The 144,179-nt window shown below is 39.4% G+C and overlaps 1 protein-coding gene and 1 non-coding gene across 3 annotated transcripts; one reads left to right on the top strand and one right to left on the bottom strand.

Moving 5' to 3' along the window:
* Positions 1-25,753: 25,753 nt before the first annotated feature.
* Positions 25,754-117,224, bottom strand: PKP2 (plakophilin 2). 2 transcript variants are annotated; one of them, XM_045873634.3, is made up of 13 exons: positions 116,685-117,219; positions 102,472-102,584; positions 101,094-101,788; positions 89,816-89,951; positions 72,146-72,353; positions 63,536-63,713; positions 46,104-46,221; positions 44,845-45,009; positions 43,782-43,955; positions 38,722-38,875; positions 30,430-30,619; positions 27,756-27,843; positions 27,404-27,608 (listed from the first exon to the last, which is right to left on the bottom strand). In XM_045873634.3, the coding sequence occupies exons 1-13, from the start codon at positions 116,905-116,907 to the stop codon at positions 27,540-27,542; spliced, it is 2,511 nt and encodes an 836-aa protein (XP_045729590.1). In that variant the 5' UTR covers positions 116,908-117,219; the 3' UTR covers positions 27,404-27,539. The 2 variants fall into 2 exon arrangements, with proteins under 2 accessions (XP_054363083.1, XP_045729590.1); XM_054507108.2 differs by lacking the exon at positions 30,430-30,619 and having other exon boundaries at positions 25,754-27,608; positions 116,685-117,224.
* On the top strand, positions 93,263-93,367 carry LOC123845069 (U6 spliceosomal RNA). The gene has a single exon (XR_006790916.1). It is a non-coding gene; the product is annotated as a U6 spliceosomal RNA (small nuclear RNA).
* Positions 117,225-144,179: the final 26,955 nt, after the last annotated feature.

Below are 144,179 nucleotides of genomic sequence, written 5' to 3'. Positions count from 1 at the left end.
GCCTATCAGGTTATTATGGGGAAAATTAAACATCCAAAGATTGAGAACTGATTAAATATAATATGGTATAACCTGTACTGGTATATTTTGTAGGCATTAACATTGTGGTTATAAAATGTTTAGTAAAATCAGGAACAAAAGTGTACATATTTCATATTAAGATGGAATAGAATTCTCTAAAATAAAAAAGTGGGATCATACATGAAGAGATTAAGAATTTCTGTTTATAAAAAAATAGAATGATCAAAATAAAAATATTTATAATGTATGTGAGAAACAACTAATTTATTAATCATACCTTGAATAGAATGAGAAGAAACCTGATATTCCAATAGGTAAATGAATAAACAAGTCACACACAAACATATCCACAAAGCCCAGTGGTCAATCAGACATTTTAGAAAATGCTCAGGCTCAACACTAATTAAAGAACTATATAGTTTAAAGCCATATTTTCCTCATATAAAATGATTTGGTGTCTGAAGTAAATGACTGGCTTCTAATGCAGCAGAAATTGATCTTATAAAAGTACAGATATTCAAAGATCTAAAGCATATATCTATACAAATAGGTCAATGATACTACTCAAATGAGGAGTTGAGCAGGCTTGGAAGCACAGAAAAGATCCACAAGGACAGCCTTGATAATCCTCGCCCAGCCACTGTCCAGAGAAGACATGGAGATGTAGGTTTCTGACTTGGAATACATCCGTGGTGACACCTGGCATGTTGATCCTTACTGTCAAGTTAGATACAAGGGACAGGAATAATAATAATGCCAATAATAACAATGAACATTATTGAATGCTGTTTGCTAGGCATTGTGGTAAGTGCTTTACACGAATTTTTAATTATCACCAAAAACTCTTAAGAGAAATTTTATTATTTTTATCTAGTTCACAGATGAGGAAGCATCAGTACCTGAATCCAGATTTTTCTGACAACAATGAACATCTTCTTAGCCATTTTGTATAAGACTTTTAAGTAGTTTTTCATTCAAGAGATATGCACTAGACCTGTATTAAGTTCCGAAAATTTAACTGATAGGAAGACAGATGTCTCTTGTCCCTATAGAACTTACAGTTTAGCAGGACCTTACGGTCTGATGGTGCTGCTGACAAGCTCAGGCTTACTGTGAGGTGAACACATTAGGCTCTCTTAACCTGATGCCATTGGTGCTAATTCTGTTGGATTGACATTTATTCCTAACTCCTTCTATATGACTTTCTGTGCAGCAAGGACTGGAAAGCTGAAAGCTATCTTTCCCAGAATAGCTTGCAGCTAGGGTTCTAAATGAAAGTTGGATTCCTCCAATCAGATATACGCATGAGCGATATGGAGCCAGCTGTCGGGTAGAGACCATCAATCTTCCTTCCTTCCTTGCTTCCTCCCTGCCTGTATCCCTCCCTTTCTTTCTAATTTTGGTGAGAATATTGAAGTTTTACTCTCTGAGCAATTTCAAGTATACATTACAGTGTTATCTATCGACTATTGTCACCACATTATACACTAGTTCTTTAGAACTTATTCATCTTTTAACTGAAAGTTTGTACCCTTTTACCAACCTCTTCTTATTTCCCCCACTTCTGAGCCTTGGCAACCACTTTTCTACTCTGTTTCTATGAGTTTGACTTTTTTGGAGTGATTCCCCATACAGGGCACCTGGGTGGCTCAGTTGGTTAAGCGACTGCCTCCGGTCCAGCTCATGATCCAAGCGTCCTGGGGTCCAGGTCCCTGCTCAGCAGGGAGCCTGCTTCTCCCTCTCCCTCTGCCTCTCCCCCTGCTTGTGCTCTCTTGCTTTCTCTCTCTCTCAAATAAATAAAAATCTTTTTAAAAAATCTTCTTTTACCCTCAGTCAGTAATCCTGGACACCAATAAAGCAAGATCTTTCCCATCCAGTTTCATTCTTAACCTGGTGCAGTGGCCCAATGGTCTCCAAATCTTTTTGGTCATGCACCTCTAACTAAGAAGGTTTGAGCATCCACTATCTCAGTGTGTGTGTGTATGTGTGTGTATGTGTACATATGAGTGAAACATGTACTACTGAAATATTATGTACATCATAGAACATCCACAAATTGAATTAAAATATAAAAATAAAAATTCTATTTTTTTTATCTTGTGTCCCATTATGTGAATTTACCCTCCACTGGGGTACACACACTACATTTTAAGATGAACACCTTGAGGGGCACCTGGGTGGCTCAGATGGTTAAGTGTCTGCCTTTGGCTCAGATCATGATCCCAGGGTCCTGGGATCAAGTCCCGCATCGGGCTCCCGGCCCAGTGGGGAGCCTGCTTCTCCCCCTCCCTCTGCCTCTCCCCCTGCTCATTCTCTCTCTCTCTGTATCTCTATGTCTTGAACGAATAAATAAAAAAAATCTTAAAAAAAAAAAAAGATGAATGCCTTGAACTTCAGAACAAGTTTCAAAGGAGCCAACCTCCTGCAGTGATAAATCTACTCTGGCTCCTTCCATAGAAATATTTTTAAAACTAGTTTTTAATGGCTTTTTAGTTTCTTAATCCCCACAAGTATTCCTTACATCAAGCCAGAACTAACTTAATCCTTGATTTTTCTTGTTCTTTTCTGACTTATCATATTTCTTTTCCTTTGCTTACTCACTATATTTGTAGTTTTATTTTCTCTCAAGCAATCTATTTCCAACATATTTTAACATTTAAGCCATATGTATTTACATTGACTTTACAAAATATTGTTTCCAGCAATATTGACAGGATACACACACAAACAAGGAGGGAGGGAATTTCCTTTAGATTCCACTTGGATTCTGCCCAAGATGGAAAGGACCTGGAAGCCATTCAGAGACTGGATAAACTGCCAAGTGGATGGAAAATTGTAAAGTACTTTGGGATTTTCCACAGGTAGAAATATATAAAAGAAACATGAATAGAAACAAAACCTGTGCTACTTTTCACTAGAAATCACTCTTTATCTAATACATAATAAAAGCTGTGATCTCAGCGATTTGGCCATCATACCCTGGATCGGTGTCAAAAGCCTATAGGCCAGCAGTGAAAAGCAGTATATTGTTAAAAAACTTTATGGGTCAAATTTGAGGCATTTAAAGATACATTCAGTTTTATTTCAGAAGACAACCACCCGTTACCAGTTCTTTTGCATCTTTTCAAATATATCATACATAACACTAATAATAATGTACTATATAGACCATCCTGAACCTTTCTTGTTTTTTTAATTTTTTTTATTTTTTAAAAAAAGATTTTATTTATTGACAGAGAGAGAGACAGCGAGAGAGGGAACACAAGTAGGGGGAGTGGGAGAGGGAGAAGCAGGCTTCCCACGGAGCAGGGAGCCCGATGCGGGGCTGGATCCCAGGACCGTGGGAACATGACCTGAGCTGAAGGCAGACGCTTAACGACTGAGCCACCCAGTCACCCCTCTTGTTTTGATTTAAAATTTATCTTTAGCAAAGTTTCTAGTCAGTAAAGGAAGAGGACCCTCATTCTTTTTTATAGTTTCATGAAAAGCTGTAAGATAATTTAGTCAATTATTTATTTACCAATATTAATGATCAATAACACCAGTCCAGCTATTTTACAAATACTCCTGCATGAATAATCCTACACATGCCATTTTATGTATGTACTAATGTGTCTGTAGTATGAATTCTTAGAATTCAATTGCTGGCCAAAGAGTGGTTTTAACTTCTATAGGTATTGGCAATTATTGCCAGCAAAACATGAAAGTGCGTAATGTGTTCTTTACGATGCTAATGATAATGCTTTATAGTTAGTAAGCATTCACATATTCATGTGGTGATCCAATTAATTGTTGTAAAATCAAAGCACAATATGTGACAGAAATGGGACATACATAATCTTCAAGACTAAAACATGATAATTATTCTCCATGATGAATTCAAAATCATCTCATGTTAGACGAAGGAGGTTCTGAGTTTATTGTTTCCTTGTGCTGGGCGGGGAACAGAGAACTCAGAGGTAAACTTTCCATCTAAACTCTACCCTAAGCCTACAAGCTTGCATCATTTGGCTGCCATGGATGGCTCTCACTTAAAAAAAAAAAAGAAACCTTCATTTTAAGAAAGAAGGGTAACGTCATGCCTTATAAATCAAAAAGCAAGAACAAATCATTTTCATAGGACTGTTTAGAGGAGGAACAAAGCTTGCTTTGTTCTTCCAGGTGTGCTCTTTGGATAAAAAGATATTCCTGGGGTGCCTGGGTGGCTCAGTTGGTTAAGTGACTGCCTTCGGCTCAGGTCATGATCCTGGAGTCCCGGGATCGAGTCCCACATCGGGCTCCCTGCTCGGCAGGGGGTCTGCTTCTCCCTCTGACCCTCCTCCCTCTCATGCTCTCTGTATCTCATTCTCTCTGTCTCAAATAAATAAAAATAAAATCTTAAAAAAAAAAAAAAAAAAGATATTCCTGTTAAGGCCTCAATTGAAGTCAACCTACTGAGCAGAGAATACTGTTCAGGATCATCTCCAGTTGAAAGCATTCAGGGTATAAATGAAATCCTATTGGCAGGAAAGACAGCATCAAGATGTCCATACCTCTGAATTGAAAACAGACGAAGACTAAGGAGTGAACAGCAGATGCAACTGTTGGGCAAGACGGTTGGTGCTCTGGCACCTGGGTTTGCATATATATATATATCCGTTGGCACCATTTGTATCTTTACCCAATGGTACAGATTATAAGTGTCATTGCCTTTATGGTTACATCAGCTCTGTTAGAGATGCAAAAGCCCTGCAGAGGACCAAGCCTTCTCCTCTTAAGGACACACACACAACTTTGTGAGCTAAACACACTGACGCAGCTGTATTCGCTGATACGTAAATGCAACTTAAAGGGAGAGCAGAGGACAAACAGGCCCTGTCCTGGGATAATGAGTCTGTCTGGCCCAGTGCTGGTGCTCTGTGATTCTGTGATGCTGACCCAATTCAAACAGGTCTGAACTCAGTTCTGCTCCTGTTTTTTTCCACAGGTGGCTTAAGCCTTGAATCAGCCTAGACCGTGCACTCCACAGTGCTTAGCTCAGGCCACTGCACACTGACCTCTTATCCATGATCTTAGTCCTAGGGGCTTAATTTTTCACTCTGATCTGCTTGCCCACAATTTGAATTTTGCGGGGGGCCTCAGGTGAGGGGCAGCTCAACACTTGCATCTTAATATCTGCTTTACTGTTACAAGTCACGATAACCATCTGCTTCCTCTCCCTGAGAGCTGGTGCATGCTGACCCCCAGAGCCTTTGTCCTGCCCTAGCAGCTTTACTCGTCTTCTGGGGTCCTGATTAGAGTCTCTCAGAGTCAGGGGAGCCACAGAGTGCAGTAAAAATACAGGCTTTGGAGCAAGACAAATAGTCTTGGGTCACAGCTTGATTCTTTCCGGCTGTCACTCTGAGCAAGTCCCTTGGCCATTTTGTTCCAGCATTCTCATCTGTAACATGGTCACCTCAGTGTTAACGTCATGAGGTTATATTGATAGGAGTGGAAGCAATAATGTGCATAACATTTTTGGCAAAGGCCGACAGGTTCTATGCACTTTATTTTTATTGCTCTATCCTGTAGCCACCTTTAACCAGAGCCTTTTTCCCTCCAGTCTATGAGGACGGTGGCGGTCTTGATGACTTGTATATTAAAGAGATGAGGGGGAAACCGTCCTTTTTCTTCTCTTCCAATGTGCCAGATATGTGGATTCTTCCTCTTCATGATCCTGAATAAAAGACAGAAGTGTTCTTAGGACTGCTGTTGGGGTATGGCCCAGATAACCTTCTCCTCAGTGGAGAAGGAGGATCTCCTATGGGAGGTCCCAGCTTGAGCTCTTCTTTTAGTGCTAGAAATGGTCTTTCACAGGGGTCCTGCTGGCTGTGAAAAATGCAGGCTTTCAGCACAGAGCTCACACAACCATAATCCTCATTTTGGACTTAATAATAATATAAGAGGAAAGCGCATTAGAAATTACTCTTTCATCATGCATATCCTTACCTTGAGAAGGCCAATAAACACTAATTAATGTACAGACCAATACAACTACAGATAAGGAAATCAGACTATTTTGTGCACTAGGTCATGAGGAAAAGTAACAGGTGCAACTGTTGACACCAAGCACCCTAAAGGGGTGTTTTCTTGCTCTGTGCTGAAGAGAGATGCAGAATTGCTAGTTACTATTCTTCTGCAAAACCTTTCAAGTCTGATGACCATTACTGAGTTTGTCTTCTGGCACTTCTTACCAAGTTAAAAGATTCTAATTTTAAAAAAGATGTTTAGATATTCTGTTTTTCAATTGCTTGATTCTACTTTGAATTCTTCTTAAATATCTCCATATTTTTAAGTAAAATAACCTAGTGATCACAGTGTTCCAGTGAGATTTAAACCACTGCTGATTATAATTGCAGTTCTCTTGTCCGATGCCTTAACACCTGGAAGACTAGAAACCCATGTTTCTGATATACTAAAAACAATCTCCAATCTAAACTTGGATCTAGGAATCCCCCTACCCAAGGGAAAGCAGTTTAGCTGCTTTGAGAGTTGTTGGAACCTATAAGTAGTTCTTGTATATGTGCCTGTGGGGATTTGGAGTTTGGGAAGACAGGGAAATGTTAATCGATGGCAAACCTAAAAGGCTGGCAATAAACAATGATAGATAGCTCCTTTTCTCTTAGAAATCTAAGGAAGGAACCAAGAGAAGAAATACAGAAACCTGTGATGCAACAAAATCACAGGATGATTTAGACTTTGAAGAAACTTACTGTTCTTCTGGTTTAAATGCTTTATTCAACAGGTGATGATCCAGGACTATGATGCTAGAAATTGACATAAGTTTAATTTTAATACCAATTTTAGGGATGATGAAATTGAGGTAACTCAGACAGTAAGTGTAGAGCTGGAATTTGGACCTAGCTTTGGTTGGCTTTGGGGCCTAAGTTTTAGCCTCTGTGCTCCCTCATGCATATACATCTATGAGGTGTTTTCTTGCATTGATTCACTGTGTTTGTTCATAATAAATGACTGCATTTGCCCCATTGCATTTTGCTTATATTCCCTAAAAGAGTTAGGTGGTTTTAGTGTAAGGAAAAGACATTCCCTTATGTTTAAGAGACTTGGATTAACACTTGTGCTTTTCCCCTCTGGAGAATTTATAACCTCCACAGTATCCCAGGAGATCAAATTGGCAGGGGGAAAAGGGCCAGGGAGTCAGGGAAGGGCACAGAAAGGCCAAGCTGAAGTTCATACAAACAATCAAACAAAAAACTGGGGGTAAGATGTGGGGAGTAATGACCAAAGGACACACCTAGTAAATTAAAATACTGAAAATAATACTGGTCATGCTTTAAAATTGGAAAATAATGTTGATAAAGGAGATAAGTCAAATTGAGGGGCTGAGTTAAAAGGATGCCCCTATAGGGGGAAAAAAAAAGGACTCACTGTTTTCCCACAGCCTGGCTTGAAGTTTTAAACATTTCATCTATCTTTACATGATAAGTAGAGAGGAGGAGAAAGGAAAGTAGCAGGTCCCTACCTAAGACACATAGCAAAAAATGTATTTATTTCAAAATATAAGTACTAAATTTCTACCACTTCACCCGTTCAATAATTAAAATTTATTGAGCACCTATTCTGTGCCAAGCCTTGCATGAGATACTACATATCCGTAGCTACATATCCTCAATCAATTTACTGCCCAGCAGGGGAGATAATAAGCAGATATCTGCAATATAATGGGCAGGTAATAGGACCATAAAACTTTAATACAATAATTTGAAGAAGCAACTCAGCTTGGGGTATCTGGAATATAATCACAACAATTCCTTTTGAGTTGTAGGATCCTTTTGAAGGATGAGAGGAAGTTTGCCAGATGAAAACAAAGGGGAGAAGATATTTCAGGTGAATGGCACTGCATGAGCAAAGACACAGAATTATGCAAGCACATGCATGGAGGGTCTGGAGAACTGTGCACAGTTAGCATGGCTCTAGCTAGAGGACCGAGGGTGGTGGCTACTGCAGGTGATCCTTGAACAATGCGGGGGTGAGCAGTGCTGTCCCCCTGTGCAGCTGAAAATCCACATCTAAATTTTGGCTCCTTAAAAACTTAACTACTAATAGCCCACTATTGGCCAGAAGCCTTACCAATAACATAAACAGTCTATTAACACATATTTTGTACATTGTATGTATTATATATCTGTTACAATAAAGCTAGGCAAAAGAAAATGTTAATAAAGTCACAAGGAAGAAAAAATACATTTATAGTACTATACTGTACATATCAAAAAAAATCTACATTGAGAGTGGGCCTGCAGTTTAAACCCATATTGTTCAAGGGTCAGCTGCATAACACTAGCTAGTTATAATGAAAGTGTTAATAGTTATATAACAAGTTAGTTCCACTTACGCTAATGCCAGACTGGAATGCAAGTTGAGCAAGGCTGGGTCTAAGAGAGTGAAAGTTTCTGTATATGATAGAGATTATTAAAGATAAGATAAAAAGCAGCTTCATAGCAGAATGATGGACAATATAACCAAGCTTATCATTTCCAGAGTTTAAGGAAGTCTTGACAACAAAGAGATAGAGTCAAGCGGACCACTTCCCCCTGAGACAGCAGTGGTGAGTGCTTTCTTGAAGACCAAATGAAACTGAGCAAAACACTGTAGAACAAACAGAATGAATAAACAGAAGAATCTGTGCAATCCTCTTGGATTTCCTTTTAGAGAACATGTCTAGAGAAAACAGTATGGCATTTGGAGACTCAAAGTCTGAGGTCTGAATGCTGGCTCCGCCATTTACTAGCTACGTGGCTGGGAACAACGTGACCTCCAAGAGTCTCAACTACCTCCTGTGGAAAGTGGAGGCATGGAGAGGTGCCTTGCAGAGATGCTGCAGTGAAAGGTCTAGCACGAGGCCTGGTACCCAGTGTGAACCCTCAACATGAGAGTTAACACTTGCTGTGACCTCAGAGGGCTTGCTTTGAACATGTAATTAAAGTTGCTGCCTTCTTCAGAACAACTCTAGAGTAAGTCCTTGGAAATAAGCTATGTTCCATGAACCATCTGGGTAGGACGGTTGTATGTGGTGGCGGTATGTCTATGGATAGGTGAGCAGGTTTTTGTTCTGCATGTGCATGTTTTTTTTCACTTACATGCAGAATGTTGCTTTTATTGATTTGGATTCATTCATCCATCAATCATTTATGCAACTTATGAATTATTGAACACTACATCTGAAATTAGTGATGTGCTGTATGTTGGCTAATTGGATTTAAATTAAAAAAAAGAATTTAGGTGAGCAGTTTTTGAAATAGTTTTAGAACTAAGAAAAAAAATTCTCCTTTATACAGTGGGTGAAAGATAACTATGTAAAACTTTTTACCAGTCAGTGTTATACAGAAATTGCCAACTCTCAAAGAAGCAGTAGACCTTACAAAACCTAAGATCTACAAAAGTAGATGGCTACAGGGTCATCTTTTTTTTTTTTTTTAAAGATTTTATTTATTTATTTGACAGAGACACAGCTAGAGAGGGAACACAGCAGGGGGAGTGGGAGAGGGAGAAGCAGGCTTCCCGCTGAGCAGGGAGCCCGATGTGGGGCTCGATCCCAGGACTCCGGGATCATGACCTGAGCCGAAAGCAGATGCTTAACGACTGAGCCACCCAGGCGCCCCATGGCTACAGGGTCATCTTTATGTTGTTCACCATATCCCTAGTACTGAGCACTGTATCTGACACATAGCAGGCACCAAAGAACTACCTGTTAAGTGAAGGAAGAAAGAAAGGAATGGTATTGAAAGGGTTTGGGCATGTTAAAAAATGACATAACCTTAACATAATCCAAGGGCAAGTTGATAAGTATTTTGGGGATACATTGGCTTCTTTATGTTGACACTGAGATAATCAACTGTCATATTTTCCCACTAAATATTCCTTAGTACAGGGGTGCTTGGGGTGGCTCAGTTGGGTGAGCATCTGACTTTTGGTTTTGACTCGGGTCATAATATCAGGGTCGTGAGATGGAGCCCTCCATCGGGCTCCATACTCAGTGGGAGGCTGCTTGAGATTTTCCCCCCCTCCCTCCCCCTCCTCCTCTTTGTGCTCTCTCGCTCGCTCTCTCTCTATAAATAAATAAATAAATAAATAAATAAATAAATAAATAAATAATAAATAACATCTTAAAAAATATTCCTTAGCACCATTTTTAGAGAGAAATATTCACTGGATAAATCCTTGAGCAGGTGAAGTTCTTAGAAATTCCAGATGGGTCGGTTTATAGAGTTCACATCTGAACGGACATTGTTATACAAAAAGACTGAAGGAACCCAAATCATAGTGCAGTTTTACATTCCTCCTTTCACATGAAACCCAGGAGCCGTCAGATGATTTTTGTACTCTTTTCCGTTTTCAGCCAAAATAGACCCTTTCTGCCTCTCTCAAATTTTCCCATTATTGCATAAACTAGGAGGTCCCTGCAGAGCTTTCCTTGTTGTTAAGCAGAACTGACCAGAAGAGTGATACTTTCTATTTAAGGCAGAGCTTGGAAGTTACCAGCTGATTCTCAAAGAGCACTGAGAAATAAATGCTGCTATCATGCACAAGATGTTTTGTCCCTTTGAGTTTTACTTTCTTGCCTCTTAATATCGGCTCTTATGCAGCAGCTTGGTGGTTACTTACATGGGATCATTGGCATTGCTATTAGTTCTTTAGAAGGCAAAATTTAGGCTTTTATATTTTGTTTTCATTACATTTGAGAAAGAATGCCTCACGTCCGCATAAACAATCCTGGAAATTCCATCTTGGAGTTTCATATTCAAAATATTATAGTATCGGGCGCCTGGGTGGCTCAGTTGGTTGGGCGACTGCCTTCGGCTCAGGTCATGATCCTGGAGTTCCGGGATCGAGTCCCGCATCGAGCTCCCTGCTCGGCAGGGAGCCTGCTTCTGCCTCTGACCCTCCCCCCTCTCATGCTCTATCTCATTCTCTCTCCCAAATAAATAAATAAAATCTTTAAAAAAAAAATCAAAATGTTATAGTATCTTTGTTCCTTTAAGAGGCCCCTGATAAAAAAAATACCTCTAAACAAACAAACAAAAAACAACCCACACCTCACAAGGTGAAGGGGTTCTGGACAGTATACAATTTTGATAATACGTCATTTTATAGAGTGATATCTGTTTTCAATATCTAACTGGCATTTTTTCTCAATTAACCTAAATTATTTCTAATATCTTTCATAATTATTTAAAACATGTTCCTGTCATCGCATTTAAATCCTATGAAGGGCAAAGGGACTTGACCTTTATATAAGGAAACCTCAGAGACACTGCAGTTTAGTTCCAGACCCCACCACAGTAAAGTGAATATCGCAATGGATTTTTTGGTTTCCCAATGCATACAAAAGTTAGGTTTAGTCTATTAAGTGTGCAACAGCATTCTGTCTAAAAGAACCCCAATGTACATACCTTAATTTAAAAATACTTTATTGCTAAAAAGTGCTGACCATCATCTGAGCATTGAGAGAGTGGTCATCTTTTTCCTGGTGGAGGGTCTTGCCTCAACGTTCATGGCCGAGGACTGATGAGTGATGGTTGCTAAAGGCTGGGGTGGCTGTGGCAATCTCTCTTTTTTTTTTTTTTGATGTAGTGATCCATGATTCATTGCGTATAACACCCAGTGCTCCATTCAATACGTGCCCTCTTTAATACCCATCACCAGGCTAACCCATCCTCCCACCCCCTCCCCTCTAAAACCCTCAGTTTGTTTCTTGGAGTCCATAGTCTCTCATGGTTCGTCTCCCCCGGCAATCTCTTAAAGTAAGACAGCAATGAAGTCTGCCCCATTAATTGACAAATTCCTTTCACATTTGATTTCTATGCAGCATGTGATGTTGTTTGATAGCATTTTACTCCCTTTCAAAATTGGCATCATTCCTCTCAAACCCTGCTGCTGCTTTATCAGCTAAGTTGATGTAATATTCTAAATCCTTTGTTGTTCTTTCAACAATCTTCAAGCATCTTCACCAGCAATAGATTCTATCTCAAGAAACCACTTTCTTTGTTCATCCGTAATATGTAACTCCTCAACCATCTTATTATGAGATTGCTGTAATTCAGTCCCATTTTCAGGCTCCACTTCTGATTCTAGCTCTCTGGCTATTTCCACCACATCTGCAGTTACTTCCTCTACTGAAGTCCTGAACCCCTCAAAGTCATCTTGAGGGTTGGAATCAACTTCTTTCAAACTCTTGTTCATGTTGATATTCTGATCTCTTCCCATGAATCATGAATGTTCTTAATGGCATCTAGAATGGTGAATCCTTTCCAGAAGGTTTTCAGTTTACTTTGCCCAGATCCCTCAGAGGAATCATTATCTATGGCAGCTAAAACCTTACACAATGTAATTTTTAAATAATAAGACTTGAAAGTCAAAATTGCTCCTTGGTCCATATGCTGCAGAATGAATGTTGTGTTAGCAGGTATGAAAACAACATTAATCTTGTATGTTTCCATCAGTTCTGTTGGGGGATCAGGCACACTGTCAATGAACAGTAATATTTTGAAAGGAATCTTTTTTTTTTCCTGAGCACATCTCAACAGCGAGCTTAAAATATTCAGTAAACCATGTTGCAAACAAATGTGCTGTCATCCAGAGTTTGTTGTCCCATTTATAGAGCACAGGCAAAATCGATTTAGCATAATTCTTAAGGGCCCTAGGATTTGGAAATGGTCAATGGGAATTGTTTTCAATTTAGTCGCCAGCTACATTAGCCCCTAACAAAAGAGTTAGCCTGTTTTTTTTTTTTTTTTTTTAAGATTTTATTTATTTATTTGAGAGAGACAATGAGATAGAGAGAGCATGAGAGGGGGGAGGGTCAGAGGGAGAAGCAGACTCCCTGCCGAGCAGGGAGCCCGATGCGGGACTCGATCCGGGGACTCCAGGATCATGACCTGAGCCGAAGGCAGTTGCTTAACCAACTGAGCCACCCAGGCGCCCCGAGTTAGCCTGTTTTTTGAAGCCAGGCATTGGCTTCTCCTCTCTAGCTATGAAAGTCCTGGCTGCTTCTTCTAACATAAAGCTGCTTTGTCTACATTGAAAACCTGTTGTTTAGTGTAGCTACTTTCATTAGTTAGCTAGATTTTTTTTTTTTAAAGATTTTATTTATTTGAGAGAGCGGACAAGAGCATGAGCAGGGGCAGGGGGAGAGGGAGAAGCAGGTTCCCTGCTGAGCAGGAAGCTGAACCCCAGGACCCTGGGATCGTGATCTGAGCCGAAGGCAGACACTTAACCAACTGAGCCACCCAGGCATGGCTTTTTTTTTTTTTTTTAAGATTTTATTTATTTGACAGAAAGAGCACAAGCAGAGGGAGAGAGAGGGAGAAGCAGGTTCCCTGCTGAGCAAGGAGCCCGAAGCGGGACTCGATCCCAGGACCCTGGGATCATGACCTGGGCCGAAGGCAGCTGCTTAACCGACTGAGCCACCCAGGCGCCCCCAGGCACAGCTTTTTTAAAGATTTTATTTATTTATTTGAAAAAGAGAGAGGGAGAGAGAGAGAGAGCATGAGCAGGGAGGAGGGGCAGAGGGAGAAGCAGACTCCCCACAGAGCAGGGAGCCTGACACAGGGCCCCATCCCAGGACCCTGAGATCATGACCTGATCCGAAGTCAGATGCATAACCAACTGAGCCACCCAAGCGCCACTTTTCTAAAGATTTTATTTATTTGTTTGAAAGAGAGAGAGAGAGAGAGAGCAAGAGCAGGGATGAGGGGCAGAGGGAGAGGGAGAAGCAGACTCCCCACTGAGCAGGGAGCCTGTCACAGGGCTCAATCCCACGACCCCCAGATATGACCTGAGCCAAAGTCAGACACTTAGCCGGCTAAGCCACCCACGTGACTCTCAGGTAGATCTCGATAACTTGCTGCTTCACCTTACACTGCTGTGTTATGGCGAGGGCTTCTTTCCTTAAACCTCATGAACGAAACTCTGCTAACTTCCAACTTTTCTTCTGCAGGTTCCCGGCCTCTCTCAGACTTCACAGAATTGAAGAGAGTTAGGGACTTTCTGTGGATTAGGCTTTGGCTTAAGGGAATGTTGTGGCTGGTTTGATCTATCCGGGTCACTGAAACTTTCTCCATATCAGCCATAAGGCTGTTTTTCTTTCTTATCATTTGATTTTCACTGCAGTGAATTTTCAGTTTCCTTTAGGACCTTTTCCTTTGTGTTCACAACTTGGCTAACTGGTACAAGAGGCCTGGCTTTCAGCCTGTCTTGGCTTTCAACGTGCCTTCCTCACTGAGCTTAATCATTTCTAGTTTTTGATTTAAAGTGAGGGACGTGCAACTCTTCCTTTCACGCGAACACTTAGAGGCCATTGTAGGGTTATTAATTGGCCTAATTTCAATCTGTGTCTCAGGGAATAAGGAGGCCTCGAGGTGAGGGAGAGAGATGGAGGGAATAGCCAATTGGTGAAGCAGTCAGAACACACACATTTATCAATTAAGTTTGCTGTCTCATGTGGGTATGGTTCACAGTGCCCTAAAACAATGACAATAGTAACATCAAAGATGACTGATCACAGATCAACCAAACAAGTATAATAAAAACTCTGAAATATTGTGAGAATTATCAAAATATGGCACAGAGGTATGAAGTGAACAGAATGCGATTGAAAAAAAAGGTGCTGATCAACTTGCTCGATACAGGGTTGCCAAAACCTTCAACTTGTAAAAAGCACAGTATCTGGAAAGTGCAATTAAAGCAAAGTGCTAAAAAGAGGTATTCCTGTAATCTCAATTTAACCAGTCTGTGAATATAGGCTTTTCCAGGGAAGGGGGCGTGATCTCAGGTTTATGGCTGTCTTCAGTCAAAGGCAAGTCCCAGAGAGGGACTCAGCTCAGAGACAGTGATTGCCAACACTCCCAGAAGCTGGCAGGATGTGTTCCAAACCTGAGGTAGGGGATCCTGGTGCTACACCCTGGCCTCTAAGTAGAGATGGAAGTGGGACAAGCGTGTGCAACTCTGCTCAGAGTTCTGGCCCTGTTCATTTTTAAATCATGGCAGATCATCTTTAATTTTTTTTTTTTTTTGAAGATTTTATTTGTCAGAGAGAGAGACAGATAGAGAGCACAAGCAAGGGGAGTAGCAAGCAGAGGAAGAAGCAGGCTCCCTGCTGAGCAAGGAGCCAGATGTGGGACTCGATCCCAGGACCCTGGGATCATGACCTGAGCCGAAAGCAGACGCTTAACTGACTGAGCCACCCAGGCATCCCGAGATCATCTTTAATTTTTAAGTTAGTTTTAAACTTTTAATCATGACATATATCACGCTAGAGAACTCACAATATTTGTATTACTAAATAGACCATTTCCAATACCTTGGGAGCCCCCACATAAATCTCCTTAAATGTATCCTCTCCAGAGGTAACTGCTGAGCCAAGTTGGATGTTAATAATTTATTGACTACTCTTTATAGCCTTTTTTTTTTTAAATTAAGACACCAGTGGGATTGGGTTAGAGGAAACCATTCAACCCACAACATGATTTTTTTTTCCTTACAAACATTTTATTTCAAGTGTGCTTAAACACATCTCTACACCGATTACAGAATAGTTGTCCCATCCATTCACAGATAGGACACTGTTCTCGACATGGCAAACAGGGAGTATCCCTACAAATACCTTCTTTACATGTGTTCTTAAACACTTCTCTCATGCATTCTTTTTATGGCTTCTTAAAGATACATAATTATCTATTCCTAATCAATATTTTTTTTAGTTTAGTTTAAATGGAATCATTCTACTTTAGTCTCTTCCTGCTTAACATGATCTAATTTAATTTTATCGATTATAGCTGCAGCTTGTGCTTTTTCTTTATTGCATATTATTCCATTGTATGATGAGTTATTACGCAATGCCATTGATTTCTTTTGTATTGTCTGATGTTGTTGGTTGGAACTTTGGGTGCTGACTTGTCTATAAGACTTTGTTTTTTAAGAGAGGTTTTATATTTAACCAAAGCCTTAATCTCTAGTTGTTGACTTCCATACAATGGCACAAAACAGATATAAATATTGTTTTCAAATAGGAACTTTTTGTTTTGATAGAAATGTCTTCCACTTAATCATTAGAGTCTGTTGACCTATGGTGGTTTGTTTTAGTTAGAGCATAACTAACATTATAAATAATTTTCAAAAATAAAATCAATGTTTTATAATTGATAAACTGTGATTCTATAGTAGAAAGACTATATGAAGAAATGCTGTCTTTAAAAATGATGATGTTAAAAGAATCAGCAAAGTCAATAATAATTGTGGTATATAAAAACAAATTTTGTGTATGAGCATCTCACGAATAACTCTGATCATTTGAGTTTTATTGCTGCGAATATCAAACATGGGGCCTCAGCCTGGAACACACCTATTCAAGATGATGAATCATGGGCAGTGAATTAAGAAATGTTGAACTTCAGCCTACAACTCTAACAATAAGGAATTTGGCTAATTGCTTGGGTTTTTACAGTACACTAATGTGAACAGTTCTTCAAAAAAGATTAATTTGCTAAATATAGCATTGCTGGAAATGACCTTTCTCTAATGGTTTTCCTGATGAAGAAGCAATTCCTACAAGACACTTTGGCCCTCAGTATAATTTCAAGCAGCTAATGACAGAACAAATCAATGGCTTTAATTATCTACTTGCCAAAATTAAGCTAAAACTCTTGAGAGCAAAAGCCCCAGCGGGGGTTTGTTCAAAAATGATTTTAAAACATCTAAAACAGCTAAGTATTCTTGATTCAGAAAAATTTCTTTGAAGGAGGATATAAATTCAAGATCTGGAAGTGCCTTTCATTTTCCATGAGTTCAGATCCATTAAGCTCTCAGGGGCAATGGTTTTTTCCCCAGGAGGGAAAAAGGAAGGGGTGTGTGTGTGTGTGTGTGTTCCCCCCCAAAGGAATGCTCTTCTCTAATTTTTATTTTAATTTTTTAAAAATTTTTAATTATTGTAGACTTTTTGTATCAGGGCCAAAAGTCTGCACTGTCCTTACTATGTTTACAGAATGATGGCTTTGTAGGTGATAAAGTAACACATAAGGACATTAATTACTCTGTGTATGCTTGCAGGACTCTGTTAACTCTAATCAGGCAGGAGAGATTTGCTGCCATCTTGTTGGGCGTGTGAGACTGTGTGTGTGTATGAGTAAGTAGTTCACTCCACCCAAGCAAGACAATAAAACGTTGTTAGAGATTGGGGGAGGGGACCAGGTAGCAGAAAAAGCATGTGCTTCCAAAGTCCTATTACTGTAAGAAGGATAATCTGTGAGAAAGGGCAGAGGGAGGTCATCTGTGGTTTGGGTGGCTCGGGTAGAATCAAATGGAACGAGCATCTAGACCCCTTGTTCACATCACGAATCTCTGACTATAATCACACCTGAGAAAGCACTTTGGTCCTGGATTTCATACCAATGAACTTAGCCATTCTGAGGTGGTTGTCTGCTTTCTTTGTTTTTATTTATTTATATAACTCATTTAAAGATTTTATTTGAGAGAGAGAGAGAGAGAGAGCATGCACGCATGTGTGATCACGAACAGGGGGAGGAGCAGAGGGAAAAGCATACTCCCCGCTGAGCAGGGGGTTCCGAGGAGACGAGGCAGGGCTAGATCCCAGGACCCCGGATCACGACCTGAGTGGAAGGCAGATGCTTAACCAACTGAGCCACCCAGGTGCTCCTATATAACTTATTTTATTATTTCTTAAAATTCCAGTATAGTTTTTTTTTTTAATGTTTTATTTATTTATTTATTCATGAGAGAGAGAGAGAGAGAGAGGCAGAGGCAGAGGGAGAAGCAGGCTCCCCACCTAGCAGGGAGCCCGATGCGGGACTCGATCCAGAACCCTGGGATCATGACCTGAGCCGAAGGCAGACACTTAACCATCTGAGCCACCCAGGCGCCCCTCCAGTATAGTTTAATACAGTGTTATATTAGTCTCAGGTGTACTGCTTTCTTTAGTTATACAGGGGGCTTTGTAACCTTGCAAAGACTCTAGCCATCATAGAAATGATGACATAAATCAAAATAATTTTAATGCTTCTATGTACACCTAGAGGTAAGTTTTAAAATCACCATTATAACCTGCCTCTATTTGTTATTTAACACATTTAATACAATTAAGGAGATCTGGCATTTTGTACTTGTGATTTTATTTTTTTAAGTTTTATTTATTTTTTAGTAATCTCTACACCCAATGTGGGGCTCGAACTCATGACCCCGAGATCAAGAATCCCATGCTCTTCCAACTGGGCCAGCCAGACGCCCCTGCACTTGTGATTTTAATTTGAAATGCTTAATTAATATTAGTCTTGTGATTTTTATGAGGCAGGTATTTGATATAGTTTGAAAATAGTATTGGACTGTCTAAAGGAATTGGATATTTCAAGTCTTTATGCTCAGGTTTCCTTTTTTTTTTTTAAAGATTTTATTTATTTATTTGACAGAGAGAGAGACAGCAAGAGAGGGGACACAAGCAGGGGGAGTGGGAGAGGGAGAAGCAGGCTTCCCACTGAGCAGGGAGCCCGATGCGGGGCTCGATCCCAGGATCTTGGGATCATGACCGAAGCCGAAGGCAGACGCCTAACAACTGAGCCACCCAGGTGCCCCTATGCTCAGGTTTCTTAGCACCATTTAACTTAGGAAAGTTTAGTTAAATATTTGGATCTAATATGTTGGATTATGAAGGCCTTGAGATACACTGAATTTCTCCGATTATTGTTTAACATGCTTAATTGAAATACAATTAGTTGAAGTGTTATTTGGAGTAAATTACTGTTAAACTTATTAGTTATTGGAATATTAATCAAAGATCAAGTAAAAATTTTATAGAAAAATTACACGTGTATTGAAAACCAAATATTTAAGTTGAGCTCAATGTTTAAGAAACACAAATCTTTATGATATACCAAAGCTCCCTTTTTAACATGAAAGAACTCAGCAAACAATTAGGCTCTTCTGGGAAACTAATTTCCCCAATTCCTGGCAAATATGAGTGACTGAATACTCAGCGTTCGGCACAGAAAACAGAATTCTAACAGAGGAGAATTTCTACTCGCGCAACAGTGTACGAGTAGAAGGGACTTTGGGTGCTCACACCGTTGTGCAAGAACTGGAAGAGCTGAAGTCTGGAGGCCCAGCTGCTGCTGGTCCTACCATCACACCTGCTGCTATCACTGAGGGACTGGGTGCTGGGTGCCCAAAGACAAGATCTGTGAAGCAAAAAGGCCACAAATCCAAGGCCTATTTTTTATGACTTGGCATTATTTTCTAACACCATAGAATGCAGGTCAGAAATTGGATGCCTTTTATCAAATAGAGCTCCTGGGGGATACAGAATATTGGTCAACCGTGGGTGGTTTTCCAGTAGTTTTAAAAATGTTTGTGACCTAAATTAGGCTACTTAATGGCTCTTTTCATTTTGTAGAAACTATTTCCTCTTGACATTGTAGAAAACAGGCTTCTCTAGTCACATAGTTTTACGAGGATTACATTTCAGGCACTACATTCCCCCTCACCCCCCACCCCAGGCAATATGCCCGAGAGTGCGCTTCCCAGAGGAAATAAGACACCATTAGCTCAAACCTGTGTCTTCCAGTTCCCTCTTGGAAACGTATGTATTTTTCTATTGAGTAGAATTAATTTCACAATGTGCCCGAAGACTGCTTTGAAAAGAGTCTTATCAACAGAATGGATCTGATTCAGATGGATCAGATGGATCTCCAATCAGAATGGATCTGATTCCAAAATTAACTCACCACATTTACTTCTCATTTTTTGTATTCTTGCTAGCAGCTTAATCTTCTAGTTGGCATTTTGATCTAGGACAGAAGCACTGTATCTTCTGGTTTGGAAATTAATTTGATTTTGCTCTATAATAGTGTCAAGAAGTGATAGCTAGAATTAAGTCTGTGAGATATAAAAACTAAAATAATAGCTTACGGGCGCCTGGGTGGCTCAGTTGGTTAAGCGACTGCCTTCGGCTCAGGTCATGACCCTGGAGTCCCGGGATCGAGTCCCGCATCGGGCTCCCTGCTCGGCAGGGAGTCTGCTTCTCCCTCTGACCCTCCCCCCTCTCATGTGCTCTCTCTCTCTCATTCTGTCTCAAATAAATAAATAAAATCTTTAAAAAAAAAAAATAAAATAATAGCTTACACCCAATAAAATTTTCTCTCTCTCCTGTGTGCAGTGTCTCAAGGTAAGTGGCCCCGAACTGGTATGACCAAGTTCCACTGAGATCACTGTCCTACCATACCTGAGTATGGCCTTCATCCTTGTGGCCCAGGCAGGTGACGTCAGCTTTCCAGGCAGAATGGAGAAAGGGGGAAAATGAGGGCAAAGGGCACGTGCCCACTGTGTTAAGGAAGGTTTTGAGAGGCTGGGGGCTTATACTTTACTTCCATACTGCTGGCTAGCATTTACTCACATGCTTTCAACTTAGCTGCCACGCGAGTCAGGTAAATACAGTCTTTACACTGCGCACTGCATGTCCTGTCAAAAATTCTCTTGTGTTGGGAGATGAGAAAGGATGTAGTGGGGGCAATGAGCAGTCTATGCCACACCCATACTTTCATAAACACACACAAAACATATACTTCAGAAAAATATCAGAATACTCTAAAAAAAAACCACTTTTTTTTTTCAGTAAAGGAAATTAAGCTCTACCATCTGACCCGATGCATTATTTGCCCTAAGTAGCACAAATGCCTTTTTTTTTTTTTTTTAAAGATTTTATTTTTTGACAGAGAGAGACACAGCGAAGAGAGGGAACACAAGCAGGGGGAGTGGGAGAGGGAGAAGCAGGCTTCCTGCCGAACAAGGAGCCCAACGCAGGGCTCGATCCCAGGACCCTGGGATCATGACCTGAGCGGAAGGCAGACGCTTAACCGACTGAGCCACTCAGGCACCCCAAATGCCTTTCTTTAATAGAAAAACTTATTCAATATTATCTCCCGTTACAACACTAGCAGTCCGGGGAGTCCTTTCACTTTGTTCCCCTAGAAGGTTTACCTGATTTGAGTTCTTCAGGAGGACAGAGTTTGGTGTGGATTATGGATCAGCAGAAGAGTGAGCAGAACCAGGAGGCATGAGGAGGGGCCGGAGGGGACGAGAATATCCAGCAGGGAAGTTTTCCCTCTCTCTCTCTCATCATTTCCTGTTTCAACATTATGGATTCTGCTTTCTGCGCTAAGATGATTCCTGGGCCACTGTGAAAAGCAGGGTAATGAAACTGGAGGCAGAAGCTGAAGGCTGGGGAACCCCTGGGCAGCAGCCCGATCTACAGGAGGTCGTCAAGGCTACTTTGTATTGAGAGTGCCCAGGCGCCAAGCATGATGAAAACATCACCTCATTTTATTCCCTGAACAATCCAATGAAGCAGTAATTGTCAACTCCATTTTACCAGGGACTCAGAAAGTTAAAATAACTCCCCAGAGTCAGCCAGCCAGGGAGAGGTAAAGTCAGAATACCAATCCGTGTTTTAGTCTACTGGTTAAACCGATGGCTCACTGAGGTAATGAGATTATCCAAACACCTCAGGCGCAGACCAAACGTTCTTCTAAGGTGATTTGGTCCATGAAGGTATAACTTGGGTTCCATAATTGACTAGTTAAAGGTGAGGAATGGTAGATGTCAAGAAAATGAATAAGAGGCACAGTACTTCTGAAATGATTTTATTCTACCCCTACCGTTCAGCTGAGCATCGTCTTCTTTCCTTATTCTCCTTGAAATCATGATTATTGGTTTAACTGCAGTTCCCAGCTCTTCCACCATTCTTTATCCACAAGACCTCACAGACTTTGTCCTAAATGCAATGCAACTGCCAAACTTTTTCTTTCCCCTGTGGCATTTGAGACAACACTTCTTTTACAGGCCAAATGAAGTCAGGTTGCTAAAAAATGTTGAATTCTTAAAAAAAAAAAAAAAAGTTGAATTCTTTCTTCTTCAAATGTCCTTACAGATAGCAGGCGATGTTGGTTGACTACTCTGCAGCCCCTTTTGTCCTTGCTCAATAAAACCCGGGCTTCGTTCAAGTATTCTCCATCCAAGCGTCTCAGGGGAGGTAGGCCCAGCCTTGGGTGAAATGTGATTGGTTTGAGAAAGGAACAGTTTTATTTTTCTCACCAGGAATTGATTTAGGAATGGACAGGTGATAGAATTCTGGGCAATATGAAATGAGGGATACCTGATGGAGACTTCTGGGAAATTTTTCTTTACTTATTAAGAAAAAGGATGCAAGAAAGGATTGCTTCCTCTTCCGGCCTTTAGACACGGCCCTGTAAAGGTGGCATGTTTGGAGCTGCTGCAACCATTTTGTCAACATGGAGAAATCAACCAGGGGACAAAAGCAAAAATGCTGAGGATGGCAGAGCAGAAAGACTGAAGGAATCTAGATTTTTAAAAAAAAGATTTTGAGAGAGTGAGCAAGAGAGAGCACAAGTGGGGGAAGGGAGGATGCAGAGGGAGAGGGAGAAGTAGCCTCCCCACTGAGCAGGGAGCCCCATGCGGGCTCGATTCCAGGACCCTGGGATCATGACCTGAGCGGAAGGCAGTCACTTAACTGAGCCACCCAGCCACGCCAGGAATCTAGATTCTTGATGACTTCAATGAGCTGCTGGAATAACCAAGCCTGAGCCTAAACCTGGTCTTCCTGTTACACAAAATAAATACATTTATTGTTTAAGCCACTTGAGTTGAACTTTTTTGTTACTCAAATGCAAATGAAGTATCTTAAGTGATAAACTAAAGCAGGAGAAATAGAACCATGGGATGAGGAAATGGGTCACTTTAGGTATGAACCACCAGAAGTGGGAATGTGCTATTTTATATGTTCACACATAATTATAAAAAGCTGTTCAGGCAATACTACAAAAATAGGTTACTTCTATTCTTTAAATTAGGAACTGCAAAAACCTCCAATTAGAGCAAGAGGCAAAACAAATTTGAGAAAAAGAATTTTGTCAATTTTTTCTAAATACTAAAATTTTCACACACTCTATTAAAGGATATAAGTTCTAACAACTCCTTCTGGCTAAACATGCAGGTATCTTCTTAATAATCCTCTGCCTCTCAGGCTAACCATTTGTGTTTTAGGAGAGACCTATTCCAGAAGGTCTGTATGGGTCTAGAGTTACCCAACTCTCACCCTATAGGATGATGACGTTCATTTCCCAGGAAATGACTTTTCATTTCCCAGATAACGCAAAGGATACTGTAAACTGTACAAGTGTCCATCACAGAGATGTCCGTTTTGCTCAGACCTGTGAGCACTTTCTCATAAAGGTGCATCTCACTGGTCCTCAGCTCCAGGAATAAATGTTCAATACATGCACGTTGAAAGATAATTAAAAGTGGAACTCCCCCTTTTTTTCTAAAACAAAACTCCCAAAGGATTACTTGTTACTGGGAAGAACATCATACTACAGTTGTAGGAAAATCTGCAATTTGAACTTGTTTTTTATTCCTTGCCAGATGGATTGTTAGTAGCTTACGGTGAAATTTCGGCCTGTGAGAGATATAACTGCTTCTTGCTGTGAGATTTATGACAAGGTTGATGTGAGATTTATGACAATTATGATCAGCTGGATGTAGGAATGTCTGTTGTTGCCTCAACCTGCTCCTCTGGGCTAATAACCGCCTTCTGAGTTGCCTTCCTGCCTGTAGATGAGCACACTCCAGGTGGGAAGGAAACAAAATATTCAGGAACTAGTCCTTAATCTATTGAAATCATTGATTTTCAGATTTCCCTAAATCATGGCTAAGCCCAGGTATGGTTTCTGAGTAGTCCAGGCCTCCGGAGATGAGCTGGACTAGCCTGCCGAGCAGATAAATGCCTCTTGTCCTCCTGCCTCTGGCCCAGATCACAGTTGCCTACAACAGAAGCATAGTTTCAAGAGCCATCAAAGAGAAAAGGGTGTATTGATTCAAACAAAAATCTCCCATTCTTGGGAGATTTCACAATGCACATTGCATGTTAGGGACTCTGAGAAGTCTTGCAATCAGTCTTTGTATAACTCAGCCCTTCTCAAACTTATTTGATTTGGGGATATTTCTTTTCATATTAACACTTATAAATACCTCCCAAAAGACTTGTTTCCTGAGGTACAGACATTCAGAATCAGTTGACTGGGCCATATTTGTTTTCCCCGTTTTTACCTGGCCTTCTAAGGGATGGGTGTGTGTGTGTGTGTGTGTGTGTGTAAAATGGGTAACTGGGGGGAAGGGGTTAGGGCATTTAACTGAACCAACCATATCTGAAAAGAGGAAAAAGTATATCCTTCATGAGGAGACTGTGAGGAGTGCTCAATATATGTTCACTATTGTTCAGTCAAAGCTAGTCTCACAAGTCTCTACCTATTGGTACTGGTCTGTCTTCTACTCAGAATAAGACTGTCATCTTTTATACAAAGGTCCTTCAGATATTTAAAGACAGGTAACATGGCACCTTTCTTCCAGGCTAACTATTGCTGGATTCTTTACGTGTGTCTCCCAGACTATGGCTTCAGAATGCTTTTCCTTCCACTCATACTTTAAACAGCTCTTTTACCAACATACAGCATTTTGATCTCTCTTTCCTGAATATGTCATAAAAAGAGAGTTTTCCTTTCTTTTACAGTCCTTAAAAGGTTGAAGTTTATTTCCTAAGAGATGAAACTGTCAGTACCGCTATAAACTAAAATATTAAATCTAAAGCAGGATTTTATTTTGAAAAGTTTGTTTCCTTTTTTATTTTCTCTTCCACAACAAATACTTTAGTGTAACAGTTACTGACTCTTAAAATGAGCGAATTACAGGGTTACGCTGAGCATCAGCTGAAAGAATGACTGCAAATTTTCTCCTGTCCCTTTGATAAGAACTGCGTCTTTTCTGATGCAAGACAATACTTTAAGGAGGACTTGACCAGATGTCCTCTAAATTCCCCCCTAATCCTCACATCCCGTGATTCAAGGCTTCTGCAATTTTGTTGAAAGTACAGCATACTGAAGTAGTCCTCATTCCAAAGCATAATAAGTTCATGACACATTTTAGAGGAAATTTCATTTATAACTATAGTACAAATAAATTATATGTATATAAAGATATATTTAAATATATTTATTTCCTATTTCCTTTTTTTATTCTAAGAAATTGCTTCTTCAGAGGGTGATTAAATTCATTTTAAAGTGGTTTATCTACTCATGCTGCTTATTTTCCCATTTGACATGTTAATCCCCTATCTTGCCAGATAACCCTTTGGTTATTTCCATCACATATAAACAAATGTTTCCAGTGACAGAAAGCCAGGGCAGCACCCTCCCATATGCCACAACACCATTAAGAATTCTTGACAAGGACGCAGCCCTTTGGAGCTCTTAGCCCAAATACACAAAAAGGCCACACTCAGCTTGTCAATTGCCCTGATGACATGGGCAAGGTTGGGACACATATTTTTTTTAAAAAAAGGGCTTTTTGTGTGGACCTGTGATCAAAAACTGATATTCAACACACAAGGACCTCCTCCCTCAGAGGTCTCCACAGATAGTAAAGTAGTGAGGTTTTTGGTAAGCAGATGAACAAAGCAGGACATGGGGATCAAACACTATCTTATCAGTGTCACAGACCAACTCAATTCACTAAAATCTACCACATTTGTATGTCTCTCCATGGTTATATGCTTTAGTCATTAGCTAATTCCAGTCTTCTTACTGGAAGTGTTTCTTGGTAAAGAATTTAGGGCTTTAAGTAGGGAAGAAATAGAAACATTTATTAAACCCTTACCAACCGAAATTTAATCATATCACATATACCACGATACACAAATAAATCAGATATACACAGATACCAATGCAGGCAACATTATTTTGCCCTCTTTTTGTGTTTAAGAAATGCCTTAAAAAACACAGAAGCTTCTTGAACATCCATCAGTTACCTGGAGGAATAAAAATGTTCCAAATGTTATTCATCAAAACTCTAGAAAAAGAGATGATTTCTCTCTTCAGTATTTAAAAATTGGTATCTAACTAATTTCATTTTGAACTAGGTTAGTAATCTAAGTCTTCTCCAACAAGCTCTTAAAATTCAAAGAATTTTATCTTCTAAATATAATAAAGACTTAAGTACACATTCAAATTGAAAATGGGAATTTATTTTTCTATTACACTTTTCTGGCGAAAAGGAGCTGACGGATTTTTTCCTTTTTATTTTCTTATAGCAAACATTGTCAGATTTTTTTTTTAAAAAAGCAAAATATAACAGAATTGTAGTTGAGAAGACTAATTTTATGTAAATGGTATTAATCACAGCTCAGTTAAAAGAACACTTGATATAGATTCGCTTCAGCAGATGATGTCAACTTTTCAATATTAGTATTTCTCATATAATTTCTGGGTGGCCTTGACATATTTTTCCTCAACGTAATGTCTTCATTTTTTTTTGCTCCAGAATTTCCTTGACTTAAAATAATGACTTGAGGAAGATCACATGAGATTGAAAGGCTCTGTGCTATTTTTTAAATGTTGGGCAAAGTTCGGCTGATTGATATGTAATTCATTAAAATGAGCTGTATTTTCAGTGCCCTGGGCTCACACAACAGTTTGAGAGGTTCTGGTTCCTTTTGTAGCTGAGGAGTGTAGAGTCCATTTTTCTAACAGACCACAGAAGTTGCTGAAAAAGTCCAGGCAACAGATCACATTGAATCCTACTATTCAGAAGAGATTTGCATTTCATGGTATTGTCACAGGGTAGGTATTTCCTTGAGCAAGACTCATGTTTACCCAGTGTTAGAGGGAACATTGAATTTCATAACCATAGTCGCCTTTGTCTGTGAAAAAATTTTTAAATTTGCTGTGATTGCTTCATTTCAATTTCATTTTCTTAGAGTCACGCATGCTCTGTGATCTAAGTTTCTTAAGTTCATTTCAAATCGGAAAAAAAAATTCAAGAGGATAGAAACAAGCACAAAGTAAACAAACATATAATTTTGCCATTAAATTTTCTCCTGGATAACTCTGCAAATATTTCTTGTCGTTTCCATTCTGCTTCAACACTGCAGAACAATACAATCATGGCTCAAAGGCGAAGCAATGTGCATATGAGTGACAAAACATGGAAACCAGAAAAGGAATATAAACGTAAATAAAACTTTTAAAATCCTAGTAATACAACCACCTTCTTCCTTAGTTGTTGTTAATGTTCATTCCACATGAATTCACATTTTGGTTGCGGAAGGCCCTGCACCATAAGCCCAGGTCACAAGGACCGCAATCTGTGGAGCATAAAAGCGAGCCTGTTGCCAGTATCTACTGGTAGCAAACTTGCAGAAGTTTTTTAGAAGACTAATAAAATTATATTCTGCTTATTTGTTTTCTGGATTCTGGGGACCTTGGAAATAGAAAAGGCTAAGAAACAGGGCATGCTTTTTTGAGGTTTCTTGGGCGGGGAAGTAGAAAAATAGGTGTTTTCCTTTGGGGCTTTTTTGTGGCTGAGAATGGTGAAGTTGAGATTTCTGAGAGCACGATTTTTCATTTTCCTCAGTCTTTAAGGGAGTGGTAGGCTTTGGCAGTCCGGCTGTTGACAAAATCTGTCTTCTTAAACTGAGCCTTTGGAGTAAGCAAACAGAAATGTGAAAGGTAACAACATTTTCACAAGAGAAAATGGAGTTTGGAGTGATGTCTCACCAGGGGCAGACAAGCGGGACATTACGATCTGGCTGTTAACTGCAACCCATACCCTTTTAGTGTTCTTACCTTCTTGTAGGCATTATGGAGCTCCGTGTGTGTCCACAGAGAATAGAGGAGAACAGAAGCAGCTTTACTTGCTTTGTTGGAGGCATAGCTGAAAAGAGGAAAAAGGCATTCCGAGATCAGTGAGAACGTGTCAGGCTTCTGGATGCTGTCTTTGGACGTTCCGTAAATCTTCTTTAACTGCTGTTGCTCGGTGGCCATCCACTAAGTCAGGCCACTCACAATGACAAGATGGTGAGCCTTGAAGGCCAGGGGCCACAATGGGTTTAAAAAAAAAAAAATTATTAAAAAAAAATCTTTTAGGGCGCCTGGGTGGCTCAGTTGGTTAAGTGACTGCCTTCGGCTCAGGTCTTGATCCTGGAGTCCCGGGATCGAGTCCCGCATCGGGCTCCCTGCTCGGCAGGGAGTCTGCTTCTCCCTCTGACCCTCCTCCCTCTCATGCTCTCTGTCTCTCATTCTCTCTCTCTCTCAAATAAATAAATAAAATCTTACCAAAAAAAATAATAATAAAATTAAAATAAGGGAAGGGGCGCCTGGGTGGCTCAGTCGTTAAGCGTCTGCCTTCAGCTCAGGTCATGATCTCGGGGTCCTGGGATCGAGCCCCGCGTCGGGCTCCCTGCTCCGCGGGAAGCCTGCTTCTCCCTCTCCCACTCCCCCTGCTTATGTTCCCTTTCTCACTGTGTCTCTCTCTGTCAAATAAATAAATAAAATCTTTAAAAAATAAACAAACAAACAAATAAATAAAACCACTAGCACAGGCCAACAAATAGTTTATAGAGCATATTCCTGGTATTTATAAGGAATATATCCTTAGATTTTATAGATCCTTGATTTATAGAATACAATTTGTATATTTATATACACTATTTACATTTATTTTATATTGCATTAATAAATAAAATTAAATATATATATACACACTATAGAAATGTATTTGTACATCTATAACGCATATATGTAGAATACAAATTCAGGAAAGCATGACTGAAAAATATATCTACCTCCTAGACTTAGTGACTCTACGAGTGTTAAGAGTAGTATTTTCAAGGTAATATAATAAATTCTTGTTGAAATATTTGTTAAAATAGCTTCAAAATTTCTTTGTTTTTGTATAAAGTGAATGGAAAATGCACTCCTGTTATAAATCCAAGTCACTACAGAATTGGACACTGTATTTAGTTTTTTTCTTCAATTTTTTAAAAAGATTTTATTTATTTATTTGAGAGAGAGTGAGAGAGAGCGGAGGAGGGGCAGAGGGAGAAGGAGACTCCCCGTGGAGCAGGGAGGCTGACATGGGGCTGGAACCCAGGACCCTGGGATCATGACCTGAGCCGAAGGCAGACTCTTAACCAACTGAGCCACCCAGGCACCCCTCTTCTTTATTTTTTAAGTAATCTCTACACCCAACGTGGGGTTCAAACTCACAACCCTGAGATCAAAAGTCACATGTTCCACCTACTGAGCCAGCCACGTGCCCCGACACTATACTTAGTTTTTGATGTTTTGCTTTCAAATTTGTCCTAAAACAAGGTGAGTGGGGGCGATGAGGTAACTGGGTGATGGGCATTAAGGAGGGCACTGAAGTAATGAGCCCTGGGTGTTGTATGCAACTGATGAATCACTAAATTCTACCCCTGAAACTAATAATACATTATATGTTAATTAAATTGAATTTAAATAAAAAACAAAACAAAAAGTTTGTCCTTTTAATCCTGACTCTGAATATGGTCTTCCTTCCCCATGAGGTCTGCCAGAGTGGGGCTGCAGAGCACAGGGCCTGCCTGAATGGGGCTGTGGGGAAAGAGATGTGTGTTTACTCCAGGACACCACAGACCGCTGTGCTTTCCCGTGGGGCCAGGCACACATCTGTCTACCAGGGGTAAAGTCCGTTTGCTTTACAACTGATTAGAATTGGGGTATAACATTTCATCTCTTTCTTAGTTGTTTACAAAAGTAACTTGTATTTAACAAGTCAAACAATTCAGAATTGTATAAAGAGAAAAAGATGCCCTCTTTGGATTCCATGCCTCTAAATTAACTAATAGTAATAATTTCGTTACACAAGGTTTTTCATTCTCTTTATCACCTTTTTTTTTTTAAGTGGGGAAAAATTAAAGACACAGAAATAGGGATGTAGAATGACTTCTATACATTAGGCCTTCTATTCTCAAAAGGGAATAAGAGATGGAAGAGATGTGATAGAGAAAACCAAGAAAGCAAGAATTTCTGATTATGTTGCCTCCTACTTCTTGTATTATCCCTGCTTCTTCTAAGCCACCTGGGGCGACACTGACTCCAGATCTAAGTGAGGAAAGGGGCAGTCCCTGTCCCTAGGACTCCCACTTTGCCTACGTTTTGCTGGTTTTAAATCACAGCTGTGGCTCTGGGAAATAAATTAATTCATTAGGTTGATAAAAGGCTGGAGTGTACTACCCAGGGAAACTATTGAGTTCGACTATCTGGATATTTTAGAAGTGAATGGGCAACGATTTGGCTTGGAGAATTCAGTTTTTCATTTGCTTGATTATCAAGGATTGAACCAGAAGATCTGGCCCAACTTTACAATCTCGTTTTTTGGGCATAATACCCATGGTACTCAATGTGTGTTGAAATTTACATATGGGAGTGGTGGTGAGGAATGAGGAGACAGCCAACAGGCAGATACTATAGGACTTACACATCGCCTGAGCTGATGGTCATGATTTTCTGCAGGCCTCCAGTATTTAGAAGATCCCGTGCATTCTGGTAACTATTTTGGATCATATTGTTCAGAGTGTAGCAGGCAGAGGCTGTAGTCTCAATAAGAAGATCAGTACTCGGGACTGTGTCAGGAATTATGGAAACCAAATCCGGTAGAGTTTCTTTGGCTACAAAATGAAAAAAATCAACACTTGATTAGAAGGACTGTCCTTTTTTTTTTTTTTTTTTTTTTTTTAAAGATTTTATTTATTTATTTGACAGAGAGAGACACAGCTAGAGAGGGAATACAAGCAGTGGGAGTGGGAGAGGGAGAAGCAGGCTTCCCGCCGAGCAGGGAGCCCGATGCGGGGCTCGATCCCAGGACCTGGAATCATGACCTGAGCCGAAGGCAGACGCTTAACGACTGAGCCACCCAGGCGCCCCAAGAAGGACTGTCCCTTAATCTCAAGATCCTAATACATTTTGGGTAAAGAACATTTTTTTTTTAAAGATTTTATTTATTTATTTATTTGACAGAGAGAGACAGCGAGAGAGAGAACACAAGCAGGGGGAGTGGGACAGGGAGAAGCAGGCTTCCCACTGAGCAGGGAACCCGATGCGGGGCTCGATCCCGGGACCCTGGGATCATGACCTGAGCCGAAGGCAGACGCTTAACTGACTGAGCCACTCAGGCGCCCTGGTAAGGAATATTTTAAAAAGAAACACAACTGGTTAATGAACATATGGAAAGATATAATCTCTGATACTCAAATTTAAAAAAAGATTTTTAAAAAGATGATATTCTTTTTTTTTAAAAGATTTATTTGATAGGGAGAGAGTGCATGTGGGTACACATGCCTGTGAGTGGGGAGAGAGGCAGAGGGAGAGGGAGAATCTCCAGCAGACTCTCATGCTGAGCCGATCCCATGACCCTGAGAGAATGACCTGAGCTGAAATCAAGAGTTGAATGCTCTGGGGCGCCTGGGTGGCTCAGATGGTTAAGCGTCTGCCTTCGGCTCAGGTCATGATCCCAGGGTCCTGGGATCGAGCCCCACATCGGGTTCCTGGCTCAGCGGGGAGCCTGCTTTTCCCTCTGCCTCTGCCTCTTCCCCTGCTCATGCGGTCTCTCTCTATCTCTGTGTCTCAAATGAATAAATAAAATCTTAAAAAAAAAAAAGAGTTGGATGCTCAACCAACTTAGCCACCCAGGTGCCCTGAAAAAGATGATATTCTGTGCTCAGTACATTGGAAATCTTTTGATAGAAATGACAATGACAATCTGACAGAAGTGAGAAGAATTAAAAAAATTTTCACATTCTTTGATTCAGTAATTCCACTTCTGGAAATTCATCCTAAAGACATTACTTTTAAAAACAGAAAAAGCTTTATGCAGAGGCTCTTATAAGTAAAAAATTATAAAAAGCCTAAATAACTCAACAGGAATATGATTATCTAAAACACATCTGCCAAGATTATGTATCCCAAAAATATTTACGAAACATGTATAACAAGAAAATACTTATGTTAGTATTCTGTGAGAAAATTCAGTGCAGTTATTTATAAAGAATATATAACATTTGGAAAAAAAATATTCAAAAGAAACCTGAGAAGAAATACATTAAAATACTAATAGGACTTGTTTTTCTACAATACTATTGATGGTGACTTAAAAATTTTTTTTTTGACTTAAAAATTTTTAAAAAATTATCTGTACTGCTTAGTTTCTTCAATGTACAAATACTTTTTTTTTTTTTTAAAGATTTTATTTATTTATTTGACAGAGAGAGAGATAGCGAGAGCAGGAACACAAGCAGGGGGAGTGGGAGAGGGAGAAGCAGGCTTTCCACCGAGCAGGGAGCCCAATGTGGGGCTCGATCCCAGGACCCTGGGATCATGACCTGAGCCGAAGGCAGATGCTTAACGACTGAGCCACCCAGGTGCCCCAAATAATACTATCATTTAAAAAAGAAAAAAAAACCCCACTATTTCAAATTTATCTTTTCACCTTCTATGTAAGTTCTTGGTTGTAGGGTTTTAATTTGGCTTTTTTTGTGGTAACAAAAGAGGTATTAATATTTGATGATTTGATTATAACTTGTCAAATATATTGGTATATATTTTAGGCAATATGAATTTATACTGGATTTTTTGCAATAATTCTTTTCATGTATGTTTTCTTCTTTTTCTCTTACTACTTTGGACTCTTCTTAAATGATTGAGAGCATGCTCCTACTGCTCCTCACAACTCTTCAATACAGTGTTGTGTTTATCATGGTTGTATAACAAATACTTCTGCCTAATTTTATTGTTTCTTCATCTGAATTTATGTGTCACGATGAACTGCACTCTTCTCTAGGGCACTGCATTGTAATTAGTCATGGGCCTGTCTGAATTCCAAAGGGGGCTATGGGTTCCTTGAAGACAATTATCATATTCATTTCTGGACTTCCAGCATCGATCGCTATGCCTAAAACGGAGAGGGATGCAATAAAAGGAACTGAGCAACTATCATCCTTTGATAATACGTGGACATGATTGACAGGAAAGACACACCTTCTGCTCAAAGACCTGAACTCTGGCTTTGACTCTCATTGAAACATCATGGCCCAGTGTTCAGAGCTCAGAGCTCAGCCTCTGAAGTCACACTTCTTCAGTTTCAGTCCTGTCTCTGCCACTCAGTGGCTGTGTGGTCTGGGCAAGCTACTTAACCTCTCCATGCTGCATTTTCCTAACCTGTAAAATGGGGAATAATAGTATCTACTTCAAAGAGTTGGTAATATATATACATACATAATTGCATACACATAACGTTAGGAAAGAAAATAGGCAAAAGAAACCTGAGAAGAAAGAGCATAGGTATGTATACATACATACACACACACATAACTGGGCCTGGATAAATATATTTATTCTGGGACAATTAAAATGGGATCTTTAATAGTGATATATAAAATTAAAGGCCTGATCATCATATTGGAGGGTTAGAGCTCAATGTCATATTGTTGAGGGAGATTTTATTTAATCTTTAAATTCAATGCCTTAAAAAGTCAAGACATTAGTTGGATGTCTGAAAACATCTGTAACTATGAGTAAATGGGAATTGAGAATCTCAAGATGTGTCCAAATACTTCCTTATAAATACATTATTTTATCTGATGCTTGTAAAATCACTGTGAGGTAGTGACCGAATGACTAGCCAAGGCGATGTGTGTAACGAAGTAGCACTGAAGGACGCAGATCCGCTGTCCTCTGCATGAGATCTATTATTCTGTCACCATACCAAGTGTGCCTATCTTTAAATTTGTAAGGAAACAGAAGTTTGTAAAAAAGATTTTATTTATTCATTTGAGAGAGACAGTGTGTGTGCACAAGCAGGGGGAGGGTCAGAAGGAGAAGTAGACTCCCCGCTGAGCAGGGAGCCCGATGCGGGGCTCGATCCCGGGACCCTGGGATCACGACCTGACCCGAAGGCAGACGCTTAACCAACTGAGCCACCCAGGTGCCCCAGTAAAACGTAAGTTTTAAGTTTATTTCTGTAAATCTGAGTAATATGTGAGGATTTCATTCCAGGTCAACATATGGAAAGTTTTAGTCTAGAAGTCTCTCATGAGAATGCGATTCATGTATTTCAAACTGATTTTCATTTATTCCTGGCTATGAATACTCTAAATCAAGATGGGTCCTGTCACTCAAATTGTGTATCTGACATAAAGCTGATTTGGAATTTAAAAATTGCATTTATCTTGCAGAAGCCTCTTCTCGATACTGTCTTTGAAATGAGAGGAGCTTTATCAGGGGATCATCTTATGAAAGCATGGGGCTACACAGAAGCAAATGCATAATTATATGGTCAATTAATCTTTGACAAGGGAGGTAAGAATATGCAATGGGAAAATACCAGTCTGTTCAACAAATGGTGTTGGGAAAACTGGACAGCAACATGCAAAAGAATGAAACTGGACCACCTCCTTACACCATACGCAAAAATAAGATTGATTAAGGACCTCAGTGTGAGACCTGAAACCATAAAATTCCTAGAAGAGAGCACAGGCAGTAATTTCTCTGACATCGACTGTAGCAACATTTTTCTAGATCTGTCTACTGAGGCAAGGGAAACAAAGCAAAAGTAAACTATTGGGACTACATCAAATGAAAAAGCTTCTGTTCAGCAAAAAACAACCAGCAAAACTAAAAGATAACCTACTGAATGGAAGGAGATAGTTGCAAATGACATATCTGATAAAGGGTTATTATCCAAAATATATGAAGAACTTATACAACTCAGCACCCATAAAACAAATAATCCAATTAAAAAATGAGCAGAAGACAAGAACAGATGTTTCTCCAAAGAAGACAGATGGCCAACAGACACATGAAAAGATGCTCATCATCACTTATCATCAAGAAAATGCAGATCAAAGCCACAATGAGGTATCACCTCACACCCGTCAGATGTCTAAAATAAAAAAAAACTCAAGAAACAACAAGTGTTGGCAAGAATATGGAGAAAAGGGAACCCTCGTACACTGTTGGTGGGAATGCAACCCGGTGCAGCCACTGTGGGAGACAGTATGGAAATTCTTCAAAAAATTAAAAATAGGACTACCCTACCATCTAGTAATTGCACTACTGGGTATTAACCCAAAGAATACAAAAACACTAGTTCAAAGGGATACATGCACCACTATGTTTACTGCAGCATTATTCACAGTAGCCAAATTATGGAAGCAGCCCAAATACCCATGGATAGATGAGTAGATAAAGAAAATGTGGTGTGTGTGTGTGTGTATATATGCATTATATGGAATATTATTCAGCCATTAAAAAAAGAAAGAAATCTTGTCATTTGCAACAACATGGTTGGAGCTAGAGAGTGTAACACTTAAGTGAAATAAGTCACTCAGGGAAAGACAAATACCATATGATTTCACTCATATGTAGATTTTTTTTAAAAAAAGATTTTATTTATTTGAGACAGAGAGAGAGCACAAGCAGGGGGAATAGCAGAAGGAGAGGAGGAGCAGTCTCCCTGTTGAACAGGGAGCCCGATATGAGGCTCGATCCCAGGACCCCAGGATCATGACCTGAGCCGAAGGCAGGTACTTAATTGACTGAGCCACCTAGGTGTCCCTCATATGTAGAATTTAAGAAACAAAATAAACAAAGGGAAAAAAAAGGCAATCCAAAAAACAGACTCTTAATTATAGAGAACAAACTGATGTTTACCAGACGGGAGGTAGGTGGGGGGGGGGGGGGGGAATGCATGAAACAGGTGAAGGGAATTAAGAGTACACATACTGTGATGAGCACTGAGTACTGTAAAGAATTGTTGAATCACTACATTGTACACCTGAAATGAATATAACACTGCATGTTAACTACACCAGAATTAAAATTTTAAAAATTGCAAAGAATCTAATAAAGATGATCTCATTAGAATTTTATGGATAAAAGCCTCAATACAATAATAGGTTCCAAAAAATAAACTGAACAAAACTATACTTTTGGTGCAAAGTACTTCATTAGTGAGAGGATTTGGATCAGGCTGGTCATAATAAATCCTGATGTGACTGTACCATAATGGTCCTTTGGACCTATTCCATAATAAAGGAGAAGGCCAGACCTATTTAACAAAACACTGGTCCTCCCTATAATGTACAGTGGGCATCACCTACAATTTACATGGCACTTTAGTTAAGAGGACCACTAAAATGACAAACTGGAATACAGACATTTGAATAGAAACTTTCCTCTCTCTTTCCCTCTCTCCCTTCCTTCCCTTCATTCTTTCCATTCTTTGTTTCTTTCCATTTTATGTTTTTACAGGCTGGTGACAAAAATACACATTATACATGTTACACACATATCATACGCATGTTACAAAAGAGGAACTATTAGAGATTGAGGAGACTAATATTGCTGCGGGGGCAATCAAGACATTCTTCTAGGTTTGGCCAAAAGTTGGAAATCAGGACTGAGACAAACTTGAGTACACATTACCACAGTCTCTAAAACATGCCTGAAATGTAGTGAAAAATTTATCCAAAGTTCAGTGATTCTATATCATTTAGTTTGCTTTTGTTAAAATTAACTCTAATTAGCCACTAGATGTTGTATGATCCAATTTTAATATCATTTATCTTTCTGTTTGTCTAAACTCTTATGTCCATAGGCATAGAGAGATGTCTGGAATAATATTCATCTAAGGGTAACAATGGTTGTTTTCTGAGTGGTAAGAGGAAGTATTTTTGCTTTATTTGTGGTGCTTTTCTTAATTGCTTGAATTTTTAAAATGAGCATACGTCTTTTAAAAAAAATTGAAGTTGTTCTTTAATAAAACCATCCAAAACAATGATTTTCCATTTACCTAGGTCTGGTTAAAAGTGACAAATATGGGATGAAAAGTCACATTGTTAAGCCATTAAAAATTAAGAGGAAAAAAAGTGTAATTATTCTAATTACCAAGGTGAGCCAAGAAAATTTCAGATGTAATGTATCAAAGCCAGAACTCACTCAAAGTAGGCAAACTAAGAAAATAAATAAACATTAAGTATAGTGAAATGCAAAAAACACCTTCTCTCTGCTAAGGCCATTTTCTGCTCAACTGAAGAATTAAATAGAGGGTTTATATATATATTAAAAAAGAAAAAAAAAAAGGAAAGTGTGGGGCTACACTTGTATCTTCCCAACAGTTAGAAGATGGTAGAACATGGGAACAACAGCATTTCTGCCCTGAAGGCATGTGTAGAACGCGTCCAGGGCGGTTACCTCCATCAGCCCTGCTTAAAGATGGAGTCAACATTTCCTTTGCGGAAAAAAAAAAAAGTCAAAGGATGATACACCTGATTCAAGTGCAGCACAAAAGTCCACAAAGGACAATGAGAACACTTTCATAATTTTCAGAGCGCCTAGGGCAAGGTTTCTTTTAGATTCGTGAAAAATTTCCAGGCTCTCTCTATATTTATAATGGGCAGGAAACCATTGCATGAAACCACCTCTCCAATATTGTGTGGCTGGCTGGCTTTGGAAATGACATTAAAACATAACCACAGACTTCAGTATCTCTGGTGCTGTGTGTCTGTGTGTGTACTCCAAATTAACCCAATCCCCTAAAACCAAACAAAAATTTGTCTATAATTTTAGTGGAATTTTGTGAAAAACTGAACTTCGAGTTGTCAGGAATGACTAATTTATGGAGCATTAGGAAGCATGACTGATTTTGGTGTTAACCTTCCTATTATCTCATTTTATAGTTTTTGACCTGATTCACATTTATCAGACATTTCTGTGTATAAAGCAAATGAACAAAACATTGTATTACTTGATAGTGTAACATAGTTATCTTTGTCAATAATAGACTCTCAAAAAAGGGAGCAAATGTTTCAATGTATTCATTGTAAAACCACCTATGCCAAATTTTTTTTTAATTTTTAAAATTTTTTATTTAAATTCAATTTAGTTAACATATAGTGTATTATTAGTTTCAGGGGTAGAATTCAGTGATTCCTCAGTTGCACATCTCATCAAGTGCCCTCCTTAATGCCCATCACCCAGTTATCCCATCCCCACCCACCTCCCCTCGAGCAACCCTGTTTGTTCTCTATAGTTAGGAGTCTCTTACGGTTTGCTTCCCTCTCTGTTTTTATCTTATTTTTCCTTTCCTTCCTTTATGTTCATGTGTTTTGTTTCTTCAATTCCACATATGAGTGAGATCATATGATAATTGTCTTTCTCTGACAGACTTACTTTGCTTAGCATAATCCCCTCTAGTTCCATTCACGTCGTTGCAAATGTATGCCGAATTCAATATATATTCAGTGACTCCTCCTTCTTGTCTTTTTGCATGTCCATCCATTTTTTTCTAGTGCAACAGGGACCAAGCTTCTAAAATGAGGACTGCTGTGTGTATATTTTCAATGTTTTAGAAGAGCAGTGCTTAAGCAGGTTAAACTAACTGTGCGGGTTAAAAAGACCCCTGACCGCACAGCCAATGGCTGAAAAACATCAGACGTGTTACCTCCCTTGTTAGTTATAATTAGGGATGAAATTTTTCTTCTGCAGTAATTCAAACAAAAAAATGCTGGATATTAAGAAAAATCCTATTTGAAACCCAGGGAGAAAGCCTACCTGGATCTGGATGCCTGGGTGCAAAGGCCAGGTCTATTTCCCACATTTCGCTCCTTTTGTCATTTTCAGTTCGTCATTGTATAAAACATGATAAAGACAATGGTTCCCTGCCTTTGTAATTTCAACATGTATTCACGACATCGAGACACGTTTGTTGACTCACCAATTTCATTCTGCAGAGAAAGATTCCGAGACAAATTTCTCAGCAGGGAGACCGCTGTCTTTTTCACACTTGGATCACCAACATGCAGCATCTTGCGGGTGTGCTGAAGGCCATTTTCCTTCTGGACAACTGTCTGAGCTACTGACGTCGGCATCTGTTGCATGAGACATGTCTTATCAGTAGTACTGCCTTTTGACTTCATGCTAATATTAAATTTCTGTGGATTATTAGAGACTGAGCAAGATGTTTTGAAAACTAAGCTGTGATGAAACTAGTCTGAAGATATTTCCTTTAAATTCTTATGTTTTCAGGGGCGCCTGGGTGGCTCAGTTCATTAAGTGTCTGCCTTTGGCTCAGGTCATGATCCCGGGGTCATAGGAGTCTGCTTCTCCCTCTCCTTCTGCCCCTCTCCCTGTTCGTGCTCTCTCTGCCTCTCTCAAATAAATAAATTAAAAAAAAAATTCTTATTACATTTTCAATTTTATTACAGGATAAAAACAGCTTATTTGGTATTTTTATTTTTATTTATTTATTTATTTATTTATTTTAAAGATTTTATTTATTTATTTGAGACAGAGAGCATGAGAGGGAGGAGGGTCAGAGGGAGAAGCAGACTCCCTGCCGAGCAGGGAGCCCGATGCGGGACTCGATCCAGGGACTCCAGGATCATGACCTGAGCTGAAGGCAGTCGCTTAACCAACTGAGCCACCCAGGCGCCCTTATTTGGTATTTTTAAATAGAACACTAGATTTGGTTAGTTTCTATGTTTTTGCATGTTTATAAATAAAATGGGCCTGTCTTTTCTTTTATTTCCTCTTTATTCCCATTTTCAGCTCAGCATTGTGAAAAGGATATAAGGACAATGTTTTAGAATCAAACACTAGTGTCATGAAATTAGTTGCATAATGTTTTTCCTTTTTCTATTTTCTTGAACTATTTGTTTAATACAAGAATAATCCCAACTTTGAGGGCCTCGTGGAATTTACCTATAAAGACAACTGAGCTGAGAAAAATTTTAAAGGGAGATGTCTTTAATATTTCAGCATATTTGCTCGCTGTTGCTTTGGTCACCTTCTTGCTCACATTTTGGTATTTTACATATTTTAGTAAACTTATTCATTTCTAAGAAGTCAGCTTATTCTGAAAGAGATATTGGGCTTTTAAAGAAAAGAATGTATGGCTAGTTAGATTTACTTTTACATTCTCAATCAGAGGTTGTATGTGCAAATCATATTTGGAATCAGGCTGGCCACCTACTTTCAGGGGGTCTGAGTACTGACCAGAACCTTCCTAGCATCAATAAACTTCTAATACTGGGGTCTCAGCTTATATCTAAAACTTTATAGATTTGTATTTGAAGCTAACTTGAGGCCACTGGCCAGAAATTCCTAAAATTCTTGACCATTCTTCAGGGTGTCTATCTTCTCTGTTTCTCTTATCTAAACACTGCTTATTTCCCCCACCTCCTGCAGACTGCTCTCCTTACATTCTCCACTATACTTTTTAGAACAGGGGTTCTTAATATAGGGCCCAGGATAGGTTTCAGGGAGGGGACAGGAGGTCCTTAAAACTGTTTCAGTATTGGGGCACCTGGCTGGCTCAGCTGGTGGAGCCTGCGGCTCTTGATCTTTGAGTTGTGAGTTCGAGCCCCACTTTGGGTATAGAGATTACTTAAATATTAAAAAAAATCGGGGGCGCCTGGGTGGCTCAGTCGTTAAGTGTTTGCCTTCGGCTCAGGTCATGATCCTGGACTCCAGGGATCAAGAGTGATGCACTGGGCTTCCTGCTCAGTAGGGAGTCTGCTTCTCCCTGTGACCCACCCCCCTCTCATGCTCTCCCTCTCTCATTCCCTCTCTCTCAAATGAATAAATAAAATCTTTAAGAAAATAAAGTGTTTTAGAAATTTGAAAAGTGCTTATTTCAATGACTTTTAACTTTGGCTATATGACGTTTAACTTATTTCTATTGATACATAACTGACACATAACATTGTAATAGTTTTAGGTGTAAAACATAATGATTTGATATACCTATATACTGCAAAATAATTACAATAAGTTAATATTCATCACCGCACATGATTACAACTTTTTTTCTTCTTATGATGAGAACTTTTAAGATTTATTCTCCTAGTAACTTTCAAATATACAATACAGTATTGTTAAGTGTAGTCACGATGCTGTGCATTATATCTTCGGGACTTACTTATCTTCTAATTGAAAATCTGTACCTTAATCTTTTCTTTTTTTGTACCTTAATCTTTTGATTTCTGTACTTACAGAGTTTGCTAAATGGGTAAATATTATTAATTCTTTCTCTTTCCTTACTTATTATTAGAATGACCACTATATCTAAACCAATAAGGTTTAATACTGACTAGAAATTACTGTCATAATTTTATACTTAAATTACATAACCAATCTTTTAGGAAGCTACTCATTTCAGTTTAGGTTCTTTGCCATTTCAGGCACATGGCCATCAACTGCTCAGCGCTATCTCAGTTATGAACACAAGGTTAATGGACTGGATGTTTTCTGAAACTATTTTAAATGCTTTGCTTTTCGTGTTTTCCTATTCAATGATTCTTTTTAGAAATTCTAAGAACAAGTATTTTTGATCATACAATTTAAGCATAACAAAATTAGGAAAAGTAATAATTAGAAAGGATATATATGTCAAAATTTTAATAAAAAGCATCTTGTAACTTAAAAGAACATTTCACTGTCTCATGGTGCTAATGATTTTCTCCTATAAATCTCCAGTCAAATTAAACTCTAACAACTTGAGTACAGGTTCATACCAGTTCAGTGTAGGCTTCCTTTCAGGGGACCAGACTGGTTTAACGTTAGGTATGATTTTAAATGCCTTGACACAATTAGGACAGTTATGAGGATATCTCCAATGCTTGGACTCCTTTTGGACTTGGAATCTCCTAGTACCTTAGATTTCTTTTTATGTATTTATCCCAGTTAGATTATTACCAAGCACAGGGATTTTGTCTTATTCACTGCTACATACTTAGCACTAGGCTAGTTAGTACCTGCTATAGTAGGTGCTCAAAAAATGAATAAAGGAACTTAAGATCTAGGTAGTAAACTACATATTCAGAACTTAAGTGGCATAAATATTTCTATCCTTAGGAACATGGAAACATCTCTGGACTGTTTGGAGTCCATGAGAGATCTTGGAATGGAAGAGGCTAAAATGCAGGCTTAATGGGTTAGCTCGTACTGAACCATACTCATAGCACAGGGAACTCAAGATATGCACACACATAGGTGCACACTGCGTTAATTCCTGACGTTTTCTTTGAAGTCGGCTGGGAGTTAATAAGAGGGCTTCCGTAGTTTGGGAAAGTGAAAGAAATGGTTTTGGGAAACCTAGCATGGGAAAATGAGAAGGTATGATGACTGTGCATCATTCAGGGCTCCCTGGTAGTTTCTTGTTCCCTCCTCTTTGTGCACAAGTAAATTTTGCAGAAAATCAAAGAGATTAAAAAAAAAAAAACTTTTAAGATTTTATTTTATTTATTTATATATATTTTTAAAGATTTTATTTATTTATTTGACAGAGAGAGAGAGACAGGGAGAGAGGGAACACAAGCGGGGGAGTGGGAGAGGGAGAGGCAGGCTTCCCGCTGAGCAGGGAGCCCAACGCGGGGCTCGATTCCAGGCCCCTGGGATCATGACCTGAGCTAAGACAGACACTTAATGACTGGGCCACTCAGGCACCCCTAGATTTTATTTTTAAGTAATCTCTACACCCAACATGGGGCTCAAACTTACAACTCCAAGATCAAGAGTCCCATGATCTACTGAATGAGTCAGCCAGGTGCCCTAAGTTTGGTCATATTCTTAACCACAGTGCTAAGATAAGAGAAATACTGGTTTTAGTTATTTCACAATTTTGTTCAAAACAGGGCAAGCTTCTTTGTAAACACATTAAAGAATGAATATGGTTTCTTAAGAATAAATAATATTTTTGTTATCTACAAGAGTACTTTTCTCTATGAGGATGGATAATTGGAAACTGGACATATAATGAACAACTTTGTGTGTGTGTGTGTGTGTTTATTCTAATAATTTTATGATCAAGACAAAGAATATAAGCTTAGTTCAAATAACTAAATATTCATAGAATCCTAACTGTGTAGTACAGTGTAAAATACATAGGGAGAGGAATAAGCTTTTACTGTTTTATATATTTTGACTTTGCTGGTATAAAGTAAGTGCATCAGGAAGAGAAGCAGCTCTTTATTTTGTAGTTGAATTTCTGGGACGTAAAAGCACAGATGTCCTTTCCAACTCCATACACAGTGGACATCTGTTGTTTTTGCCTGGGCAGCACTCATTCTTCCTTTTGCTAATGAGCAGCTCCTTTAGCATTTCAGTCCATGTGGTCCCAGTGGCAATGACCCTGCCTGCTCAAACCCATGCCCTTGAAATTCACAGGTGGGCATATCCCCCAGACCTGGCCAGTCAGAACATCAACAGGCTCCTAGCCACAGGTTCAGATATGGGCAAGTGCGACTCATTTCTTGAGTTCCAAATGGAGCTATTGAGAAAATAGTAGTTTCTTTTCTGTGGGGACATTGGGTAGATAAAATGTAAGTCTGAAATCACTGGTGACCTTTGCTATCATATGAGAAGAGCCTTTGAGAATAAAAAAGGGGAAGAGGGAACCCAGAGATAGAGTTATAATTACAACTGCTAGGACACCTACCTACCATGACAGAAAGGAGACTCACCTTGACTTTCCAGTTAAATGGGCCAAGATACTCCTCTTTTTTGCCCAGGCCAGTTTAGGTAGGATTCTGAGACTTATAACTGAAAGAGCTCTAATATAAATATCTAGGAGCCTTTCACTCACAGCCTAACTTGGCTCTGCAGAAACTGAGGCTGAAAGTCCTAGAAAGCTGGACCTCTTGCTGGCAATTACTGAGAACTGTCTTGACTGAAAAAACTTTTCCCTTACTTCACTGTCTCATTTCTGAACCTAACGTAGGTAAGACCCACAATGTCATTATTTTTATAAAGCAGAAGAACAGGGGTGATACTCACTGGTCCACTTCCTGCAGTGAGATTCTGCAAAGCTCCCAAAGATGCTTCCTGAGTGTAGTTTCGGACACTCTTGGCGATCAAGGACAAATACATCCGTATCACGATGGAATGCCATAGCCATTCCACACCCTTCGGGTTGCTCTTTTCTTCCGGCATCGGCATGTCCTGATATTGCTAACCACGTACACAGTGAAATCCAGAATTAATGCCTTCCAGTGATTTCTAGAATTCCACACCCAAACTAAGGGACCAGAAAAACCATTTAGTCTAGATAGACGGACAATTTGCCTAATAACAAGCCCCTGATATGGAAATGAAAAAGCAAATATGTATGATTTCCAAGCAGTTAACGTTTAGCTCATAATGTCTATTTCTCCTTAACAACACCCCAACTTTATATTTCATACTGAGAGAAAACTCGAGAATGAAGCATAGGCTATTCTAGAATAGTTTTCAGGCTGCTGTTAAGCTAAAAGCTAAATTAGTCACAACCACTGTGGAGATAAGAAAAACAGTCCTCTTCCCTCAGTCTTGTGAAGTTGTCTGGGATAACATCAGGATTCTAAATTTACCAGTTGCTCTCCAAGTTCACAAATACGTACCACGATAGTCTGAGGAACAGGAGGGGTTACATTCTTCCAGTTTTCATGAAACGCCAGTAGGGACAGTATTCCTTCGTATGGATGTACTTTTAGGATACCCAGAGCTAAACATCAGCATTGCTTTTAACGTTACACAGTCTATATACCACTGGCTACGCTGTATTAAGCTTATTTCCTAACTTATAAAGCATACAGCAGTGGGTACAGTGGTTAACAATGCAAATCTGTAGCCAGACGACCTGGGATTGAATTCCACCCCCTCTTATAATTTCCTGGATTTTGGGGGGGGAAATTAGCCATTCTGTACTTCCGTTTCCTCGTCAATAAATGAGGATATTAATAATACACACCTCCTAAGGTTGATGTAAGGATTAAAACAACTTAAAATCGTGCCCGACATACACTAAGTACTCAGAGATACACACATACACACTTTTTCTTTCAAAGTCCTTCCAACATACCTCTTTTATTTTCCTGCTTCGACTGCCAAAACACCCAATACTTTTGTTGTTGTCAGTCTGGATAGTCCGGTTTTGAATATAGATACTCTGGGAATATCTATCTGGGAGCTCTGCCTCCAGCTGGTAGGAGAGGTTATGAAGAATGCACACACAGTTCTCTGTGGCCTGAGAAAACAGGAGATGAATACTGATCATAGACATACAGACATCCCTCTGCAGTGTGCTACCACAGGACGTGCTACGCTTTCGGTCTTACACAGTTTAGTAGATGCGGAGGGGTGTGCTTGCACGGTGTCTGGGGGAGTGGAATGAGTGTGGCTAGATCACGAATGGTCACGAGCACAATGCTAAGAAGTAGAGGCTGGATTTCTTAAACCACTGGAGAGCCTTTCTGGTTTACTTTGAAGAGTGTGTTCAGACGATTCTATATTTTATGATACGTAATTTGGTAGCCACATGGAGCTGGAAAACAGAAGAACTGTTTGCAGGACCCGTTAGGAAGCTATTGCATGGTAAGTATGAAAGATGCACAAACCAGGGCAGCAGTCACGGCATGAGGGAGGAGGAGCGCGCCAGCTGAAGGGTGTTTCCGAGGTGGCACGCACATGGTTTGCTGCCTGAGGGACACAGGGTGTGAGCGAAGGCAAGCAGGCAGTCAGAGATCATGCAGATTTCTGCTTTCATTTGGTGGGTGGGGATAATTATTAAGAAGGATTATTCAGGGGCGCCTGGATGGCTCAGGCGTTAAGCGTCTGCCTTCGGCTCAGGTCATGATCCCAGGCTCCTGGGATCAAGCCCCACATCGGGCTCCCTGCTCGGCGGGAAGCCTGCTTCTCCCTCTCCTGCTCCCCCTGCTTGTGTTCCCTCTCTCGCTGTGTGTCTCTCTCTGTCAAATAAATAAGTAAAATCTTTAAAAAAAAAAAAGAAGAAGAAGAAGGATTATTCAGAGAAGGAGCAAGTTTGGGAATAAGGGAAGAGATGAACTTAAGTTCATTATTGCACACGGAACTCTTGGGCTCCTTTCAAATACCTACATAGAGTTGTTAAACAGGTAGTTGTAAACTGGGGTCTGGAAAGTAGACAGAAAAATGGGGCTAGGTAGATTTTAATATTTCTAAGCATGGATGGGAAACTTTAAGCTTAGCAAGTGAGTTAATGAATAAAGCTAAACCCAAACAGAATACTTCCAGAATCCTCTGAAGCATCTTAGTAAGACAAAGTAAGTAATTCAAACAAGAGATATTTAACCCATGAATCACCTTGTCATCTGGCTGGTAGTCTGCGATGGTTCCTCTGACATAATGGACCAGCGAGTCGATCAGTCCGTCACACCTTCTCATCACTTTCCTCCCATCAGGGCCGGCTGAACTCATGTTTCTATCAGGAAAAACAACCAACCGTTAAGACTTAAGCTGTGTATCTAATAGGGCTTCGTTTCAAAGCTTTATTTGATTGATGCTGCTTCCAAGTGTTCGGAAAACTGACAAATTTGTAAAAGAGTGGCAGACAGGTCCTGGGGTCAGTTCATTATCAATTGCCTGATGGTCATCAAATCTGGACACAACCTCTAACTATATTCCTATAACATGTCATTGGGTCAGTAAAAGCTTTCTGTCTACTTCACTTCAAGCACCAAGGGCACAGCATCATTTACTTAATCTGCAATCTGTTTCTGAGAGGGTACATATGAAGCAAACACTCTGCAACTAAAACAACAAATGGATCATTTGACGTAGCAGTATACTAGATGTCCAAGTGCCAACCTATTCCGTGTCTTAACTCTATGTAAGTTAAAGTGACTTAAATTCTCTGGGCCTCAGTTTCCTCATTTGTAAAGACATGATGTTGGACTCTACTATTTTGGGGTTTTGTAGCTTTCAGTGTAAATAATTATTGACAAATATCAAACCAGATATTCTAAAATGTGATGATTCTATAATTAAAATGGCAGAGAGATGTGACAAGAATGCAAAGTTCCACAGTGTGTAAGACCTAAGTCAAAAGCATGACCTATAAATATCTTTGCACTTAGTCTATTTCTAATTTTGCTAGGCCATGACACCTTTCTATAAACAGTACCTACATCTACAAGTGGAGGTTGCTTCCTTACAGAGAATTGAAACTTATCAAATCCAGCAAGGTAATTTATTTGGGGATCAAATTTCAAATTCAGAATCTTAATTGCTAAGAACTATTCCTATAAAATTTATCAGACCGGTTTTTTGTTTTTGTTTTTTTTTACTGGTAGGTAGAGTATTCAAAGTATATTCAAAAGTTTTTGTTTATAACGTTTCTGTCAGACTGAACATCAAAAGAACTACAATTCTGAGAACTTTTTGGGTCTTATTTTCTTCATCTGTAAAACAATATATTGCATTAAGTGATTTCAAAAAGGCTTTCTGCCCCAAAATACTGCTTTCAATACATACTATATCAGAGAACAAATGTACCCAGCATGGTATCAAGAACTAATGGGAACAAGAAAGGAACACACAGCATTGTACCCTGCTTCCCATGAAAATCACATCCATAGGATGAACTTGATGATACAAGACTGTTTTTAACCCACAGAAATGTAATTTCATGATTCAACCTAATAGTTGAGATGAGACTAATATATTTAAACTAAGGATATACAAAAATTTAATGGTTGTTGGGCTGATACAATGAATTTTTAATTTTAAGAAAATCCTTTGTGACTTTGGTTTTCATTCGACTATTCCAATTAAAGATTTACCTCAATTTTTACTGTACCTAAAAAACTGACACTTTGTCCATTAACAAAAGATAATGCATGGGTTTATAAACTAAACTGAACCATTTTTACTATAGCTTTTTTTCTCAAGAAATGATCATTTGAACCAAGATCCTGTATCTATTCTCTGAAGAAGCCTGACAGAAACTGAAAAACCATCTTTTCCAGTCATCTTCTTTTTTTTTTTTTTAAAGATTTATTTATTTGAGACAGAGAGAATGAGAGACAGAGAGCATGAGAAGGGGGAGGGTCAGAGAGAGAGGCAGACTCCCTGCTGAGCAGGGAGCCCGACGTGGGACTCGATCCCGGGACTCCAGGATCATGACCTGAGCCGAAGGCAGTCGCTTAACCAACTGAGCCACCCAGGCGCCCTCCAGTCATCTTCTTTTACACATGGAGAAACGGAGGTCCAAAGAATTTAAAAGTTACTTTTCCCAGTGACAGCATAGTAGTGGTCAAGTCAGAATAGGAGAGCTGCTCTTTATTCTGTTCTCAGGGGCGGCTCCAGAATAGAGCACACCTCATCAACATTCATTCACTCTGTCATTTGCTTATTAGCAAACACCAGATGTCCCCCAACTCCAAGACAGCGTTATCACATCTTTTAAAGTTTCCCCTTGACCTTTTTAACCTCTGGCTTGGAGAAATGGCAGTAGTTTAAAATTGCTTTGACAAATCAAAAGGTTTCTGACTAGCTAAAGCTGCCACATACCTTGCAGATGGATGACCTAGCTTTGTTAAACTTCAGGGTATTTATTTTGGGTGCGAATGGTAATTCGCTTTGGTGGGACTGCCAGTTCATATGCACGGACTCTTGTCTCGTAGTTTGGTATTATCCAGACTCTACGTGCTTAAAATGGGACTTATCAGGGTTTTCTGGCACTCGACATCTTTGTTGACAGAAAGTGTAACCCCACTGCTTCAGTATTTGCTCCTGCATATCAAAAATAGTTCCTACCTTACTCAACTGCCCAGAAATATGAATGATAAGGGTGGATTATTTTATAGCACTACATCCATGAATAGAAGTCACTAGTCAGAAAGGAATTTGTTATTGTACCACTCTGAAAATAAGCAGTAATTATGAAAGTGATATATCTATCTTAAGGGACTAAAACATTTTTTTCAACAGCTAGTACTTAAGTTTGTGGAAATCAGAGAATTACCATGGCTAATCTTAGGCAGAATGGAAGCTTTTACAATGTATCTACCAAACCCTGAGAAATATTTATTTATAACTATTTCCTCTATGTAGCCCAGAAGAGGTTTAATATGAAAAATATCCCACAGTTATAAATGAAACAGTATCAAATATCGATATATGGAAACAATTATCTTATTGAAAAGTAAAAAAGAATGAGCATACAAACACACTACTCAATAAAAATTGAGTATCAGAGTTACCAATGAATATATTAGAAATGTTTAATTTAGTGTCTATGATTTTAACTCAATTAGATGATGGTTTTACTTCCCCTGGTATAATCTGGACAAAGGCTGAGTAAATATGTGGGCAACTTCCAGGAAACCAAAATATGTATGCTGTTGTACACTGAAATTTAAAAACCAGATCCTTGGACTGGGGGGTTGGAGGCTGGGGGGAGAAGTGGGGAATATAAACTCTTCCCACAAAGGCAGGATTGTTTTGGAGCTCTTCATCTTCCCTGAGCCAGAACAGGGGGAACACTAGCTTGATCAGTTACTTATGCTTGACATGAGGAAGAGTTTTTCTGGTAATAGGACTTGTTAAGCGTGGGGGAAAAAAACAGAATCTGAACCTCTGCATGTCTCTGAACAAAACTTTACAGATTTAGGAAGATTCAGGTGTTTTATCTAAAAGCAAATCAATGACTGATGACTGTCTCTAGCACCACTTTTCTCACACATTCCTGTGTGTCATAACGAAAAGGAGAAAAGAAAACCAAACACTCAGGACTTTGCTAGAACTGAAAGAATGGTATGTCTTTGTGAGATTAATGACAGGGTGACTAAACCTTAAATTCATAGGGCAAACCAAAAAATGGACAATGTCAAATGATAAAGACAACCGCAACTCAGTGTGTGTGACAGACATTGCAGTAGGCACTTCACAAATACCGTTATCTGTAATTTTTACAAAATTCTCCAAATTGGGGCATGCTAAAATTTCATTTGGAATCCTGACCTGTGACTCTTGTTTAAAATCAGAATTCCCTGCTTCTAGTAGGCTTTTTACTGGCCCGTCCATAAAAAGTTATGTGTGCAGCTGCGTGCAGGCTGTTACAGCTAGTTGGCCAGCACCGACAGGAAGTCTGTCACAACACAGAATGTCCAAAGCTCAGTGTGTGGTGTATGGTCAGCGAGCGTGGGGAAATGAACACTGTATGTTAACTATACCAGAATTAAAATAAAAAATAATTAAAAAAAAAAAAAGACTACAATTACTTACCAGATCTGAGAATGGCAGACAACATAATCATATGGTTAGAGTCTTTTCAAGACACTTCACCAACAAGTAATTCTAAGAGGCAGAGATTTTTTTTTTTAATGGGGCAATACCTACTAATAATAGGTGTCATTTCCTCCTAACACACAGGTTACGTGTGTGTCACATACAAGACCTACTGCCTATGGGGCCAGTCTTCAAGGTCTAGCTAGCATACTGAAAGAGTGATCACCTTGATGGTTTTACAAATATCGTAGGTACATCTTCACGTTCACCAACAACTATAGGATTTCTAATATCATGTATCGTAAACTGTGCAATAAGGCCCCAGTCCACTAAGTGCTTGGAGTCCATTCTAAGACCCAACGGGCACTTGATAAAGAGATTGGTGGATAAGGAGGCGTCCTTCTTCCTCTTGTTATTTGAGATTTAGGGCTGGGCTTTTGTTTATCTCTCAGCTGATATATATCAAACAGTTGGGCCTTGTCTGTGAGTAACCCAGAGAAAGCAGCAGAAGCAGCTTGTTATTGCCCAGAACAAAAGGGGAGCCTCATTTGAACTGGCAGAGGGACAAAAACTCTTTGCCAAGAAAAGGGATTGTCTGTTACCCTAAAGTCAACATCAGTTCCTGAAGGTATCTGCAGATATCTGTCAAAGTCAACTGTTTGGTCTGCAAACAGAAGCATCATTGGGAGGTAGAACAAAGCTCTCCCACGTACATGTCTTGTTCCTTCCAGGACAAGGAACATTAACCGAACAAAGATATGTCAGCATCTATTACACATCAAGAAACCAGAGGGCAGAGGAAAAGAAAATCTATCCTTAAAAATCCTTTGGTTTTGCTTTCCTGTATTTTTCGGATCTTCTAAAAGTATTCTGAATAATCAATGTAGCCAGCAATCATCTGGTTGGTAGGTAAGAGTCACTTCCTTTGGATTTAGCTGGCTGTTCAAGGTAGAATGCCAAATTCCATTTCAAATCGATTATAAACAGCGAACTAATTTTTGTAATATGCCTGGGAGCCACTGGAACTTGAATAGACATTCTTGACACCTAAAGGAGATTTCTCAGATGCCAGACAATGATTGATGAAGATGCTTAAGACTTAGAGTAAAATCATATGATGCTCAGATGGTCTGCATCTCCAATACAGGCACAGATTTTAACCATAGGATAGCAACAAAGTCATCAGCTGCTTTATTCAAATATACCAACCTGCTCATTTTTTTTATCATGATGAATTACAAAATTTTTAATAGTTCTATGATGATAATCAAGTATTTTTAGAAAAAGATTTTCAGTGATATAAGATACAGTTAATAATAAACTACTTCCAAATTAAGTTATACACAGATTTTTTTTTAAACATGAGGATGCTAAGAGAGTAAATCTTAAAAGGTCTCACACAAGAAAAAAAATCTTTGTTAACTATGTAAGGTGACAGATGTTAACTAGATTAACTGTGGTGATCATTTCACAATGTCTACAAATATCAAATCATTATGTTGTAATGAAACTAATGTGTCAATTGTACCTCAACAAACAAACATAGGATGCTTTTAAAAATCTCTGACAAAGTCATTCTTGGGAATTTTTGTTCAGGACCCAAGTCACATACTGACTGATACAGAAAGACAAGCAAATACAGTCCTCTTGATATAATAAAAATTATTCTTCTGTTACCTTCATTGATTTTTCTTCCTCCATATTAGTTCTATTCATGTATCCTTAATAGTTATCCCAGGGCTGAGCCCAAAGTAGGTAGTCAATATTTATGCATTGATTGATAAGAGTAAAGAGTTTCTTTGGCAAAGAGATATGTCATATAATTACTGAGAAGTACAACTCCTAATCTGAGTCTATCTGCTAAAGGCATGAATAGGATAGTAGAAAATTTAGTTTGAAGAACTGAGACATTTGCAAGGTTTGTAGCTGTGCTGTTTGACAATTCCAATGCGACCTAAACTCTTAACACTGGGTTCAGGAAGATCAGAGAGGGGTGGGGTGATCAGGTAAGCATAGCTGGATTTGCTTGGTTTGATGTTTGATTTGTTTGCTTTACTAACTTAATTACTGTTGAGAGATTTCAAACAGGTGACCTAAAACCCCTGAGATTTCGCTTATAAACAATCATTTTTTTTAAATCAAGATTTTATATATCCATTTAAATACCACGTACATCTTTTAAATTTACTTGAAGAGAAATTTACAAAATACTTTAATTCATTAAACTAAACATGTGTTTGTATTTTATTAGGGATCAAGAATTCCTGTCCCCGTTGAAGTCCTTCTATCTAGCTGGACTAAAAATCAAATTGACAAGATTAAGAGGAGAAAATCAAATAGCGTATGTACAGAGAGTCCACACAGTCATGGAAATTCTAAAGACAGGCAAAATGAGGTATACATGTTATTCTAAACTAAGGATAGAAGGGTAGGGGTCTGGCACTTCAGAAGAAAGGAATGTAATTCACAAGGTGAAAAGAAGAGCAAATGTCTGGTAATTAGATGTTTGTCCTGCCATACAGATAGGACACTCAGATAAAATTTATCTCAGCTAATAAACCTTATTCTGGGAAAGACCCCCCAATTTAGAGTTTTCTATGTAGTTAACGAAGGGGCAAAAATTTCTCTTGAGCACACACGGTCTTGATTGCCTTCAGCTCAAAATAATCTTCATGTCAAAGTGGCCTATCTTAGCGTGGCCTATCCTTGGCCCCCACAATACCTAAAATACATAACATATGAAATGCAATTATAACTGATAGTTTAACATTGCTAGTAATATTGCCAATTCCATTATTTATGGTGTAGGGGGAACAAATTTTGCCACCCCAAGATATGCCTCTTTGACATGTTATTTTAAGCTGGTTATTTTTAAGAAATAGCAAACACAGGAGAAGTTCAGCAAACCAAGTGGAAGTTACCCTTTTGTAAGAGACATTTACATTACTTACATTGCAAGACACATTTATATTCCCTTACAATTTGTAAGGGAAATCTCCATTTGTAAGGGTATCCCTCTGCTATATCAGGAGAGGAAAGACTAAATCTCTAGAAATTTATCAAAGAAGAAAGCATGGATTTAAAACTGCATAACAGGGGTGCCTGGGTGGCTCAGTTGTTAAGCATCTGGCTTCGGCTCAGGTCATGATCCCAGAGTCCTGGGATTGAGCCCCGCATCAGGCTCCTTGCTCAGCGGGAAGCCTGCTTCTCCCTCTCCCACTCCCCCTGCTTGTGTTCCCTCTCTCGCTGTCTCTCTCTCTGTCAAAATAAATAAATAAAATCTTAAAAAATAAATAAATAAATAAATAAAACTGCATAACAGCCTTATTCTTGTTTACTGTGCTTTGCCTGGTACCCTCCTTTAACTGACTCCCCACCCAAACATCTTTGTCTTCAGCTGAAGATGATATTTAAGGTGATGGCTTGGAGTGCTTGGGTGGCTCAGTCTGTTAAGCTTCTGCCTTTGGTCATGATCCCGGGTCCTGGGATCCAGCCCTGAGGAAGGCTCCCTGCTCACTGGGGAGTCTGCTTCTCCCTCTCCCTCTGCTTGTGCTTTCTCTCTCTCAAATAAATAAATAAATTAAAAAAAAAAAAAAGGTGATGGCTTTAGTTATTTTGGGGAGTTACTCACTTTTCCTGGTTTCTCCCATGTTTACAGGAGGTATACATGTTATTAAGCTTTTGTTAGACTTTCTCCTGCTAATCTAAGTCAATTTGATTATTAAACCAGCCAGAGGAACTCTGAAGGGTAGAGAAAAAATTTTCCTCTTCAACAACCGACTTCTTATTGCTTATGTTTACATATCAAATGAAGACTTTAAATAATTAATTAATAACTGTTTGAAGTATATTTCTGGAAAAATCACTCTTTAGGTTGAATTATGTGAATACTTCTATTGGGTTTTGTTATTGTTTACACTATTTTAATTAACATTCTTCTAGTTTTATATAAATTATTTTCCAGGAATAAAGAACTACATTTAGATTACAGTTTTAAAATGTAGTTCTGGCCTGCTTTGGATCTGCAGTCTGACAAAAAATTATTTGATACTCAGGGAAATTATTAGACCCTCATTTAACTAAGTATCTTAATTATTGAATTTTTAATTATTTAAATAATCATCTGGCATTATGTGTATGGTTAAACCAAATAAATCCTCTTCTGTCATAAGTATTCAGAACAAGGGATGACCACAAGTAAATAGAACGAAAATATACAATTAAGGAATGCAGACTCAGGAAACTTCTGAAGTTTGATATCCAGATATGTATAAAAAAATTAGATTTAGTAACATTATATATATATATATATAAAATATATGTATATATATATATATATATATATATATATATATATATATATATACACATATGTATTGGACAAGATAGAAGTATTTGAATATATTAAAATTCTACATGGAGACACTCTTTTTCCAGAGAGTGGGTATACTGATACTCAAGACCCCCTCTCCCACCCTGTGACATTACTCTTAACCCTGTGGCTAATTAGGAACATGATTAATAGTTACACCTTTTCTCTCTAAAGGTAGTTTGCTTTATCAGACCACTCAAATCCACCGCAGTTAGATTTATAGTGGTGACAATGGAAGTTTCTTTTAAGACAGTTGTAAATTTTAGTACATATGTTATATATTCATCAAAACACATTTACTACACCATCACATATGGGGGGAAAATGAAATTTAAGTAACTTGCAAGAGAAATGTATTACCAATTGCTTTTCTTCTTTAACTGGCATCTATAGGCACAAAATACAAGAATAAGAAAAATCATCCTAAACAAAGTAGCAAAATTCTAGGGTGGCCTTCAATTATGGCGATAAGATGAAAGTGCCAATTTTATATGCATTTCTCATTATGACTATATTGAATAATGATAGAGGTGAACCAGTAATAGAATGAAGAGCTGAAGATAGAGAGGGACATTCAAACGCCTACTCATCCTTCAACAGTTCCTTAAATATGACTCTCCAGTTAACTCTTCCCAACCCTCAGGCAACATCAGTTAGGCAACTCAATGCCTCCAGAACAGTCTTTCATACCTTTTACACTTCTTATCAAATGGATTGTGATTCCCTTCAGGTGCCTGTCTTTCCCACTAAACCTGGAGTTCCTCTAGGGCAAAGGTAGGTCCCATTCCCCTTGGAAATTTCAGAAATTTAAACTGTGTTTTGAATATAGCAGGCATTCAAGGAACAAATACAGTGTTAGATAAGAGGAAGAGGAAAGACAGACCAAATGGTAAAACCAAGAAAGCTGGACTAGTTTCCTTTTGCAAATTTCTGATAATGGTTCTATAATTGTGAGAGAGTTACTGTCAATTTCTTCAAGAATGAAGAAGGAGACTGCTAACAGAGGCTGCCGAGATGTGTTTGGTCAGAAGTGTCTTCCAGAACTCTGAATCTCACTGCTCTCAGAAAAAGTGTCTTCCAGAACTCTGAATCTCACTGCTCTCAGAAAAAGCATATTTTTCCCATTCTCTACTCTGACAGCTTCCACCATTGCCCATGGTCTTATACCTGTCCACCTAAGTCCAACTGGAACCCTGGAGGCACTCTAATTTCTGACCTCTAAGTTGTTTCCATCCCTTCTTCTTTAAGAGAACAAAGACTCAGGGAAGAGAAGGGAAGACAAGGGAAGAAAGGAGGAGGGAGGAAGGAAAGAAAGGGGAAGAAGCCATAAGAACGACATGGAGGAATGGAGAAATAATGATAAATCTTTGGTAGAAATTTCAAACTTCCTCCTAAATGAAACAAGACGAAAGCAGAGAGGGAGATAAACCATAAGAGACTCTTAATCTCAGGAAACAAACTGAGGGTTGCTGGAGTGGAGGGGGGGTGGGAGGGATGAGGTGGCTGGGTGATGGACACTGGGGAGCGTATGTACTATGGTGAGCACTGTGAATTGTGTAAGACTGATGAATCACAGACCTGTACCCCTGAAACAAATAATACATTATATGTTAATAAAAAAATTTAAAAAAAATTAAAATAAAAAAAAGAAATTTCAAACTTCCTCCTGATAATAACTATTGGTTTTATTTGTCACATCCATAGGTTTTCCAAAGGTGTGCCAATCAGTGATGTGGAACATACAGACTTGACAGCCATGTCACATCAATTCCTAAGAAGTTACCCATACTAAATAGAAAAGCAGGGGCTCATCACAATGAGTGTGCATGTAGGAGGGGTGTTAAATCAAAGAAGGCAGCTCATGCTTTTTGGTAATTTACAATTCTATGATTGTCACATAAGTCTTTTGGAATCTGAAATATCTTAAAGAGTATCCTACTGATTGCAATAAATTATCAAATATCAAATACTGTTAGACTTCTCACCCTAAGCAAATGAAAATAACTTGTAAAAAAAAAAAAAAAAGAATGGGGCATTTTAGCATGTTTTCTCCATTCAAAAAAAAGGAAAATGATGAAGCTTTGTAATACCTTCCAAGAAAACAAAGGAATTGTTTCTTCTTTGAAAAGGGATGTGTATAGAAAAAAATATGCTTATACCCTAATTACCCACATTTTGGTGTTAATATTAACTAACAGAAATTCAGTGCCAGTGGTGTGCTGGTAAATTTTTATTTAACTATCAGGTTTTTTTTTTTTTTTACTGATGCAAAATATTTATTCCAAGTTAGTTATTTTAAGCAGTAGTTTTCCCCCTCAACAGACTTGTGATAACCACATCTTTTAAATCTGTAAATAATGTTATCAAAATAATCTTAATCTTTGAAATCTCACAAAAATTTATATTTTACAATCCACCCTGAATATCAAGGCTGCAAGAATAACACATTTCCTATATCCAAATATTCTACAGCTGTACCCAAAAAAGGAAAAAAAAAAAAAAAAAGAAAGAAAAGAAAAAAGAAAACCATGTATGTTTGGTTATGGGCTAACGTTACCCGAGCAGCCAAAAATAAAATAAAATATCCAAATTATTAGCATTAATTTAATACAATTATAACTTCAATAGTCACTTTGTCATTGACAATGATTGCATGAGCACGGGGGTGAGTGCCCCAAAGGCTGGCAGCAGAAGCTGTGCTGCTGAGCAGCCTCCCCTCTCTGCACGGGCAGCTCCCATCCGTGTGTCGTCATTTTTTTTTTTTTTTTAAAGATTTTATTTATTTGTGAGAGAGAGAGAGAGCACAAGCAGGGGGAGTGACAGGCAGAGGGAGAAGCAGGCTCCCCGCCGAGCAGGGAGTCCTATGTGGGACTCCATCCCAGGACCCTGGGATCATAACCTGAGCCAAAGGCAGATGCTTAACCGACTGAGCCACCCAGGCGTCCCAACAATCAGTTTTCTAGGGGCAAGGGAGTGGGGAGACCTCTGACTTGTAGCATTTGCCAATTTCTGTGGTGTAAACACTCCCACCGTGGCTGATTTCAACCTACCAATATGATGTCACTGCCTGTGGAGCTATTAAGAGATGCTGACAATTCCATTTGCTGGCTCTAGCACAAATTGGAGTGTACCATTTTATTTTTCCTCTCCTAACTTGGGTTTTACTACTCATTATTGCTAGCATAATATTGTTTAAGATGTTTTCCTCATTGCAAAATTTGTATCACCTTTCAGGGAGTAACTTCAGTCATTAAAAGTATGTTAATTCCAAAGGGACCTCAAGAAGGCACCAAGGCCCATGCATGGTAAAGCTGCTGCAGACAGATGCTAATCCTGTAGATAAATGATCTGATACCTGACAAATACGCTGTACCTGACAGCATTGGTCCTTTCGAAGGATAAACCCTGCACGTTCTCCTGTGTGAATGCAATCTCAATGTACCAGGTCCAGATGGGAAGAGCCGGGGTCACTGCCGCAAAGCAAGTTCATCAACAAAGCAAACATCTTACCTGCGGAGCAGACTCACTCTATACCATTGCTATATGCAGACCAAGGGAAGTCCCTCTCAAAACTGATCTCAGTGTCAAGTTAGTAAAGGAAAAAAGTCACTGGTGTATGCAGTTTTTCTCCAAAGGAGATTGAAAAAATTTAGCTACACTAACCTGAGTCAACCACAGTGCCAAAGATATTGCTCATGTTGCCAATTCATTGTTGGCTCTACACCCACTGGGGGAGAGAATACCTCAAATAAACTTAGAGCAATTAAGATATTTGCTAACATTTGTGACCTTATTATTCAGCAAGATTCACTTTTGTTAGAACCAGTCAACAACTGTCTTAAAATCTGTTTAGAGAAGCTGTGGTCATAAATAAGCAACTACTCAGCAGACACCTCTATTGTTATGGAAATTGAGACTATTTGATCGCAGGTCCCCTACAGGTCTTTTCTTGCATTCTGTGCATATCTCCTTAGTGGCTTTTATACTCATTGTGACAACATCCAACCTGACGTTGCCTACAATGCCCTCTCCTTTCCTGGAAATGTCTCCCACTTCATAGGCTTCATCCTTTGTATCTTCTCTGTTTATATGAAATGCAGTACAGAGTTCCATTTGCATAGAACTTCTAAAACAAAAACAATGAGACAATGTGAGGTTGCAAGGCTGTGAAGGGCAGAGGTTTTATCCATATCAGCACAGTCTGCAGGAGTGTGACAAACATGAATGTATGAATGTACTTGGCTTTGGAGACAGGCTTCCTGGATTTGAACTTCAGCTTTGTCTCTTACTAGCTGCATGACGTTGGAAATATCACTTAATCTCTTTGAACCCCTCAACTATAAAATGGGGAAAGCTTACTTTATAAGGGCTGTTGTAAGAATAAACTGAGAAAATCCTCATCAAGAATTCAGAACAGTTTCTAGAACGTAATACACAATAAATGTCAACTATTATTATTGTGATTTAGATACATAGGTGAAATAAGAACAGATATTTAAGCATATACTATGGCATTCAAATTTTGTAGATGTTTTGCTATATTCTACTTCTAAAAGTAGTTCAAGTCAGTGGTTTGGACTGGCTGTGCAAACACTGTTTAAAATGGTGTCATATTGATGGGAGTATATTCAGCTATTACATCTTCTGGAAAATGTGTGTCAACTAAGGCACTGCTTCACTCAAAACATCCATCTTTTATTCCTCGTTCATAAGGGGAAGCAGCAGGAAGAGATTTGCAACTAATATTTTTGTCTTTATTATTCACTTTCTCAATACACCTTTCTTGTTAATATTATAATTATTCTTCACACAGAACTTACCATATTTCTATTCTCCCACACTAGCTAATCTTGCTTACAGAAGAAAAAAATTAACCTCTTAACATGACCTTCAAGGCCCCCACAATCTAGCCTTAGCCTATGTTTCCAACTTGTTTGATTACTTCCCATCACAAATTTGATACTCTTGCCAGACTTGATTATTCACCCAGTTCATCATGTATTTTCATTTGCTCACTCCTTCATTTATTTTTTTCATTCAGATACTTTATAATTGCTTACTATATGCCAGAACTTTGCTAGGTGTTAGGGATTAAAGATAAAAAGAATGCACAGCCTTGTTTGCATTCGTACAGAATGAGCCCAACATGTGAAAGAAGAAGAGCAAATGGAGAGGAGATACAAATTTAAAAACAGAGTGAGTCCCATGGATGCTGAGTTTCTGCCCGAGTCCCTGAGGTCATGGTTCCTGGTGCACTTCCTTCACTTCCACAAGTGACCGTCAACATCTCACCCACAGGAGCCAATGAATCCCTACGTGGCTTTAGCAAGTTTGAGTTGAGTAACTAATTTTGAGTTGAAAGAGTCCCTACTGATACTTTAAGAACTCTGATGTAACACGGTCAGGCAATGGGAGCTACAGAGAAATTCTGAGATGCAAAATGTTTTTAAATAGTTCAAAATGTATTATTAGATCAAAAGTGTAATAAAAAAGTGGTTCTAGTGAACTGTACAGAAGACGGATTCAAAGAGACCATTTAGGCACCTCTTCTGCTATTCAAGGATTGAGTGCCTAGTCCTTAGAGAATTTCTGACTATTGAAATAATCCACCAAGGCCTAGTTCATTTGGCACCTCTTCTATAGCGTCTTTCTGATCCCACTCTGCTGGCATGAATGGTCCTTTGTTCTGCATTCCTGCAGCACTTACTTCCCTTGTACCTCTGACACCATGGGTCTCCTAATTCAGCTGCATCAGAATCACCTGGAGGGCTTGTTAAAACTAGACTGCTGGGCCCCACCCTGAGAGTTTCTGATTCAGAAGGTCTGGGGTGGGACCTGAGGATTTTAACAGGTTCCAGGTGATACAGATGCTAATGCTCCAGGAGCTACTGCTCTAACATATTTCACTGCCAGCTGTGTTCTCTTTCCTTTACTCATCTGCATCCCCCCCCCCCCCCGTTAGGTTAACGGTTCCCTAAGGATTCTCTTATTCATTTTTGTGAAATTCCCAGGAGCTAACATAAAAGCTTACACAAAACTGGTATTTGATATGATGTGTGATTAACAATGGAGAGAAGATAAACATTTTACCATAATAAATTCTCTTAGTTACAATCTAGATTCCCTCAAAAAAATGAACTGTAACTAGAGAAAATATCAAAAGGCAGAATATATTCTGACCTCTCATGGGCTGCCTAATTTTGATTACTTTTTTTTTTTTGAGAGAGAGAGAGAGAGTGTGCGCATGCAGAGCCTGATGCTGGGCTCAATCTCACTACCCTGAGATCAGTATGTGAGCTGAAATCAAGACTTGGATGCTTAACTGACTGAGCCACCCAGGCAGCCCCTGATTGTATCTTCCATTTGATTTCTTTTAATCCTTGCACATAAAGCACAATGATTATTTTCAAATATAAGAAAGCTTGAGATGCATGATCTTAGAGATGACTAGCACTTTTCTTCCTCCTGCCATGTATTTCTATTTCCTCTTGATTTAGCTGGCATCTGACAGCCCAAGGGAGAAAACCTTTAAAGCATTTTCTCATCCCATTATTTAGAAATACTGATCAAACTAACTTCCTTTGTAGCTGTTCTTATGGCAAAACTTTCTGTCCCTTTAGGCTTTGTTGCCTTACAGCTATTTAAAAACATCTAGGAATAAATTTAACTAAGTAGGCAAAAGACCTGTATACAACAACAACATGACACTGATGAAACAAACTGAAGACATAAATAAAGGGAAAGATATACCATACTCATGGATTGGAAGAATTATATAGTTACAATGTCCAAGGCAATCTACAGTCACTGCAATCCCTATTAAATTTCTAATGGCAGTTTTCACAGAAATAGAACAAACAGTTCTACAATTTGTATGGAATCACAAAAGACCCCAAATAAAGAAAGCAGTCTTGAGAAAGAAGAGCAAAGCTGGAGGCATCACACTCCGCTTTCAAACTATATCACAAAGCTATAGTAATCAAAACAGCATGTGGACACACAGATCATTGCAACAGAATAAAGAGCCCAGAAACAAACTTGAGCATATATGGTCAATTAATTTGCAACAAAGAAGTCAAGAATACTTGGGGAAAGTGGGGAAAGGAAAAAGGAAAGTCTCTTTAATAAAGGGTGCTTGGAAAACTGTACAGCCACATGCAAAAGAATGAAACTAGACCATGATCTCACACCATGCACAAAAATTAACTCAAAATGGATTAAAGATGAATATAAGACCTGAAATCATAAAACTGCTAGAAGAAAGCATAGGCAGTAAGCTTCTTGACATCAATCTTGGTGATTATTTTTTGGATCTGACACCAAAAGGTAACAAGAGCAAAAATAATCAAGTGGGATGATATCAAACTAAAAAAGCTTCTGCACAGCAAAGAAAACCATCAACAAAATGAAAAGTCCATCTGTGGAATGGGAGAAAATACCTGCAAATCATGTATCTGATAAGGGGTTAATATCCAAAATATATGAAAAACATACAATTCAATAGTAAACACAATCTAATTTAAAAATAAGCAGATCTGAATGGACATTTTTCTAAGGAAGATACAGAGATGGCCAACAGGCACATGAAAAAATGCTCAACATCACTAATCACCAGGGAAATGAAAATCAAAACCACAAGGAGATATCACTTCACACCTGGTAGAATGGCTATCCTCAAAAAAAAAAAAACAAGAAATAACAAAAGTGTTGGTGAGGATATGGAGAAAAGGCAAACCTTGTGCAATGCTTGTGGAAATGTTAAGTTGACACAACCATTATGGAAAACATTACAGAGGTTCCTCAAAAAATTAAACACAGAACTACCATATGATCCAGCAATTTCACTTCTGGATATTTATCCAAAGAAAACAAAAACACTAACTTTGAAAAGATATATGCACCCTCATGTTCATTGAAGCATTATTCATAATAGCCAAGAAATGGAAACAAGCTAAGTGTCTACAGATAAGTGAATGGATAAAATCTGGTATATATATGTAGACTATTATTCAGCAACAACAAAAAATGAAATATTGCCACTGGCAACATCATGGATGGACCTTGGGGGCATTATGCTAAGTGAAATAAATCAGGCAAAGACAGACAAATACTGTATGATCTCACTTATAAATGGAATCTAAAAGAAACAAAACAAAACAAAAATAAAAACCAAAGTCGTAGGGGCGCCTGGCTGGCTCAGTCAACAGAGCATGTGACTTTTGATCTTGGGGTTATGAGTTTGAGCCCCATGTTGGGTACAGAGATTACTTAAATCAACAACAACAACAAAAACAAGCTCATAGGTAACAGAGAACAGACTGGTGGGATTGTCAGAGGCAGGAGGGGTGGGCAAAATGGGTGCAAGTTGTCAGAAGGTACAAATTTCTAGTCATAAAATAAGTAAGTCCAAAGAAACCATAATGGAAATAAATTTTTCATATGCCATAAACAAACGAACAAGTTAGTCAGTCCTGGTGAGGTAATGTACAGCATGGCAACTATAGTTAATGATACTGTATTACATATTTAAAAGTTGCTAAGAGAGAAAAGTCTTAAAAGTACCCATCACAAGAAAAAAGAAACTCTGTAACTATGTGTAGTGATGAATGTCATCTCGACTTACTGTGGTGACTGTTTGCAATATACACAAATATCGAATCATTATGTTGTACATCTGAAACTAATATAATGTATAAGATAAAAGAATAAAAACCCTAGGTTTAAAATTATTTTTTAACCATGTCAGTAAATTAGATTTTTGTGAATTAAAAAATAGCATGGAGCCTACCTTAAACCCTGGGAGACAGGAAAGGCCAGTCTGCATGGGATTCTGGGCATTCAGATCAGCTCTCTGTTTTCTTTATTGGAAATGACATCCTCTCTTTTGTGAGCTAATGTGGGTAGGTGATAAAATCAAATATGCCTAGAAACAATATTCTGTTCTTACTTTACCTTTCTCATTGTCTCTACACGCCCCATTGGTAACAACGGGTAATGACACACTTCTTGTGCTTTTTTTATTTAGACTGATCTTTATAATTCTTATTGCATCTCCAGGTAATGGAGTAGAGTTTTAGAAACCTGGATGCAGTATGTAAGGTATACAGAGAAAAGATCTGTAGAGTGGCATTACCTTAAACATCCTGTGACGTTGTAAAATATATCAAAATCAAGCAAACCGTTAGCTTTAGGGTAATCTCCTTCTGGCCACCCCGAGAAGGGAATGATGATATTCTCAGTCAGGATAAGCAAGGCTTCTGTTATCATGAGATTCTTGAGTTTGTCATTAGATGACAAATTCCACAGCAAACCTAGAAAAGCAAAGAGTACTATCAAAACAGTGCAGGGATGGGTCAAATGACTGCTGAAAAGATGAATTAGGGCCAGCATCCCCCCAGGCTGTGGCTAGCTGTTTGGAAAAAAGGGGGAGCGAGAGAGCCCCTTTCCCAACCGAAAGAATCGGTTTAGAGTTTGTTAGATGGCAATGAAGCCGATCCACAATGAGAGAGAGAGATTATGATATAAAATTATGCCAGTTTAAATCAATCAGGAATGTGAATGAAAGTTAGAAATCCTTTAACATTTATGTTGTTTCTCTTAAAAGATCCTACCATTAAGCTGACCTCACTGAGATAATAAATTCTGGTCTCATTAACATGGAGGCTGGAAACGATCCTATTTTATTAAAGACTTCAATGTTTTTATTTTATTTTTTTAAAAAATATTTTACTTTTTTTTTTTTTTAGTAATCTCTATACCCAACATGGGGCTTGAACTCACAACCATGAGATCAAGACTTACACGCTCTACCGACTGAGCCAGCCAGGCACCCAAGTGTTTCTTCTGTAGAAGCAGGAGAGAATATCTCCCTCTGCCTCCCGCTCCCCACTACCTGCAACTTCCACCTGATATTTGCCTCCCAGTGAGAGCAGAAGGGCCCACAGAAAGCCTTTGCCTGTACCCATGCCTGTCACCAGTAGGCTGATCAACATTACCAATTAATACTTATTAAATCCTATCCAATGATAGACTTTCTGTCCTCCTGGAATTTATGCTAGCTACCTCACGTATTTCCTACATTATAGTTCGGCAGTGAAGGAGATACAAGAGTATTTGATCTATTTGCCGACGTGTATGGCCTAAAGCATTGGCCTAAGGCTGGTACCACTGTCCTCATTCAACTTTCCCTTTCCTCTTGAAACGTCTCCACCTGACCCGCCATTAAAGAGAAAGGCTATATAAGCCAACTCAGAAATAAATTAAAAGAACAGCATACTGTACTTTCCAGGGCCTTTGTGAGACAGAGCCTGAAGCTGGGTATCTCAGAGAGAATACAAAGTGGCACCATACATTTAGGATTTGTTTTTCTTACAAATTTGGCATTCAAATACTTCCGATTCAGTGGAAAGACTATGCATCTCTCGCTGGCTATTCCAGTGACTCCCAGCAGGTGTCAAGTTGCCTTAGCTTCCTTCATCCCTCCGTGAATGACTCTAACTCACTAGCATCCAGGAAGGCAGAAAGAGAGAAGGGGCGGAAAGAGAAGGGAATCTTCATTTTCTTCCCTATTCATGCCCCTACCACCCAATCGGTAATTCTTACTTTTAAAATGTACTGCTTTGTCTGCATAAAAGAAAGCAGGAGCACAGGTATACAGGACAGCCTACCTTGTGAAAAAAGCGAAGGTGTTTTTTTTTTTGGCTGAATTATGTGGTGATATCATCAGCCCTGATTTTAATGACTGAAATAATTGTCCGTGTGGTTAAAGCTTGCTAATTATTCAACCATACTAATACTTGGCCCACCATTTAGAACACTTGAGGCCAAACACAGTCTTTTGACCTTCACCAGTTCACTCTGGTTGTGTACCAGTACGTAATTTCTGAAACAATAACCAAATTCCCACTGCAGCCTACACTGAGCTTCCGTCAGATAGAGAGACACTGGGTCTAGTGTCTTGTGAGGACCAGCATTCTGGCTCAGGTCTTCTCCTGATCCAACTCGCACTGGGGATTACTCAGGAGCAGTGTCCCTCAGCCACAGGTTTTGTAACACAATGACTTCATTCCTCCCACTTCATCTTGAGGGGCGCGGGACAGGGGGAGTGACAGAATAAAACTCCAAAGGTGGTTGAAAACAATTTAGAGGCAGGTCTGAGGTTGAGTGGTCTGGTTACTAAGCTACTAAAGGAAGTTAAAAAGAAAAGAGAGAAAAGGAAAAAAAAATAGCTTCCTGTTTTAAATAAACAAACAAAGTAACAGTCTCTGCTTGCCAGAGGCTTAAAAATGTAAAGTATAATGACATTTCCTCTTTTTAAAAAGGACCACACAGGGCACTCAAAGGAAAAGTATACCTTACAATAAAAACCAGAAGAGGATTAATTTTAAACAAAGGGAGTGGAATTTTCCCTCAACGGTCGGATGTCCTTCATAGCTTGGCATGCAGTATTACTTCCATAAAAGAATCTGGCTTGGGAATGTCAGTATAAGTTTTGAATTTTTAATGTAGGATATTGTATAGAAATGTCATGCCTGCCAAATTTGTGTATGGCACGAAGCTAGGAAGGAGCTTAAGTGTTCACTAGAAATTCGGGATTATACATACTTAGACACTTCCCCTACGTGTACACACAAAATCAATAAAGGACCAATTGCAAATTGGGAAAATATGTATGACAATACGAGGTTAATAGCCTCAATATATAGAGTTCTTATAAATCGCTAAAGATTCAATTGCTAGAAAAATTAACCCAATCTAAAAAATGTTAGAATCTAATACACATAGGAATGCATTTTCTCTAGTAATGAAAGAAATGCAGGTTTAACAGCTAGATATCATTTTTTGTGACTATAAGAAGGCAAAACCAGAACTAATGAGTGGAAATTCTAGGGAAAAAGATTCTGGCTCACTGAAAATACAAACTTCTAAGAGAGCTTTGAAGACAACAGAAGACCTGCTTGTAAGATCCAGCTTTATCGCTGGAGCTGATAAAAAATGAGCTCATCCTTTATGAAAACATTGACAAGGAGTTTTTTTTACCCCCAAGCTAGAGTGGTCCACTAGCCTAGCAGTTTCCAAATGAACTTAGTGGCATATCTGAATCACATATTTCTGGGCCACATCCCAAATTTACTAGCCAGAATCTCAGGATGGCTCTCAGGAATCTGTATTTTATAAAAATGATTTCCATGGCACCTGGCTGGCTCAGTTGGTAGAGTGCATGACTCTTGATCCCAGGGTCATGAGTTTGAGCCCCACGCTGGGTGTAAAGATTACTTAAAAAAATGATTCCCATTTCTGGCACTGAGAAACGAATGGGCCAGATGACCCTTGATAGAGGTTCCTTTCGATGACTTGATTCTAGATGCCCTGAGCTAGTATTAGGGTTTAGGTTTTCATTGGTCTCACCTTTAACTTCTAGTTAATTTATTCATAGTGCCTAGATCTCTATTATAGTTCTTCGTGGCAGCCGATAAGCCTGTCATTTTCTATCACTAAGTTCTCATTTGAGCCAAAAAGAAAGAGAAATGGATTCTGGTAAGGGATATACTTTGAATAATTAGCACTTGTAACAGAGATAGTAATAACTGCATTATCCAGAAATTTATTGCCAACTGTGATATTTGCAAAAAATAGCTAACTATAGTAAAGGGATCTTATAAAATATTAAAATCCATGTTTTATTAATATTGCCCTTTAGGACTAGAAATATAGTTATTTAACAAAGTCTGCATGATACTTTGGTAGCAAAAACTGCAAGTATTATGACTAAATAAATCCCTATTATCAGTACAGAGGAGAAGGAGGAACAGGAGAACTGGTGTGTTTTAACCTCGTTTTGCAAAGTGATCACAGAACAGGAGGATTTTTTTTTTTTTTTTAATAATTTCCCTTGCATGGATGGATCTACTCCTCTCACCTAAGTTTTGTAAATCTCGCCTGAAATACCACACTATTGCAAAGGCCATTTAGTCTGAGTTATATATGAACCCAAGGTAACCTGTTGCACATTACAAATGAAGAAAAAAAACAATTATTTTTAAAAGGTGCATAATGGGGCGCCTGGGTGGCTCAGTTGGTTAAGCGACTGCCTTCGGCTCAGGTCACGATCCTGGAGTCCCGGGATCGAGTCCCGCATCGGGCTCCCTGCTCAGCAGGGAGTCTGCTTCTCCCTCTGGCCTTCCCCCTCTCATGCCCTCTCTATCTCATTCTCTCTCTCAAATAAATAAATAAAATCTTAAAAAAAAATAAATAAAAGGTGCATAATGAATATTTTACAGTAAAATGTTTCTGCTATTAAAATACAGCAATCCAATTAAATATTCCCATTAAACATGCAGAGGTGAATATGCATTTTCGACAAATTCCATCAACAATCATCCCGACCCTTCCTTATGTGACATGCAGGACAAGAATCTCCTGCTTCATTCTTGCCAAGGCAGAGCCCTACTCGCTCCTCAAAGTCCTCATTACTCAGTGACCCTGAAGATGAACCTCTGAGATCAGTATGTACTGTTCTCATTTCAATTAAAGTACACTACCACGCTTACTTGGTAAGGGAGGGGAACAACCTTGTAGAGGGAAAGTCTTTGATCCTGAAGTCTTTTCACCTGAAAAGGAAAGAGCTTCCCTCCTCATCTGGTACTGAAAACGCCAGGAGGGTTAGTGAACAAAGCTCTGGTGCTTCTTCTATGCATATATAGAAATCAGATGGTTAATGGTTTTATATCTTGGCCAAAAAAATCAGGGTCTTATCTGAAAACACACTTGATTCTCTTATTTGTGTGTAATCTAGATATTCCCAGGTCACAAACCTCTTTTTTTTAACAAAGATTTTATTTATTTATTTTTAAAAAAATGTATTTATTTGAGAGAGAGAGAGAGAGAAAGCACGAGAGAGATCAAGCATGAGTGAGGGGGAGGGGCAGAGGAAGAAGCAGGCTCCCCACTGAGGAGAGAGCTGGGTCTCAGGACTCTGAGATCATGACCTGAGCTGAAGGGAGATGCTTAACCAACTGAGCTACCCAGGTGCTCCAAAGATTTTATTTATTTGAGAGTGTCAGTGGGAGGGAGAGGGAGAGAGAATCTGAGGCAGACTCCATGGTAAGCACAGAGCTTGACGCGGAGCTCGATCCCAGGAACTGAGATCATGACCTTGAGTGCAACCAAGAGTCAGACACTTAACTGACTGAGCCACCCAGGTGCCTCCACACGTCTCTTTTACATATTCAATCAGACAGCCACAGTTGAGAAACATGGAGGCATAGCACTGTTGTTATTGCAATAAACATACAGGCATGAAATAAGTGGCATCCTAATATTAAAGGGTGCAAAAGTAGTTCATTAGAAGCCTGTTCTTTCAAAACTCTGCTGGGGGGATGGGGGGAGACAGGGAGTAAAGTATGAGAGGATCGCATCTGAAAATGCTTCAGAGGAAGAGATGACTTTCGAAGGATGAGAGGGTTCACCAGGTGGTCAAGGTGTGGAAAAGGATGCTATCTAGTCCAAGGAACAGCAGAGACAAAGATACCAAGATGTGGAACAGACCAGCTAATCCTCTGGGATTTCAGAACCTGGGCTGGGAGGGTATGAGAGGAGACACTGCTGCCCATGGTCACCGGGCTCACATCATATCTTAGGGGTAGTGGGGAGCCCAATGGGGCAGTATTTTCATATTAGAAAGAAATCACTAGGTGCAGAGTGATGGATCGAGTGGGAATGCACAATACTGAATCAGAGGGCGGGTAAGAAGCAAATGTAGTAGTAGACCAGAGGCGTGAAGAGGACCGAAGCACGTCAGTGTTAAGTGGAAAGAGAGGAAGGTTCAGAGAGGAGTGAAGGAGCTCTCTGATCTGAGATTCTTAAAGACAAGCCCTTTCCCAAAGAAGTGTAAAAATGAGTCACTCTCTGCCCCCAAAGCAGTAGGTGTGAGCCACTTTCATAGAGCAAAACATCCAGATAAAGCTAGGTTCGAATCTGGGCCTTGTGCTCTGCTAGCTGTGTAATCCTGGGCAATCTACTCCCCCCGACCACCTTGCTGCGTGTCACGCTGATCATGAGGAAATCATCAACAATGCGTTAGGGAGATGTCGGGGGGCATAAAGATGAAAAATGGAAAGTCCTAACTTAGTGACTAGCATGTAAAAGGGGCTCAATAAAAAGATGTTCACCAAATAGACAAGATTCACATATATGGTTGCTCGCTTGTGTTTCCTTACAAAGATACAAACATGTCTACATTAAGTCAACAGTTTATTTCTGAGGCCCTGAAAGCACTTACTTAGCTGTTCTATTAATAGAGCTAAAGGAAGTTATTTCGAAGGATTTGTATCAAACATTCAAGTATCAACTCAATTCAATTAGCATGTAATGAGCACCCTCTGGTAGGGGTGCTTGGCTTGTTCTGGAAATCCTGAGAATTGCACAATAAACCTCCATTTATCAGCTCTGTAGATTATCTAAAGATAAATGAATGGTTTCTATGGCATTAATACCACAGAATGTTCTCTGACCGTAGTTTCCTATTGCCTAAACAAAAGAAGAGGAAGAGAGGTTCAATGGATTACTTCCTTGACACACACCCACAAATCCTTCCAAACTCTCTAGCTACAATATACCCTAACCTCAATACTCTATTATCCAACTCCCTCTCAATGACCAGCAGCTTCTTTTTGCTTCTTTGCTTTGCTAATGATGTTCACTTTCCTGGGAATAACTTTCACTGTCCTTCAAAACACCAAAGTGTATCCTATCCTTCTTTAAAAGTCCACAAGGAACCATATCTCCTTTGTGAAGTCTTTTTTTTTTTTTACTGTAAAACAGTGCATCTGTTTGATTCTCTCTTATGGTTGTCGTTACTATATTTTAATGAAGGAAATGTTAGGTTCTAACTATGAGGTTTGGTCTTTTTTTTTTTTTTTTTAAGTGCCAACCATCACATAATTGTTCATGTTTTAGTAGAGGGAAAAGAATGTCTACAGTCTCTCTAGACTGATTCTCATCGCCTGGCACTTGAAGGCAGTCCTGTAAACGCTGGCTGAATGCATGAATGAATCAATGAATGAGTGAGATCACCCTTAATTTCTGTAGGTATTTTAATATAAGTCATAAATATGGAAGGAAATTTCTCATGGGACAAGATAGCATGCTGGCAGAAGGGCAGCATGGTACGACCCTTCATACAGTTTTATAAAATTAAAATATATCAAGATAAAAAAATATGTGATTATTGTAAATAGAAATGGGCAGAGAAGATTGAATGGCAACATTTCTACAGAAAAAAAGAACTATTGGGGGTGCCTGGGTGGCTTAGTCGGTTAAGCGACGGCTCAGGTCATGATCCCAGGGTCCTAGGATCGAGCCCTGCGTCGGGCTCCCCGCTCAGCCTCAGGGAGTCTGCTTCTCCCTCTCCATCTCCCTCTCCCCACCTCCAGCTTGTGCTCTATCTCGCTATCTCTCTCTTCTCTTTCTCTCAAATAAATAAATTTAAAAATCTTTAAATAAAAAAAAGAAAAAAGAACTGCTTTATGGTAAAGTGGACATGGCAGAAGTGCAGAATATATTCAATTTAAAATAATATTTGTGAAATACCTCCTTTTAAATAAATAACACTGTCAAGCATTAGTACTTAAAAATACTTTTATAGGATATATTAAAAAGGTTAACTTCTTTGGGCTTTACTTTTCTCATTTATAAAAGTGAGATTTAATCACCCAATAATACCTAAAAATACCTCAGAACCTTTCCGTGATAATTAAATTAAAAATGTATGTTTACCACCTGGGCCACTGAAGCTACTTAATTAAAGTTTCCCCAGGGTAATCCTACTGACAATCGCAGTCTGTAATGTGTGCAGGGAGCACCAGCAGGGAGCTGAAGATGATGGCGAGGAGGGTGAGCTTGAACATCGATGCACCATTTTCTCCTCTACCATATGTACTATTCATTTAAATGAAACTAGGTCTCTCTTCTCCATGTTTCAAGGGTTACTAAAACTGTTGCTTTAATGCTATCAGATTATTTCATCCTTCTAATCTCTTGGGCAGAAAGAAGGTATTTATTTGTACAAATCAGTATTTTGAAATATGAAGTAGAGAACTAAAAAAAAAAACCACATCCAGCCACTTTCATCTTTTTTTCTTTTTTTAGGGTGCAGGATGGGTGGGCTAGGGAGCAGGTATTTTGAGGGGTCCAGGTAATGGAAGGATTGGGAAACATTTCCTGTATTTTGACTATTTGATTAAATTGACCCTCTACATTCAGGCACTATTTGACTCCCTGATTCGCTTTCTTCGCATAGATCCAGCGAGTGGATTACCAAGTATATAATAAAAATAACTGGGTGTGGTTCCTATTGAGTCTCTTCTGAATGAATGCCTTGGACACCCAAGGCAGTACTGAAACCTCACACATCCTCAAACTACACAACTGGCTGTTAGTAAACTGATGCGGGATTTCTAGGCTGTGAGTCTTGTAAAGTTGTTTTAAAAACATGTACTCAAAGTCAGTTTTTAATGAAAAATATTGAACAAAGCTTCAAAATAATTTCCCCTTCAGAAAAAAAGGAATTCCAACTTGACCTGAATCTGGGGTCTAACTCAGCAGGGTGACAATGTTCCCTGAAAGCCACCTCTCAGATAATGATGAGCCCATCAACCACTGGTTCCGGGAACCTTAAGAAAAAACAGATAACATATCCAGCTGGGGTACCCTGTCCTATGTCCTAAAATTCTGTAAGCACTACCTGTTATTTGTTTTTTAGTCTCCAAGTCCCTGGTTTGCTTCAGCACCTGCAGCAGCCGAGGTACCCCATTGAGTTCAGCCACCTCCAATTTGTTGTCATTGTCTTCAAATACCAAGTTTCTCAAGGCCCCACACACGGCTCGCTGAACATCTTCATTCTGAACTTTTAGGAGCTGTAGCAGCTTGGGGATGCCACGAAGCTGATTAACCTGGGAAAGAAATGCATGTGTATTTCAGATATTTATTCTGATGTGGCATTAAAGACATTGGTTGTAATATGAATGAACAGATGAAGTTCACTAATGTGGATTAGAACTCCCATCAAACAACAACGGAGACACAACCTGAGACGCACGGCATACAATACACACCTGCTATCAGGCAGTACCTCTCATCAAGGAGCTAACAATAAATTCGCGAAGGCTGAAACCTATGAGATAATTGAAGGGGAAAATGAAGTGACAGAAGGTAGGTAAGTGATAGCGAAGTGGATAGAAAGAGTTTAGTTATAAAAGCCTTGAGCATAATGAAGATGAACAGACCTGGGAATGCAAGGAATGAGGCGTTTTATGGAAGAACAGCACATTACATGAGTGTTTTTTCCAGGAAAGAATTTTACAGTCAATACAAACAAACAGACTCAATTTCATTAACAGTAGAAATAAAGATTCATTTACCATAGCAACGGTAGTAGCAATGCAAACTAATCCTAAATGCCAGCAATTTTTATGATCAATTGCTTTGGGTATTTAAAAAGATATATATAAAAATTATGCAAGCATTTTAATTTAAGTAAATAATGTAATTTTACACTTTTTGAGATGCTATTTTAGAAACATTTCTCCGATCCAAATATGCAAGAAAGAGTGTGCTGAGAAAGGGCCAGAACAAGGAATAGAAAAATAGATGATTTAGATTCTGAAATGGATGGTTGTTCAAGAAGACATCAAATAATGACAATCTGAGCAAAGTGATTTTATATTTCAGGCTGCAAATATTATCTAAAAAAATCAAGAGGTGGACATGGGTTGCTGAAGAGAAATGTTAAGTTGCAGACTGAGGGCTTTCCTTCTCATAGACTTCCACTGGCATCTGATGCAGAAAAATTTATTTGTTTTTTAGAGACAGCGAGACAGAGTGTGAGTGGGGAGGAGCAGAGGGAGAAGGAAAGAGAGAAATCCCAAGCACGCTGAGCGTGGAGCCTGATGCAGGGCTCGATCTCATGACCCTGAGGATCATGACCTGAGACAAAATCAAGAGTCTGATGCTTAACTGACTGAGCCACCCAGGCACCCTCAGAAATTTTTAGTAAGAACTTTTGGTAAAGATCTCAGTCATTTTCACCATCTTAATGCAGAAATTTTTAGGATATAACTGTTGTTGTGAATGGGCAGGTGTTTCCCTTTCGGATGAAGTTCATCACCTACAAATGATCCCCCAACTGCACAACAGTTCATGCTCTGGGCCTCATAACACCTTTTCATATTTTCTATGTATCATCAAATTCCAGTTTCCCTTTCATAGACAGATAAATGGTATTTAAGACATAATGTTCCAATTTGACATCTCCCTTTGTTAGGATTGGGAAGAAGACTAGCAAGGCAAGAATAAAGTCAAGGTTTAAAAATAGTAACTATAATAATAATAAAACAGATGATGACTCCTCCACCCACTTCCAGGTGTTATCTGATAAATAGCTTCTTAAGAACCTTAAGAGATTAAGTACTCTTGGGGCACCTGGGTGACTCAATCGGTTAAGCATACAACTCTTGATTTTGGCTCAGGTCATGATCTCAGGGATGTGGGATCCTGCCCTCGATCAGGCTCCATGTTGGGCATGGAGCCCTGCTTAAGATTCTCTCTCTCTCCTTCTCCCTCTGCCCACCCCTCTTCCTTCTCTTAAAAAGAGAGAGAGAGAGAGTAGTCTTTTGGTGCCTTTAAGGCTTTGCTGGTAGTAATGAGGAGTACCACTTCCATTTATTGCTCCCTTCAGAGACATTCATTTGCAGAACAGGACACAACTGGTAAACTGCTCACAGCAATTTTGTTGGGCCTATGTCTAGAACCATTCTAATATATTTGTGTGACAATGCCAATGAGAAAGAATACTTAGCTATCAATTAATTCTGGTCCAACAGATCATCTATTTGATCACTTCATCTGTTCTCATTATTACACTTCCTTAAAAGCAGAAAGGCACAATTTATTTTAAAACAGTCTGTAACTCACATGTTTCCCTAATTCCATCAATTTCTATTTCATAGTTAGGTTTTAAGATGGTTAAATTTACACTCTGTAAACTTCATAAATGCCACCTATACTAAATCTGCACACCAGCAGTATAAACATCAGACGCGAAAAGAAAATCCTGTTTGGGGGGCGCCTGGGTGGCTCAGTCGTTGAGCGCCTGCCTTCGGCTCAGGTCATGGTTCCGGGATCCTGGGATCGAGCCCCACATCGGGCTCCCTGCTCTGCGGGAAGCCTGCTTCTCCCTCTCCCACTCCCCCTGCTTGTGTTCCCTCCCTCGCTGTGTCTCTGTCAAATAAATAAGTAAAATCTTAAAAAAATAAAAAATAGGGTGCCTGGGTGGCTTAGTCGTTAAGCGTCTGCCTTTGGCTCAGGTCATGATCCCAGGGTCCTGGGATCGAGCCCCACAATTGGTCTCCCTGCTCGGCGGGAAGCCTGCTTCTCCCTCTTCCACTCCCCCTGCTTGTGTTCCCTCTCTCACTGTCTCTCTCTGTCAAATAAATAAATTAAAAAAAAAAAAAGAAAAAGAAAATCCTGTTTGTCCTGAAGGTACTTTGCAAACTTCAGTAATATTTTATTACTTAACTTATAATTTATAAGTTGCCTTCTTCAAAATATGATGCAAAGTGGCTTACTGGCCATATTTCATTTCCAGATGCAATTACAGAATTAGCAAGAAGTGGCATGTGGAAGTCTCCACTGCCCTGACTGGGGGGAAAAGGCGGCGGGGGGGCGCTCAGACGGCAGGCTTCCCTTACCCTGTCACCTCTATCCCTTTGGCTTTCAGCACTTGTGCCAGCCCGGAAAGAAGTCATTGCAGACACACCATGCTCAGATAAAGGTTGAAATCTGCTACAGCTCTAGTTACTGGAGAATTTGACTCCCTATTATCTAGCACCTAGCCCAAATTAAAAAATAGACTTTAGTAACTTTCATCCATTTTATCAAGCAGATTGAAACAAAATCAGTATCAAATCCAAGAAGTTGATGACATTCACCTTACTGCATATAACTAGAAGGATGGTTGCTGATGGATCCTATATACATTAGGGCCAATGTCAAATGTACTGTCCTTGCCCCCTTTAAATTCAGGGAAGCAGATGGGACCAGAGAGGTTGCATGCATTTCCCAGTTATACCGAATCCTCAGGGGATTTGTTCTCCCTCTGGGGAAAGGAAAAAAGAAACAGACTAACATGAATGTCTCAGAACTTCAAAAGAACTTTCATTTGAGATGGTTTCTAAATATATGGAACAGCTCTATTCTGATTCTCTTTCCTGCGAACTATAAAATAAATGATGAGGATTTCTGGTGGCAAATAAGCAGAGGGTGACTCCTTTGGGGCAAGGGCTCCCTTGTGCCCTGGTGCCTTTGCTCTTTCTTTCCTGTCTGGAATGCTCTGACCACTATGCCTCACTTCCGGCAAAGCCCTACTCATTCTGCATGAGCTGGCTCACATGTCACTTCTGTGAAATGTCACCCCCTTCTCTCTTTTCCTTCCCATTAGAATTAATCACTCCCTGTAAACTGGTATAACCTTTCAGGAAGGCAATTGGCAATACGTGTCAAAAACTTTAAAAATATTCTCTTCTAATAACCTTTACTTGGAAATAAATTGAAATGAACACACACGTAATTGTCACTACATTATTTATAATGGTGAAAAATTTGAAACCATAAATGTCCAACAACAGGGGAAGACTGGTTAATGATTGTCACATATCTTTATGTTGAGGTTTCCATGGAAGAGGCAGAGCAATATTAGAACTGACCAATATTTTATTAGTCATTACAGTTTCCTCACCAGTCAAATGGAAATTATCTAAGAATAGCAATCTCCATGCTAGGTATATAGTATTCACTCAAAACATGGCAGCTACTACTGTCACCGTTAATATGCCACCATTAATATGAGGTATGCAAAATATTGGTCATGTTATGACAAACTGCTTGTGATATAGTGTTACTGAAAAAACTGTATAAAATATCTATGTATTTCCATTCAAACAGTCATAAAGGAGGAAATGAAATTAGGGAGCTTGGAAGAAATGATGGGGGTATAAGTTATGAAAGTAGTTTGTTACTTTGTATTTTTTTAAACAACAAGCATATATTTGTGCATGTTTTTAAAAATTAAACAAAAATAAATAAAAAAATCTTTAAAAAAAAAAAAAAGGGGTGCCTGGGTGGTTCAGTCGTTAAGCGTTTGCCTTCGGCTCAGGTCATGATTCCGGGGTCCTGGGATCGAGCCCCGCATTGGGCTCCCTGCTCCGCGGGAAGCCTGCTTCTCCCTCTCCCACTCCCCCTGCTTGTGTTCCCTCTCTCGCTGTCTCTCTCTGTCAAATAAATAAAATCTTTAAAAAAAAAAAAAAAAAAAAAACTCTTCTAGGGGCGCCAGGGTGGCTCAGTCGTTAAGCGTCTGCCTTCGGCTCAGGTCATGATCCCAGGGTCCTGGGATTGAGCCCCTCATCGGGTTCCCTGCTCCACGGGAAGCCTGCTTCTCCCTCTCCCACTCCCCCTGCTTGTGTTCCCTCTCTCGCTGTTTCTTTCTCTGTCAAATAAATAAATAAAAAAATCTTTAAAAATTAAACAAAAAAAATCCCTACACACAAAGCTACATATTCATTTTGATTACAGCTATGTACATATATGCATTTAAAAAGTCAGGGGACAAAACCAAAATGATAACAAGAGTGGGAATTGTGGGTGTGTTTTTCTTTTTTGTTTCTTACTTTCTCAAATTCTGAGTAATGAATTTGTATGAGTTTATAATAAGATTCTGCAAGACAGTTATGGCAGTCAATACTCCAGTGATGAGATACGAAGCAGGCATGGAAATAAGGTCAGTTTTAAAAGGGACTTGCAGATTAAATTAAGGGGTTTGTCCTTTCTCCTGGAGGCAAGTGGAGCAGCTACGAGGAAGGTCTCCCTCCATGCTGTAAGGCGACTCTATCAGGAGTGGCTAAGAACGGAGGAAGGCAAATTAACCAGGAAGCAGCTGGATTAACAGAAAACATCATGATAGGGATTAGCATAGTAGCACTGAGTGGGGAGGGAAAGATGTGGGTAGATTCAAGACACTTTTAGTAGTAGTACTAACAGGTCTTCAAAACTGCATGAATATGAGTATCTTGAGAGGTAAGAATAAAAGAAGGTCAGTCTCTATTCAAGTTTTTGTGTCACACCACCTGGGTGCCCTACCCTCACCTACACAGGAAATAATACGCTCTGACTCGTTACTTCAGGGCAGGCACCGTACCATTATCTGACTGCACCAACTGCATTCTCACAATTCCTTCCAGTAGGACTATTATTTCAACTTTAGAGGTAGGAATGCCGAGAGACTTGGAAAGGTTAAATATCTTGCCCAAGGTCACTGAGCTAATTAGGGTGCTGGGTTCACCCCGCCCTGAGTGACTCCTTAGAGTTAACGCTCAAACCACCAAGGGTCCTGCCTTCCAATCCAGTAGGAAGAACAAGTTTAAAACGAGGGTTGGATACTAGAGAAGAAAAACAAAAGATAATGTGTTCATTTTTTGAAATGCTGATGTTGAGTTCAGTGGGATGTCCAGGAAATAGATGAACACATGGTTTGGAGCCCAGGGCAGAGATAGAGACTGGAGATGCAGTGAGTCATCAGGATCTTTGACACATGGGAATGGAAGTTGTAAGAGTGGATGAAGCAGGTCAGGAGGTGGTGTCGAAGGAGAAAAGTCCCAGGAAGGTATCTAAGGAACACGAACATTTAAGGACAGGTTGAAGATAAATTTTTCACAGAAGAAACCCGAAGGTGCCAGAGCGATGGAAAAAGAACCAGGAGACCCTGGGCCAAAAGAAGAAAGTTTCAAAAAGAAGAAAGATCAACCATATTAAATGGGCTGAGTCCTAATCAAATAAAATAAGGATTAAAAAGTTGCTGCTGGTTTTAAAAGCTTATGATTTAAAATTTTGATCTTTATTTACACATTGTAATTATTTTTTTAAGATTTATTTTTTAGAAAGAGAGAGGATGTGCACACGTGCGAATGGGGGGAGGGGCAGAGGTGGAGAATCTCAAGCAGACTCCCTGCTGAGTGTGTGGAGCCCAAGGTGGGGCTTGATCTCAGGATCCATGAGATCATGATCTGAGTCAAAACTGAGAGTCAGGGGTGCCTGGGTGGCTCAGTTGGTTGAGCGACTGCCTTCGGCTCAGGTCATGATCCTGGAGTCCCTGGATCGAGTCCCACATCGGGCTCCCTGCTCTGCAGGGAGCCTGCTTCTCCCTCTGACCCTCCCCCCTCTCATGTGCTCTCTCTCTCTCATTCTCCCTCTCAAATAAATAAATAAAATCTTTAAAAAAAAAAAAACAAAAAAACAAAAAAAACTGAGAGTCAGTTGCTTAACTGACTGAGCCACCCAGGCGCCCCTAAGATTTTAAGTAATTTCTATACCCAATGTAGGGCTCGAACCCACAACCCTGAGATCAAGAGTTGCATGCTCTACGAACTGAATCAGCCAGGCACCCCTGTAACTGTCTTTTATACATAAATTCAAACACTGTTGCACTATGCTTAATATTAGCAGGATTTTGTTAATATTCTTGGGTTATAACGTAATTCTTAAATTTTTCTACCATGCATATATATTTTTAGGTTTCAGTGTGATTTTCATGTTTCATTATTCTCAAAACCAGTGTTTGTCCTAGCTTTAGAATAAGAGCCAAGAAGGCAAGCACAGCATTAATCCTGTGTGTAAGCAAAATGATATTTATAATCAAATTAGTAACTTAAGAAATAGTGGAAGTCTAGCCTAACTTGAGTAACAAAAGAAAAATTCAAGTATTTCCATATTAGAAAATGAAAGCATGCATAATAATGCCCAGCTTTTTAAAATTGGAAATAAAAAAAGATTTAAACATTTATCTGATTTAGTCATAGAAAGGACTAATTTTTAGTCCAATTTTCTTCACCTATATGTATAAAGAAAGTTCATTACTAGTTAAATATATTATTTTTTTAAATCCTTACTTATTCTTTCCATGGAACAAACATATAGGCAAAGGGGCAATGAGAAATACCCAATAATTATATAGCTTTTAAAACCAAAAATATTCTCGACATGGGGATAGGTTTTTTAAAGAAACACCTAAAATACAGATGCAATGAATAGAAATATTGATAGATTTGACTTCAGAAGAATTTTTAAATCCTGCATGATGTGGCGCCTGGGTGGCTCAGTCGTTAAGTGTCTGCCTTCGGCTCAGGTCATGATCCCAAGGTCCTGGTATCGAGCCCCACATCAGGCTTCCTGCTCCATGGGAAGCCTGCTTCTCCCTTTCCCACTCCCCCTGCTTGTGTTCCCTCTCTCGCTGTATTTCTCTCTGTCAAATAAATAAATAAAATCTTAAAAAAAAAAAATCCTGCATGATGAAAGATACCATAAGATGGGTTAACACCGTGGATTATATATAATATGCATAATAGGTAAAGAACTCCTACAAATCATTACGGAAATACAGATCTTAGTAGAAAAAAGAAGTCAACAGAACTCTTTTGTCTGGCTCTACTTAACTGACCTGCAGGATTACCTACATTCTCTTTATTCCCTCTGTGAACCTTATGGATTCCCTGAGTACTATCAAAGCTGGTAGGTTACTCTGTGTTGGGCTTTGCACTCCCATCTCTACTAGATGAGTCACATGTTTTCCAAGGATAACTTAGGTGTGATTCCCAATGTATTTAGGCCAACTATACTTGTTACTGTAATTATGTAATTTATTTACCTGTCCTAAATATGAAAGAAATATAAATGTGAAAAGAGTTCTGTCTCTCTGAAAACCAATCTGAATGCTTTGGAAAGACTAGATAAAGGTAAACAGCTCTATAAAGCTCTGTAATTATTTTTGGACAAAATTAATGTAAAAGACTAGGGAAAATGTAAAAATCCAGAAGGATTTGAACTCAGATGAATTAGTGCCATTAAGTTCTCATTTCACTTTAAAGAAACTAAAAATTGCAGATGATATACATAGTGGGCATAGTTTATGAAAAATTAAGACAAACTGTGTAATTGTATGTGTATATAATTAATTTTTTTTCTCTGTAACTCTGATTAAATGACCAACTATTAGTCTTGATTTCAAAAAATAGGAAAATTTCTACCATAAAGAGATGGCTTTTTTTTTTTTTTTGATTAGATTAACAAAACCAAACAAAGAATAATCTCGTGATGGTACAGGTAAATGGGCAATGGGCACTGGGATACAATGTTACTGGGGTGTAAGTTTACACAATTTCAGGGAGAATTTATTAGGGAATTATTTATCAAAACTGATAATGACTCAACAGTGAGGACTGGATTTGCCTACCACCTGAAACAATTTTGAAAAACAGATAAAACATGCAATGGTTTCAAGAACTGGACATGTAGCAATGATGGACAGTGATCCCTCAGGGATGGAAAACAAGCAAGGTGAGCCCCACTGCTGTCAAAGATCACTGTCTCGAGAGAGTTCTCGGGCTATAGTGTGGTGAGGGGAAAACCCAAATGGAATTCAACAAGCAGAGTTAATTAGTCCTAGAATAAATGCTGCTCTGGTCCCACCTAACAAATCTCAAAAGCAAGATTTGAAAGGATCAAACTGTTTTCAAGCAACTACATCCTAGAACAAAGCTCAAGAATATTTACAGAAATATAAAAATACCGAGCATCCAACAAGGTAAAATTCATAATACCTGGCATTCAATGAAACATTTCCAGTTATGCAAATAAGAAAGGACATAGATATTAGAATTAGCAGACAAGGTCATTCAAGCAGCTATTTTAAGTCTTTCATATGTTCAGAAATCTCGAGGAAGGATGGAACATGTCAGGTAGAGAAAGAAGATTTAAAAAAAAAACCCAAGTGAGACTAATGGCATGTTAAACATTGAAGAAAGGATTAGTGACTTTAAAGCATAGCAATTAAACATACCTAAAAGGAAACACACAGAAAAAAAAAAAAAACCTAAAGAAAAAGAATAGAGTATGGAGGGCGCCTGGGTGGCTCAGTTGGTTAAGCGACTGCCTTCGGCTCAGGTCATGATCCTGGAGTCCTGGGATCGAGTCCCACATCGGGCTCCTGGCTCAGCGGGGAGCCTGCTTCTCCCTCTGACCCTACCCCCCTCTCATGCTGTTTCTCTCTCTCTCTCAAATAAATAAATAAATAAAATCTTTAAAAAAAAAAAAAAGAATAGAGTATGGATAAGCTATGAGACAACTTCAAGCAGACAAATATGTATGTAACAAGTTTCCAAAGGACAGAAAAAATATTTGAAGAATTAGTGGTTGAAAAATCCAACCCAAACTCCAAAATTTGATGAAAAGTAAAAATCTACAAATTTAAGAAACTCAGTGAATTCTCAAGCACAAGAAACCTAAGGAAAACTACACCAAAGCACATTGTGACCAAACTGCTCAATACTAGTGATAAAGAGAAAATCTTAAAAGCAGCTTGGGTGGGCAGAGAGAGAAACAGTATGTACAGAGGAACAATAAAGATGATAGATCACTTCTTGTCTGAAGCAATGCAAGTGAGAAGACAGTGAAGCAACAACTTTCAAGTACTGGAATAAAAATCTCTCAACCTAGGATTCTACTGCGAGTGAAAATCTCTCAAAAGCAAAGACAAATTCCTTTTCAGACATACAAAAGCTGAAATAGTTATCACCAGGAGACCTGCACTAGCATAAATTTTATTTTATTTATTTATTTTTTTTAATTTTTTTTTTTTAGCATAAATTTTAAAGAAAATTCTTTAGGAAATGGGAAATAACAGATAACATCTATACAAAGAAATGAAGAGCACCAGGACAACTTAGATGAAATGGACAAAGTCTTTGAAAGACACAAACCACCAAAGTTCACTAGGAAGAATACATAGCCCAAAAAGCCCTGTATCATGAAGAAACTGAATTCATAGTTAAGAACCTAGCTAGCCTCCTTAGTACAGTAGGCAGTGTGTCAGTCTCATGATCTGAAGGCCCTGAGTATAGTTAAGAACCTCTCACAAGAAAACTTCAGGTCCAACTGGCTTCACTGGTGAATTCTACCAAACATTTAAGATAGAATTAATATCAATTACAATCAAACTTTCAGAGAATTGAAGAGGAGAGAACACTTTCCAATGTGAAGCTAGTATTACTCTCAATCCAAAACTGGACTAAGACATTACAAGAAAAGAAAATTATAGATCAATATCCTTTAGAAATATAGCTGCATAATTGTTTTAACAGAATTTTAACAAATCTAATTTTAAAAAGTAACAGTACATCATGACCAAGTGAGATTTATCCCAGGAATGGGATAACATTTAAAAATCAAAGTAATTTATCATATTAGCAAAATTAAGATAAAAACCATAGAAATATTTTAATGGGCAAATAAAACATTTGATAAAATCCAACAAACATTCCTGAGTAAAAAACTAAAACAAAAACTCTGTAAAATTAGGGATAAAGGTAGTTCTTCAACTTGAATGGTGATTTATAAAAAACCTACGGCTAACATCATACTCAATGATTAAAAGCTAACAGCTTTTCTTCTGAAGATCAGCAACAAAAGAAGGATGTCCATTCTGACCACTTTTATTCTAAATAGTATTGAAGTCCTAGCTGGTGCAATTAGACAAGAAAAAGAAATAAGTGGCATCCAAATTGGTAAGGAAAAAGTAAAACTGTCACTATTTTCAGATGACATAGAAAACCCTAAAGACTCCACCAAAAAAACTCTACTAGAACTAATCAATAAATTCAGTGAAGTTGTAGGATACAATATGCAAAAATCTGTTGAATTTCTGTATACCAATAATAAACTATCAGAATTAAGAAAACAAACCCATTTACAATTGCATAAAAAAATACCTAGGAATAAATTTAACCAAGGAGGAGAAAGACCTGTATACTAAAAAGTATAAGATACTGATGAAAGAAACTGAAGACAAATATAAATGGAAAGATATTCCATGTTTATGGATTAGAAAAATTAATATTGTTAAAATATCCATACTACCCAAAGCAATCTACAGATTCCATGCAATTCCTATCAAAATTCCAATCGTATTTTTCACAAAAATAGATCATACAATACTAAAATTTATATGGAACCACAAAAAGACCCTAGCCAAATCAATCTTTTTTTTTTTTTATGATAGAAGTATTCTCAAGACCCAAAGGTAAAAAACAAAAACAAAAGACCCTTTTTTTTTTTGACAGATGGTGACAAGCATTTTATTTTTTTAAACTTTAAAAAAAATTTTAATTTCTGTATAGTTGACATATGGTGTTATATTAGTTTCAGATGTACAATACAGTGATTCAACAATTCTGTATATTACTCAGTGCTCATCAGGACATGTGCGCTTCTTAATCCCCATCACCTATTTCACCAATTACTCCCACCCACCTCCCCTCTGGTAACCATCAGTTTGTTCTCTATAGTTAAGAGTCTGTTTCTTTAGCCAAATCAATCTTAAGAAAAATAAAACTGGAGGCATCATACTTCCTGATTTCAAAACTACATTAAAAAGCTATAGTAATAAAAACAGTATATTGGCATAAAAAGATGCACAGATCAACGGAACAGAATAAACACTCCAGAAACAAACCCACACACATACGGTCAATTAATTTACAACAAAGAAGCTGAGAATACACAATGGGGAAAGAAGAGTCTCCTCAACAAACGGTGTTGGGAAAACTGAACAGCCACATGCAAAAAAAATGAAACTAGACCACTATCTTTCACCATACACAAAAATTAACTCAAAATGGATTAAGTCTTTAATATGAGACCTGAAACCATAAAACTCCTAGAAGAAAACCTAGGCAGTAAGCTCTTTGACATCAGTCTTTGCAATGGGTTTTTGGATATGACACCAAAAGAAAAGGCAACAAAAGCAAAAATAAGCAAGTGGGACTAGACCAAATAGCAAAGGAAACCATCACAAAATGAAAAGGGCAACCTATGGAATGGGAGAAAATATTTGCAAATCATATATCTGATAAGGGGTTAATATTCAAAATATATAAAGAACTCACATGACTCAATAGCAAAATGCCAACAACAATCCAATTAAAAAATGGGAAGAGGATTTGAACAGATATTTTTCCAAAGAAGACCTACAGATGGCTGACATACAGAAAAGGTGTTCAGCATTCTTAATCATCAGGGAAATGCAAATCAAAACCACAATGAAATCTCATATCACACCTGTCAGAATGGCTATCACCAAAAAGATAAGAAATAACAAGTATCGGCAAGGATGTGGCAAAAAGGGAACTCTTGTGCATTGTTGGTGGGAACATCAACTGGTACAAGCACTCTGAAAACATGGAGGTTCCTCAAAAAGTTAAGAATAGAACCACCTTGTGACTCAAAAATTCTACTTCTGGATATTTATCAGAAGGAAATGAAAACACTAACTCAAAAAGATAAACAAACTACCATTTTTACCACAGCATTATTTACAAGACCAAAGACATGGAAACAACCTAAGTATCCATTGATGGATGAATGGTTAAGGAGAATGTGGTATATATACACAACGGGATATTATGCAGTCATAAGTAAGAAGGAAATCCTGCTATTTGCAACATGGATGGATCTTGAGGGTATTATACTGAGTGAAAAAGCGAACAAATACTACATAATCCCACGTATACATGGAATCCAAAAACAAACAAACAAACAACAAAATCAAAGATACAGAGAACAGACTGGTGGTTGCCAGAGACAGGGGGTTTGGCATGGGTGAAATCGGTGAAGGTGGTCAAAAGATACATACCTCCAGTTAGAAAACAAGTCATGAAGATGTAATGTACATCATGAAGACTAGTTATTAATACTGTACTGTATATTTGAAATTGCTAAGAGAGTAGAACTTAAAAGTTCTCATTACAAGAAAAAAAATTGTTTACTGTATGGTGACAGATGGTAACCAGACTTGTGGTGATCATTTCACAATATATACATATATCACATTGTACACCTGAAAATAATGCTTATCTATATTATCAATATAATTCAATTATAATGCTAAAAAAGTAGGAAAAAGAAATGGTGTTAAAAATACTAAAATACAAAACTTCTTCCTTCCTTCCAAAAAGAACCACATAAAAACCTCCCAGATTAAATTCCTGAAAACAAACAAACAAAAACTTATAGGTTGCACCATACTTAACAGTGAAAGAATCAAATGCTTCCCCCTATGATCAAGAACAAGACATGTCCACTCTCACTTCTTTTTAATATTGCACTAGAGGTTCTAGCCAATACAATAAGAAAAAAAGAAAAAAGAAATAGAATTCTCCAGATTGAAAAGATACAAAAGTGTCTTTATTAGCAGACAGCATGCTCTATGTAGAAAATCTGATGAATCTACAAATATTCTACTACAGCTAAAAGTGAATTTAGTAATATTGCAGTAAAACTACAAAATACAGCTGAGAGCAATTAAAGACCTAAATAAATGGTGAACTATACCATGGTCAGGAGTCAGAAGACTCAATATTGTTTAGATGAAAATTTTCCACATACTGATCTATAGATTCAATGCAATCTCAAACAAAATCCCAGCAGTTTTTTAATAAAGAAATAGATTCTAAAATTCATGTGATAGCAAAAGACCTAGGAGAGCCAAAATCACTTGAAAAAGAATAAAGTCAGAGGACTAACACTAGCATCTTCAATATAAAACTATATTAATATATAAAACTATAGTAATCAAGACAGTATGAGATTAGCATGAAGACAGACCAATAATAGATCAATGAAATAGAATACATAGTGCAGAAAAAGACTCACATATATGTGATCAATTCATTTTCAACAAAGGCAGAAATACAGTTTAGACACAAAATAATAGTCTTTTCAACAAATGGCACCTAAACAATTGCTCATATAAATATATTTATATCTTTTAAAAGAAACTTCAGTCCACATCTTGCAATATATACAAAATTCATCCCAAGTGGATGGTAGACCAACTATAAAATCTGACACTTATAAAACTTCTGGAAGAATATATAGATTATCTTTGTGACCTTAGAGTGAGTGTCCAGAAAGATTTCTTGGCTAACCATGAAAAGCACAATCCATAAAGAAAAAATTTGTAATTAGACTCCATCAAAATTAAAAACTGTTAAAAGAATGAAAAGATAAAATACAACTGGGAGAAAGTATTTCCAAATCATGTATCTGGAAAAAAAAAATAAAAAAAGACTTATACTCAGAATACATAAATGTCAAAATTCAATGACAAGAGAACAAAAACCCAAATAAAAATGGGCAAAAGAACTATAATGAGCTATCACCTCACACCTGTCGGAATGGCTAAAATCAACAACACAAGAAACAACAGGTGTTGATGAGGATGTGGAGAAAAAGGAACCCCATTTCTTTTTCCTACTTTTTTAGCATTATAATTGAATTATATTGATAATATAGATAATATAGATATATACACTGTTGGTGGGAATGAACACAAACTGGTGCAGCCACTGTGGAAAACAGTATGGAGGCTCCTCAAAAAATTGAAAATAAAACTATCCTACAATCCAGCAACTGCACTATGGGGTATTTACCCAAAGAATACAAAAATACTAATTCAAAGGAGTACATGCACCCCTATGTTCACAGCAGCATTATTTACAACAGCCAAACTATAGAAATGGCCCAAGTGTCCACTGACTGATGAACGGATAAAGAAGAGATGGTATATATACACAATGGAGTATTACTTGGCCACAAAAAAGAATGAAATCTTGCCATTTGCAATGACATGGATGGAGCTAGAGGGTATTATGCTAAGCAAAATAAGTCAGTCAGAGAAAGACAAATACCATGATTTCACTCACATGTGCAATTTGAGAAACAACACAAATGAGCATGGGGAAAAGGGAGAGAGAGAGGCAAACCAAGAAACAGACACTTAACTATAGAGAACAAACTGACGGTTACCAGAGGGGAGGTGGGTGGGTGGACGGGTTAAACAGGTGACGGGGATGAAGGAGGGCACTTGTTGTGATGGGTACCAGGTGTTGTAAGTGTTGAATCACTCTTTTGTGCACCTGAAACTAATGTTACACTGTATGCTAACTAACTGGAATTTAAAATTATTTTTAAGGGCGCCTGGGTGGCTTGGTTAAGCGTCTGCCTTTGGCTCAGGTCATGATCCCAGGGTCCTGGGATCAAGTACCACATCAGGCTCCCTGCTCAGTGGGGAGTCTGCTTCTCCCTCTGCTTCTGGCCCTCCCCCCGGCTTGTGTGCTCTCTTGCTCTCTTGCTCTCAAATACATAAAATCTTTAAAAGTATTTTTAAAAAAGAAGAAAATGGGCAAAAGATCTGAACACACATTTCACTAAAGAAAACACAGGGATGGAAAGCACATGAAAAGATGTTCAACATCATTAGTCATTAGTCATTAGTCATTTGGAAATGTAAGTTAAAACCATAATAAAATACTACTACAAACCAACAGGCTAAAATTCAGATTGATCAATTATTAGGATGTGGAGGAACTAGAACTCTCATACATTGCTGGTGGGAATGTAAAATGGCTCAGCTATTTTGTAAATAGTTTGGCAGTTTCTTAAAAAGTCAAACATACAACTACCATATCATCCAGGCATTCCACTCCTAGGTATTTATTTACCCAACAGAAATGAAAACATATGTTTGTACACATATGTTCATAGCAGTTTTATTTGTAATAGCCAAAACTCAAATGTCCATGAACAGGTGAGTGAATAAACAAATTAAGGTGTATCCATACAATGAAATACTAGTCAGCTATACCCAAACAAACACATACCCACACACCTTTTGATACACACGACATGGATGAATCTCAAAAGATTAAAGCTCAGTAAAAGAATCCAGAGGAAAAGCATATATACTATATAATTTATATAAAACTCTAGTAAATTCAATATAATCTATAGTAACAGAAAGCAGATCATTGGTTACCTGGGGACTAGAAGAGGGTTGGGGAGGGGTCAGAAGTATGGATTACAAAGAGGCACAAGGAGGGGCGCCTGGGTGGCTCAGATGGTTAAGCGTCTGCCTTCGGCTCAGGTCATGATCCCAGAGTCCTGGGATCAAGTACCACATCGGGCTCCTGGCTCAGCGGGGAGCCTGCTTCTCCCTCTGCCTCTCTCCCTGCTCATGCTCTCTCTCTCTGTATCTGTGTCTCAAATGAATAAATAAAATCTTAAAAAAAAAAAAAAAGGCACAAGGAAACTTTGAAGGTAATGAATATATTCATTATCTTGATTGTGATGATTTCATGATGTCAAAACAAGGCAAAACTTAAATGGCCCTTAATAAAGCTGTTAAAAAATGAACAAACTAAACTGGTACATTTATACAATAGAAATCTATGTAGCAATTTTAAAGAATGAAGTAGGGTTAATATATACCAAACATTTCCAAGATACAGGGTTAAAGGAAAACAAAGTGCAGGGTACTATACATAATCTGCTACCATTTGCAATTTTGTTTTAAAAAAGGATACTGAACCAACCTATCTAATAATTGTTTCTATAAGCATAGAATATCTCTGGAAAGAGACCCAAAAATTGATGAGAAAGAGAGATAGGGAGAGAAGGAGGGAGGGAGGAGGAGAGAGGACAGGAGAGTGAGAGAGAAGGAAAGAGGGAGATGGGGGGGTAGGCTGAGATTTGGTGCAGAAGGGAAACAGTTTTCACTACATACCTTTTTGAACTAGGATTTTTTCCTGCACAAATGTACCACTTTTTCAACAAACATAAAATGACCTATTGATTCCATTTTGGTGAGCTCTGTCCTATAGAACACTTACACCAGGGCGTCTGGGTGGCTCAGTGAATTAAGTGTCTGGCTCCTGATTTCGGCTCAGGTCATGATGTCAGGATCGTGAGATCGAGCCCCACATCGGGCTCCATGCTCAGTGCGGAGTGTACTTGAGATTCATTCTCCCTCCCTCTCCCTCCCCTTGTCCCTGCCCCCACTTGTGTGCATACGTGTGCGTGCTCTCTCTCTTAAAATCTTTTAAAAAAAAGTCTCAAGACTTTATTAATTTATTTAAAATTGACCTATAATTGACATATAACTCAATAAAGATTTTTCTTAATTTATTTATCTTTTAAAAGATTTTATTTATTTATTTGAGAGAGAGCAAGAGTGAGAGAGAATGCAGAGGGAGAGAGAGAAGCAGGCTCCCCGCTGAGCAGAGAGCCCTATGCCGGGCTCGATCCCAGGACCCCGTGATCATGACCCAAGCTGAAGGCAAGATGCTTAACCCATTGAGCCACCCAGGCGTCCCAAGATTTTTTAAAATTTAATTAAACTAATGGTTTCAGTTTGCATGGCCACTGTAATAGATGTGAAAGCATGATAATTTTAAACTGGACTTAAGATGACACTCACCCTTTTCCGCGCTTCAGATTTCTGGAAGCACTCGTGCTGTATGAAAGTAGCTGCAGCAGAAATTCTGGGTGGCGGTGTGTGGTCTGCATCGAGCATACTCACTGCTCGCTCCAGAGTCATCTCCATGTCTGCATTCCTAGACAAACAGTCACAGATTCAGCAGAATTCCAAACCTGCTCCCTCCTGCCTACCAACCTGATCCTCCAGAAATGACTCTGCTAAATATCCGAAAGCACCTAGAACATCTGAGCCTTGGCTTCTCTTCCCCCAAAAGAAAAGTCAGCACCTGAAGATCAGAAGGTACAGGAAGCTAGCAGAAGAAATATTCCAGCTCTGGTCAGACTGGCCTCTGAAAATGTCACTGAATTGAGCAGACTCATAATATATACCAAAGAAAGAAGATGAAGTCTGTTAAGATAAATATGTGTAGTATGATAAGTATGTATTAAAAGGTCACTTTAAAGGCACAATGTGTGGGGTGCCTGGGTGGCTCAGTCAGTGGAGCCACTTATAAATACATACATATATACATACATACATAAGGCACCAATAAGACTTTATGTGGAACTTAAAATAAATTTGATCTTAGAAATTAAGAATTATTTCTACCATGGTAATGTTACATCTGTGGATGAAACACCTTCCCTCAATAATCATTAGATTTTTCTCAAAGCTGCTCAGAATCTGTTATTTCACCTAACAATGAGTTTTAAAATAAGCATTCAAAAAGTTTTCTAATAAAAATAATAGTATGTAAACAGTAAAAGCCAGTAAAATTGAGTTTGTTTTGTTCAAATAAGGCATGCTGATGTGACAGAACCCATCAGGAAAAGTAATGATTAAACATAATTATAATATGCTTTTTCTTAAAGAAAACAATTTTGTACCCATTCTGTCACCATTTGCTTTGCCACTGCAATGACATTTGGTTTATGTCTATCTAGTAGCGTACTTTTGTCCTTTACTAATTGTGGGTATTTATAGTGATGATGAAATCTGATGCAGTTCGACACAAGAGAGGATAATTTATAGAGGACAAATAAAATTGCCACTTGTAAAACAATAGCTCCCAAATGCCTCATCGAACTGTTTTTTTCCTCCCTTTTATTTCTGCCTGGAGGGTAACTAGGTTAGGCAACCTATTATCACTGTGGATGTTAACACATTCATGCTTCCGTAAGCACTGACTCAGAGAAAGCAGACGCAGGATGGCAACATCTTAGAATTATGGCTAAAAACTTGTCTTAAAGGTATCCTAGGACTTTGGCTTCAAAGAGGATTACACCTGATTCACTCCTGGTAATGGAGAACAAAAAGATAGCTTGGCAGGGTATTTTCCAGTATTTGCTAACAAGCACAAGGAATACAGGCATACCATGTTTTATTGTACCTTACTCTACGAGGCTTTGCAATATTGCTTTTTTAAAGATTTGAAGGCTGTGCCAACCCTGTGTCAAGCATGCCTATCAGGGCCAGTTTTCCAACAGCATTTTCTCCCCCCATGTCTCTGTGTCACATTTTGGTAATTCTCACAATATTTCAAATTTTTTGCTACAGTGATCGGTGATCAATGATCTTTGATGTTACTACTGTATTTATTTGGGGGGGGGGTGCCACGAACCACACCCACATAAGATGGTGAACTTCACTGATAAATGTGTGTATTCTGACTGCTCCACCAACTGGCTATTTCCCCATCTCTCCCTTCTCCGTAGGGCCTCCATATTCCCTGAGACACAGACTGAGCCAGTTAATAACCCTACAGTAGCCTCTAAGTGTTCGAGTGAAAGGAAGAGTTGCACGTCTCTCACTTTAAATCAAAAGCTAGAAATTATTAAGCTCAGTGAGGAAGGCACATTGAAAGCCAAGAAAGGCTGAAAGCCAGACCTCTTGTACCAAGCAGCTGGCCAAATTGTGAACGCAAAGTAAAAGTTCTTGAAGGAAATAGAAAGTTCACTCTAGCGAACACGCAAATGATAAGAGAGTGAAACAAGAGGGGAGCCTGGGTGACTCAGTCGGTTAAGTGTCTGCCTTCAGCTCTGGTTGTGATCCCGGGGTCCTGGGACTGAGCCCGGGGAATGGGGTTCCACGCTCAACGGGGCGTCTGCTTATCCCTCGCTCTCTGCCCCTCTCCCCTCACCCCCGCTCATGCTCAGTCTCTAGCTTGCTCTCTCTCAAGTAAATAAATAAAATCTTAAAAAAAAAAAAAAGTGAAACAACCTTATTGCTGATATGGAGAAATATTCAGTTGTCTGGAAAGATGATCAAACCAGCCACAACATTCCCTTAAGCCAAAGCCAAAACCACAGAAAGGCCCGGACTCTCCTTAATTCTGTAAAGTCTGAGAGAGGTGAGAAAGCTGCAGAAGAAAAGTATGAAGCTAACAGAGGTTGGTTCATAAGGTTTAAAGAAAGAAGCCGTTTCCATAACATAAGTGCAAGGGTGAAGCACATTTAAAAAAAAAAAAACCTATTTATTTGAGAGAGTGCATGCAGGGTAGGGGCGGGGAGGGCAAAGGGAGAGGGAGAGAAAGTCTCAAGCAGACCCCTCACTAAGCGCAGAGCCTAAGCGGGGCTCAATCTCATGACCCTGAGATCAGGACCTGAGCTGAAATCAAGAGTTGGATGCTCAACAGACTGAGCCACCCAGGCACCCCTAGGTGAAGTACTTTTGTAGAAGCTACAAGTCATCCAGATCTTGCTAAGATAATTAATGAAGGTGGCTACACTAAACAACAGATTTTCAATGCAGACAAAGCAGCTTTATATTAGAAGAAGATGCCATCTGAGACTTTCATAGCTAGGGAGGAGAAGCCAATGTCTGGCTTCTAAAACAGGCCGACTCTTTTGTTAGGTGCTATTGCAGCTGGTGACTCTAAGTTGAAGCCAATGCTCACTGACCATTTCCAAAATCCTAGGGCCCTTAAGAATTATGCTAAATCGGGCGCCTGGGTGGCTCAGTCGTTAAGGTCTGCCTTTGGCTCAGGTCATGATCCCAGGGTCCTGGGATCGAGTCCCACATCGGGCTCCCTGCTCTGCGGGAAGCCTGCTTCTCCCTCTCCCACTCCCCCTGCTTGTGTTCCTGCTCTCGCTATGTCTCTCTCTGTCAAAAAAATAAATGAAAAAATCTTTAAAAAAAAAAAAGAATTATGCTAAATCTACTTTGCCTGTGCTCTATCAATGGGACAACAAACCCTGGATGACAGCACATTTGTTTGCAACATGGTTTATTGAATATTTAGCCCACTGTTGAGACCCACTGTTCAGAAGGAAAAGATACCTTTCAAAATATTACTGTTCATTGACAATGCATGTGATCACCCAAGAAATCAGAAGGAGACATACGATGAGATTAATGTTGTTTTTATGCTTACTATCACAATATCCATTCTGCAGCCCATGGATCAATGAGTAATTTTGACTTTCAAGTCTTACTACTTAAGAAATACATCGCTTTGGCGGTACATATACTAAAATTGGAACCATACAGAGAAGATTAGCATGGTCTTTGCACAAGGATGACATGTAAATTCATGAAGTGATCTACAGTTTTTATAAGTTGGGAATAAAAGGCACAGCATAAGTATAGTCAATGATACTGTAATAGGGTTGTATGGTGACAGATGGTAGCTACACTTGTGAGGAGCAAAGCATAATTTATAAACTTGTTGAATCAATATGTTATATACCTGGAACTAATGTAACATTGTGTATCAACTACACACACTCAAATTTAAAAAATTAAAAAAAAAAAAAAAACACTGTGCAAGGCTATAGCTTCCATAGATAGTAATTCCTCTGATGGATTTGGGCAAAGTAAATTGAAAAGCTTCTAGAAAGGATTCACCATTCTAAGTGCCATATAAGAGCATTCCTGAATCAAGGTGCCTGGCTGGCTCAGTTGAAAGAGCAAGTGACTCTTGATCTTGGGATCGTGAGTTTGAGCCCCACAATGGGTGTAGAGATTATGTAGATAAATAAAACAAAAAAAAAAAAAAATAAAGAGCATCCTGATTCACAGAAAGAGATCAAAATATCAACATTAACAGAAGTTGATTCCAACCCTCAAGATGACTTTGAGGGGTTCAGGACTTCAGTAGAGGAAGTAACTGCAGATGTGGTGGAAATAGCCAGAGAGCTAGAATCAGAAGTGGAGCCTGAAGATAGGACTGAATTGCTGCAATCTCATGATAAAATTTTAACAAAAGAGGAGTTGCTTCATATGGATAAGCAAAGAAAATGGCTTCTTGAAATGGAATCTACTGCTGGTGAAGATGCTGTGAAGACTGCTGAAATGACAATAAAGGGTTTAGAATATTACATCAACTTAGTTGCTAAAGAAGCTGCAGGGATGGGAGAATTGCTTCCAATTTTGAAAGAAGTTCTCCTGTGGGTAAAATGCTATCAAACAGCATCACATGCTAAAGAGAAATCATTCATGCAAAGAAAAGTCAATCAATGGGGCAAACTTCACTGTCTTACTTTTTTTTTTAAAGATTTTATTTAGGGGTGCCTGGGTGGCTCAGATGGTTAAGCGTCTGCCTTCGGCTCGGGTCATGATCTCTAGGTCTTGGGATCGAGCCCCATGTCGGGCTCCCCGCTAGGCGGGGAGTCTGCTTCTTCCTCTCCCTCTGCCTCTCCCCCTGCTTGTGCTCTCTCTCTCTCTGTCTCTGTATCTCTCTCAAATGAATAAATAAAATATTTTTAAAAAATAAAGTAAATTTAAAAAATAAAGATTTTATTTATTTGACAGGGAGGGACACACAACGAGAGAGGGGACACAAGCAGGGGGAGTGGCAGAGGGAGAAACAGGCTTCCTGCCAAGCAGGGAGCCTGATTTGGGGCTCGATCCCAGGACCCTGGGACCATGACCTGAGCCGAAGGCAGACGCCTAATGACTGAGCCACCCATGTGCCCCGTAAACTTCATTGTTTTATTTTAAGAAATTGCCACACCCCAACCTTCAGCAACCACCACCCTGATCAGTCAGCAGCCATGAACAATGAGGTAAGACCCTCCACCAGGAAAAAGATTACCACTCTCTGAATGCTCAGATGACGGTTAGCATTTTTTAGCAATAAAGTAGTTTTAAATTAAGGTATGTACATTGTTTTTTTTAGACATAATGCTATTGCATATTTAATAGATTATGGTGTAAACATAATCTTTATGTCCACTGGGAAAACAAAATATTCATATTTGCCCCACTTTACTATGATATTCACTCTATTGTAGCCATCTGGAACCTAACCCACCATACCTTCGAGGTATGCCTGTAAATTCTCTCTTATATCAGGCTAGCCCACTAATACATGTATAGATATGAGTGTATGTATGTGTAGTGTTGTGAATGGTGTGTTTGTGTGTGGGTGGATGTGAAAAAGGTGAGGAGGTAAGAGTAATGGGACTCATGACTAAAAACCAATACCCAGTGCTTCTGAAACACCATGTTCAAACATACCAGTGTTACCTCATGAGTATAAGAGTATTAAGAAGGAAGCAGAACAGTTCTGGCATCTGTACTGAGAATTATATAATGATTTATATTTTAAAGTTGTGCCTCAGGAGTCAATTTAATGGGTAAAAATGTAGGTTATTACTATTTGAGTCACTTTTGGTATAAACACAGCTTTTAAAAGAGATGAAGGGGCGCCTGGGTGGCTCAGTTGGCTAAGCAGTTAAGCGTCTACCTTCAGCTCAGGTCATGATCTTGGTCCTGGGATCAAGCCACATGCTGGGCTCCTGGTTCAGCGGGGAGACTGCTTCTCCCCCTCCCTCGGCCCCTCCCCCCACTTGTTCATGTGCTCTCTCTCTCTCAAATATATAAATACAGTCTTTAAAAAAATAAATGAAAGAGATGGAAATATTTTATATGCATGGATTCCAATGCCTTTACAGAGAAATCAAAACTCTAATACGCTCCATCTCGTGGCAATTTCAAGTGTTTACCCTCTAACACTACAGGTGTTTTAACTGATGAAGGATCACTTGTAAGAATAGCCTTCTGTTCAATGCAGCCTTTTTTTTTTTTTTTTTTTTAAAGATTAAGCCTTTAATCTACTTCGTAAGTCATACATGACTCAGGAAAGTTCGAATTTCCCAACACTGTAACACCCACAGATAATTCCATTACTCTAATCCTTTATTTTCCTGAACATGATTCACAAAGCAGCTCTGCATCCACTGCTGGTCAACCCAGCGCTACTTCACTTTATCACTAAAAACAATTCCCAAACCGAAGGAAGACTTCCTCTTTAACAGGGTCTGCTACAGCTGTGAGGGTGTCGATTTTCTGTTTTGTTAGTGTCTGTGAAGTCCAACTCTGTAACACGGCATACATTCTGACCCCAGTCTGGCTCCATCTCCTTGCCATCCTCACCCCCTCCTTTCCCTCCTCTGACCGCCTACCCCATCCTCCAACCACACTGAGCTTTAATCCTTCTCTAAACACTGCATGCCTCTTGATAAGCTGCTCTGATTTTTCTAGAAAGCCCATCGTTCTACCCCATTCTTATCCATTCTTCACGACTCAATTCAAGTATCAACAGCTCTGTGAAATCTTTCCTGTGTACCTATCCCCAGCTAGAGCTTTTCTGAATTTCCTCCTCTATCCTCCCACAGCATTCCTCCCCTCCTTCCCTCCTTCTTACTTCCCTTCCCACTCAATCACAAAACACTTCTTGAAGCCTGTGGAAATGTGGCTTGTGAGATGGGGCGGGGTGGGAGGGGTGGTGGTGGAGAGGAGAGTCAGGAAGAGTAGTTGCCCCTGGGCCCCATTATTACCTGAATACATTCTCCAGAATTGAGTCTTTTTAACAACTTTAGATAATGTTAAAATGATGTCAATGTAAGTGAAAAATGCAAGAGGAAGCACTGTAAAATATCTTTGGTCAGATAGGAGATGATATAGGCAAAAAATAAAAAATGGTACTTTTTTGTGTGTGCAGTCGTTCAGCAACCAGCATTCTTGCCGACTAACAATGCAGCCCTGCCCCAGGCTGGTTCCCAGATATTATATATATTAATAGGGCTACACCTCAGAGGGCCAAACCAATGTGAGATGAGGAATGGAAAGCTCCTGGGTGTTGGCAGATGCTCAGGAAATACAAATTCCCCCACTTCACAAAGATTTAAGTGTGATGAAAGAGCACTGCTTTGGGAATCTGCCTCTGGTGTGGGTATGTGTTCCCAGAGAACATTTTGAGGGAACTAGAAGAGTCTTAGTGGGGCAATAAAGCCTTGAACTGGGCTATTAAAAATGGAAATGGAAAGAAAGATATAGCTGAAAGATACTTGAAGAATCAAAGAACTAAAGACATTGGTAATTAAGAGAATATGGAAGATTTTTTTCTGCTCTGTGCCTCTCTATGTCATGAACTTGATTGGTAATCCTACTAGGGATCCAATCTCTCTCCATAGGCTCCATCTACTAATCTTAGAGCACAATGCTCTTTTGTTCTCTGAATTCCCATAGCCAGCACTTGATGATGTGTCTTATTTTCTTTTTCACCAATCCTCTCCTAGACCTTCATATAGTCCATTCCATTTTCTATCTCTTGCAGTGCTGGGTACACTGGAGGAGCCTGACGTTCATTTGCTGAACCACCAGTCCCTGACAGGTACAAAAATCATATTTTCAGAAAAACAGATCTGGAATGTTTCACTTGGTAATTTCTTAAACCTTTTTCATCAGTCTGATTTAGACCAGATATTGACTCTCTTTTCACTCCAATGTCTTGGTTTTCAGCTGCCTTAGTAACTGTCTGACCGGCCATTCTTCTTTTGGAAAGAAAGATCCATTGTTTAATACTTTATGTTATTATGTAGGTTTATAATTGTACCTACCTACTCTGTAGGAATGTTCCACATATAGGAAAGAACCCTTCTTTACATGTGGGACTTTCACTAGACATAAAAAAAAAAAAAGTAGATTCCAAAAACAGGGGCTGGATAGGTTTGAAATGGGAGAGAATGCAGGGCAAAGGAGAACACAGGGTCCCGGAGCCAGGACTCTCAGGAGGCGGCCCCGGGAGCTGAACCGCCATGGGGCACGCCTCAGAAGGAAGAGACGCGGACACCAGAAACATAGGCGTCAGGCGGAGAGTCCACCTTGAGGACTTACTTTCCTCATTATTGGAAATACCGCTGACCCCCTTCTCGTTTACACGGAGAGCAAAAATTTCAAGAAGAGTTCATTTTTATGAATTCTGGTCTCTAGTATGGCAACTTTGGGAATTGTCAAGAATAGATTTCTTACTCTTTATTTTAATATTTCTTGACCCTCAAGTGCTCCTTCTATTCTTTGAAATGGGATAAATTATTCTAATAAAATCTGCCCTGTCCGTTAAAACGATAACCCAAAATAGCACAGTTAATACTTCTTCTAGAATCCGAGCAACAAAAGAACTTAGATGACAAAAAGTATAGATTTTATATTTCATTTCTTCCATCCTTCTTTCATTCTCTCACCATGCATTTATTTAGTGCCTATAATGGGCCTGCCTCTGTTTTAGGGTACTGAGAATATAAAGATGGTAAGACATTCACAACAGGTTCAAAGTCTAGAGGGAAAGACGTAAGAAATGAATAACCACAATGCATTAGACTGGCAGAGACACCCACACAGTGCAGCTATCTGGGGCACCTAGATTGCGAGGGGAGTGATTAGGAAATAGGCAGGACCTGAGCTACACCCAGAATCAAGAGCCAGGCAAAACCAGAGCTACTGGGGGGGAAGAGAGACAGACAGACAGAGACAGATGGATATAGATAGATGGAAAAAAGGAAGGGAGGAAGGAAGAAAGGAGAAAGGCAATACACGAATGAATATCTGTTAAGTGAAGAGGTTCCAAGTGGTTTGTTTGTATAGGGGGTGTGTGGGGGGATGGTGGTGAGAAAGCATGGAGGGGAGTAAGACTGGAGTGATAAGCAGAGGTGAAAACTCGGGCTGAGCCATGTGTGCCATGCTGGAAAGTATGAAAACTTGGTGGAATTACGGAAAGGTTACAAATGAGGCAGAGAAAGAATCAGATTTGGAAAGATCATTCTAAGGGTCAGAGAAGAGTTCTGAGGGAGCAAGACCAGAGACACAGAGATGTGTGCAATGGAGATGGACAGAAAAAAGTTTAAGGCCCATTAGGGAGGTTGAAATACAGTGATGGGGGATTGTGAGGGGTTGAACATAAGCATGACTTCCAGGTTTGTAAGGGACAGGACTTCAGTTTGAGGAGATGGTTAGGAGTAGAGGGTAGGGAGGAGCTAATACATTTATTTTTTGATATACTGAGTTTGGGATGCCTAGGAAGTTGCTAGAAATACATGCAGATCTCAGTAGAGCTCAGGATAGAGGACAGTTCTGAAAAAAAACTTGGGGAATCACAAGGATACGAGTGTAATAAATGGGCCTCTCTGGAAGAGAGCCTAGACTCGGCAAAGAAGGGTTACTGAAGATGACCTCTCTGGGCATGCAGAAAAGGACCACATAGAGAAGACTGAGACACAGCTTGAGAGGCGAGTGGAAAACCAGAAGAGGCTAGTGCCCTGGAAACCGAGGGAAGAGAGAACTTCACAGACAGTGCTGTCAACTGCTGCCCAAACGCTGAGGAACGTAAGGACAGAATATGTGTCTGCTTTGGATGTAGCAAAAAAGCAGTCATTGGTACATTTGTGAGGACGATGCTTCGGTTAAATGGTGGGGATGGAAGCCAAAGTGCGGCAGAGTGATGAGAGACTGGGAAGTGACAGGTGCCTCAAGAAGCATGGGGGCACAGAGATGCAGGAAGAGAAGAATGCCAATTGTCAGAGGATGTGGCATGAGAGTTGTTACTGCTAAAATCACTTTGTGAAAATTGTGCCAAGCACAATTCCTAGAATATGGCAGGTGTTTAATAAATTTTAAATTATCCACTTAAAGGCCTTGATTAGCTTTTTCCTCCACAAATAATGACCTCATGCATTTTCTTCTTTATAAGTACGTCCATAGTGACAAAGATCTACATTCTATAAAGGGCTTTAGGACTTAAAAAAAAAAAGATCTGCATTCTATAATAAATGTTAGAAGTCTCACACTCAGTTTTGTTTCATAAAAAACATTTCCTGGGGCGCCTGGGTGGCTCAGTCGGTTAAGCATCCGACTCTCAATTTCAGCTCAGATCATGATCTCAGGGTCAGGAGGTCGAGCCCCATCCCCCCACCCCCAATCAGGCTTTGTGCTCACAGGGAAGTCTGCTTGAGATTCTCCCTCTCCCTCTGCCCCTACCCACTCCCCAACCCCCGCCGCATGCTCACTCTTTCTCAAATAAATAAAAAATCTTTAAAAATTTCCTGCTTCAAGATTAGATGAGTCCTAACATCTTTTATCACCAGTGCCTGCCCAGTCAATGAATATACTGCACAATTTCACTTAAAGGGATGATGAGAGGTGACAACATGCATCAAGCAACTTTAGAAATAAAACAAAAATCATGTATTTAATGTTTTACCATAATGATACTACATCATTATTTCAGGAGTTACTAATTTAATCACCAATTTCTCAACCTTTCTCTTAGTAACTTCCTCAGTTCAAGAAATTTGTACTCCAGCATTAAACCTGAGTAAGACTTAGGTTCCAAAGATCAGACTGGTCGTGCCAGAAAGTCAATATGAGAGGCAAAAGAATGACTTCAAAAATCTGGTTATTTTAATTATGCAGTATTGCCAAAACAAATACCCTCCAAATCACTGCTGCTAGAATCAAAAAGTAAAAGCATCAGGTATCAAAAGAAGGAAAGAGACACCTAGAGATTAAGCTGCCTTTCCTTACTTAGCTCTCCAGCTCGCCATCTTTTCACGATAGTAGTTATCAAAATAGCATGTGAAGTTCCCTCTTAGCACCAGCAATTCGCACTTTTTCCTCTTTCCTCTTTCCTCCCTTTATTTCGAAGACTGACTGAGACAATACATGCAATTACCCGTTTCTTGGCCTACTTTGGAGTTAGCTCTCATTCGGAGCCGATTTTTCACACAGCCAAGGGGTGGCCATCCACCATCTAATTTGGAACAGATGGCCTCCATGTCACATTTCTCCATAACCTGCCACAGGAGCAGATAACTGGGCCCCTGTCCCTGAGGTAAACAGGCTCATCTGTCAATCAGGTAGCCGCCTAAGAAGTCACTGTTGTAATCACTTATCTCTGGAAGCCTCTCTCAGGAGCCCAGAAGCGCCAGCTCACCCTGAAGGGCTGTGGGAACAGAATGTGCCAGCACCGGCCATCCCGCCGACGGAGAGGGGAACTCACCCGAGCTGGGAGTCGGTGAAAGTGCTTCTCTCCAGGAGCAGGTTCCCACTTCCATAGGCTGCCACTTGGCCAGCGGCCATGTGCGTTCTCCTCCCGCCTGCACCCACGGCAACACTGGGCCCCGCTTCCCGCCCCATGCGGGTGCTGTGGAAGGAGCTCTGGTGCCAGGACTGAGCAGCCCTGTTCTGACTGGCGGCCTGCAGGGGCACCAGTGGCCGGAGGTGCCCAGGCGCAGGCCCCGAAGTCAGACAGTTCTCCTTCTCCAAGAGGTTTCCCATGCTGTGACTGGTCCCAGGCCTGGGGTACGTGAGCACCACCGGGTTGACAGGGGCGTTGTCACACACGGTGTCGTTCACAGAGCCGTACTGGTACTGTCTGTGATAAGTGTCATAGTGGCGATGTCTGCTCGTGGCCCCGGAGTGACTGAAACCAACGATTTCTGAGCGAGCATATCGAGGCGGCAGGAGGAGGGTGGATCTCCTGCTGTCTTGGTGCCGCAGAGCCTGCCCGGCCTGGCTTCTCTGGCCGTACTGGAAATCACTGTGCGAGTGATGAACCCTCTCTGGGCTGCTGTCTGGGGAAATCTCAAGTCTCCTCAGAGGCTGCCTCAGGGACCTTTCTTCCACTGACTTCTGCGAACTGTACTGTGCCGTTCCTCTCCCCCAGCGACTTTCGTAAGTGCCAGTGGTGCCTGTCTGCAGAGAAGCAAAGTTTAAATGAGGCCTAAGTCAGTTTTCATCTTTGTTAAAGACCAAGGACTCCAGGACTATTATATAAGGTGTCCATTTTCTGAACCGAATGAAGAAGTTGGCCCCTTTTCTTAAAAAAAAAAAAAAAGAGTTGGTTGACTAGTTATTTGTACTAGGATTTATACCACCCAGGGCACCTGGGTGGCTCCGTCGTTAAGTGGCTGCCTTCAGCTCAGGTCATGATCCCAGGGTCCTGGGATCGAGTTCTGCATCGGGCTCCTTGCTCAGCGGGGAGCCTGCTTCTCCCTCTCCCTTCCCTCCCCCTACTCGTGCTTGCTCACTCTCAAATAAATAAAATCTTTCTAAAAAAATAAAGTCTCCAGTTTTCCCTGGTGTCCACACAAAATCAATCCTCATATAATTCATTTAGGAAATGGCAATATTTGGGAAAGGTAAACATTAAAAATAATCTATAGAAGGGGCACCTGGCTGGCTCAGTCGGTGGAGCATGTGACTCTTGATCCCAGCTCAGGGTCATGAGTTCAAGCCCCATGTTAGATATAGAGCTTACTTAAAAAAAAAAACAAAAATTAAAAAATTAAGATCTACAGAATTAAAAAAAAAACTATGGAAGTTTAAAAATGTTTTCATCGTAATCTGATAACTAGGGTTATTCTTTGGTATCCTACCTTTAGCATGTCATAGGTTTTAGTACCAGGTGAACGCCCGCCAGCAAAGTCATTTTCAACCAAGTGTAGGTTATAGACATACTCAGGAACACTGCTGGTTCGGTGAAGATTTCCTGCAATCAAGCATACAGTAAAACATTAAGTGGGCCAATCAGTAGTTAAAGATTATCTAACAATAGTGTATTTTAAATTTAAGTAATTAAGACCAATAAGAAGTATCAGGTTTATATCAGTATTTTTAAGTGCTTGTTTAACATCACCCTTGGATGTGGGAAATGACCAAATGTTATCACAACATTCTTTATGAGATTTCAAAATAAAAGCTGAATTAAGAATAAAAATGTATTAAAAAATTAGTTAAATTTTTTTTGTAAGAAAAAGGAAGAATGAGGAGAGATGATTTTTTACAAAGATCCAAAAATGGGGGCACCTGGGTGGCTCAGTCGATTGAGCGTCCATCTTCAGCTCAGGTCATGATCCCGGGGTCCTGTGACTGAGTCCCACATCCAGCTTCCTGCTCAGCGGGGAGCCTGCTTTTCCCTTTCCTCCCTGCTCGTGTTCTCTCTTGCTATCTCTGTCTGTCTCTCTCAAATAAATAAAATCTTTAAACAACAACAACAGAAAAACCCCAAAGATCCAAAAATGTTTGTTATAACACTGAGAAATTTGGGAGTCACTTATTGGCTTAGGTGGTCCATACCATAAACGTTGTTACTTAAGTCGGAGGACGAGAGAACTCTACACCCGGGGTGGGAATTCAGAAGCTTCCTGAGAAGGATGTAGGTGCTTAAATATAATGGTGACAAACAGAATAGTGACTCAATACTAGTAGATAAGACAGCTTGTAAAAAAAAGTAAGGTGGGTCAGTGCGGTCAAGAAAACACCCGCTTGAAAGGGGCCAAGCCTGGGGTTGAGGTATTTGGCACCCTGAGTTAGGCAGGAGAAGAAACCATTCTCTGCACTACAGATGAGTGCTTCTGCGGAATTACCAGACTCACTCTTAGTCTGGTGGTCTAATCCAGCCCACTCCCCTTCCTGCTCAGCTCTGTGGGGTCTACAGGGACTCTCAATGGATGCATGTCTCTTAAAACACTCCTTTTTGGGGTGCCTGGGTGGCTCTGTCGTTAAGCGTCTGCCTTCGGCTCAGGTCATGATCCTGGGGTCCTGGGATCGAGCCCTGCGTCAGGCTCCCTGCTCAGCGGGAGGCCTGCTTCTCCCTCTCCTGGTCCCCCTGCTTGTGTTCCCTCTCTCGCTGTCTCTCTCTGTCAAATAAATAAAATCTTAAAAACAACAACAACAACACTCCTTTTTGAGAAAGGGGGTGGTAGAAGACAGTGTTGTGACCCTCTTCTACTTCCTTTATCCTTCTCTCAGCTTTCTATTTGCTCTTCTTTATATATAATCTCCCACTGCCTTACCAAAAACAAAAAACAAAAAATTAATCAAAATAATCACAGATCAAGGGGCACCTGGGTGGCTCAGTTGGTTAGGTGTCTGCCTTCGGCTCAGGTCATGATCCTGGAGTCCCAGGATTAGCACGTGGGGCTCCCTGCTCAGTGCGGAGTCTGCTTCTCCCTCTGCCCCTCCCCACCGCTCATGCTCTTTCTCTCTCAGGTAGATAAATGTAATCTTTAAAAAAATAATAATAATCACAGATCTCTAAAACCTAGGTAATTTCTGGTTCCCGGATTTTAATAAAAATTTCTTTTTCCTTTAAAAATCAGAGGAAAAGGGGTGCCTGGGTGGCTCAGTCGGTTGAGCATCTGCCTTCGGCTCAGGTCATGATCCCAGGGTCCTGGGATCGAGCCCCACATCGGGCTCCCTGCTCTGCGGGAAGCCTGCTTCTCCCTCTCCCACTCCCCCTGCTTGTGTTCTCTCTCTCGCTGTGTCTCTCTGTGTCAAATAAATAAATAAAATCTTAAAAAAAAAAAAAATCAGAGGAAAAAATACTCAATGAACTCTCCTAGGTTTCAGATTTGTGAAGGATGTGGAGAATAAAACAACACAGGCAGTCCCTTTCCAACATGATTGGAACATACCAACATACTCTCCCAGCAAGATTGTTATAAAGTCAAAATTTCAAAGGCTAACGATAGATTCACATTTTTTTTAATAGAATCACATATTTTGAGGGGGAGGGGAGATGGTTGTGGAGAGGACTAAAAAGTATGAATCCATCCCAAATTATGTTTGTACATGTGTCTTATTTCCTGGAGCCAAACAACCTGGCCGGTGAACAGTTTCAGGCCTCAAAGGGTCCTGGGGGGAGGCAGGCTTGTAACTGTCACCTTTCTATAGACCAGGGAAGTTGTTTCTAGAGGTCTGATTTCTCCATAAGGGTGGGCAAAAGGTCAGACGGCCCCTTAAGTTTAACCTCAATGACAGAGAACCAACACACAGAATGAGGGAAAGGAATTCTTTACAACCCCAAAGCAAAGGGGGCAATGCCTTAAGGACTTAAATCTCCATGCCTGCCTGGGGCTCCTGCCCAATGTGCCGGCTAGCTGAGGCTGTCCTAGGCCCCAATTCTGCCCTCAGTGGTCCTTCTGTCACCCCGACTCCCCACCTCAGGCTGTCAGAAAAGCAGGGCAGCAGGCCACACTGGTTGGTGTGGAAAAGGTGGCTGGCTGAGCAGGTCCAGGGAACATCTTAGCTCTCATACTGAAGGGTCTGGGGACTAGGGTGCTCTCAGCACTGGAGATGTAGAAATCAAATTTTGGTCTCTCAAAAAAGTCATTTCAGAATTTTAGATTATATGAAAACTGAATATATGAGGCAGGGACAATCTAGAATGGGAAAATACTAATAACATATGTGGATGGTAGCTAGAACTATTAATTCCAGTTACATGGCAGATGATGTAAGGGTGCACTTTTAAAAACCCATGAAAGTTTTTTTCCTGGGCCCCTCTAGCCCATCATCGCCTGCAGTATTAAGGATTACCCCTGCCCTACTTCCAGACAGACATTCAGGAACAGTTAATACGGGACAACTTCCATTTTCAAGCTGAGATTCCTGCAAGGATTTTTTTAAAGGTGTAAGAATCTTTGGAAAAGATCCAGTGCAACAACGTATCCTATCAAAATAGCTAATCAGTGAGTTTTATAATCAGGCCTATTGAAGTAAAAGGTTTAACTCACATTGTTGCTGGGGGCTGTAAGGCTTTTTAAGGCAACTTATATGAATTCCTTGTATCTCAATATTACTTTTCTTTAAGGAGCTCAGATTATTTTATGTTTCTTTCCAATATTCTGTGATGCAGAGCCAGCTCCTATCAACTCCTTTATAAACAGGGAAACCTAATTACTTGCTTTAGATTGCAAAGCAATTTTGTATCACGTTTGAACTCTGGGTTCCTCATTTCCACTGGTCTCTGCTGTTTGACTGCACTGGAGTTTTTCCGAAACTGCCATTTACCAAAGCCCTGGAGGGATCATTATCATAGGTTTTGATAGGAAAACCAAAGCAATCATTCTCTTTCCTCTAGAATCTTCACCTGGGCAACCCCAAATACTCTATTAATTCTTTATTTGCTGACATAGTCCTTCTAAGGAAGCTTCTCCCTCAGTTTTCAGATGAATGAACCGAGACCAGTTTACTGATTCCCAAAATAACTATAACACAGTTGGGAACAAGGAATAAAATAAGCTTGGATCTTTAAACCACAGACTCTCTTCCTGTGCTAGAAAGGCTATGACTCCTGATATTTAGCTTGCAGGTTTCTCTGGTTAAAAGGCCAATCTCAAACAACAAACAATGCACACTGATTTGCCTCGGCAGTCATGAGTTTGCCATCAGTATAGTGGCTTAAAGATGAATTAGCAAATGTATTCTAAGATTTTATTTTTCTTTTAAAGATTTTATCTATTTATTTGAGAGAGAGAGAGGGAGAGCACAGAGGGAGTGCGAAGGAGAAGCAAACTCTCCCCGCTGAGTAGAGAGCCTGACGTGGGGCTTGATCCCAGGACCCTGAGATCATGACCTGAGCCGAAGGCAGACACTTAAGCAACTGAGACACCCAGTCATCCCTCTATTCTAAGATTTTAAAGAAATTTTGAACTGGGTGGAATTTTTTACTATTTTTACTATTTTTTACTATTTTTAGTATATATATATATATAAATCAGGATGGAAACTTAATCTCATCTAAGGCAAGTCATTTTCTCTTCAGAGGATAAAATATATAATAATAACTACTAAATATATGTAATAACTACTAAACATATGTGATAACTCAGCCATGCCCTTCTCCAAAAACAGAAAAAAAGAAAGCAAACAAAAACATAGCATAGTTACAGGCATATCCTGCTTTAAATAAACCAACATGAAAACTCAAGATTTTCTAACATGGAAAATTAGGGTATCATTATATCTCAAAGAATTTCTTTATATCACAAAATGAGGCAGGTATCTTCCCTAAACAGAAGAAATATGTGGACTTGGCCTGGAGCCTACACTCCCCTATTCTCTGTGTGCCTAGACAAATCACTTATATGCCTCAGTTTCCCATAATTCTCGTCACTAACAGAGTTGCTGAGAGAGAGGTTTACCTGAGAAGCATATATTCAAACGCTTTTAGAATTGTAAAACAATATGCAAAAATGAGACATTGTTTTTTAGAATTTGGGTTACGAAAATTTGTTTTTTACCCTTTCTCATGAAGTAATCTGTTCTAGAAAGAGGGATAAACTAGAGTGCATGCCCTAATTTACACTGTGTTATATCTCAGAATTTTTATTCTGGTAAATTTACCAGTGATCTGGAATTTAACTTTCTCTGGTTATTTGTGACTGACCCAGCCACTGAGGATCACAATGACTGTATTGTGGTTTTTGCAGTCATTCATATTTCATTTGCACAATGTGCAAATGTGCTTCTGTTTCCTGAAGAAGGTGATGATTTATAGGAACTATTTCAAATTAATATAAATTGGGCAACATTATCCATACCTTTCCATCTAAGAATGCCAGAGACATTTTATGGAGCCCACTTTAAGGGAGATGAAGAAGGTAATTACAGAACAACTTTAAACTCCACCTCCTCAAATAATAAGCAATCCCGGTCAAAGCAATGATAGAGTAGGGGTGGGGTGATGGGAGTTGGTTTTGATGGTGGAAGGATTCCAAGCTGCTCAGAAGACTACAGAGGTGTTGACCTCACAGGATAATGTAATTTTCTCTCTTTCCTGGTCTGAACATGAATCTTACTCCCTAAGGAGCTGTGAGGGGGAACTATCTTGGTTTCTGGTTATGTATGCCAGTATTGTCCAAAATAATGGATTATTGTTAGGGTTAAAAATAAACTGACTTCCATAATCAGTCTTTTGTTTCTGGGTCTTGTGAGCAGCTTTATTACCTAATTGGTTAAATTTAATACACTTATAAAATCAAACTGACAGGCCTCTGTGACTCTCTTACCTCTATCTGAGCATGTTTAAAAAATCAACTACAGCTTTCCTTATGGGAAATAGATGACTGAGAACTGCTAAACAAGCAAACAAAACCTTTATATAACCTGCTTCTAACAAAGTAGCATTCATATTCAGAAAAGCATCTTTTCTTTCAAGCTTCTAGTACTCTCTGCTCATGGTTAAAAAACGGATTTGGTTTACCCTAAGTTCTAAGAAGAGAATTTGTAGAGCTGGAGATAGAAGAAATTCCCATGAAAACAGGTATAGTTAGATGCATACATAGAGATCAGCAGGCGTTCACTGCTGGTATTGATTTAAATGCTACACTTAATTGTGCTGCTGGTCACAAGACGTTGCCTTCAGTGTGGGCTGACAGTGGTCTTTTGGTGGGAAGAGAGCCCAGAAGTCTAAGAGCTATCATCTTGTATTTGGACTCTCTGCAGCAACCTCTGGGTAACAGCAGTTCTCTTTCTTCACATATCTTAAAAAAGATTTAACTTCTTCCCTAAGGGTAAAATTGGGGGCCTGTTATTACAGGTGAGAAAGGGTATCCTGAACCTTCTTGGAAGAAATCTGTATAGAGAAATTCATTTTTAAATGGCTCCTTAAAGTCATTTACTAACAAAAGTAGGAGCTTAAAATATGAATTACATTAGGACCTATGAAGAACCGTACAACAGGACTCCGGAACTAGTGAAGGATTTTTCTTTGCCTGTGTGGGCCTATGACACAAGGTTCACTTCCCTGGATTTACATTAAAAAAAAAAAAATACTTCTTTTATCTTCGGTTCTTTCTTTCTAAGAAAAATAACCAGATTATTTGTGGAAACCGCAATTCTACGGCATGCATACAATTCAGGTGAGTACTTGCTCAGGTTGGAAAATGAATGGAATTTGGTTTAAAAACGATAGCAAAGATTTATTTTAAAGTAGGTCAAAGTCTATTCATGCTCTGCCTTATTGAAAAATTATCAAAAAGTGTACAGTGCTGCTTATCGTGACCAGTTAAACACAACTTACATAATCGACTATGAGAAACAACTGATATATTGGGTATATGGTTGGAAAGTATGAGCTAGGACTTTCTTACAAAGCTGATATTCCAGGAGTCGGCACCGGGGGTGTAGTGGGAAGGTGATTATGCCAGGGACAGAACAGCTCTCCTCACACGATGGGCCACATGCGCCATCTAGTCCGGGGCTATTGTCCCTCACACAAGATACCAACCAGCCACTGGAAGGCATTATTTTTCAGAAGCCCCCTAAGCAGCTTGAGGCTATCCTTGGATAGATCTGTTTATGGCATCTGGGGGACAATCCTCATATTACTGCTTGAGATAACCACGAAAATACATATTAAAAAGGACCCTTATATAACTGCGGGTGTACAGCATGCATTTCGTTTCGGTAGCCAGATTATGTCATTATAGAATATGTGATTTTAAGCTCACTGACGAAGTCCTACATTGATACATGCTGGAAGGTTCTAAATCTATTAATTCCTGTCACTTGTCTCCTTACTTTGGCATTCCTGCAGTTCATTTGCGGAGATACCTGATAATGATTACTTTAGAACTGCAATGACAAATACCACGTTATACTCACAATAGCGCAACTAATGGTCAAAAAGATGAATTTACAGAACTCACAAACTTAATTATTTTTCTTTTAAAAACTCATTACAGGGGCGCCTGGGTGGCTCAGTCGTTAAGCGTCTGCCTTTGGCTTAGGTCATGATCCCAGGGTCCTGGGATTGAGCCCCACATCAGGCTCCCTGTTCAGCAGGAAGCCTGCTTCTCCCTCTCCTATTCCCCCTGCTTGTGTTCCCTCTCTCGCTGTGTCTCTGTCAAATAAATAAATAAAATCTTTAAAAAAAAAAACAAAAAACCTCACTACAGGTTTTTGTAATGAGTCTCAAGTCATTATATCCCCACCACCTCTCATGTGCCAGAGCTAATCTTTTCCCTCCCAACTCATTCATAGCTGCTGTCCCTTCTCTTTTAAAATCTTCCTTGCACCAAATCTTCCAAATGCACTTTCAGAAATCCCCTGCATTTTTCACATTTCTCTCTTGCTGAAACTTCTGTGACTTGCAAATATCAAATCTTTAACTGCATTCAAGATCTCTCTCTACCCTCTGAGATAGTGTCTATCCAACACCACAACTTTACTGAGTTTTGAGGGGGCGGGTAAGAGGTTAACCAAGCCAGGAGAAGGGAGGAATGAGGGTGGCAGGAATAGGAACACCAAGTAAGATAAGTCACACGTGTTTGTTTGGTGGGGCGTGGGAGTAGGGGTGATAAGATGAAGTTTGAGAAGTTGCAGGCATCAGACCATGAAGAACTTGGAATGCCATGCTGAATGAGAATTTTACTCAGAGTGGAATAACTATGTTGGTAACAGCAAGGAACTGAAGGCATTTAAATCAAGAGATGATGCAGTGAGACTTTAGAAAGTTGACTCTAATAGTGAGGTGAGGAATGAGTTGGAGTGAGGCCAGGGAGAGTCTGTCTTATCTTCTAGGTAAGTTTTTACATCCTGACGTAAAGAATCACATCTTTTACTGCTGCTTCTAGCACAGTCCTGCATCAGCACTTGACAAGTTGTTAATTAGTCATATTTCTTTATCCATTTGAAATATCCTAGTTACACAAATTCGGTTTGCACTTAGTGCTTCAGGCCCCACATCCATCCCGTGGATCGCCACAGTGGAGCCAAAATATAACGAAGGCAGTCACATGTGTGCTCTTGCCCTGGTGTGGATGGAAGGTGCTCAAATATTTTCTACTGTGTCTGTCATTCTGGGAATATAGAGAGGAGAGAAAATTTCTTTCCCCCTAACATAGGCAGACTCTTTCTTCCTGAGTGAGCAGACAGGCTATGTTCCTTTTAGCAAGGTTGATTCTACATCTGGATGCTAAATATTTATTGTCATTCTCTTACTGTATGGCTTGAGTATTTACCTGTAATATTTTGGTGGTCTAAAATAAGTTCCTATTATCTGTTAAGAAAAGTTCCCATTTGTTTTCCTCCTTCAAAGACATAAGGTAACCCAATACAGTAATTATGATGTGATCCTCCTTACTCCCATCCTATGGATGTGTTTAAGATTTAAGATTTAGTGGGAATAATTTATTAAGCTTCTAATGAGCAACATTTTCTTCTAGAAATCAAGAGATTTCAGTACTTTGATCATGATGCTTTCACCAATTAACAGTGTTAAGCCTAAATCTGATTATTCCAAGAATATAAGTATGTGGATTCTTCTAATAGTAACAGCGAGTTTCGTTTTCAAATGCTCAAGGCTCTTTTCTTCAAAATATGCATTTCTATCTAAGTCGACATATTGGGTTCCCTACCTCATTTTAAGCACTTAAGAACGTAACTATTTTTGGGGTGCCTGGGTGGCTCAGTCATTGGGCGTCTGCCTTCGGCTCAGGTCGTGGTCCGGGGGTCCTGGGATCAGCCCCGCATCGGGCTCCCTGCTCCGCGGGGGGCCTGCTTCTCCCTCCCCCACTCCCCCTGCTTGTGTTCCCTCTCTCGCTGTGTCTCTCTCTCTGTCAAATGAATGAATAAAATCTTTAAAAAAAAAAAAAAAAGAACATAACTATTTTTATGTCCAATATCCAATCACCACTAATGGCATTACACAAAAGATATAAAATAGATTTTTAAATATTTCTATTGTAAGAGGATCTGAAATTCTGTTATTCCTACCATAAAAAGTCAGGCAAGCGGGATAGTTCACTCTAATGCAAAGATTTTCTCCTCATTTTTTCTATTCCCACTTGCAATGCTGCCTTCTACTGTTTACTTCCCCAGGAGAAATATGGTATTTATGTCTTCATACATTTTTGTACATGCACAAAATAGCTGGAGTCCAGCATTTATCTCAGAATTGTATAATTTTAAATTCTTGAATATCACCTGAGATGGAACAAAATGATCTTTTATGGGACTCACTAGTCAAGTTTGGTTTATAAATTCCAGAGGTTCTAGCAACATATTTGTTATTATATTTCATTACTATCATAGATAGGTTGCCAATAATATGCTTATTCTCTTAGAAAAGAAAAAATAAAAGCTTTTATTGATCAGGCCAGAACCTCAGTTTTACTGTAAAATCAATGTTAACTATATCTGAAGATAAAATAATGCAAATACGTATATCCTTATTTTAATACATGAGAAAAAAGTTTTAGAGCCGATAACCAAAACAGCACTTTAGAAAAATGAGCCAATGTGAGCAACAAATACCTCGAATATCTGAGTCAAGTGAACTCCCCTCTGTTTCCATCATTGGAACTACTAGCACAGGGCATAGATAACATTAAAGGAGGTTTTTAAAAAACCTTAATAACAGTCTTCTCTTGAAGGGAATGTCCTGCATTTTATCTATGACACACAGAGCAATGAATTTTTATAATCGAAATCAAACATTGTTATAGTTCCACTAATTCTGAAAGATCCCTAGCACACTCTCATTCAAGACCTTATCCATAAAGAATGTGTTCTCACTATTTCTAAGGGTGTGGAATATAGTTTTTGTAATCGTATTTTGCTAACATTCTATTTCCTTTTATTAACTATCATCAGAAGAATTTCTAAAAAACAAAACAAGGGGTGCCTGGGTGGCTCAGTTGGTTAAAAGTCTGCCTTAGGCTCAGGTCATGATCCCAGGGTCCTGGGATGGATGGGGCTCCCTGCTCAGCGGGGAGCCTGCTTTTCCCTTTCCCTCTGCTGCTCCCCCAGCTTGTGCGTGCTCACGCTCTCTCTCTTGCAAATAAATAAATAAAATCTTTTTTAAAAAAACCCACAAAACTAAACTAAAACCCCCCACACACTTTTTCTGTACTCACTGCAATCGATCTGCTAGACACCAGACAAAAGTAGCCCCTGGGCAATACTAGGCACACACAGAGGTACATTAAATCAGGTTCCACTACTGACATATCACATGCGGAACAGCCTGGGCATGTCTCTGCCACCCCACCATCGGACTTTTTTTTTCCCCTCTCCTGATCCCTCCCACTTTCTGAAGGACCAGCCCCCTCGCTCCCAGAATTGCTTCATTCCTGGAATTCCTTTTTGGCAAACAAATAATGCATCAGGATTTGAACACCCTCTCCCCCACTCTCCCCAATAACACCTATTAATAATAACCTTTTTTTGTTTCCTTAACCAGTTTTCAGTCCTTTCTCCAGAATTTCCTCTGATCACAGATAATCAAAACATCTCGGCCAGGGAAACTAAGTAAATGACATGCTTCAAGTTTTTTGGTGGATATCCAAAGAAGTTGCAAATTTTATTAGGATATTGTTCACTGTGTTTTACAGGTATTACCTATAACAATTTAAAACAGGACTTTCTTCCCATTCAAGCACCTGGGGGAACTGTGTAATAAGTACAGTAGTACTTTCAAAGTAAGTGTAATAAATAGGATGTGGACACTTTAAATTTTTTCATTTGCTAATACCTGCAGTTCTTAAACGTCTTCTCTGTGATGTTTATAAAGTGATTTTTTAAAACTCCCTACAATACACTCACTCATTTCACAATGCTGCTACACACCTCTGACCCCCTGTCCCTCTAACCCACCCCCCTCACACACGCACCTTCCAAGAGTTACAGTGAACTTTAAACTGTTCAGCACAGTTTAAAACAGCAACAAAGGTTAGAATGATTTACAATGAAAACCACCCACCTATACACTGAAGCATTCAAGACCCTTGCAGGGTATTTATCAACAAATCAACCTCATTTATCACATCTCTGTTTTCAGCAGATTATCTGCTGCCCCAAGCTTGCAGGTATGTCAACAATTCAGAATTCTCCAGGGCTCTGGAACTAACAGCAGTTAACACCGGGGTCCTTTCTTCCCAGACTTGTGTTGATACAGGATTCTTTCCAGACCAACCCTATTGTAACAATTGCTTGTCTGTTTCAACTTTAGAGACATGATAGTAATAGGGAAATAATAAAAACAATACTCACAACTATCACAAGCCCCCAAGCCTTTTCAAAGAACTTTAATTAACATACACGAACCACCCTCGGTAATTGTTCCATGGCATGTTAATGTTAAATTCCTTTGAAGCCGATTTCCTTTTTAAGTCTCAGAAAGCTGAGGCTTTAGAGTAAGTAGGTGTTGTTAGCTGCCTTATCTCTCGGCCTGCCTGAGAGGCTGCTGAGCGTATTTCAGCTTGCAGGGAAGCTGCTGTTGTAATCAAAATATTTCAAACACTTTGTTTCTTAGTAGGCAGAACCACTCAAGTAGTTGCCCTAAGCATTAGAGCAGAAGCACCCCAACATGATTTGTTCCTACCACATCAATTCTGTGAACTATGGAATACCCCCACTGCTCTCTCCCCGAGAATGCTCTTCCTCCAACCACAGACCCCTGTCCAGTGCTACTGAATTTTTGAGATCTAAAATCCCAATTCCTCTAAGAAGCTTTTCAAAACTCCCTTCAGCTAGTAGTCTAACTCGTACTTCCAAACTCCGTAATGTGTTAGCTGTTCTTTTTTTGGGTTGCTTACTATTTTTTATGTGGTAACACATTTTTTTAGAGGGAGGTTTCCTTCTACAGACTTTAAACTTCTTGCCTGAAAGCAAGCACAGTCTTTGTTTTAATTCAGCACCTGCACAGTGCCCTGCATGAAGAACAGAATCATTTCATAGTTCTTGAATTCATAGTTCTTGAATTCACCAAGCAAGTTCATGAATTCACTATGTTGTAAGGAGGACAGATCACGTGTGGGTTTGGGGCAAAGAAACCAATAAATGTTGAAAGACTGATGCATTCTTTATATGTGAAATGGAGCTCCATATCCATCTTATGCAATTGTTTTAAAGATTTAATGAAATGCAAACATATGATTTTAGAACAGGGTTAGGCACACAGTAGATGCTCAGCAATGCTCCCTTTCCTTTTGTTGATTTTCCCCATTTATTGAATAGTGGCTGTCTAATTGCTCTTCTGGTTAGCCATTTTCAGAGGGTAAGAAATAACATTTAAGGTGCATCTCCTGTGTCCCCCAAGCAGAACACCCTAGTTTGGTTTCAGCTTAACACTGGATCTGCACAAACAGGGTGCAATGACACCACTGATCAAAAATTGGCCTCAGTTGTCACACTCTCAAATGTAAATTTAGGTTCTTTTTCTCCATGTACAGTGGCAGTTCAGTGTTGTCTAGACCTCCCTACTCTCAGAACTACCTCAATTTTATTTAGAGGAAAATGAGAGGAGACCAGGGAGGCCCCAGGGTCTAATAAAAATCCCATTGTGTATTAATAACCAAAAAGCTTAACAATATAACTGATGAGTGGTTTAAAAATTCAGGCTTGGTGGTTTCAGTACCAATTCCGCTACTTACTGTCGGTGGGAATTTGAGTGTTACTTAACTCCTTAGTTTCCTCATTTGTAAAATGGGGATTAAAACACCTAGGACAAAAGTTTTGTTTTGTTTTGTTTTTAAATATAACAATACAATGAATGCAAACCACATAGTTCAATTCCTGGCACACAGTAGGGAACTGCATTAACTACAATCATTAAATATCTTCTCTTTACCTTTCAAGTATATAAATATTGACTGCCTGATCCTTTAGAATTCTTTCACACAAACTGAAAACAATATAGCCTCCCAGGATCTGCTGTTTTAAATCTTTGTTCTGGTCTGCAAGCATTTTTCTTTTTTCCTAATGGGTTCTACATTTGCCATTGCCCAAGTTATGTCCTGAAGAAACAGTTCAACAATGCAGGAAACAAACGGATATCCCAACTTAATCGTTCAATTAGTTTCCTCTTCTCTTTTCTGTAATAAGCCTACAATGCTTTTATAATAAAGAAAATAAATAACTAATAAAAGAGTTACTGTGTGGCTCTGATTATCTGACTTTTAGCAGGGGAGAAAATGATACAGCACGTTCTCTAATTTTCACAGCTGGTTTGCCACCTTCCCTTCCACCTCCCCTATCGATTACTAATATAGTGTTATTGTCGTTTTTTGATCCCCTTTCACTTCCAAGTTTAATTTTTTTGGAGACCAGGGCTATGCCCAAGAGGACGTCCGCTCGCCTTAGCAAGGTGGGCGAGGCTGCTGAGGGTCGGGCCAAAGTCCCCTTCCTCCACCTCCTCCGCGGGCTGGTGTGGTTGTTCCCTGGCCCAAAACCTCCTACTCAAATATTTTCACTTCCTCGATCAACCATTCGCTCCGTACACAGGGTGGAGCGCCCCGAAATACCTGGGCGAAGCACCTCAATCGCAATTTACAGGTTGTAAAAGGGAGGGCCAGTACTTTCAGGTTTTCTCTTTCAAAAAATGTATGGAAAGGTCATAGACTTAAATCTAATAAAAGCTAGGAGCATTTTCCTCCAGAAAAAATGATCATACCAATTTTCTGCATAGAATCTCAAAGTGTTTATAGACTCCCAGAGCCTCCAGATTAAGGTCCACGATATTGGTGGTGGGGGTGGTGGGGAGGGTGTTAAGGAAGGGGTGAAAATTGAATTCTTTCACACAGATATATATATGTGCATTTAATATATGTAGATGCATATACGAAGAAGCTGAGAAAGAGGTTATTTTAGGAGAGTGCTTTCCCCAAGTAAGTCGGTCTGAGTCTGGAGGCGCGGCGGGTCGTACAAAGGGCCCGCGAGCAACAGGTGGGCAGAACACCAGGTCCCGCACCCTCAGGAAGCAGCGAGTCGAAGCAACAGGGCGCTGAGAATGAGGGAGGGGAAGGCATAAGGGGTGGGATGCGGGCGATGCGGGCGGTGCGGGCGGCTGGGCTCCACTCACCGTTGCCCACCAAGCTGCGGCTCTTCCGGGCCAGGGTCTGCTGCACCTGCTCCTGAATCCGCAGGCTCTTGGCCGCCTGGCCGCTGCGGCTGCTGCTCCCCGCCAGCTTCAGCTTGGCCTCGGAGGGCAGAGCCAGGCTGGAACTGTCCAGCTGCCCCAGGATCTGCTGGCCCAGGACTGTCCGGATGTAGCCGCACTCAGCAGGGGAGCCGAGGGCTGCCATGGGGCCGGAGGGGGCGACGAAGGCGCTCGCCTGCCGCGAGACCTGCGGACGAAACTGCAGCAGAGCCCGCGGCACTGGCGCCAGCCCCGCCCCGCCGTCCCGGCCCCGCCTCCGGCCCCGCCCCCACGCCTGGTTTGAGGCCAGAGCCGGGGGGGGAGCGCGGCCTCGGGAGCAGAGGCCCAGCTTTCCCCCCACCCCCCACCTTCCCCGGGCAGGGGGCGCGTCTCCGGCCAGGCACGCGCACTCGGCCCGGGAGCGGGGGCGGGGCCGGCCGCGCGCAGACACCTGGCGAGTTACGTCCCGCGGGGAAGACCGCTGAGAGGCGCGGTCCGCCCGGGGCCGCGCAAACCCAGCGAGTCACCTCGGATACCGCCGGCGGGGGCCGCGCCCGGCTCGGGTTGCAGTGCTCCGCGTCCGCGCAGCCTTGGCAGAGGATGTGATTTCCGCTTAATTGCAGAAGCAGCCGCCCTCTAGGCAGGTGCGCCCTGGAGAGTCACTCCTGATCCTGGGCTAAGATTTGCTTGTGGGATCCCCGAGTGAGCGGTTTATCCGGTTAGGCAGCCTCTGTCAGACTGTTCAACATTTCATGGTTTTCCTGGACCTGAGGGTGAGAAAGGTCAGGCAGAAAGGACAGTAGGAGGGAAATGTGCCAAGAAGATATGTGTGAAATAAAACTTTTTTAAAAGGTTTTTTTTTTTTTTTGTACAACTTCAGGGGCTATGTACTTTTTGCACAGATGCAGTCCCAGAAACATATGTTCTTCCTCATTCAGATCTTCTGTTTTTTCTTGTAAATACACAAATTGTACCCCGTATGCTCTTGCTCACCCACTCCCTTACGAACACACCCACACAGAGAAACTCCAGTAAGAGGCTCTAGAGAAGAGCATGCTTTTAATAGGTGACACTGTTTAATAGCCCTGTTAATGTTGATTAAGTCTTGTTTATGATAGGCTTTTTGTAGGGGGCCCATGGAAGTGGCTCTGACTTTCAATTGCATCTTCCACAACTTATATTTATCTTGCTATTAATTATGTTTCACGCGCAGTTGACTACTGAGAACTTGAGAGCCAAGCTCAACAGAAAGGGTCCTTGACCCTAAAGTTTACAAGTCACTTGTCCTGATTTTCCTCTTTGGACTTGAGAGGCAGAAAGAAAAACTTCTATCCCTGGTATTAAGTAAGATCATCTTCCCTTTAATTGCTTGGGTTTGTATGTTTACTTTCCCTCAAATCAGTTACTGCAAAACTCCATTTGTTCAGGTCTGGAGTGGCTGGAGAACACAGCTTCCCCCTTCTCCTGTGCATACACCTCTATCCTTACACACACACTTCATGCACAGATACACGTGCTTCCAGGGAGTGAAGAGGAAATCCAGGGGCCCAAAGCCTAGACAGAGTGGTGATAGTTCAGCCAGCTTTTCTCAGCTGGCCACAAGTCTAAGGCCTTGCAGAATGTAATGCTTAAACGAAGTCATGTGGATGGCGGATCTTAATTCCTCACAGCAGGACTAGTCCTGAAGTAGATTATACCTTGTGAAGAGTTCAATTACATAGCCAGATGTAAACATTCACCCTGATGCTGAGATTCTATTGAAAAGATCAGTGAACTGAAGGGGAAGTGATGATAGAGACTTCCAACATCAGACTCAGTTCCTGTACTCCCCTTTTTTCTCTCCCCCTCTCCCTACTCATGGCCTCTTCTTGCAGCCCTGCTAGTGCTGCATTGAAAGACATTTCAGTACCAGCCCCCATGGGGCAGGCTGAGGTATCCTCGCTTTCGTGCCTGGAGAGCCCTAACAGACAAGGTCAGATCTGCCTTTATCTAGACCCCTAACCAGCGGACTGGAGAGGAATTTTTTTCAATTTATTTGACTGAGCCAAACTTCGTTTACCTTTTTCCTCTCAAGTCGGTTTTTTACTCTTTAAGTTGATGTTGTAATTGAATATCCTCTTAGGTAGGTACCAATATTGAGCATGTAGAAATCTTGTTATAGGATAGGTAGGTGATTTGTCAGGAGGAAGGTGGTTAAAAGCCTCATACACTTCGTGAGGGTGGCAGTTCTGGGTTCAGATTTGACCTTGCCCTTTGTGAATAGTGTGGCCTTAGGCAAGTTTCTTTACATTTTTTGAGCCTTGATTCTCTTACCTGTAAAATGAGAGCAATAAAAGTACCTACCGTAAAGTGCTGCTGTGAGGATTAAATAAGTGGTTCATAAGCATACTCAATAAGGGGGCGCCAGGGTGGCTCAGTCGTTAAGCGTCTGCTTTTGGCTCAGGTCATGGTCCCAGGGTCCTGGGATCGAGCCCTACATCGGGCTCCCTACTCCGCGGGAAGCCTGCTTCTCCCTCTCCCACTCCCCCTGCTTGTGTTCCCTCTCTCGCTGTCTCTCTCTGTCAAATCAATAAAAATTTAAAAAAATTTTTAAAAAGTCACTTAGATATTATTATATATTCTAGGTATTCTACCAATTAGCTGTGTAATATTCCCTGTAAATAAAAAACAAACTAAACTGAAATAATTTTTGAATACTTTCGTAATTCAGTGGTTCAGTAGAACAACTTCTTTGAAAATAAGATAAACATATAAACTCATTAAAAGGATCTCTTTGGGCGTGAGAATCCTATTGCAACAGCAATAGTTAACTACAGGGTGAGGAAGTATGCAGGCTCTGGTATTGTGCCCCCAAAACACAGAATAGATGTGATTCTACTCCAACAGAGTGCAAGTCCTGTCATGCTCTTTGCATTTCCTGGGAATGCTGCCCAGCTGACTTCCTAAATTGTGAGCAAGCCCTCAGATTAAATGCTAAAGGCAGCTTTTGGCCAACAAATTGTGACATGGAAATAAAATGCTGTGAATACTTTTGTGGTATTTGGCTGTTCTGCAATCTGCTACTTTTTAGTATTTTGGTTCAGTTTTGAAATGCTTCCATTTCTTTTGTTTTTCATTTATCAACAGAAACTAATCAAAGAGGAAAAAAGTAAAACCACAGAAATGTTTAACTGGATTGTAAATAACAAATTATTAGGTTACTTCTGTTGGAAATCTGCAATAAGGATTCAAAAAATTCTTGAGTTTTAAATTTGCATTTTTATCTGATTTATACATTATAGCCTTAAAGCACTAATCTTTTATTGTTTTCAAATCTACAGTTAGGGTTTCCTCAGAGTAACCTTTATTTTCTTTACTATTTATAAATTCCAGTATGGGAAATTCCAACATGCACAAAATTCAGGAAGTTACTAGAACACTATAGTATAAATTTTTGAGCAGAAATGTTCTTTAATGTTCTTCATTAAAATATTAATGGCATCAAAACTCTTTGATACACAGTTAAGAAAATAAACTTTAATACATTTTCATGAGTGTCTTCTCTCATGAAACATTTTCTTGTTACTATTGTGGGCTATTAATATCTATTTTATTTATTTATTTTTAAAGATTCTATTTATTTATTTGAGAGAGAGCGCAAGGGCAGGGGCAGAGGGAGAAGCAAACTCCCTGTTGAGTGCAGAGCCTGAGTCAGGACCCAAGGATCATGACCTGAGCCAAAGTCAGCCGCTCAATGGACTGAGCCACTCAGGTGCCCCAATATCTATTGTTTTTAAAAAATATTTCCTAAATTAGTGTAAGAGACCTGGCAGATAGAAAATTTAAAATAAACCTCAGGTTTTATTTCTCCTTTTAGCAAATGGGTATGTTGCCAAGGCAATGGGTAACAGTTTTATCATTAGCCACATACAATGAAACTGAATCAGGAGAGGAAAAGGAAGCTCTAAATGTGTACGTGCTGAACATCACTCTGTGATGGGGACTTTCAATGGCAGTGAGGTTTAAGGTGTTTATCTTTAATACAGATGTTCATCTTGTCTGCTGTTTTGGATACATTGTCAGTATGTAGGTCTGAAAATTATTCTTTTTAAAAGACTCCAAATGTGATGTGGGAGGTGGAAACCAGGTGGGCAACCATGAGGGCTGGCAATGAGCGATTTGTTCATAGTTACTGAGGCTTTCAAGACAGTTCCTTTAGGGGCGACTGGCTGGCTCAGTCAGTAAGCATGAGACTCTTGATCTGAGGATTGTGAGCTCAAGCCCCACATTGGATATAGAGTTTAGTTAAAAAAAAAAAAGAGAGAGAGAGAGAGACAGTTCCTTTAATCATGGCTCAATGGCATGTATAAACCCAGTACCTTCTGGGGGGATGACTGCAGCTGCTACATTAATGGCTGTCAGCACTTCAATCTGACAGCCAGAGAGGCTGAAGGGAGGGAACAACTTGGTGGATTTCCACTGTACATTCTTGGTTTCATAAGAGACCATGTTCCTCACTTCTAATGAGATACATGCAAGTGCTCAATAAATAGCTTATTGAGTATAACCTCTCACCTACAAGCATTTTGATTAATTAATTTGCCTCTGAGTGGGCCCAGGTGCAGCTGGGCAAAAGGAACCTGAAGGAGGTGGCTTGACCTGAAACAAAATCTCAATGTGATTTGAATGCCTAGGAGGGAACAATGGTTTTTTGTTGTTGCTGTTTTGGTTTTTTTTTTTAATTTAAATTCAATTAATTAACTTAAAATGTATTATTTGTTTCAAGGGTACAGGTCTGTGATTCATCAGTCTTACATAACACACAGCGTTCACCACAGCACATGCCCACCCCAATGTCCAAAATCCAGCCACCTCATCCCTCCCACCCCCCACCCCAGCGCCTCCAGCAACCCTCAGTTTGTTTCCTAAGATTAAGAGTCTCTTATGGTTTGTCTTCCTCTCTAGTTTTATCTTGTTTCATTTTTTCCTCTCTTCCCATATGATCCTCTGCCTTGTTTCTTAAATTCTTCATATCAGTGAGATCATATGATAATTGTCTTTCTATACTGGACTTACTTCGCTTAGCATCATACCCTCTAGTTCCATCCACGTTTTTGCGAATGGCAAGATTTCATTCTTTTCATGGCTGCGTAATATTCCATTGTATATATACACCACATCTTCTTTATCCATTCATCTGTCGATGGACATCTGGGCTCTTTCCATACTTTAGCTATTGTGGACATTGCTGCTATAAACATTGGGGTGCACATGCCCCTTCAGATCACTACATTTGTATCTTTGGGGTAAATACCCGGTAGTGCAATTGCTGGGTCATAGGGTAGCTCTATTTTCAACTTTTTGAGGAACCTCCATAGTGTTTTCCAGAGTGGCTGCACCAGCTTGCATTCCCACCAACAGTGTAGGAGGGTTCCCCTTTCTCTGCATCCTCGCCAACATCTGTCGTTTTCTGACTTGTTAATTTTAGCCATTCTGACTGGTATGAGGTGGTATCTCATTGTGGTTTTGATTTGTATTTCCCTGATGCCAAGTGATCTGGAGCACTTTTTCATGTGTCAGCCATTTGAAGGTCTTCTTTGCAGAAATGTCTGTTCATGTTTTCTGCCCATTTCTTGATTGGATTATTTGTTCTTTGGGTGTTAAGTTTGATAAGTTTGTTATAGATTTTGGATACTAGCCCTTTATCTGATATGTCATTTACAAATATCTTCTCCCATTCTGTTGGTTGTCTTTTGGTATTGTTGACTGTGTCCTTTGCTGTGCAAAAGTTTTTTATCTTGATGAAGTCCTAATAATTCATTTTTGCTTTTGTTTCCCTTGCCTTTGGTGACATGTAGAGCAAGAAGTTGCTGGGGCTGAGGTTGAAAAGGTTGCTGCCTGTGTTCTCCTCAAGGATTTTGATGGATTCCTGTCTCACATTTAGTTAGGTCTTTCATCCATTTTGAGTTTATTTTTGTGTGTGGTGTAAGGAAATGGTCCAGTTTCATTCTTCTGCATGTGGCTGTCCAATTTTCCCAACACCATTTGTTGAAGGGACTGTCTTTTCTCCATTGGCCAGCTTTGTCAAAGATTAGTTGACCCTAGAGTTGAGGGTCCATTTCTGGGTTCTCTATTCTGTTCCACTGATCTATGTGTCTGTTTTTGTGCCAGTACCATACTGTCTTGATGATTACAGCTTTGTAATAGAGCTTAAAGTCCAGAATTGTGATGCCACCAGCTTTGGTTTTCTTTTTCAACATTCCTCTGGCTATTCGAGTTCTTTTCTGGTTCCATACAAATTTTAGGATTATTTGTTCCAGTTCTGTGAAAAAAGATGATGGTATTTTGATAGGGATTCATTGAGTGTAGTGTAGATTTCTCTAAGTAGCATAGACATTTTGACAATGTTTATTCTTCCAATCCATGAGCGTAGAACATTTTTCCATTTCTTTGTGTCTTCCTCAATTTCTTTCATGAGTATTCTATAGTTTTCTGAGTACAGGTTCTTTGCCTCTTTGGTTAGATTTTTTCCTAGGTATCTTATGGTTTTGGGTGCAATTGTAAATGGGATTGACGGGAACAATGTTTAGTGATTTTTAACCTTATGAAGTTATCAGAGAAATTCAGAAAAAATGATTTTCTATTACTTGGTAGAGCATCTAACACCACATGGATCTAACAATGTCATGAATTGTTTAAATTTAAAAAAAAATTACTGCATTATATACACTTTTTGGATTGTTTGGAAATTATTTGAATATAAGATGTTAATTGATACAAGTTTATTTTCATTCACAAATAAATTATCTTTATTTTTAATTTGTGTCCTTTTCCCATATATATAATTTCCTTGAAATTCTATAAACAGAAGTATTACATTCTGTATAAAAAAATAATAATAATCTGGCTTGGATTTTAAAAGCCGCATATCCCCCTACTTTTTTCCTTTTGTAAACATCATCGTAGAATGATATTTTAAACATCCTCATAGAATGGTAGAGGGATGTAATGTGTGCTTGAGGCCAGACAGTACTGGATTTGATTTGTTGCTTTACTGTGTGATCTTAGGCAAGTTACTTAAATTCACTGAGTTTCAAGTTCTTTATTTGGAATGTCCTGTCATTAATAGTATTGGCTTCTCAAGGTTGTTAAGAAGATTCATTTAGATACTAAATATAAAACACTTACTAAATATAAAACACTTAATCCCAGGGCCCTGGATCAAACCCTGCTTCAGGCTCCCTGCTCAGCAGAAAGCCTACTTCTCCCTCTCCCACTCCCCCTGCTTGTGTTCTCTCTCTCACTGTCTCTCTCTCTGTCAAATAAATAAAATCTTAAAAAAAAAAATAAAAAAATATAACACCCTTAGATCTCCTAGTCCACACTTAGTTCAGTTATCCACAATTGCAAATCCAACATTTTGGAGTATTTATTTATTTAAAGATTTTGTGTATTTATTTGACAGATTGAGCCACCCAGGCTTCCCCATTTTGGAGTTTAAAACAACAATGATTTCTTTCTTGGGGTACCTGGGTGGCTCAGTCGTTGGGCATCTGTCTTCGGCTCAGGTCATGATCCCAGGGTCCTGGGATCGAGCCCCGCATCGGGCTCCCTGCTCTGCGTGAAGCCTGCTTCTCCCTCTCCCACTCCCCCTGCTTGTGTTCCCTCTCTTGCTGTGTCTCTCTCTGTCAAATAAATAAAATCTTTAAAAAAAAAAACAAAACAAAAAACAAAAAAACCCAATAATTTCTTTCTCATGATCTGGTGGTTGACTTGAGAGTTCTATGGGTTTAGCCTGGGTTCACTCATGGCTGAGGTCAGCTGGTGGCTTGGCTGGAGCTAGATAGTCTAAGACAGCCATACTTCTGAGTCTGGGAACAGCTAGGATGGTTGAACCTCTTTCCATATGGCCTCCCATCTTCTAGGAGGCTAGTTAGGCTTCTTTCCAGGGTAGTCTTGAGTAGCATTCTATGAGAACAAGAGCAGAAGTAATAGGCCTTTTTAGGCCTAGCCTCTGGCACTTGCTTAGTGTTGTTTTGACCACATTATTTTGGCTAAAGCAAGTTACAAAACCAGCCCAGATTCAAGAAGGAGGGGGAAGAGATGCCACCTCTTAAGGGAGAGACTACAAAGTTGTATTACAAGGGACGTGCATGCAGGGATAGGAGGAGATGTGGTGGACATCTTCGCAAACCATCCAAAACACTTAGTGCTCAATAAATGGTAGCTGCTGTTATTATTTATCATTACCAAGAATTGGTATTCTTCTCAGAGCTTAGCAGGATTGTTATTATCTTTTGAGGGCTGGAGTAGCAAAGCCAAAGGAAATCAATCTTGATTTACCTATGATGAGAGGATCCATGTAGCTCTCTGCCTGTTACATCAGTGGAGTTTAAACACTATTCAGAGAAAACTTGGCTATCTTTAGAAATCAAGTGCAGTTAATCTAAACATGTTTCACCAGATGTGGGAAGCAGTCCCTGCTGGTCCTTCACTGGTTCAAAAGTGGATGGAGTTCCAGTGTGTTCACCATCTTGGTGATGTCACTGGTGCTTGAATGATCATCATCTTGGATTTTATTCAGAGTACACGCATTAATAACTTTAAAAATACATAATTGAATCTTAAAAGTGATTAATAGTATAGAGTCACTGTATTGTGTCATTCCTACTTATAATGGTAAGAGAAAAATACATAATACCTTTCCAATAGTAAGAAATGTTTGCTATTCACTTGGAATATAGTTGCTGTAGTACAAAAGAACAGCAATTGCCAAGAAAGAATATGAATGAGAAAGAATAGACAATTGTTATTCCAACCCCATTATTTTACATTTATATTCCATTATCATCTTAGTATAAGCCGCTATACAAAATACCATAAAAAGTGTGGCTTAAGGGGCACCTGGGTGGCTCAGTCTGTTAAGTGGGATCCTGGGATCAAGCCCCTGCCCCCACCTCCCTGCTGAGCAGGGAACCCGATGGCTCTGCTTCTCTCTGTCCCTCTAACCCTCTTCCCTGCCTGTACTCTCGCTCACTCTCTCTCTTTCTCATGTGAATAAATAAAAAAATCTTTAAAAAGAAAGTGTGGCTTAATGGCAACAAACATTTATTTCTCACAGTTCTGGGGGCTGGAAATCCAAGATCAAGACACCAGCAGATTAGGTGTCTGGTGAGAACCCACTTCCTGGATCACAGAAGGCATCGTTTTGCTGTGTCCTCACATGGCAGATGGAGAAGAGATCTTTCTGGGGTCTTTTTATAAGAGCACTACTCCCATCCATGAAGGCTCTGTCCTCATGACCCAACCACCTCTCAAAGGCCCCACCTCTTAACACCATTACATTGGGCTTTAGGTTTCACATATTAGGTTTCACATATTAGGGAACACAAACATTCAGACCATACCAATTATGTTCTGTTCTCTTTTATTAGGTCTGCAGCCTCAATTTAAAAATTGTCCAGGTAAGACTTAGGTGGTGATGATAAATATCCTTTCTCATATCTTGATGAAATAACACCTGTGCCTTCGTTCTTTCCTCTTCCTAGAAGATGGCTTTCCCCAGATCATCATGAGGTTGATTTCTTTCTGTCATTCAGATCTGTTTAAATATCTCCTCCTCAGAAAAAATTTCCCTAGCTGGCTGGCTCAGTTGGTGGAGCATGCTACACTTGATCTTGGGGTCATGAGTTTGAGCCTCACATTTGGTATAGAGCTTACTTTAAAAAAAAAAAAAAAAAAAAAGAATTTCCCTGGCCAAGCAGTTTGAAGTAGCTACTCTGCCACTCTCTACAAACCACTTACCTTGTCCTGATAGTTGTCTTCTTTATAGAGGTATATATGTTCATATGTGTTATTTCCCTACTAGAATGTAAGATTCCTGCAAGCAGAAACTTTTTGTTCACCAATTCATCTGTAGTGCTGAGAATCTATATGTATAGTAAGCTTACAGGATTTGTTAAATGAATGCATAATAGAAATACATTTTAATTTTAGTTCCTCTCTCTTCTTTAATACAGTTTATTTATTTTTAAAGATTTTATTTATTTATTTGATGGTGGGCGGGGGGACACAAGCAGGGGGAGTGGCAGCAGGAGAGGGAGAAGCAGGCTCCCTGATGAGCAGGGAGCCCAATGCAGGGCTCGATCCCAGTACCCTGGGATCATGACCTGAACTGAAGGCAGACATTTAGCCTACTGAGCCACCCAGGCACCCCCTTTAATACAGTTTAAATGTGAGGACAAATTTTTTGTATCTTTTTCTCATGGAAAAAAAAAGCTTTATAATGAAAGATGGTATTCTGCTTCTTTTAAGCTTAAAGTGTTATACCTCAAATAGTAGGAAACTTTTTGAAGAAATATTCTGGCCATAGAACCGAAGTCAACTAGGAATCCTAGTGATTGTCCTGTGATACAGAAGAGAAGGTAAGAAAGGAAGTCCCTCTGAAGTTATGACTATGCAACAGCTTCCATGAAAATGGTTTAGAATGATTGGCTCTGTATTTTGAATGGCCTTGCTGATATTTTAACGTCAGTATATTTCAGTAGAAACATCAAGCTTTGAGGCCATGAATAACAAGCCAATTATTGACTCAAACCAAATTTCAAAGACATTATCAGGAAAGTACTTAAGTGGGAAAGTGACCCCATCAGCAATCAGTAGCATAAAGGATCAAGCCAGCCTTAATTTTCCTGTCATTCAAGATCTTTCTCATCAGTCTCACTTTACCAAGCTGACTTTATCTCACAGTATGGAACTCTCCAGAACAAACATTCTAAAGCAGGCAGGCTAAAATTCTTTTCACACCCTGAATTGTTGGTGTTCATTTCCTATTTTCAGTGACTGCCCAGTTTATGTCTACACTGTCTTTTAAGGTCCAATTTATGTTTCCTCTCCCTAACAAGGCTGACTTCATCTATTCTTATGGGTTCTCCTATGACCCACCCCCAGACTCCTTAGAATCATTTGGTTTTGCCTCCTGAGAATTAAATGAGATGACATTTTTAAAGAGCTCTGCCTAGTGTTCAGAATAAACTTGCTTGTTTTATGTTTGCTTGCATATCTGGGGTACTGAAAATAAAAATTAGTAGATGAAAAATTAATAGTAAATGCACAACGAATAAAGAACTACAGCATAATGGTTAAGAGGTTAGCCTCTGGAATTAGATAAACCTGAATTATTTTCTCTATCTGCCATTTAATACATTTAACCTTGGTCAGGTTACTAGACTTCTCTAAGCCCTAGTTTTTGGCTTGAAGATGTAGGGTTAATATGACAAATGAAATAACAGAAAAATTCTTTATAAACCGTAAAGCACTATGTGAATGTTAAATATTATCTTGCATATTTTAGAATTTTTAGATACATGCCATCAAAGTAACAGATTGTTTTAAAACTAGCAATATGCAAGATAGTAGCTAGGAACTTGGTATGCAAAAAGAATAAGGCACATTCTTGCCCTAGAGGCCCTTCCATCATAGATAGGGAGATAAAACAAAAATAAGTCAAAAGTTAAATAACAATAGCATGTCAAAAATTATTCAAAGCAACAATACAGGAGGTGGTACAGGATGATCTGCCAAATAAATTGGAAAGATAAACAGTATTCCTGAAGTCCCAGGCATAAGAGATTGCTTTCCATTTGGCACAATAAGTATAGAGATTGTGGTAGGGTATTTATTGAGCTGGATCTTGAGGGTAGGTAGGATTTAATTAGGTGGAAAGTGGTAGAGGGTTTTAAGAAGGTGGGCAGCAGAAGAGTGGAGATAGAAAAGTGAGATTGTTGGAAGGCTGATAAGGAAACTAGTCTGACTAGAGTAATTCTGGCTAGTGTTTCCAAACCAGCTGAACATTAGAATCAAAGAGGAGGGGCACCTGGGTGGCTCAGTGTGTTAAGCAGGTAAGCATCTGCCTCTGGCTTGGTTCATGATCCCAGACTCTTGGGATAGAGCCCCAGGTCGGGCTCCCTGCTCAGTGGGGAGTCTGTTTCTCCCTCTCTCTCTACCCCTCCCCCTGCCCCTTCTCTCTCTCTCACTCACTCTCTCCCTCACTCTTAAGTAAATAAATAATAAAAATCTAATCTAAAAAAAAAATAGCATCAAAGAGGAAACTTAAAAAATTATACAGATTCCTGGGCTCAGGCTCAGACCAATTAAATCAGAATCTGTAGGCTGAAAAAGGCTTTCAAGGAGATTCTGATCAACAGCCGGGCTTGGAAACCACAGATAAAAAGGATTAGTGGGCCATAAAAGGAGAAATTTAGGTGAGGTGCGAATCACAGAAGCCTTAATGTTAGGAGCAGATTTTGTACCTTATACAACATCACATCTCAAACTTTAATGATGTACAAATATATTTTTTTTAAAAGAAAAGTGTATCTGGGGACCCTAGGAGAAAACTGCAGAAGTCAGTGAAGAGTCATGGAAAGTTTTGGGGAGTGAAGGTGCTCTGAGGTATGAATCTGAGATCCTGAGAGGGAAAAGAAAAGTGGAGATGAGTTGGTAAACTAAGAGTCTCCAGCTGCAGTGCAGGGGTCATGGGGTCCTAGGTGACTCCGGGCTCTAGAGCGTGTGTTTTCTTAGCCAGACGCAGAGGCAGGAATGGTAGCAGAAAAATTTGTTCTGTAGGAGGGATGTTTAGCAGTTTTCAAAAGGCCCCTAAAAAGTTTGGCTGGTTAGAAGGTTAAGACTGCTTCTTTTCTTTTCTCCTTTGGCTCTCAACACAACTCTTGGGACACTTTTGCGAACTGATTTGCTTGAGAATTCCAAATTTCCAGTCCTGCCTTTAAAAAGCTATTCCTGTATAACTTTTTGCTGGTCAGCTTATACATTTAGAGTAGTGGTTTTTAAAGCATAGTCTACAGGGGCGCCTGGGTGGCTCAGTTGGTTAAGCGACTGCCTTTGGCTCAGGTCATGATCCTGGAGTCCCAGGATCGAGTCCCACATCGGGCTCCCTGCTCGGCAGGGAGTCTGCTTCTCCCTCTGACCCTCCTCCCTCTCATTCTCTTTGTCTCAAATAAATAAATAAAATCTTTAAAAAAAATAATAATAAAGCATAGTCTACAGACCCTTAGGGATCCCCGAGACCCTTTTATTTATTTTTTATTTTTTATTTTATTTTTAAGATTTTTAAATTTATTTGACAGAGGGAGAGAGACAGCGAGAGAGGGAACACAAGCAGGGGAGTGGGAGAGGGAGAAGCAGGCTCCCCGCTGAGCAGGGAGCCCGGTGTGGGACTCAATCCCAGGACCCTGGGATCATGACCTGAGCGGAAGGCAGATGACAGAGCCACCCAGGCGCCCCCCCTGCCCCGGACCCTTTTAGAGTTCTGCAAAGTAACACTATTTTCATAATATTAGTGAAACTCTCTGCCTTTTCTGCTATGTTCACATTTGCCCTTGATCCTTGAATACATGTCTCTTAGAAATCATGTGTGCTGGAGTGCCCAGCTGGCTCAGTAGGTAGAGCATGTGATTCTTGATCTCAGGGTCATGAGTTCAAGCCCCAGCTTGGGTGTAGAGTTGACTTAAAAAAAAAAAAGAAAGTTCTGTATGACGAATTGGAGGTACACATAAAGGACTGGTGCTGTGTACAGAAGTCTGAGGATTATCATGAGGAAAAACATTTGTGCATCTGTTTGAGTTGTGAGTGAAGCAAATCCCATTTTTTAGGAGATAGCATTTTTCCCTTGTAAGAAGGACTAACAAAATATGACTGTAGATTTGGGTATTCGGCAGGTATTTTCTTGAAAATAAATGAAGCCTATCAATTCAAAGACACCAACTACAAGTATTTGCTGCAAACGACAAGATTCAAACTTTTCAGTAAAAATGAGGACTTTGGAAAAATGTGTCACCATTGTGACCTTAAAATGCTGGAGTGGTGGGGGGGGTGGAAGGGATGGGGTGGCTGGGTGATAGACATTGGGGAGGGTATGTGCGATGGTGAGCGCTGTGAATTGTGTAAGACTGTTGAATCACAGACCTGTACCCCTGAAACAAATAATACATTATATGTTAAAAAAAAAGAAGAAGATAGCAGGAAGGGAAAAGTGAAGGGGGGGAAATCGGAGGGGGAGACGAACCATGAGAGACTATGGACTCTGAGAAACAAACTGAGAGTTCTAGAGGGGATGGGGGTGGGGGGATGTATTAGCCTGGTGATGAGTATTAAAGAGGGCACGTCCTGAATGGAGCACTGGGTATTATATGCAAACAATGAGTCATGGAACTCTACATCAAAAACTAATGATGTAATGTACCGTGATTAACATAACATAATAAAATAAAAGAAAAAAAAGCTTTCCATATTTTTCTGAGATTGATGGTGATATTAACAAATATGTTTTTTTGTTATAGTATAATAAGATGTATCAACATTTAGAAGAGATACATAACTCAGTGAACCAACATTTCTGTTACAAGCATGCATGGATGAAAGAGCTAGTCAGAGTGCTAAATAGACAAATGGATTTTAGTGTGGACAGTAAGAAAAATTCATTAATGTAATTTCAGATTCCACATCACAACTAACCTTTAAGATTCTACCATTTAACTTTTCATGTAGTATCAAATAAAATGTTCATAAATATCCCGAAAGGCTACTAAACCACTCCATCCTTTTCCAACTACATATCTGTGTGAGGCTGATTTTTTTCCTACACTTCAATAAAACAACTTATCACAACAGATTGACTGTAGAAGCAGATATTAGAATCCAGCTGTATTATTATTATTATTGCTTTTTATTAAAGTAATCTCTACACCCAGCATGCGGCCTGAACTCACAACCCTGAGATCAAGAGTTGCATACTCTACTGACTGAGCCAGCCAAGGACCCAGAGAATCTAGCTGTCTTACATTAGTTTCAAATTTATGAAAATTTCACTCTTGTCACTAAATTTTTTCATTTTGGAAAATACAGCTATTTTTCCTAGAAATATGCCATTTATGCTAATATATAATGGTTCCATTTATGCTAATATATAATTATACATAATATATAATTTAAAAAATTTCTCAGTTTTAATTTCTAATACAATAAATAGTGATAGACATGGCCAGCACAATCAAAAGCACTTTGGGTTCTTTAAAAATGTTTGAGAGTGTAAAGAGTTATGGAGGCCAAAAAGGTTGAGAACTGCTGCTTTAATTGACATTGTCCCACCTACTTCTATAGGTTTCTATCTAAATGAAAGCTGTTGGCAGGAGAAGAGATGTGCTACAAATAGTATCATGGTTGTTCCTCAAAAAGTTAAACATAAAATTACCATGCAATCCAGCAATTCCACTTTTAGGTATACCAAAAAGAAAACTGCTGCTCAATGGAGTGAATAAGTCATGGGGACTAAACATACAGCATGGGGAATATAGTCAATGTCATTATAATAGTGTTGTATAGTGACAGGTGGTAGCTACACTTGTTATGAGCATAGCATAATGTATAGAGAAGTTGAATCACTATGTTGTACACCTGAAACTAATGTAACATTGTGTGTCAACTACACTTCAAAAAAAAAAAAAAAAAAAGAAAGAAAAAGAAAACCCTGTTATTCAAACAAATACATGTACATACATGTTCATAGCAGCACTATTCAAATTAGCCAAAGATGGAAATAATCCAAATGGCCATCAACAGGTGAATGATAAACAAATCATGTTGTATACATATAATAAAATGTTATTCAGCCATAAAGAGGAATGAAGTACTGATATATGCTACAACCTGGATGGACCTTGAAACCATTACATTCACTGAAAGGAGCCAGGCACAAAATGTCATATATTGTATGATTCCATTTGTATGAAATATCTGGAATATGTAAATCCATAGAGACAGAAAGCAGATTGGCGGTTGCCAGGAGCTAGGAGATGGGTAAGAAGAGTATCTTCTTTTTTTTTTTTTTTTTTTTAAGATTTTATTTATTTGCGAGAGAGAGAATGAGAGACAGAGAGATGAGAGGGAGGAGGGTCAGAGGGAGAAGCAGACTCCCTGCTGAGCAGGGAGCCTGACGTGGGACTCGATCCCGGGACTCCAGGATCATGACCTGAGCCGAAGGCAGTTGCTTAACCAACTGAGCCACCCAGGCGCCCCTAGAAGAGTATCTTCTTAATGAGTACCGGGTTTCCCTTTGGAGTGATAAAAATATTGAGACTAAAAAAAAAAAAAAAGGCTTTGAAATTTAGTTAGAAGTGGTGCTTGTACAATATTGTGAATGTAATTTATGCCACTGAATTATTCACTTTAAATCAGTTAATTTTGTTATGTGACTTTCACTTTAATTAAAAAAAATCACATCTGGGTGATCTGGTATCTAGCATAGATTCAGAATTTCTTTTTCAATTTTAGTCAAGTTAGCAAAATGAATGATATCTGTTTTCTTTCTGTTGGCGGTGTTTCAAGTATCTGGTGCTAGTATAATCATTGTTTTGGCTATTCACAGACTTAGCAATGCAATTTTTGCTTTGATATTCTTCCTAGTTGTTATGTCAGGAAAAAGGCAGAATTAGGCAGTATGCTAAAATTGAATCAGTATTTCTTACATAAATGATCTGTTTTCAGTCACAAATCTCCTTTGAAGTCCAAAAGCAAACAAAAAAACTTGAGATTGTTGACATGTTCTACAGAAGAGCTGAAAGGCACTGACTTGTGGAAAGAACACAAGAAGGCATCACAATCATCAATTTATCAGCTAACAGCAGGGCCACTAACTGTATTCTTTGTCCAAGGTGTGGGTTTTTCTGTCCCTCACTCTGCAAAATTTTAGGAAATGTCCTAAATGTGCTGGATTGTCACACAGCAGTTGACTCACAGTTCTGGGGTTTGCCATCGACTCCTCTTTCCTAGTAACTAGAAATGATATGACTCATCAAGAAGATTGCATATTATGTCATTATGCAGTGCTCTTATATTTAACTTGTAGTCTAATTTTCCTTGAAGTTGGCACACTGTGTACTTAATACATTGGTCAGTAGTATAGTAAACATATTTCTGATGAGATAAAACAGCATCTACAAGAGAGCAAAAACCAGGGTGCCTGGGTAGCTCAGATGGTTAACTGTCTGCCTTTGGCTCAGGTCATGATCTCAAGGTCCTGGGATTGAGCCCCACATGGTGCTCCCCGCTCGGAGGGGAGCCTGCTTCTCCCTCTCCCTCTGCCATGCCCCCTGCTTGTGCTCTCTCTCTCTCTCACTCTTTCACATAAATAAATAAAATCTTAAAAAAAAAAAAAAGAGCAAAAACCAAAGAAGGTATTTACATTAGAATTTCTGACTTTAAGTTTGGGGTGTGTGGGTGGAGGAGGCAAAATTCTGGCTTCAATTTCCTCATTTGTAAAGATCCGTTAATGGTACTGGTCATATAGGCTTTTATGAGAGAATGTACAAACGTGTGTGAAATGTCTTATATGGGATTAGGCATATATTGGCTAGGAAAGGGAGTTATTTTTCTAAAAAATACATTTGACATATAACAATGTGTAAATTTAGTGAGGGAGTTTGTTTTTATTACTAGGAATAATGCTGGAACTAGTTTAATGCTTGTCATAAAAGGGAGGACTAAACAGCAAAGGAAGATAGCTCAGCTTGCCTTCAGTTGAAAAATAGATGTAAATAAAGCAAAATATATAATTATTGCAATTACAAGAATGTATACTGTGTAATACTTAAGGAAGAGAGAAAAATAAAGAGGCAATATCAAGGTAAAGAGATGAGAGAAAGTTTTGAATGAGGGATAGGGTGCATCCCAAAAGTTTGTTCTAAGTGACATATTAGATTGTGAAAATGTAAAATTATTTAGTTACATAAAAAACCAGGTCAGCTTACATTCCCTAATGTTATAAATCAGAAGTGTAGCACAAAGTGGAACAGAGATTTCCAAACCTTGCTGATACTCAGATCACTTTGAGAGACTTATAAAAATGTAAATTGCCTATGCTTCAGTCCAGAGTTTCTGATCCTATAATTCTTGGGTAGAGCCCAGTGACCTGTGTTTTTAAAAAGATCCCCAGATGAATTTTGATACATGGCTAATTTGAGAACAGTAGACATGGGAATGAAATATTTGTCTTTGTCCAGTAATATTTGCTCAGTCCCTACACAGAGATCCCTTTTCTCTGCAGAGCAAGAAAAAAAAAGCATGGTGGAATAACCCCATTTAAAACTGAAATAATCATTAGCTTTTAAAAAATGTCCATGAAGAAAGATCAAAAGTCCATTTGACTTTTCTTTTTTTTAAAGATTTTATTTATTTATTTGACAGAGAGAGACACAGCAAGAGAGGGGACACAAGCAGGGGGAGCGGGAGAGGGAGAAGCCCGCCTCCCACTGAGCAGGGAGCCCGATGCGGGGCCTGGATCCCAGGACCCTGGGATCATGACCTGAGCCGAAGGCAGACACCTAACGACTAAGCCATCATTTTTCTTTTCTGGTGACTTACAAAGGAGCCAACTTCTAGTCTCCTCCGAAGCTGGAGATAAGCTACAGCAGTGACATCAAGTGGTTGTTATAGTGTATCTCCCTTTTTATTTGGGACTTTGATATTTAAGAGGATTAACTTAAACAAGGTGTTGTTTTCTTACTCCCTCCCCCACCTTACCAGTTAGAGAATGTGTTCTTTAGTTTCTGCATACCTCATTCACCAGAAATGTTGAAAGAATGAAAAAACCACAAACAAAATCTGACCCTGACATGTGATCCTTTGAGTGCTATCCAATACATACACCATTGTTTAGTTGTTTCTAGAATTAGGTGGTTTCAGTGAAGTGAAAAAAAGCCTAAACTAAACTCTACATGCAGAAGCTATGATAATGCTGATGAAACTATCAGCATATTTAAAACAATGTGACTCGGGGCGCCTGGGTGGCCCAGTCAGTTGGGTGTTTGCTTTCAGCTCAGGTCATGATCTCAAGGTCCTGGGATCAAGTCCTATGTGTTGCGTTAGGCTCCCTGCTCAGCAGGGAGTCTTATTCTGCCTCTGCCCCTCCCACTCTGCTCCTGTCCTCTCTCTCTCTCTCACAAAAATAAATAAAATCTTAAAACAAAAACAAAAACAGAATGTCTTAAAACAATGTGACTCATGAAACGAGGAACCACTATAAACTTGACTAAAGTGAGAATACTTTGGGTGCATGCCAAGTAAACTCATGAGACTAAGATGAAGGTCAAAGCTCCTTTCGTAAACATCAGTGGTGAGCTGACACTTAGGTATCCAAAGGATAACAACATTCAAAATGTCTTGATTAAAAACAACAAAGCAAAAGTAGATTTGGAAAGCTTTCTTACTCTAAAGACCAAAAATGTTTATTGATCTATCCCACTTTATGCAACTCAATTAAGTGGAAATCAGATTTTATTTTTTATTTATTTATTTATTTTAAAGATTTTATTTATTTATTTAAGAGAGAGAGAGAATGAGAGAGAGAGAGAGTACATGAGAGGGGGTAGGGTTAGAGGGAGAAGCAGGCTCCTCGGTGAGCAGGGAGCCCGATGTGGGACTCGATCCAGGGACTCCAGGATCATGACCTGAGCCGAAGGCAGTCGCTCAACCAACTGAGCCACCCAGGCGCCCCGAAATCAGATTTTATAGTAGAGAAATTAAGAGGTGGCTCTCAGGATTTTTACCAAATAGTAGCATTCATCAAAGATTTTCTTTAAACAGTGGCCTCACCAGTATATTTATACTATGACTGGATTTATAAAAATTTGATATACACAGTTTAAAGAAATGCATTTGCTAAGCAGAATGAGACACACCCAAATTACGAACAAAAGAAGAGGAAGTTGGGCAATTAATTGGCATGTGGACAAGAGAAGTGTATTTAGTTACTTGGACTGTGGTGCTTTAACAGACTGGTAGAAGAAGAACACTTAATTGCAAAGAAAGAAAAATAGAAAAAATAGGATTACCCTTGGTCCCAGGGACCATCTTTTTGAATGTGAAGCCAACTGCTGTGGTTGAAGACCATCTGTGTGCAATTAGATTGGCCACTATTCTCAGGTCACCCATGCTGAGGTCAGAACTGCACAACAAAGTCACCAGTCACAGGAAAGTGCTCTTTACTTTTCTTCCTGTGCTCTCAGATGTCATTTTTCTTATTTTCTCTTCATTATGTCTAGCCTATGCTTTTAAATTGTGAAAATAAAAGGAAATATGTTGCATTTTCAAATTCTAGATTTAGCTACCTTCTAAGTAGGAGCAAAAACTGGTCCTCAGTTTAGCTCCTTGACGCTTACTCATTTTAAGTCATAAGTAGAAAGCTGATATATTTAGACAATTGGCAGAGGGAAAATTTATGTGAAAACAAAACAACTGTCAGCTGATATGGTGGGTCATGGATTTGTTGCCACAGACAATTTAATGATCAGAAATAACAAACAGGGAGAGAACTTGTATGAGTTATCACCTATTTTTGAGCTAAATGTTCTTTTTTTTTTTTTTAAGATTTTATTTATTTATTTGACAGAGAGAGACAGGGAGAGAGGGAACACAAGCAGAGGGAGTGGGAGAGGGAGAAGCAGGCCTCCCACAGAGCAGGGAGCCCGATGTGGGGCTCGATCCCAGGACCCTGGGACCATGACCTGAGCCGAAGGCAGACGCTTAACGACTGAGCCACCCAGGTGCCCCTTGAGCTAAATGTTCTAAAATCTGTGAATTACTAAGTGATGAGGCATCCTCTACATTTGCCATTCGTAGGTGAATAATAGGGAGAGATTGATGAGTAGTTTTCTTTAGCCTCTCAGTAATAAACAATTCCAAAATGAGGAAGAATAGGTTGCTTTGCCTTAAACAGAGCATGTCCCTGGATTGAAATACTGGGAACTTTATAAATCTCAGTGAAATTATCTAAAGGCTCCAATTGAGAGGATTGAGTTTTCACTTATTTTACCCAATTGGATGTTAAAATGGATTGAGCAAAACTGTGTCTGTTTAGGCCACAGACATAGCATAAACACTTACATTGTAGTCAATAATAATTGTCCTTTTCCCAATTCATTCCATACTTTTTTCCCCCCAATTAGGATATATTAAGGACCCACTAAGCATGAAATAAAGCTGGAAGAGTAGAGCGGGGCCAGAACATGAATGACTCTTCTTTTTCTTCATCAATAAGTGGATATTGTCAAGAAAATAAAAGACATGATCAGGTCTGTGTCTTGGGGAGATAAAACTGGTAGTGGTATGGAAGACATATCCATGGAGGATGAGACCAAAGGCAGGGAGACAGACAAATACCGTGGCTGGAGAAATGGAGAGGAGGGTAGACTTAATAGGGTTGGCTTGTGTGAACTACAATTTTTTTTTTTAAATTTAAAAAGAGTGAATGCTCAAAAAAAAGTTAATTGAATATATGCTAGCTATTTGTTGAGGAAAAGAAGTAGTCAAAGATGACAGTAAAGTTTCAAGTCCTAATAGCTGGGCTAAGACTGAACTCATTCTGTTCCATCAACACAGGCATTGCTGCCAGTGTCCTGCCAGCCTATGAGACCCTTTGCATGAATTAGAAAAGGTTATCTTTAAAGAAAAATTGTCATAATACAGAGGTATTTTTTGACAAGATGCATAGCTCTGATGTCTTTGATTGGAATAATGCTCTTTGGATGTAATGGGTTGGGCAATAACCATCCTACCCAACCATATGCAGTGCTCTTAATTGTTGCTTGTTCTTAAGGAAATCACAACCTTTCATTTACATCAAAAGAAAGAAGAAAATGTGGTCAAGAGTGCCAAGTGCTGCAGAGGCAAAACAAAATTAAAAAAAGATCAAAGAATACTAGATGTAACAGTTAAAAGGGTTATTGATGATTTTTTGAGATAGAACTTTGATACAATTATAAGCCTTTGGGCTGAAAAATCCTATAGAGATCTATTTAACTCCTTTTCCCTTCCAGTTTTAAATGTGGGAAGACTGAGACCCAAGAATTTGAGGGATTTACTCAATCTCTTGGAGTGCTATCTAATACTCCACATTTCTTTTGGTCTTGGGCTTGTGTCCTGTATTCTTCTATCTTTATGATGGTTTTCCTTTAAGAATCTTGAGCTAATATTCTTTCCTAATTACTTCCATTTAACAAGGCTAATGGGTGAATTTTGGTAAGTAAAACTGGCACTGGGGATGAAGAACGTTACTGACAGCATGGGATATACTAAGGATCCTCTACATTTTTTAAAGGAAAACTCAGAATTTCTTCCAGTACCTACTTTCATCCAGAAGAAGGCTCTTCTGTGCATCTTATCACTGGCAGAAGTCTCCATGTCTTGGGGTATATGAGTAGGAGGAGGAGAGATGGGTTTAGACCAGGTAATGAGAGTGTTTCTTTTCTATTCTTGCATACCACAGTGATGATGGTAAAAACTAAATTGCCCAGAGTTGAACAATTACTAGGAGGTGAGGAGTGGAGCAGTGTGGGGGACTCTTTATAAAAGAAGTTTGGCAGAGAATGACAAGAGGTTGCTAGGAGAGGAAAATAATGACATTAAGGAAAAAAAATAAAAAGGGGTAAAAACACAGTCTTTACTGGCATTTCTGGTTCAGTCTCTTCCCTGGGTGCTCTTCTCACTCATTTCCTTATTTGTTTTTTCCTTCCTTTGGACTTAGAAAATTCATTTTCTTTGGAAGTTCTTCCTAAAAATAATCATCACATCATATACTACTCTATACTCATATGTGACTTTTTAAAGCTATAAGTATTGTTATATACTTTTGTATATGTTCAATTTTTAAAAATTCAGTCTTTCAGAAATCAGTGTGACTCATGTTTCTTGTATCCAACCCTAATACCTCTTGCCACCCCACCCCCCCATATACAGGCAGTGAAATATCTTTCTTGTTTTTTGCTATCCTCTTCAAGTCATTCCTAAGCCTTTCATCCACTCAGAATATTACTGAGTACCCAGAGGGATGAAGTGATGGATATAAAGTGATGGATATGATTCTGGCTGCCCTGCTGCTGGTTCCTGCTCCTGGAGGCTTGGGTGGCTTTGTGGCCAATGCAGCTGTTCATCTCCCCAACAATTGTTGCCTCTCTTCCTTCCTGCTAATTGAACCTTGCTTTTGTTGAGGTATTGGACAGGCAGCAATGAGCTCAGGGAAGTGAGGCCCACCCATCGGTACAAGAGGTGAACCATAACTCACTAAGCCAATCTCATTAATCTCATTCTTCTTCGCTAGTGGGAAGATGGGCTTAGTTCTAGTTAAGACAAAGGACTGTAAGGGAAACCATCTGAAAATATGTGAGAAACATGTTCTTCCTTGGTAACAGAGAGACTACTTGGTGGGAAGTTATTAGGGTCTATCTTGCTCAGCATACCAGTGGGAGGAAGTACTAACAAACAGTACTAGCCATCTTGTGACCTTACCATAAAAGCCAAGAAAATCTCAGAGATTCTAACCTGGAACGCTAATAACTCTAAGTCATTAAACTGCTTGGATCTGCTTACACCTAGACTTTTTGTTGACTGTGAGTTATATCTTTTTGGTTTAAGCCTCCATTAATCAGTTTTGTTCTTGTTATTCATACTTGTATCTGAAAGCATCCTAGTAGAAGGTCTGATAGAAGCCCTGACCATGAGGGCAGTGTAGCTAGGTGGGAGAAAGTTCTAAAGCTGAATCAATTCAGGGAGGTTGTTTGCTAAGGAAAGTGTAAAATAGTACATCTGGAGGAAGAATAATTATTGGGGGCTGAGAGTAAGGAGATATAGATAACGCCCCCCAAATCCAGTCAATTTCTGGAATGGAAGATCAGAATAAATACTTATTAAATGTTGCATAAAGGATGGTGCTCATTGTCAAATGTAGCATATGTGATAGGGGTAAGGAAAGTCAGAGACCAGGAGGATAAAGATCAGGATGAAATGTATTTTAAGGAATCTCCTTACAGGGATAGTAATCCCATCATGTGGGCCCCACTCTTGCAAATTCACCCGAACTTAATCACCTTCCAAAGGCCCTACCTCCAAATACCTTCACATTGGAGGTTAGGGCTTCAACATATGAATTTGAGGAATGAAAACATTCGGTCCATAACATTCTTTAAGCTTTGATTTTCTCATCTGTCAAAAGAAGAAGCTAATGTAGGGGCCAAGTCAGGCCACCCCAAGATGGGCCACTTTGGCATGAACATTATTATTATTATTTTTAAAGATTTTATTTGTGAGCAGGGGGAGGAACAGAAGGAGAGAGAGAGAGAGAATCTTAAGCAGACTCCATGCAGAGTACGAAGCCTGATGCAGGGCTCGATCCCAGGACCCTGAGATCATGACCTCAGCTGAAATCAAGAGTTGGATGCTTAACTGACTGGGTCACACAGGCACCCCAGCATCAACATTATTTTGAGTTAAAAGCAATGAATACCCAGCAGATTCAGGAAAAGTTCTTTACCTCCCCCTCAACTACCTGATTGTATCAGGAAGAGAACTATTAACAGAGATTCCTCTTTACTTGAGAAACTCATCTATGTAATAGGGCAACCTTTGTTTCCCAAACATCTCCTTTCACCCTCTCCCCTTTGTATCCTCAGACCCCTCCCCCATCCTTAGCTCTATAAGCATCATGTTGCCTGACTGTCTTTGGAATTTCCATGTTTGTGTGGATTCCCCATACATATACTATTAAATTTGATTTCCTCTAGTAACTCTGTCTAATGCCAATTCTTCTTCCAGCTTGAAGGACCTTTGAATGGCAAAGGGAATTCTTCTTCCCTGACACTAGTAACTATCTCATAAGGTTATGAGATAACCTTATGGTTATGGGATTAATGAGAGATTAATATATGTAGAGCATTCAACCAAGTAGTAAGCAGTTGATAAGTGATAGTTATTACTATTATTATTATTATTATTATTATTATTATTGTAGTCTTTTTATATTATTGTATTATTATTATTTTAACCTTTGGTGTTGCCTTTTTGGTACCTGGACTCTTCTTAACTCTCTAATGGCTAACATATCTCAGGATGGGGTAGCCATTGGCAGGTCAGTGAGCTGGGAGTCTCAGATCTGATTCTAATACTAACACTAGTGTTCTGAATGCTTACTTACTGTGGACATCTTACTCAACATTATCTTTGGGGTCATATCTCTGTACACATTTTGACACAATTGTGTAGGCTGGGCCAGTAACAATGTGTCCCTAACACATGCTGATGACTATGAGACATATATATGTTAAGTGGGGTATGTACTACATAAAGGATTCAATATATGTGGATGTTATGTGTGAATAACTGAGAACTCAGAACTACATCAAAATAGAATAAAATGAGTAGATTTCAATTCACTTTAATTTAAACAAACCAAGCCAACAACAACAAAATTATTGAGTATTTTGTTAATGTTCAAAAATGACTTTCGGTGCTTATCTGTAAAGAACAGCAGTCTGATAAAAGAAACATGTAAACAAATAATTATGATGAAGGATAGCAGGCGTAGGGCTAGAAGAAAAATTACAAGGTAGTGACACCACAACATGGAAAAGAGGAATCAGATTAACCAACTGTACAGGCTGGTAAGGGATTCAGAGGGATGGTGACATCTGAGCTCAGAACCAGATAGCTGGGCATCACGTGAAAGAAATTCCAGAGAGTTCTGTATGTATGTGGGATTAATAGTGAGATGCCAGCTAAGAAATTGGAAATGAGAAAAGTGCATTGTTTTCTGAAACTTTAGTGCTGAGATGAACACATAATGGATTAGAGCATAGATTCAATTTAATACATCTGGGATGGATTCTGAGATTCTGAATTTTGAAAAATCTCTCCAAGTGATATGGATACTCCCTAGGCTAAAATAATCTGATGTACCTATTTCATCAGATGATCTGCTCAGTATTTCCCAAGCCAGTGTCCTACAGAAGACAGTTCCTTAAGATGCTTATAGCAGTGTGAGAAAGTTCTGTTCAAATAATTTTGGAAAGTGCTTTGGAAAGCAAATTTAATCTAGTTTCTTTATATAAAATCCCTTAAAGCAAGTTATGCATCTCTAAGAGAGAATATAATGTGTAGCCATTTTGTATAGATTTAAAAAATTTGGTAAGTCTGTTTGTAAGGATTTTACTGTATATATGTATCTTTGTGTAAATCTGGGTATGTTCCCCCGTGTTTGTATGTCTATGTCTGCTTATATATATTTGTCTCTACTTGAGTGGTGTTTGCGTGTGTATGTGTCTGAATGTATATAGGTATGTCTGGATGTTGAAGGGGAGGAAAAATCTTTTTTACTCTACTATCCTAGGTTCAAGGACTGGAAGTCTTGAATCAATGTGATAAAAGACAGATGGTGGGGTGCCTGGGTGGCTCAGTTGGTTAAGTGTCCAACTCTTGATTTCGGCTCAGGTCATGATCTCAGGGTTGCTCATGTGAAGTCTGCTTGTCCCTCTCCCTCCCCAATTACCCCTCCCGTCTCTTGTGCTCTCTCTCTCTCTAAAATAAATTAAGAAATAAAATCTTTCTCTGTGCAGACTACCACTACTGATATCAAAAAGAAATTTTCTCAGGACTTTTTCTTCCAGTATATTCTGTACTCTAAGCCTCAGTTTTGTTTGTCACACATACATACAGAAAATTAAAAAACAATAACCATAGACTAGAGCATTGTAGCTCCCTTATCAAAGGTGAGAGTCTATCTATTTCTAAGCTAGATAAGTAGAGGACCTCTACTTTTTCTTTGAGTGCAAATGTAAAGGTTGAAACAAGAGGGCCAATGACCCCATTGTTACCTTAAATGAGTGAGGTTCCTGCCAGCTCAAACCTGCCTGTGAGCTCTGACTCTGTAATTGCTTTTTGTGGGTTAGGTGCTGAAAATTGTTCACACCAAGGTTAATACATGAAAATAATTCCTGAATAAAATAATTCAAGTAAGCAGGAGATTAATATGCACCTTTTTATTCAGGCCATTGGTGTCTTGGAAATCAACATAGAAATTATGCAAGAAGAAATTACTCCCCAGCAGGTACTTTGTGAAAAGGTTGTACCATATCAAATGGCATTGGTAATAGATACTGCATAAATTTAAGATGAAATTGAGGCTTAGGTCTCACTGGGAAATGGAAATACCTGGATGACAGAATGATAGGATTGTATTAAGCATTTTTTTTTTTTTTAAGATTTTATTTATTTGAGACAGAGAGAATGAGAGAGAGAGAGCACATGAGAGGGGGAGGGTCAGAGGCAGAAGCAGGCTCCCTGCCGAGCAGGGAGCCCGATGCGGGACTCGATCCAGGGACTCCAGGATCATGACCTGAGCCGAAGGCAGTCGCTTAACCAACTGAGCCACCCAGGCGCCCCTGTATTAAGCATTTTAAATACTTCATTTTTACCAAGTGCAGTAAGCTAGACAATCATGTCTCCCAACTGCAACTGGCTGCCATTGATGCCATTATTTTCTGACGATGATTTCACATGAAAGATAAGTTTTCCAGTAAGCATCCTGATAAATAAAAGCATAGCTGAGCAGCAAATCCAAAT

This window comes from Mirounga angustirostris, unplaced genomic scaffold (assembly GCF_029215605.1).
Source record: "Mirounga angustirostris isolate CCGP_5_RB_7025 unplaced genomic scaffold, mMirAng1.0.hap1 SCAF_5, whole genome shotgun sequence".
Taxonomy (NCBI): Eukaryota; Metazoa; Chordata; class Mammalia; order Carnivora; family Phocidae; genus Mirounga; species Mirounga angustirostris.
Note: the sequence above shows the minus strand (reverse complement) of the source record. Positions and strands in the feature narration are given on the sequence as shown.

What these genes read in the sequence shown, in the direction of transcription:
- PKP2 (XM_045873634.3), bottom strand. Translation starts at nt 116,907, where the DNA reads ATGGCAGCCCTCGGCTCCCCTGCTGAGTGCGGCTACATCCGGACAGTC. An exon ending in AATCTGAAGCGCGGAAAAGG is followed by an intron (nt 72,354 to 89,815) that starts GTGAGTGTCATC and finishes TTTCTTTCCCAG; the next exon opens with GTTAATCAGCTTCGTGGCAT. An exon ending in TCACTGCAGGAAGTGGACCA is followed by an intron (nt 38,876 to 43,781) that starts GTGAGTATCACC and finishes CTCATGCAACAG; the next exon opens with ATGCCGACGTCAGTAGCTCA.